This window comes from Musa acuminata, chromosome BXJ2-7 (assembly GCF_036884655.1).
Source record: "Musa acuminata AAA Group cultivar baxijiao chromosome BXJ2-7, Cavendish_Baxijiao_AAA, whole genome shotgun sequence".
In the NCBI taxonomy this organism is placed as follows: Eukaryota; Viridiplantae; Streptophyta; class Magnoliopsida; order Zingiberales; family Musaceae; genus Musa; species Musa acuminata.
In genome coordinates, this window is record NC_088344.1 from 30,825,276 (window position 1) to 30,947,171 (window position 121,896).

At 38.3% G+C, this 121,896-nt stretch overlaps 13 protein-coding genes across 22 annotated transcripts; 9 read left to right on the forward strand and 4 right to left on the reverse strand.

Moving 5' to 3' along the window:
- Window positions 1-37,375: 37,375 nt before the first annotated feature.
- On the reverse strand, window positions 37,376-39,641 carry LOC103992262 (subtilisin-like protease). Its single transcript, XM_009411897.2, has one exon. The coding sequence runs from the start codon at window positions 39,639-39,641 to the stop codon at window positions 37,425-37,427; it is 2,217 nt and encodes a 738-aa protein (XP_009410172.2). The 3' UTR covers window positions 37,376-37,424.
- A 12,365-nt stretch (window positions 39,642-52,006) lies between these two features.
- Window positions 52,007-53,819, forward strand: LOC103992203 (aspartic proteinase nepenthesin-2). 2 transcript variants are annotated; one of them, XM_009411817.3, is made up of 2 exons: window positions 52,007-52,289; window positions 52,367-53,819. In XM_009411817.3, exon 2 carries the CDS (start codon window positions 52,431-52,433, stop codon window positions 53,706-53,708), a length of 1,278 nt encoding a protein of 425 aa, XP_009410092.2. In that variant the 5' UTR covers window positions 52,007-52,289; window positions 52,367-52,430; the 3' UTR covers window positions 53,709-53,819. The 2 variants fall into 2 exon arrangements, with proteins under 2 accessions (XP_009410092.2, XP_009410093.2); XM_009411818.3 differs by having other exon boundaries at window positions 52,400-53,819.
- A 1,314-nt stretch (window positions 53,820-55,133) lies between these two features.
- Window positions 55,134-57,867, forward strand: LOC135617557 (uncharacterized). Its single transcript, XM_065117907.1, has 3 exons — window positions 55,134-55,987; window positions 57,151-57,379; window positions 57,466-57,867. The coding sequence occupies exons 1-3, from the start codon at window positions 55,215-55,217 to the stop codon at window positions 57,628-57,630; spliced, it is 1,167 nt and encodes a 388-aa protein (XP_064973979.1). The 5' UTR covers window positions 55,134-55,214; the 3' UTR covers window positions 57,631-57,867.
- Window positions 57,868-60,746: 2,879 nt separating this feature from the next.
- LOC103992264 (F-box protein FBW2-like) lies at window positions 60,747-64,731 on the reverse strand. The gene is made up of 2 exons (XM_009411899.3): window positions 64,426-64,731; window positions 60,747-61,520 (listed from the first exon to the last, which is right to left on the reverse strand). The coding sequence occupies exons 1-2, from the start codon at window positions 64,695-64,697 to the stop codon at window positions 60,977-60,979; spliced, it is 816 nt and encodes a 271-aa protein (XP_009410174.3). The 5' UTR covers window positions 64,698-64,731; the 3' UTR covers window positions 60,747-60,976.
- Window positions 64,732-66,151: 1,420 nt separating this feature from the next.
- LOC103992205 (mitochondrial phosphate carrier protein 3, mitochondrial) lies at window positions 66,152-70,467 on the forward strand. Its single transcript, XM_009411821.3, has 6 exons — window positions 66,152-66,656; window positions 67,295-67,656; window positions 67,763-67,806; window positions 69,496-69,710; window positions 69,885-70,009; window positions 70,105-70,467. The coding sequence occupies exons 1-6, from the start codon at window positions 66,339-66,341 to the stop codon at window positions 70,175-70,177; spliced, it is 1,137 nt and encodes a 378-aa protein (XP_009410096.2). The 5' UTR covers window positions 66,152-66,338; the 3' UTR covers window positions 70,178-70,467.
- An 8,433-nt stretch (window positions 70,468-78,900) lies between these two features.
- Window positions 78,901-82,618, forward strand: LOC135617558 (triacylglycerol lipase OBL1-like). The gene is made up of 4 exons (XM_065117908.1): window positions 78,901-79,307; window positions 81,070-81,263; window positions 81,397-81,430; window positions 81,577-82,618. Exons 1-4 carry the CDS (start codon window positions 79,001-79,003, stop codon window positions 82,443-82,445), a joined length of 1,404 nt encoding a protein of 467 aa, XP_064973980.1. The 5' UTR covers window positions 78,901-79,000; the 3' UTR covers window positions 82,446-82,618.
- A 648-nt stretch (window positions 82,619-83,266) lies between these two features.
- LOC135584376 (zeaxanthin epoxidase, chloroplastic-like) lies at window positions 83,267-91,124 on the forward strand. 4 transcript variants are annotated; one of them, XR_010488784.1, is made up of 17 exons: window positions 83,267-83,831; window positions 85,776-85,938; window positions 86,008-86,082; window positions 86,162-86,262; window positions 86,424-86,539; window positions 86,790-87,001; window positions 87,195-87,286; window positions 87,596-87,710; window positions 87,842-87,945; window positions 88,076-88,121; window positions 88,244-88,308; window positions 88,386-88,475; window positions 88,561-88,615; window positions 89,510-89,598; window positions 89,700-89,787; window positions 90,323-90,579; window positions 90,876-91,124. XR_010488784.1 is itself a non-coding variant. In XM_065117909.1 (16 exons), exons 1-16 carry the CDS (start codon window positions 83,329-83,331, stop codon window positions 90,401-90,403), a joined length of 1,995 nt encoding a protein of 664 aa, XP_064973981.1. In that variant the 5' UTR covers window positions 83,267-83,328; the 3' UTR covers window positions 90,404-90,790. The 4 variants fall into 4 exon arrangements, 1 of the variants encoding a protein (XP_064973981.1); XR_010488783.1 differs by having other exon boundaries at window positions 90,881-91,124; XR_010488785.1 differs by having other exon boundaries at window positions 83,661-83,831; window positions 85,808-85,938; window positions 90,881-91,124.
- A 1,013-nt stretch (window positions 91,125-92,137) lies between these two features.
- Window positions 92,138-94,523, reverse strand: LOC135617559 (heat stress transcription factor B-1-like). Of its 2 annotated transcripts, XM_065117912.1 has the most exons (3): window positions 94,088-94,523; window positions 93,767-93,999; window positions 92,138-92,996 (listed from the first exon to the last, which is right to left on the reverse strand). In XM_065117912.1, the coding sequence occupies exons 2-3, from the start codon at window positions 93,995-93,997 to the stop codon at window positions 92,319-92,321; spliced, it is 909 nt and encodes a 302-aa protein (XP_064973984.1). In that variant the 5' UTR covers window positions 93,998-93,999; window positions 94,088-94,523; the 3' UTR covers window positions 92,138-92,318. The 2 variants fall into 2 exon arrangements, with proteins under 2 accessions (XP_064973984.1, XP_064973983.1); XM_065117911.1 differs by having other exon boundaries at window positions 93,767-94,522.
- Window positions 94,524-96,516: 1,993 nt separating this feature from the next.
- LOC103992211 (uncharacterized) lies at window positions 96,517-99,281 on the reverse strand. 2 transcript variants are annotated; one of them, XM_009411828.3, is made up of 4 exons: window positions 99,008-99,281; window positions 97,945-98,139; window positions 97,037-97,166; window positions 96,517-96,922 (listed from the first exon to the last, which is right to left on the reverse strand). In XM_009411828.3, the coding sequence occupies exons 1-3, from the start codon at window positions 99,134-99,136 to the stop codon at window positions 97,053-97,055; spliced, it is 438 nt and encodes a 145-aa protein (XP_009410103.2). In that variant the 5' UTR covers window positions 99,137-99,281; the 3' UTR covers window positions 96,517-96,922; window positions 97,037-97,052. The 2 variants fall into 2 exon arrangements, with proteins under 2 accessions (XP_009410103.2, XP_009410102.2); XM_009411827.3 differs by having other exon boundaries at window positions 97,945-98,148.
- Window positions 99,282-101,795: 2,514 nt separating this feature from the next.
- On the forward strand, window positions 101,796-104,000 carry LOC135617560 (alpha-amylase isozyme 3D-like). Its single transcript, XM_065117913.1, has 4 exons — window positions 101,796-101,953; window positions 102,036-102,168; window positions 102,686-103,491; window positions 103,576-104,000. Exons 1-4 carry the CDS (start codon window positions 101,876-101,878, stop codon window positions 103,825-103,827), a joined length of 1,269 nt encoding a protein of 422 aa, XP_064973985.1. The 5' UTR covers window positions 101,796-101,875; the 3' UTR covers window positions 103,828-104,000.
- Window positions 104,001-105,372: 1,372 nt separating this feature from the next.
- Window positions 105,373-106,364, forward strand: LOC135616202 (ethylene-responsive transcription factor ERF109-like). Its single transcript, XM_065115395.1, has one exon. It carries the CDS (start codon window positions 105,459-105,461, stop codon window positions 106,203-106,205), a length of 747 nt encoding a protein of 248 aa, XP_064971467.1. The 5' UTR covers window positions 105,373-105,458; the 3' UTR covers window positions 106,206-106,364.
- Window positions 106,365-117,740: 11,376 nt separating this feature from the next.
- On the forward strand, window positions 117,741-118,985 carry LOC135616312 (uncharacterized). The gene is made up of 2 exons (XM_065115508.1): window positions 117,741-118,198; window positions 118,321-118,985. Exons 1-2 carry the CDS (start codon window positions 117,803-117,805, stop codon window positions 118,327-118,329), a joined length of 405 nt encoding a protein of 134 aa, XP_064971580.1. The 5' UTR covers window positions 117,741-117,802; the 3' UTR covers window positions 118,330-118,985.
- Window positions 118,986-119,531: 546 nt separating this feature from the next.
- LOC135617561 (uncharacterized) lies at window positions 119,532-121,587 on the forward strand. 4 transcript variants are annotated; one of them, XM_065117915.1, is made up of 3 exons: window positions 119,532-119,729; window positions 119,811-119,903; window positions 120,849-121,587. In XM_065117915.1, the coding sequence occupies exon 3, from the start codon at window positions 120,864-120,866 to the stop codon at window positions 121,380-121,382; it is 519 nt and encodes a 172-aa protein (XP_064973987.1). In that variant the 5' UTR covers window positions 119,532-119,729; window positions 119,811-119,903; window positions 120,849-120,863; the 3' UTR covers window positions 121,383-121,587. The 4 variants fall into 4 exon arrangements, with proteins under 4 accessions (XP_064973987.1, XP_064973988.1, XP_064973989.1 ...); XM_065117916.1 differs by having other exon boundaries at window positions 119,879-119,903; XM_065117917.1 differs by lacking the exon at window positions 119,811-119,903.
- Window positions 121,588-121,896: the final 309 nt, after the last annotated feature.

Genomic DNA, 121,896 nt, shown 5'->3' on the forward strand with positions numbered 1-121,896 from the left:
ACTGCCTCCCAGCCCTTGGCAGTAGCGACCCTCTATGCAGTAACTACGATGAGCCCTCAATGGCACTACTCCCAGCCATGCCACCATTGTTGCCTCCTAGCCTCTCGATGTCCAGGGCTTTATCAACATCCTCGCAACCACCCTTTGTGCCCACAATGCTGCCACCAATCGATGTCACAGTTGATGCCCTTGACCCAACACTAGAAATAAGAGTTGGGAATTATAGATCTGTAGTCCTATGCTAATGGCTGCCCTAGAATCTAGAATTGAGAATCGATTGTAGAAACTCTTAACTATTTCAAAAAGAGCCAATTAGAGAACTTTAACAAGTTTCAATAAGATGAAAGCTCAAGTCTGGCATTGAACTGATCTGAAGACATAGGAAAAATGTAATAAGAATATGACACAAGCTACCCATACATAAAGGTGAAATTTCTAAGATGGGAAGATGGGAACCTGACCAGTTGGATATCTAGGGTAGAAATTTTTTTTTATTTTTATAGAACTCAAGAAGAATTTAAGGTGGAAATAACTTCAATCCAGTTAGATAGATATGCAATGTAATAATATGATTGGTTTGAAACCTATCATGAGGTTCTCTCACGGGAGTAATTCAAGAGAGGACTTCTTGTTTGCTTTGGACTATCTGAATATGAGAATGTTAATGGGCAGCTCACTAAAATTCGTTAGACTTCTATGGTACTAGAGTTTCAGAGCATGTTTGAATGATTATCAAATCAAGCTAAAGATTAGTCCAAACGGTAATTAGTGGGTACATTTATAAAGGACTTAATCCAGATATCTGATGTGAAGTCAAGACTCGCTAATCCTGCACTATGACAGCTACGATCTCATGTATACATTTGTATAAGGAAAAAATTAGCATGGAGAATCACTAAAATAAAAGTAACAATAAATAAATGATTAACAAGCTACCCACCCTATCCATTCCCAACTGAAACTCTAACACCCGATAACTAACTAGAGAAGAATTCAAGAAAGATCAACGAAGAGTTTGTGCTGGCATTGTAATGAAAAGTAGAGTATAGAGCACTGATACAAACAAGGGAAGCTTTTAATAATTGAACCGATCGAGAAACTGGAAGTTGACAATGTGAACTCCGATCATAAAGGTATGGATATTGATGATGATGATGATGTTATACCTATCACACATACAATGCATACATTACCCGACTACTCTAAACCGTAAACTATGAAAGTTGAAAAAACTTTGAAATCGATCTGTTATTATTTTGATTGATATTGGTAGTACTAACAATTTTGTGGATAGTAAGGTTGCTGCTCGATTAGCCTAACACATTGAAGGCTATAACAAATTTGAAGTAAAGGTCGTTGATGGATGGATTCTAACTTTTGATAGCAAGTGTTCGAAGATAAAACTGATTATGCAGGGCTAAGAATTGCTTATGGATTTCTTTTTGCTACCCTTAAAAAATTTTGAAGTGATGCTTAGAATTGAATAACTATCAACCTAGGTGGAAAGTATGATGTTTTTTATTAGTGGAAAGTATGATGTCTCATGAAATTTTTTTAAACTAATAATGAACACGATCTATCTAAATACTTTTGGGTTAAAACCATTAATACGACATACTATGTCATGAATATAGTTCTTATAAGACCATATCTATCTAGAACTACTTATGAATTATGAAATAATAAAAAACCTAACATCTCATATTTTAAAGTTTTTGGTTATAAATGTATTATTTTAAATGATAAAGATGCTTGAGGAAAATTTAATACAAAATCTAATAAAGGTATTTTTCTTGGATATTCCTTTATCTCTAAAGCTTATCGAGTTTTCAATAAGGGATCCTCAGTCATTAAAGAATCTATTCATGTTATTTTTGATGAATCTCTTATAATTAATAAAAATAATTCTGATGATAATTTTGAATTTGATAAAATGAATTTGAATGAGGATGCTTCTCCCCAAAGCAACTTGATTATATCTATTTGTAAAGAAACCTTACCTAAGTAATAGAAGTATATAGATGGACATATTGAAGAGTTAATTATTAGAGATACATCAAAAGATGTTTTGACTTGTTATTCATTAAAAAATATTTATATAAATGCTACTTTTTTTTTAATCTCGAATTATGCCTAAATACATTGATGATGCCCTTAAAGATGGCTTATGGGTCTTGACAATATATAATTAAAGACCCTTTGCTATTTGTTCTCATATGATTTTTTATTTTTACTAATAAATAAAGATGATATTTATCCAAATGAATCATGATCTTTCACTTATTTCTTGATTTTCATGACTTAAGATTTATTTTGTACAAATCAAGATCTTTTACTATTTGTCCTCCTATAATCCTTTCTTTTTGCTAATGGCTAAGGAGGATATTTACCCAAATGAATCATAATCTTAGATATATTTTATATAAATCAAGACCTTTTACTATTTATTCTCTTATTTTTTTTCTTTTTACTAATGACTAAGGAGGAGATTTATCCAAATAAATCATGATTATTCAGTATTCATGACTTGAGATTTATTTTATATGGTTCTTTTATATTTATGATTTGTATATTTAATTTTGTTAATAACAAAAGAGGAGAAGAAGTAACTTATATATTTTTATTAATAAAAAATTGGGAGAAATAGTAATTCATGCTTAGCTTATATGTTGAACAAGAAGACTTATGATGCTTTATAACTTTTTATTAGTAGTAACTCATGCCTAATTTTTGTTAATTATTTTTTAAATTTAAAATTTGGTTAAATATTTAAGTTTGTGTTAGGGAAAATAATGGCACAGGAATAGCATGTGGTGGATCGCCATTTAAGATCAACATGGGAGCTCGCACTGTATCCTCACATGGGAATTTATAAGAAATGACCATTGGAATATGACAACTAGACCCAACCTCTCGGTTTTCCCTTGATCACACCACTAGACCCAACTTCTTTTTCTATAGGAAATTCTAAGATTTTATTTTTTGTTCTTCCATTGTGCATACGATACTACTCCAGATTTTCCAATAGTGATATCAGAGTCAAATTATTCGTGTAAAAGATTGATTTTTAAACTGCATGTATTGAATCATGTAAAATTATTTTACATGATTATTGTAATTTTTATCATAGTTTTCAAATCTGAACTACGTGTCTTCTCTCTGTTAAAAGGAGCTTTAAATCAATATTTTTTTGCTAAAATTATCGTCACATAATAGAGAGAAAAGGGCAACAACTGTTATTGCCCTATGGTTTGGCCAAAGGTTGCTTGTAGCCTTGGCCAAGAACATATCTGACTGCTCTCAGCCTGGCCAAAAGCAGTAAGTCCAAGAGTAGTGAAGGGGGCTCTCGGCCTAGAGGTTAGCAGCCCCTGTAACCAGGTTTCCTAGTTGCAAGGGGTAACCCTAGTGACAAGGATTCCTAGTTGCATGGGGTAACACAGCCATGGTTTCTTGGTTATATAAGACACCTTAGGGACCAAGGATCCTTGGCTATCTAAGGCAATCCTACGGCTAGGGATTCCTAGCTGTATGGGTAACCTTGGCAGCTAGGGTTTTCTGGCCGCATAGGGCACCCTAGGGTATGGTATCCCAAAGGCTATAGAATAATTAATTAAATAGTTTTAGTTCATTATTATTATTGTTATTATCTAGTAGTCCTATATGGTAATGTGTATATGTGATGTGTAATGTGAACGGATGATCATAGACTATGTGATGTGTGTACATGTGATATGATTATTATTATTATTGGAGCCTACGAGCCTTCAATTTTTCTCATGTATTATCAGGCTTGCATGCTTGTGATTATGTTGTAATTACATGAGAAGTTGTGGTAGGAGCATGGAGGTGATAACGAGACCCACGAGGTTGAGATGGACGATCACGACACATGGAGATGCACTGATATGTCGACGAAACTGATGAAGATGAGATGGATGATCATAGGACATTGAGATACACTGATGCACACATAGATCATGATATGTGTGATTGGATCCACTTGCTCAAGCTTGATCACATTAGACTATTGTCCATGATCATATGGCATGATTGCTCGTGTGATATGTGATTGACTATACACTTACTAAATATGTATGTATATATATATATATATATATATATATATATATATATATATATATATATATATATATATATATATATATATATATATATATATATATATATATATATTTTATTTACATGTGATGTACATATTTGCTGGTTAAGTCCCTCGAGGCTCACATATATATATATGTGTGTGTGTGTATAGTCCCTCGAGACTATACACACACACATAAACATATATATATATATATATATATATATATATATATATATATATATATATATATATTTATTTATTTATTTATTTACATGTGATGTACATATATATTAAGTATGTATGTGTGTGACACATCATATAAGGAGACCAAATTAAAATCTCATCTTTCAATAATATTAAGTTGGTAAATGTGAGGTGATTAGATTAACTCATATGACTTTCTATCGTTATAGGGAGAAATTGATTCCTAACGTAGTTTGAGCTGGTTAAGTCCCTCGAGGCTCACCTATATTGTGATTCGAGATTTTGCCTATGATATAGAGATATCACCAATGACCTGAGGATATGGTATACTTGGTCGAGTCACTTAAGGGCATATCATCGAATCAGACTCATTTTGTAATGATGGTGATAACTTAATCGAACATCATGGTTGGTCGAGTCCCTTAAATCCATGATAGTTCGAAGGCCGAACAAGATGGGAATTACAAGGAGTTGTGATCAGTAAGAGTTGCCTACTTTTTTGAGCTTAGTGTAATTGGACGAGTCCCTCGAGGTTACGTTAAGATATCGACTAAATCTATATCCTCATTAGAGATCCGTCGAAGGTCTTCGATTCACATATCGGAGGGAGTTGTGTGTTTCACAAGAAAATAGTGAGAGTAGATTAAGATAGAAGACCATATCTTGATTATTTATTTTTTTTATAAAATTAACATATTATTATTTTTGTTGCATTTTTATTTTTTTTAATATTGCTTTCAAATCTCTTATGTGGCATGTTTGATGTTAACTACCTCATTACTCCAAATTATACTGATTGACTCCTTAACTTGAGAATTGTTCTCATGGTGGAGAAAATCATATATATACTTGACATAATGATAACTACGCTTGAGGAAGGGGCAAGCGAGGATGAGATCGCTCGCTATATAAAGTATATAGATGTTGGGCTTCATGACTCTCAAGTTACAAAGGCAGCATGCAAAGATGGATGTTTGATCCATTCTCTTGCATCTCTGTAAATTGTTTGAGGAATAGAGAAGAACTTAGTGATATGAGATATCTTAGAGTCTCTTTCGTGCTAGGATGATTATGGGATATCAGTTCAGAACCATATCCTTAATATGATTGAGTAGATAGAGAATCTCATAGGTCTAGGAATGGTCCTAGAGGATAACGTGTGTATGGATCTTATACTTCAATCACTACTAGATTCCTTTATTCAATTCATTATGATTTTAATATGAACAAGCTTGAGGTGACTCTCCTTGAGCTCCTTAATATGTTAAGAGAGGCTAAGAGTACCATCAAGAAAGAGAAGCCAGTTCTTTATGTTGATGAGACCAAAAGGAAAAGGAAGACAAAGAAGTCTCTTAAGAAGGGCAAGGGCAAATCAGGTAAGGCAAAGGTTGTTAAGAATGACCCGACAAAGGATAAAGGCTAATGATTCTACCATAGCAAAGATGAGCGCTAGAAGAGAAACTGTAAAGAGTATATTGCAAAGAAGGCAAGATAGAAGCTTCATATACATTTATAATCAGTCTTTATTTGTTAGACTCTTATAATAACATGCGAGTATTAATACCCGTAGTGTTTATCATATCTGTAATTTATTGCAGGTTTTAACAAGACCTAGGAGATTGGCGAGAGGTGAGATGAATCTCAAGATGGGCAATAAAGTAAAAGTTACTGTAATGGCTATTGGCGAGGTCACCTTATATTTGCCTGGTGGAGCTACTATTACAATGGATGTATATTATTTTGTTCTTTCTATCATCAAAAATATTATTTTCATTTTATGTTTGATAGTTAATGAATATAAATTAGTTTTTAAGAATAATTATTATTTAATAATATTGGATGATAAGATTATCACTAGAGGAACATTGCATAATGATTTATTTATACTAGACACTATTTCTTATATCATGAATGTAAGTGTCTAAGAGGAAACGAGATGAGATGAACAATGCGTACCTATGGCATTATATCCAAAAGTTGTAAAAGAATGGATATCTAGATCCTTTCGACTATAAGTCATATACAACTTGCAAGCCTTGCCTTCATAGAAAGTTGATCAAATCTCGAGTTAGTCGAACTGGAGAGAGAGCCAGCAAGTTATTGGAACCCATGTATAGTGATGTATATGGTCTCATATTAACTCAGGTCATAGGAGGTTATTTTTACTTCACTAATGATTTCTCTAAGTATGAATATGTATACTTGATAAAGTATAAGTCCGAGGTTTTTGAAAAATTTAAGAAATATAAGAATGAGAAAGAGAACAAGATAGGAAAGAGTATTGAAACTCTTCGATCAGGTCGAGAAGATACGTACTTGAGTACGAAGTTCACCTAGTTCCTCAAGGACTATGAGATTCTATCACAATAGACACCTTATTATACACCTCAACTCAATAGTATATATAAAAAAAGAATCGTACACTGTTAGACATTGTGCGGTCCATGATGACTTTCGTCGACCTATCTGGTAGAACCCTATGGTTTTATCATAAAAGAAATGAAAGAAATGAAAGAAAAAAGGGATAATCACTTTAAAGGGATCAACCTCCTAGGGTTTGTCATAACAGATTAGAATAATATTTCATTGATTGATTGATTTAAAAGAAAGGGTTACACACTATTTATAGAGTTCCACCTAGAGTCCACTAGGAGTTGGACTCTTAATAATAATTAAATATTAAATAAACCTCTACTCGACTCTAACTAAGTAGCATCAAACTCGGGAGCTTCTCTTTTAGCACTTCAGTCATAGGCTATTTGCAATGCATCACAACTCGTTAATCAAGTATGGTCTGTCTTTCAGTGTAGTAAGCATTGCAAGAAACTCTTGGTCTTGTATAATCAATTTTTATCTTTGAACATCTGCTATTATAAGTTAAAATCCATACATCAGCGATTTTTACTTCGAATCTATCACAGCCTTCAATGTTATGGGCTAATCGGTCAATAGTCTCATAGTCCATAAAATTGTTAGTGCTACCAGTGTCAATCAAAACTATAACATGCTGATATTCCAGAGTTTCACCAACTTTTATAGTTTACGGGTTAGCGTTGTTAGGATCAAGAGTACTAAGAGAGGGGGGGGGGGGGGGGGGGGGTTTGAATTAGTGCAGCGAAAATTTTTCAATGATTAAAACCGAAAGCTGCGTTCGTTTGATAAAAAATGATTTCGATGTAAAAGCCAATTATAAGATTACTTAAGATTAAGCGAAATGACGTTAAAGTAAATCTACAAAGGCAGTTTGCAGTTTATGATGAAAATCAGAATGCAAGCGCAAACTGAAATGCGACGTTTGTACGATAAAACCAGTTTACGTCTAAATGATAATTTTGAAGATACTGAACTTTGAGATATGTTTTATACATGCGCAGAAGGCAGTTTGCAGTTATGATTGAAATCAAGACGTAAATGTAAACTGAAATGTAATGATTGTACGAAAAAGTCGATTTACGTCTAAACGCAGATTCGGAAAGTTCTGAACTTAGAAATTCGTTCGTAAAAGCGCAGAAGGCAGTAGCTATTTAGGAGGTTTGCAGTAAAGATAAAATGGTCAAAGGAAATGCAAACCGAGATTTAGAGTGGTTCGATCAATCTTGACCTACTCGATTTTTTGCTTCCTCCACCGACGAGGTCACCGACGTCAACTAGAGGCCTTCCTTCAATAGGCGAAGGCCAGCCACCCTTTTACAGTTTCACTCCTTTTGACGGGCTTATGAGACAACTCTTACAGAAATTTTCTCTCCTCTCTTTACAATTCAAGACTTTGAAGAACAAAGGGAGGAGAATTTTTTGCCTTTACAACAATTTTGAGCTCTAAGAATCACAGAAAGATATCAAGATTTTGAGTGTAAGTTGCTTTCTTTCAATGCTGAATGGGTGGGGTATTTATAGGCCCCAACCCAGTTCAAATTTGGAGCTCAAAACTATCAATTCCCGGAATTCCGGGATCAGGCGGTTGCACCTCCTAACTGGGGCAGTTGCATTGCCTGGCATAGCTCGAAGACTGAGCCTCTGGGCGGTGCCACCTCTGTCAAGGGCGATTGCACCTCTCTGCCAGAGCTCGAAGACCGAGCTCAAGCGGTTGCACCTCCTGACTGGGGCGGTTGCACCGCCTGCCAGAGCTCGAAGACCGAGCTCAGGCGGTGCTACCTCTTGTCAGGAGAGGTTGCACCGCCCAGTCTCGCTTGGAGACTGAGCCCAGGTGGTTGCACCTCCTGGCTGGGGCGGTTGCACCGCCCAGTCTCCTTGGGAGACTTAGCCCAAGCGATGCTACCTCCTAGCTTGGGCGGTTGCACATCCCACAGCAATCAGGGTTCGAATGGGTAGATCCATTCGGCCCAATTTGAGTTTTTCAGGGGCCCAATTGCCCCAATATTAAGTTAATGGGATCACCTCCCATTTCTAACTTAATCATTGTGCTAACTACGATTATTTCCTAAGACATTTACTGCAACTTGCTCCGGTACGTCAATCGCTTCTTTTGGCGAGCTTCCGGCGAACTTTCGTCGATCATCCGATGAACCCTCGGTGATGCTCCTGCGGACTTCCGGCAAACTCCTAGACTTGCGACGATCCACTTGGCGAGTTCCGATGAGCTTCTTTGGCAAGCTCCTGGACTTCTCGGATTTGTTCCCGCAGAACCTCCGACGACTGTTCGAACTTCCGTAGAACTCTCGAACTCCCAACGTGATCATTGTCTTGACTCCGGCGCAAACCCTACTGCATGTCTTTCTTCCATCATAGTTGATCCTGCACACTCAAAACAAAAACTTCGATCGAGACAATTAATCCTAAGCAATTAACCAAGTTGTCCGGCATGTCATTGGTCCCTCGACGCTTCGTTCGATTCTTCGGCGCATTGTCCTTTCCTGTGGCCTATTGCCCAATCGGCCAGTTGGCTCCGTAACTCCGATATCCTTGGCACAATACCCGCTCTTCTTGGCCCGATGCCCGAGTCCACGGCCCGAAGCCTTTTGTCGATACGTCGACCGATCCACCGGCCCGACGTCTAATCTTCTGACATGTTCCTCCGGCACAACATGATTTTCCTGCTTTAATTGTCTCATCCTGATCGAGGCATCCTGCGTCACTCAAAACGCAGATTAAATCATAAACATATATCAAGTAGTTTCATCATCAAAATACGAGATTCAATAATCTCCCCCTTTTTGATGATGACAACCACTTGATGACAGAGTTAAACTTAACTCTCGGAGTTTAAACAAACTCCCCCTATCAATATGCCATATTGATAAAACCTTGAATTCAAACTGAATTCAAGTCATTGCAATATTCATCATGAATACTTGCAACACGTCATCATGAACTTATGCATAAACTTATGCATAACATCATACTTCTCCCCTTTGTCACCAACAAAAAGGAGAATTACCACAATCAAACGTTTGTGATATTGGTTCAACTCATTGCATGAAAAATATAATATCAAGTTTTATCATCATGCAAGTTTGCTATTATCAAATATCAACATGTAAAATTGCGATGTAAGCTTTTGATATCATAACACAAACATTTCAAGTGTTTATCAATTGTAGCATTTCATCACATGGTAAGATATCAATGCGTAAAATTATGATACAAGTTCTTGACATCTTAACACATAATGCAGATATGGCATAGTGCAAATTTGGCAATCATAGCATCAGTGTTCATAGCATCAATTCATATAGTTCTCCCCCTTTGTCGTCAACAAAAAGGAGAACGATATAAGCAAATTTTAAATATAAGTGCGATGCCATAAGCAGGTTCATGTCATTTTTCTACAAAAAGTGATAAGATACCAAATATCCAAACATTTCAAGGAAAACATGACATGGAGATAGCTTTGAAAACTTCTTCCATTTTATTTGTTATTTTCTTTTTGCATGACGGAGGAAAGCTATTTCTGAGCTTACTCGAATGAAGTTAAAATCGATAAGATATTAAAGCACGCTTCATTTTTACAAGTATCAAGATATGTATCAAATCCTTGTACGTAAAAATGACTTCCTTTTTCAAGAAGGAATTTATAAGCAAGAATTATTTCATCAAATCCATTTCTCAAAACAAAATATTGTTCACATGATTAGTGTATAAGAGATGTATTTGCTGATTGATTCTATATGTCAAAAATTAATGATATGAATTAAACTTGATATGACATATGCTTATTAAGTCTGGAAGAGGATAATTCGAAAATCCAATTGTTAGGATTCCAATAGTTAAGAGAATCCGAAAATAAAATTAACACTTTCATGCATTCGGACAAGGCTGTGCTATTGATTTTCAAATACAATCATGAGGACAAAACATGCTTATTATCATGGAAATTTTTGTATCCAAAGCACATAATTTCCAACCTGTTATTAGGGCATGTAATTGTATAAAATCATCATGGCAGTCGAGTGATTTAATCATTTAATCAAGAAAGTTCAAAAATTAATTTTAACAAGTTCAATCATTCGGACATATTTTTGCCATAGTTTTTCAAATACAATTATGAAGATAAGACATGCTCATCATCATGATAGTACGATAGCAAGTTTACAATATACAAGCTAGCAAAATTTTTTTAACATTTTAAGACACGAAAGCTAGCAATTTTTTCTTTGAGATATGCACATTAGCAACTCTTTCTCCCACTATGTCATTGGGAAAGAGAAAGGAAGACCCTTTACATTAATTTCTAAATCATGACAAGGGAAGGTTTCAATCTTATTTGTACATCATTATATTTTCAAATTCGAACATGCACAATTTCAAAAAACCTTATATTTCATTCATGTATAATACTGAATAAATCAATCAATATTATGAGCATATCATACATGATACTTAAATTTTTAACTATTTATCAACATTTTGATCATGATACCAAATATTCATCATTTAGAGTATTCATGACATTAAATCAACATACATCATTTTAGTAACAACTCATAGCATTTTAAATCATGATTTACATCATATGCAATACTTCACATCATAATTAAAAAGCTCAAGTATTGCATGTATCATTGCAAATCATAAATGCTTCATATCATGATGGTATTAATTTTGTCAAATTATATCTTACCATGCATGATCATAACTTTTCATTTGTATACATCAAAATAAATTAATAAATATTTCATGTATTCATATCATCACATAAGGAATATCAAGAAGAGTTGGTAATGAGATTTACGAATCATGTAGACAAATTATGAATATTAAGAGACATATTATAATTCTTTTTAGATAACTCAAATAGCTAAAAGAAATAATCACAGTAAGTTATTTTGATTTATAAAAAGAATTCTCAAGTTATAATTCCAAGAAATCACGATTCATTTCAATAAATTTCAATATGAACACATCATCAAAATCTCAACATTACTTTCAAGAGATTCAAAATGGCATAGATAATTTTATTGATCTCTTAGTGAAAAAGTCAAGACGGTAGAGAAAAATAAATTTTCAAGAAAAATACTTTTCTCTTTTTAGTTGTTTTAGTTGATATGATTTTATTTCATCTATGCCAAACATGTAGCATGTTTTAAAATCGAAAGTGCAAGTTTTATTACGACAAAGATCAATAAGGCACTTTCATTACCGTGAAAATCGAAAATCGCAAGATTCATCATCCATAATTATAAAACCAATAAACACAATTTTTAAAATCTCATGCATAGAATAAAATCATGGTATCAAAACATCATTTTATCATCAAGCATGATTTCATATTTTCAATCAAAATCATTTTGTTTGTTTATCATAAAATATATATTTTTCATGATTATTTTCAAAACTACTAGCATGATCATAAATTTTGCATTTTCATCATATATATATATATATATATATATATATATATATATATATTAACATGTAATTTTCAAGAAAATTAATTCTATATTAAAAAGAAAATGTATTATGAAGAGCATCATGTAATTTCGAAATAATTCAAGAGAGTTAAGTTACTTACCTTGTAGTCGAAGCTCGTCAAAGCCCAATTCGTCGTTTCACCTTTGGAAGTTCTTGATTCATCCTTGGTTGCCTTCCTCTTCTTTGGCCTCTTCCTTCGTTCAAGTTCATTGTTTATTTTAGATTTTTGTTTAATAAACTTATTAAGATTTAGTGTTTGAAGTTCAAGTTTATCATTGTCCTCATCACTTGAGTCATCGCTCAAGTGGCATTCATTTGTCCGGAGTTCCAAATCCTTCCTGTTCTTTGGAAGGTGATTGTGTTCAACATGTTCATCATGTGCATTGTGCACCATTTCATATGTCATCAACGAACCAATTAGTTCTTCAAGTGGTAAGTTGTTTAGGTTTTTAGCTTCTTGTATTGTAATTACTTTTGAATCCCACTTCTTAGAAAGAGAATGCAAAATCTTGTTTACGAGTTCAAAATTTGAAAAATATTTTCCAAGAGCTCTTAAACTATTGACGACATCCGTGAAACGGGTGTACATGTCGCCTATAGTCTCGCTTGGTTGCATTCGAAAAAGCTCAAAATCATGCAATAAAAAGTTAACTTTCGAGTCTTTGACTTTACTAGTTCCCTCGTGCATGATTTCAAGTGTTCGCCAAATGTCAAAAGCCGTTTCGCACGTAGAAATCCGATTGAACTCATTTTTGTCCAAAGCGCAAAATAAGGCATTCATAGCCTTTGCGTTTAAAGAAAAATACTTCTTCTCCAAATCTGACCATTTGTTCATCGGTTTAGAGGGAAGTTGAAAACCGTTTTCAATGATATTTCATAAATTCAGATTCATAGAAATCAAGAAAACTCTCATTCGAGTTTTCCAATAAGTGTAGTCCAATCCATTAAACAACGGTGGATGAACAACTGATAAGCCCTCTTGAAGAGCCATTTTTCTCGGGTGTAAATCCGAAATGAGAAATACCAGGCTCTGATACCAATTGTTAAGATCAAGAGCACAAAGAGGGGGGGGGGGGGGGGTGAATTAGTGCAGCGAAAAATTTTCAGCGATTAAAACCGAAAGCTGCGTTCGTTTGATAAAAAATGATTTCGATGTAAAAGCCGATTCTAATATTACTTAAGATTAAGCGAGATAACGTTAAAGTAAATCAACAAAGGCAGTTTGCAGTTTATGATAAACATCAGAATGCAAGCGCAAACTAAAATGCGACGTTCGTACGATAAAACCAGTTTATGTCTAAATGAGAATTTTAAAGATACTGAACTTTGAGATATGTTTTATACATGTGCAGAAGGCAGTTTGAAGTTATGATTGAAATCAAGACGTAAACGTAAACTGAAATGTAATGATCGTACGAAAAAGTCGATTTACGTCTAAACGAAGATTCGGAAAGTTTTGAACTTAGAAATTCGTTCGTAAAAGCGCAGAAGGCAATAGCTATTTAGGAGGTTTACAGTAAAGATAAAATGTTCAAAGGAAATGCAAACCGAGATTTAGAGTGGTTCGGTCAATCTTAACCTACTTCACTTTTGGCTTCCTCCACCAACGAGGTCACCGACGAGGTCACCGACGTCAACTAGAGGCCTTCCTTCAATAGGCGAAGGCCAACCACCCTTTTATAGTTTCACTCCTTTTGACGGGCTTACGAGACAACCCTTACAGAAATTTTCTCTCATCTCTTTACAACTCAAGACTTTGAAGAACAGAGGGAGGAGAACTTTTGGCCTTTACAATAATTTTGAGCTCTAAGAATCACAGAAAGATATTAAGATTTCGAGTGTAAGTTGCTTCCTTTCAGTGCTGAATGGGTGGGGTATTTATAGGCCCCAACCCAGTTCAAATTTGGAGCTCAAAACTGTCAATTCCCGGAATTCCAGGATCAGGCGATTGCACCTCCTGACTGGGGCGGTTGCACCGCCTGGCAGAGCTCGAAGACTGAGCCTCTGGGCGGTGCCACCTCTGTCAAGGGCGGTTGCACCTCTCTGCTAGAGCTCGAAGACCGAGCTCAGGCGGTGCTACCTCCTGTCAGGAGAGGTTGCATCGCCCAGTCTCACTTGGAGACTGAGCCCAAGCGGTTGCACCTCGTGGCTGGGGCGGTTGCACCGCCTAGTCTCCCTGGGAGACTTAGCCCAGGCGGTGCTACCTCCTGGCTTGGGCGGTTGCACCTCCCACAGCAATCAGGGTCCGAATGGGTAGATCCATTCAGCCTAATTTGAGTTTTTCAAGGGCCCAATTGCCCTAAGATTAAGTTAATGGGATCACCTCCCATTTCTAACTTAATCATTGTGCTAACTATGATTATTTTCTAAGACATTTACTGCAACTTGCTCCGGTACGTCAATCGCTTCTTTTGGCGAGCTTCCGACGAACTTCCGTCGATCATCCGATGAACCCTCGGTGATGCTCCTGCGGACTTCCGGCAAACTCCTAGACTTGCGATGATCCACTTGGTAAGTTCCAACAAGCTTCTTTGGCAAGCTCCTGGACTTCTCGGATTTGTTCCCGTAGAACGTCCGACGACCATCCGAACTTCCGTAGAACTCTCGAACTCCCAACATGATCATTGTCTTGACTCCGGCGCAAACCCTGCTGCATGTCTTTCTTCCATTGTAGTTAATCATGCACACTCAAAACAAAAACTTCGATCGAGACAATTAATCCTAGGCAATTAACTAAGTTGTCCGGCATGTCATTGGTCCCTCGACGCTTCGTTCGATTCTTCGGCGCATCGTCCTTTCCTGCGACCTATTGCCCAATCGGCCAGTTTGCTCCGTAACTCTGATATCCTTGGCACAATACCCGCTCTTCTTGGCCCGATGCCCGAGTCCACGGCCCGAAGCCTTCTATCGATACGTCGACCGATCCACCGGCCCGACGTCCAATCTTCTGACATGTTCCTCCGGCACAACATGATTTTCCTGCTTTAATTGTCTCATCCTAATCGAGGCATCCTGCGTCACTCAAAACGCAGATTAAATCATAAACATATATCAAGTAGTTTTATCATCAAAATACGAGATTCAACAAGCGTAACCGGTTAATGTATGAATCATATGTATGGTAGGTCCAACATCTTCATTAGAATCTATACCTTCATGATCGGAGTCCAAATTCCTTTCGGTTCCTCTCCAATTGGTTCCATCATCAGAAGTTGCCCTTGTTTACATTGATACTCCATGCTCCACTTTTCATCATAGTACAAACCCCTTGCTGATCTTTCCTTACTAATTTTTTTCTCATGTAGATGTACGAATAAGATTGCAGCTGTCATAGTGCGGGATTTACAAGCCTTAACTTCACACCGGATATCTAGATTAAGTCCTTCAATAAATGTACACAGAAGTTATCGCCGTTCTGATCAATCTCTAGCTTAATTTGATAATCTTTCAAACCTACTTTGATATTCCCACACTGTAGAAGTCTGACGAATTTTGGCGAGCTGTTCATTAACATTATCATATTTTAATGGGCCAAAGCAAACAAGAAGCCCTCTTTTGAATTGCTCCCATGAAGGAACTCCATGGCTAGTTTCAAACAAATTGTACCATTGAATTGCATCTCTGTCGAGCTGGATTGAGGCCACTTCTATCTTAGATTCTTCTAGGGTTCTGTGAAAACAAAAAAAAAATTCTGACCTAGAGATCCAACTGGTCGGATCTCCATCTTCCCATCTCGGAAATTCCACCTTCATGTGTGAGTAGTTTATGTCACAATCTTGGGACCTTTTCCTTGTATTTTCATATCTGTGCAACGTAGAACTTGAGCCCCCATCTTGTTGAAATTTACTGAGGCTCTCTACTAAGCTCTTTTTGAAATCATTAAATGTTTCTTGCAGCTAGTTCTCAATTCTGATTTCCCATGCTTCCATTTGTGCTTTCACTGAGTTATCGGTGGCCATTGCGTAAGACTGCAATTTGTAATCTCAACTCCTATTTTTGGTGTTTGGACTAGGACATCAATCACTGCCCTATTCAGTGCTACTGTTATGACCCAGATGATGGCAGCACTGTGTGAATGAAGGGTTGCTGTAAGGATGCGGGGGTGTAGCTGCAGTCACTGCGTGAAGGGATCACTGCTATTGAGGGCTGGGAGTCAGCGATAGTGGTACGGATGGGGGCAGCACCACTAAGGGCTCACTGTTGCGGTGGCTGCGACGGCGCGGATGGAAGGCAGCATTACTCTATCTCTATCGCACTACAGAAGGAGGCACTGGTGACACCGAGGGATCACATGCGATTGAGGAAATTATGGTGGCTACGGCGATTATGGTTGCCTTGTTTTGATCCACTGGTGGTGGCGCGATGGTGGCGCGGTTGGGGCAGCGTCGCCGACGGTAAAAGCAACAAGGGGGTTGGTCCGCTAGCTAGGAAACAGTGGCCGCGACCCTTCTCGCTCGAGTAGGGTAGAGCAGCAAGGAGGGAAGGTTGCTGGCCAAGGAGCAATGACGACGGTGGACGCTGGCCGGAATGCAGTAGCTACGGTGGGGCTGGCCGAAAGTAAGGGAGCCATGGGGCCCTTTCAACCAGATGGGCTTCAGAGGGGAGAAGATGTGGTTGTGGCAGTTACGGTGCTACGAGGAGGGGAGTTTGCTGGTTGGGGAGCAGCGGCGGTGGTGGTCGAGCCACCAAGAAGCAGCGACGATGGTGGAGAAGGAGTCGGTGGTGTCACGGTTGGGAACAAGGGCAATCGGTGAGTTGCCTTATTTCTATCACTACGGATGCAGAGCAAGGGGGACCGGCACTAGGAGGCGAGCGATGGTCATCGCATGGTGGCTGGCAGCGGTGGTGGCTTGGCAACGAAGGAGGTGGGTGGCGTTGAAGTGGCCGGGAAGCAGCGGTGATGGTGGAGGCAACCGGCACCCGCGGCAGCAGAGGGACCGGCGGCTGCTCTGTTTATATCGCACCACAGAAATAGCAACGCTGATAGATCGCATGGCCGAAGCTACAACCAAGGGGAGGCAACTAGCGTTGCAATTGGGAGGCGAGCGGCGGTGATCGAGCAGCCAGGAAGCAGTGGCAGCGGTGGAGAACAGGTTGCCCTAAAGTGACGGTGGAGAAGGGGAGCAGGGCTACGACGAGATGGGATGCTGGCAGTGTCGTCTCTTGGTAGCGGTGGTGGCTCGAGTGGGAGGCAATGGTGGTCGTTGGCCGGAGAGCAGCAGCAATGGGTGGGCTGGCCGGAAGCAAGGGAAGCAAGTTGCGGCTTCTTCTTTCTTTTTCTCTCTTTTTTTTTTGAAGATAAAGATAACTGCAACGAGGGGGCAGCGGCGGCGGTGGTGGTTGCTGGCTAGGCAGCAACGACGATGGTGGAGAAGGGACAATGGTGGTCATTGGCCGGGACACAGAGGTTCCTTCTCGGTTGAGAAGGATCGGCATTTGTGGCTGCCGACTTCATCCTTCCTCACACATTTTTTTTTTTTGATAGCTATGGCAACACTACAACGAGAACGCTAAGGATCGCCACTCTGATACCAAATGATAGAACCCTAAGGTTTTATCATAAAAGAAATGAAAGAAAAAGGGGATGATCACTATGAGGGGATCGACCTCCTTGATCGCTTCAAGGTGATCAACCTCCTAAGGTTTGTCATAACAGACTGGAATAATGTTTCATTGATTGATTGATTTAAAAGAAAGGGTTGCATCACTGTTTATGGAGTTCCACCTAGAGTCCACCAAGATTTGGACTCTTAATAATAATTAAATATTAAATAAACCTCTACCTGACTTTAACTAAACTAAACAGACTCAATAAACATTATTCAAAAGTTTAGAAAAAGGGTCCTAACACTATCTACGTTATTATGGGGATACACCATAGAATCTACAACTTACATTCTGAACATAGTTTCAACTAATTTGGTAGTGTCTACACCGTATGAGATATGAAAAGTGAAGAAGCCCGATCTTAAGGTTATTAAGGTTTGAGGTTACCCTACCCATATTAGAAGACATAACCCTAACAAGTTGGAATTCAAGACGGAATGGTGCAAGTTCGTGGGATACCCCAAGGAGACTTATGAATATTATTTCTAATACCCTAAGGACTAAAATATATTTGTAGCTAAGAGGATAGTGTTCCTTGAGAAGGAACACACTCTTGGTGGAGAGAGTGAGACCGTGATAGAGATAAATGAGGTTGAAGAACCTAGCTCAAGCATCATTCCGCAGTTCGAGTCTATTTAAGTATCTAGCACATAAGTTTTGACTTTACTTAGGTCCGATAGAGTACCCCATTCTCCTGAGAGATATGTGAGATATATCAAAAAATGGGATGTTGAGGATATTGATCCTCAGACCTATAAGGAGGCTATTACGAGTATGGACTCCGGGAAGTAGTAAGAAGTCATGAATTCCAAGATGGATTCCATATATTCCTATAAGGTTTAAAACCTAGTTGATGCACATGACGGTATCACACTCATTAGTTACAAATGGATCTTTAAAAAAAAATTAGATTAAATGGAAAGGTGGAGACCTATAAAGCAAGACTAGTAACTAAGGGGTATTGTCAAAGGCAATATGTTGACTATGACAAAACATTCTCCCTAGTAGCTATGTTAAAATCCATCTGAATTCTATTGGTTATTATAACATGCGTAAAAGCAGTGAGCAAGTAAAATTAGTAAGTAATGAAGGTAAATAACAAAAGAAAAGAGCATACTAGATTTACAGTGGTTCGATCATCGTGACCGACGTCCACTCCCGATTCCTCTTCACTTGAGGCTATCAGCTTCCACTACCAATCTTCTTTCTAATGGGTAAAGATCAACTACCCTTATAACTCTTTCTTCTTTTTATAGGCTTGGGAGAGAACATTTACACTCCTCTTTTACAAAGTATCCCTCATACACCTCCTTTAGAACAACCTTTAAGCTCAACGAGGAGGGACTCAACTTTCTCACGGAGTTTTCATACTTTAAACCCCAAGTTTTCATTCACTTTTCTTGCTTAGCTAAGTAGGAAATATTATGGTATTTATAGACCCTAAATGACTTAAAAAATAGAGCCAAAAAATTATATCATCCTAGGTTTCCAAGATACTAGTGGTACCACCATTACTAGGTGGTACCATCATCTACCAGATTGACAACTAGTGGTACCACTACTTGTTAGTCTGACACTGGCATTGGGTGGTATCACCGCCTAATCTAACGATATCACTACTTGACATAGTCTCAGAGATTGTGTCTGGGTAGTACTATCGCCTAGATAGCCTGAGAGGCCGAGTCTCAAGCGATGCCACCGCTACCCTTGGTGGTGCTATTGCTTAGGCCAACTAAAGGTTACTGAATGAGCTTTCCTTTTAGCCCAAAATAGCCCCAACTCAAGCCCAATGAGCCCTTAGTTAAGTTACCATTATTGTACCCCAAAATTGACTTAATTATACCTAAACTAACTCGATCTAAATACATACGATTATAAGCATAAATCCTATATAATCCGACATGTTATTAGTTCATTCGACGCTTTATCCGATTCTTCAGCGCATCATCCTCTCTTTCGGTGTATTGCCCAATCGGCATGTTGACTCCTATAACTTCCGATCTCCTTAGCGCAATGTTTAATCTTTCGACCCGATGCTTGAACTCATGGCATAAAGTCCTTTCGGCATGTCGACCATTCCTTCAGCCCAATATCTTATTCTTTCTCTTTTTAATCGAATTATCTTTCCATGATTGAAGTTATGTTGAATCTTCGATTTTGATGATGAAACTAATTGATAATGTTATGATCTAATCTATGTTTTAAGTGATGCAGAACTAACTTCGATCAAGGAGAGGCAAATTAATTGAAGTAGAAGGAATCAGATGTTGGGTCGAAGTTGAACATGTTAGAAGATTGGATGTTGGGCTAGAGGATTAGTCACCGTGCTAGCAGAAGGACTTCGTGCCATGAATTCGGGCATCAGGCCAAAGGATCAGACATTAGGTCAAGGAGATCAGAAGTTGCAGGAGTCAACATGCCGATTGGGCAATACCTCGAAAGATTGGACGAAACGCCAGAAGAACCAATAACATGTCAGACAACATATAATTTATGCTTTGTAATAATTTGTCTAGATCGAGTTAGTTTAAGTCTAATTGAGTCAGTATTTGGTGAAACAATATCAACTCAATTAGGAGCCAATTGGGCCTGAATCAAAACTGAATTGGGCCTATTATTTGGCCCATTTAATGTATTGTAGCAGGTGTTAGGATCGAGTTGGCACTAAGAGGGGGGTGAATTAGTACAACGAATAAAATCATCGGTTTTGAAATTTCATCGTACGATGAAAAACCGATTCCGACGAAAACCATTTTATAAAGATAAATTTAACTTGAAAGCATACAGAAGAATATATTGAGAAGGTAAAGTAAATAAGACAATTTGCAATGTAAGTAAAGAATTTAAAGTAAATGCAAATCGAGTTTTATAGTGGTTTTATCGTCATGACCTACATCTACTCCGTCGATTCCCCTTCCGTCGAGGACACCAACATCCACTAATAATCTTCCTTCAATGGGTGAAGATCAACTACCCTTATAACTTGATTCTCCTTTTGATAGGTTCAGGAGAGAAACTTTACAACCCCCTTCACTCCTCTCTTAAACAAGACTAACACTTAAGAGTTTTTAGAGGAGTTCTCACAAGATTACAACAACATTTATCTTCTTTTTTTCTCTTTAATCTTATGTGTGTTAACTAAGGATGTGAGGGATATTTATAGGCCTCAAGTGGATTCAAACTTGGACCCTAAAAAGATCTCATTCCAGGTTTTCTGGGTCCTAGCGGTACCACTATCTATGTTGGGTGGTACCATTGCCTGCAGCACTGACACTAGGCGATACCATCGCCTAGTCTGATGGTACTACCGCTTAAAAGACTATGTCTGGGTGGTATCACCGCCCAGACTAGTGGTACCACTGCCTGACATTGACACTGGGCAGTACTACCGCCTAAAATAGTCTCAGAGACTGTGCCTGTTGAATCTCGGATTTTGATGATGAAGTCAATTGTTGTTATCTAATCTATATGTTGAGATAAGTGTGCAGGATTAACTATGATGAAAAGAAGATATGTAGCAGGAGTTGCACCAGAGTCAAGACAATGATCACGTTGGGAGTTCGAGAGTTCGACGGAAGTTCGGACAGTCGTCGGAGGTTCTACGGGAACAAATCCGAGAAGTCCATGAGCTTGCCAAAGAAGCTCGTCGGAACTCGCCAAGTGGATTGTCGCAAGTCCAGGAGTTTGCCGGAAGTCCGCAGGAGCATCACCGAGGGTTCATCGGATGATCGACGGAAGTTCGCCGGAAGCTCGCCGAAAGAAGCGATTGACGCACCATAGCAAGTTGTAGTAAATGTCTTAGGAAATATTGTAGTTAGCACAATGATTAAGTTGGAAATGAGAGGTGATCCCATTAACTTAATCTTGGGGCAATTGGGCCCCTAAAAAACCCAAATTGGGCCGAATGGATCAACCCATTCGGACCCTGATTTCTGCCAGGTGGTTGAATAGCCCAAGCCAGGCGGTGGCACTGCCTGGGCTCAGTCTCCGGCGAGACTGGGCGATGCAACTGCCCCAGCCAAGAGGTGGCACCGCCTGAGCTCAGTCTTCGAGCTCTGGTAGGAGGTGCAACCGCCCCTGACAAAGGTGGCACCGCCCAGAGGCTCAGTCTTCGAGCTCTGGCAGGCAGTGCAACTGCCAGATCTCGGAATTCTGGGAATTGACAATTTTGAGCTCCAAATTCAAACTGGGTTGGAGCCTATAAATACCCCACCCTTTCAGCACTGAAAGGGCACTCAAAACACACCGAAATCCTGATCTTATTCTGTGATTCTTAGAGCTCAAAATTGTTGTAAAGGCCAAAAGTTCTTCTCCCTCTTTTCTTCCAAGTTCTGATCTTTAAAGAGAGGAGAGAAAATTCTATAAGGGTTGTCTCTTAAGCCCGTCAAAAGGAGTGAAACTGTAAAAGGGTGGTTGACCTTCGCCTATTGAAGGAAGGCCTCTAGTGGACGTCGATGACCTCATCGGTGGAGGAAGCCAAAATTAGAGTAGGTCAAGATTGACCGAACCACTCTAAATCTCAGTTTACATTTACTTTGAGCATCTTATCCTTGCTGCAAATCTCCTCAAAAGCTTACTGCTTTCTGCGCATATACGATTGGGTTTCAAGCTTTGCACTTTCCAAATCGGCGTTTAGACGTAAATCAGTTTTATCGTACGATCATCATATTTCAGTTTACGTTTACGTTTTGATTTCTATAATAACTGTAAACTACCTTTATATCCTTGTTTTAACTGCATCTTGCTTAATCAAGTGATTTACGAATCAGCATTGAGACGTAAATCAGTTTTTTCGTACGAATATCATATTTCAGTTTGCACCTACTATCTGATTTGAACCATAACTGCAAACTGCATTTATATCTTTGCTGCATCTCGCTTAATCAAAAGTTAAAGTGATTTATGAATCGGCTTTCTTACCGAAATCACTTTTATCGAACGAACGCAGTTTTTTTTTAATCGTAGAAGGTTTTCCGCTGCACTAATTCACCCCCCCCCCCCCTCTTAGTGCTCTTGATCCTAATAGTGCCACGATAGTTTCACCTGTTTAGTCACTATTTGGGCCTTTTCACTTGGCCCAACAACCAAACTTAGGCCCAACAGTCCCCTAATTGGATTGGCCCAATTCCGACCTAATTATGTACTAACTACGAATTGTAAGGCATACACTAAGCAAATCTGATTCGGTTAGTTTAGGTTTCTTCCGGCGAACTTTTGACGATCTCTCAGCAATGTTCCAACGGACTCCCGATAAGCTCTTGGACTTCATGACGATCTTCTTAGCGAGTTCCGACTAGCTTCTTCAACAAGATCTTGGATTTCTCAGTAAATTCCGCTAGAACTTTCGACGAACGTCCGAATTTCCGACGAACTCTCAAACTCCCAATGAAATCTCGTTCTTGACTCCGGGACTTCATTTTGCTTTATGCCTTGATCACTATCGTATTTAATCCTGCACAAATAAAATCTACTTCGATCTAGATAATTATTACAAAGCTTGAATCATGTTGTTTAGTATGTCATTGATTCATCAACGCTTCGTTCGATTCTTTGGTGTATCGTCCTCTCTAGTGACCTATTGCCTAATCGGCCATTTGACCTCTACAACTTCGATTTTCTTAGCTCAATTTATGCTCTAATTGGTTCGATGCTCGAACCCATAGCTTGAAGCCTTTTATTGATACGTTGACTGATCCTTCGGCTCGACGTCTAATTTTCTAACATGTTTCTCTTCGGCCTAACATGATTCTTCCTGCTTTAATTGTCTCTCCCTAATCGAAGCTTTCTACGTCACTTAAAACGTAGATAAAATCATAAATACTATCAATTTGTTTTATCATCAAAATATGAGATTTAACAGCAAGGTCTAGTGGTGGTACCGCCCAAACACAGTCTTCAAGATTGTGTCAAGCGGAGGTACCGCTCAAACATAATCTCTCAGACTGTGTCAGGTGGTGGTACCTTCAGATTGGGAGATGGTATCACTAGTGTATATTGGAAAATCTAAGGGTGACATTACATGTGCAACGGAAGAATATAAAAATAAAATCCCTTAATTTCCCATCGATGCGTTTGTCGTTATGCAAAGATTGGTGCGTAAAATCTACGAAACTTAAAAATTACATGTAAAATAGTTGTATTACCTAGAGAGATCGTATATCCTTGAATTCCTGCAGATTTAAAGGAGAGGATGAAGGAAGTTAAGTGCCCGTCTCTCTAGCGGTGATTCACACAGTAGGGGAGGGGGAGAGGAGAATAGGAAGTGACAACCAAGAGAGGCTTTAGCCTATGAACCATTAGTTCCCTCCTATTTATAAAGATCCCCTGTCAACTTAACCCTAATGAATCCTGCCCTATTGGGTATTAGATCTTCATCCAACTACCCAAGTCTATTAGATTAGTGGGTCTCTACCCAATAATCTCTTATTAACTCGTATTGGTTCTCATCCAGAGGATCCAATAATTCATTGGCTTTTTGGATATCCAATAAAATAGGGGCTTCGACAAATATCTCATATCCGAACCTCTACTCATCGCAATACCTACCATATGTGTGTGACCCTCTAGGCCCAATATCGAGCTAGCCGTGAGTCATACCTATCAGAACTTTTTTTAACTCAATGAATTATTATCTCCATAATAATTCACTCGACTCATCAACAACGGACATACTATGCCATTAGGCCGCAGTCCCTAAACGATATAGGGGAATCCAATCCATTGGACCTATTTGTCCTCAGTTACCATATACCTATAGTCCATCATCCATCTAATATCTCAGAGACCGTATACCGGGCATGGTGCTGTCAGACTCATACGATCTCTGCTCGAGTCTCACTCTAATTGGATTCTTCCGGAGAACTCTTCTCTCTTAATCTGAATGACTTTGGCCAGAGATTTGTCTAAGTAAGAATACATGAGATATTCCTCTTATGACAACGAGAGCGGATGATCCTATATCGACACTCAATAGTCATCGTAAGGTTGGCTATCACTCTCGATGATCGGCTATGCTAGATTTGGAACCTCCAGACTTATAAGTCCGGTATCAAAGATTGGAGTACTAATACAGGACATCCTTAGAGTCTCAAGTCTAAGGACCAGATACACCATTGGGACTACGAAATCACTATCTGATAATAAAGTATTATCGACCATCTAACATTTCTTAAGCGGAGCAATCAATGAACTCATTCTTCAATGAGCACATATACTATATCCCTAGTGTCCCCACACAAGTAGCTATAAGACCAGTTGTATCTATCATATGGACGGGTATACAGCACACCAATCTATCCGGTTATCTCAATGTCCCCTCTCGAGTAACCTATGATCGGAATTATTTAGGATTTATGTTTAAAGGCAAATCAGTCTCATTATTGTGATCTCATGACAATCCGATTCCCATTGCACAGATCCATGGACATCACAATATATTCAAGCAATAGGCAATATAAAGTGATAAAATACCAAATAATAATAATAAGCAAAAATACTACGTGTCAAGTCATACGTGTCATCACTCATGTGATTGGCTTACAAGGCATCTATAACTAATAGTGTCAGTATGTTAGTATCGCCAAACTGGGCGATGGTACCACCTAGTATCAGACTGGCAAGCGATGGTACCACCCAATACTAGCGATGGTACCGCCTAGTATCCCGAAAAACCATGATGAGATTATTTTGGCTCTAAATTTGACTATATTTGAGGCTTATAAAAACCCCACTCATCCTTGCTCGGTGAACGTATCAACTAAGAGCAAAAAAGAAGGAAAACATGATTATAATATTATGAGAATTCCTCTCAAGCTATAAGTGTTGGGTAAAATTTAAGAAAGGGGTGAGTGGTTGTAAAGGCTCTCTCTCAAACCTGTGAAAAAGAGAAAATAAGTGTAAAAGGATAGTTGATCTTCACCCATTGAAAAATGATCGGGTAGTGGAAGCCGGTGGCCTCGAGTGAAGAGGAATCGGGAGTGGATATAGGTCATGATGACCGAACCACTATAAAACTCGATTTGTATTTCTATTTTTCTTTTCATTATCATTTTCATATTGCAAACTGATTTACTTCCTTACTACTTTCACTACATTTACAAATGCGCTTTCAAGTTAAACGCTTTCCAATATCGATTTTCATCGAACGAAAATTTTTAAGCCAACGTGATTTTATCATAAGCACTAATTCACCCCCCATCTTAGTGCCAACACAGTCCTAATAATTGGAATCAGAGTAATATTTTTCTCATTTGTTTTAACACCCAAGAGAAATGACTTTTATCGGCTTTCAAGAGGGTCACTCTATCATTTATTTTCCTATGTTCAATGGGATAGACTACACTTATTGGAAAACTCGGATGAGAGTTTTCTTACTTTCTATGAGTTTTGATTTATGAAATATCGTTGAACTTGTTTTTTAAACACCTTCTAAATCTATTAATGAATAGAGTGATTTTGATTAAAAAAAATCTTTTTCTTTGAATGCAAAAGCTATGAATGCTTTGTTTTGTGCTTTGGATAAAAACGAGTTTAATCATATTTCCATTTGCGAAACTATGCATGACATTTGGCATACTATTGAAATCACACGTAAAGGTACTAGTAGAGTTAAAGAGTCTAAAATAAATCTTTTTATACATGATTTTGAATTGTCTTGAATGAAGCCAAGTGAAACTATCATTAACATGTACACCTATTTTATGGATGTCATCAATAGTTTAAAAGCTCTTGGCAAATATTTTTCGAATTTTGAACTTGTTAATAAAGTTTTACGATCTCTTTCTAAAAATTGAGATTTAAAAGTAATTGTAATACAAGAGGCAAAGGACTTAAACAAGTTTTCACTTGAAGAACTTATCGGGTTTTTGATGACCTACGAAATGACTTATGTGACCCAAGACGAACTTGAGAACAACCTTCCAAAGAACAGAAATGATTTTGCACTTAGAACAAAAGAAGACCACTCGACGAATTAGAACAAAAGAAGACCATTCGACGAAAGCTTAAATGATGATGACTTTGAACTCTTAACAATAAAGCTTAAAAAGTTCTTAAAATAAGAATTAAATAATAAAAATAAACATAAAAAAAAGAAAGCACTCAATGTGACTTGGGATGAAACGAGTGCATGAGGAACAAACTGATGAAGACAAAGTGGTGAACTTTGCTTTGATGGCTCTTAACAATGAGGTAAATGACTCAACCAAAATGTCATTACCATACAATGAATTATTTGATGCATTCAATAATTTGTATGATGAATTTAAATTAGTTGGTAAGAATTTTATATTGCTAAAAAAGGATCATGTTTCTCTTGCTAGTGGATTTGAATAATTAAAAAATAAGCATGATAATTATATGTTAACTCCTTGCACTAAGTGTGAAGAGTTAAACTTATTCAAAAAGGAAATATTTAAACAACAAATGTTAGATAAATTTAAAATCGATAGCAAATCTTTAAATATGATTCTTACAAATAAGAGTCATGTTCGTAGAAAGAAATGAATCGGCTTTGTGAGTAACACTCAACAAAAGTCAACCACTTTTGTTAAAGGACCCACATTACATGTTTCCCATGAAATTAGATATAATTTTTGTGGTAGGTGTGAACATTTTGTATATAAATGTCCATTTAAGAAGTATGACTTGTATAAATTAGTTTGGATTCCTAAAGGAACCATAAATGATCTTATGTCAAAAATCAAGATAGATAGATCTAACCATGACGGATCCAAAGTCAAATGGGTACCTAAAGGAAACTCATGTTTCATATAGAAATATCTACAATTGAAAGCTATGAGCAAAAATCTTGATAGTGGATGCTCAAAGCTTATGACCGGAGATCCAACACAAAGCTCACTATCCGGAACAAAGTGATTTTAAAAATGCTTTATGTTTAATGAAATCATGCTTGATAATTTAATGATTTAATTATGCATGATGATTTAAAGTCATAATAATTTTTATGATTTATGGCTTATTGGTCTTGATATTTTTGTGATGATTTTTTGTTTTTTGTTTTTAAACGATGATGCATGTTTTGATTTGGGGTAAAAACTTAGGCATGCTTGTATGAAATCAAATCACTTAAATTTAAACAAAAATGAGATAATATATTTTTTTAAAATATCTCTAAAGTCTTTCGATTTTTCAATAACTGATTCTTAGTTATGAATCGATTTTATGTTATCTATTGAATTAAGAAAGCGATTTTAATAATTTTGATGATTTAATGATTTTAATTTGAATAAATTTTTATCCATGATCTTGATTCCTTGACATGTATAACTTTGAGAATTTTTTTGTGAATCAAGATCTCTCACTTGATCTCTTATGTTTTTTTTGTCATTTATTAAAGAGAATACTTATCCAAATGAATCATGATTTTTATCTTGATTTCTCGATATTCTTAAAATTCTCTATGATGCATTTTATTTAAGAGGAGATTTTCTATATGTATCGTGAGATTTCTTATGCATAAATCAAGATATTTTACCATTCTAATCTCCTAATAATTCTTTTTGTTATTTACTAAGAAAGAGATTTGTCAAAATGAATAATGTTTTTTTGGTATTCATGACTTGATCTTTCATTTTTTATGATTGAAATATTGATGTAAATTTATCTTTATCATGATTTAAAAATTGATAAAAAGAGAAAGGAATTATAATATTGTATTCTTCCCTTCTTATTGATAATAACAAAAGGGGAGAAAGATTTGCTAGCTTGCACAATTGAAGAAGAAGCTAAAACTTGCAAACTTGCATATCTCAAAAAAGAAGCTAAATTTGTAAACTTGCATAACTCAAAATTATTGCTAGCTTGTATGTTGTAAAATTTGAATATCTCAAAAACTTGCTAGATACACTTCTCCTTTTTTGTTGATAATAAAAGGGGAGAAGTAATGATGATGATTTGAATCCTGTGTGGTATCATATATTTTTATATTTTGAAACATTTGCATGATTTTCTGAATTTAAAGGTTCTCTCAATATGACATATTGATAGGGGAATTTTAGTTAAACTCCGTCATCAATTGGTTGTCATCATCAAAAAGGGAAGATTATTGAATCTCGAATTTTGACGACGAAACCAATTGATAATGTTATGATCTAATCTATGTTTTAAGCGACGTAGGACTAGCTTCGACCAAGGATAGGTAAATTGATTGGAACAAGAGGAATTGGATGTTGGGCCAAAGTTGAATATGTCAGAAAATTGGACGTCGGGCTGGAGGATCGGTCAATGTGTTGGTAGAAGAACTTCATGCTGTGAGTTTGAGCATCGTGCCGAAGGATCAGACATTGCGCCAAGGAGATCAAAAGTTATGGGAGTCAACATACCGATTGATCAATATATCGAAGGAGAGGACGAAGCACCAAATAAACCAATGACATGTTGGATAAATTATTCATGCTTTGTAATCATTTGTCTAATATCGAAGTAGTTTAGGAGGCTAATTAAGTTAGCTTTTGGTATAATTATGTTAACTTAATTAGGGGCTAATTAGGCCTTAATTGGGACTAATTTGGGCTCATTGGGAGGCCCATTCAATGATCTGAAAGTTGAGTTAGGCGGTGGAACCACCTGTGAGTTGGAAAACTCATAAAACCTAGTCTCTTAGGTTGTCTAGCGATGGTATCGCCAGATTGGACGATGGTACCATCCAATGATAATGTGTCTGGCAATAGTACCACTTAGTGTTAGGCTATAGGCGGTGGTACCGCCCATACCCAGAAGACCCAGAATTTTAAATTTTTGGCTCCATTTTGAAACTATTTGGGGACTATAAATAACTCACTTTAGTAGCAAGAAAAGAGCAAAAATTCTTGAGGAAAAAATTGAGTAAACTATGCCAAAACTTTGAGTTCCCTTCTCCTAATGCTTAAAGTTAGTCCTAAGAGAGATATGTGAGGGACTACTGATAAAAAAAGTGACATGTAAATGTTACCTCCTAAACATGTGAAAAGGAGAAAGTATTGTAAGAGGGTAATTGATCTTTGCCCATTGAAGAAAGATCGATAATAGACACTAGTGGCCTCAACATAGGAGGAATCAAGAGTAGATGTAGATCACGATGACCGAAGCACTATAAACTTGGTTTGTACTTCTGTTTTATTGTTTACCTTTATTACAAATTGTTTTACTTCCTCGTTACTTTAGTTACACACTCTTACGAATATTTTCAAAGTTAAACATTCCTTGATACGATTTTATTATACGAAGATTTTTGAATCGATGCAACTTTTATCGTAAGCACTAATTCACCCTCCCCCCCCCCCCCCCCGTTAGTACCGACTTGGTCTTAATAATAAGAGCCAATGAGATTATTGGATAGAGATCTACTAATCTAAGAGGCTTGGGTAATTGGATGTTGATCCAATACCCAATAAGGTAGAATCCATTAAGGTAAGTTTATAAGGATCTCTATAAATAGGAATGAACCAAAAAGTCATAGGCTAGACCCTTTTTGGTTACTACCTCTTATACTCCTCTCTCCTCTCCTTCTTAGTCGATAGCCCCTGTTTGGGGCCTGTGGACAACAAGAAGGGCTGGCCCCTTCTTGATCGCGTGGTACGCGTGGAAAGGAGGATTGTGCAGCAATTTCAAGAGTGTTTTCTTAGCCCCTACTGTGTGGATCATCGTTAGAGAGGAGGACAGTTAACCTTTTTATCCTTTTTTATAGATTTATAGGATTTCAAGGATATATGATCTTCCTAAGTAACACATCTTTAATATATGCATAGTTTTTCGATTTTATAATTTTTGCATACTAATCTTCACATGATAATGAAATCTTCTTTTTCTGTAGAAAATTTTGAGATTTTATTTTATGTTCTTTTGTTGCATATGTGATGCTACCCCAGATTTTCGAACATCAAGAGCCTATAAGATGGATGAGTCTCGAGGCCCACAGAAATGTTTCACAATTCAAGAGAACACCACTACAATAGGGATCAACAGGTATGAGATCAACCATAGTTAACATATCCCATTGAAACCAAGCACCCCCTTTGTCCGAACTAGGTGATGACCAGAAGTCACCACGACAGATTTATACTCCCACTATGGTAATCGAGCCAAAGCCCACCATCGACAGAACACCCTCTCTTGGAAGCAACAGAAGGAGAGTTCGCTATTAACCTCCTGGAGCTGAAGGGGGGAGGCAAAACCACCATGACGGATTCATAATCTTACTATAGCGGTCGAGCCAAGACTCACCAACAATGGAACACCAAAAGTCAGCACCCTTTCCTGGAAGTAGTAGAAGGAGAGTTCGTCGTCAACCTCTCAGAACGGAAGCGAGAGGCAAAAATTAAGAAAAGGTGTAAACTCCCAAAATAGAAGGGGGAGAATGGAGAAAAACACAAGAAGATGGAATCTATCAAAACAAATCTACCATGATGGAGCCATAAGCTGCCATGATGGGTGATCCGAGATCAAGTCTCCAATGACTCATCACCCTTAGACATGATTTCAGAAGGGGTCACATAATTAATTGTAGGGAGCATTAATTCTTGATGGCATGACCCAACTCTTCGAGCACTTGATGTCGATTCCTATCCCTTGTCCATTTTGAACATGGCCCTACCTTGATAATCAATATGCCCCTAGACATCCTTCCCTAATGTTGCCACATTTACTAGCCTTTGACATAAATGAGCTTCTGTTGATACGAGAAGCTAAAGAGGGGGGAATGAGTTTGCTGACAAATCAAGTATAAAATCCAATCCCCAAAACCAATCAGTAGGAGGAAAAACAAAGACTATAAAAAAACTCTCTCGAGCCCTTCTAAACCCTCTCTATTTTCTTGATTGACTTAATTATCGGATGAGTCGAGTTTGGAAGTCTCTCGACACTAATTAATTATGCAAGATTCACGCACATCCAGGGAATACCTCAGGACTACGTGGAGCATCCCTTGATTAGGCCAAGGCTCACCTTGGAATAACTCCAAACTTTCTTCAAGAGACGAACCATATCTTGTAAAAACTGTGAGCAAAGTCTCAAGATTATACTTACTACCCCAATCTCATTCCCGAATTTCACCCTAGTAATCCGTTTAGGTTTTTGGGGTGGGTCCGTGCTTTCGGATTTGAATCGAGCCATGTTGACCTCCCGATGACACCTAAATAAAAATAGTTTGTAATTATAATATCAATAAGATCAAATTTATATGAACTTGAATTCAAAACTATTATTAAAAAAATATTATTTTGAATTCAAGTTGGTTATATTTTTAAGATGACATGTAGATCTGGAAAATCTCGTTAAGACCTCATGATCAATTGATTTTTCGATATCCATGAAGTTAGATGACTATCTTTATATATAATAATGCTAAAATAATTTTTATTTTTATAAAATTAGAATATTGATTTCGAAGAAATAAGTAATGCTATGACATGATATCGCAATGTTGTTTTGGCTGATGATACAAAAAAGTACCATGACAACACGGCGGGTACGTCGAGCAAGTCCCAAGCTTGGACGTTTCGTCAGGCGCCGCCCCATATCGTCAATCTTGTCATGTCACGACCGATTTCCACCGACACGCTATTCTCTGGCGAAGCACCCGGCGTCAACGTTGCCACCACAGCAGGAGGGAAGCATGAGCTGCAACTGATGTCTGCTTCCGGCGAGCCACTACGCGGTCAAGCAATGCACCCGGCGTCAACGTTGCCACCACGGCAGGAGGGAAGCATGAGCTGTAACTGATGTCTGCTTCCGGTAAGCCACTACGCGGTCAAGCACATGAGCTAAACGTGGACGACGAAGACGAGGAGGACGAAGAGGACAGTAGCGAAGAAGATTAAAATTGGATGTAGGATTTTACGAGGAGAGGGCTCTTCTCCCTTTTCCATCTTTGTTCCCCTTCTTATTCTACCTCCTCCTCCCCATTTGTTGCTGGTACTTGATATATCGTTCCATTCAGTTTCATAACAAAGCAGAGTGGCCTGCAGCCATGATAAACCATTCTTCGTGCGAGTGTAGTGCTGCTTCGATGCAGGTGGCGGTGGCGGCGAGGGACCGGGTCAGTTGCAGGGGAGGAGACGACGTGGTGCGAGGCTCCGCCTCTAGGTAGGACGCGGGACCCACTCCTCCTTTTACTCTTCCTTGTCCAAAACCGTGGACGGGGCACTGTTCCGCACTTGCGCTCTGGCGTGGGATCACCCACGCATCTTGTTTTGGTGCCTTCCGTTCCGTCGACCACGTAAACTAGGCAGGATGGGCCAGTCAAGGTGGGCGGGCATCCATCACTTTGTCGCCTTCATATTTGCTCCAAATGTGGTGGTTACGTTAACCGGATCTTCCCATGAAATCAACTACCAGCCGGCCGTGTTGTGAGTTAAGCTTTTGTCTTGTTTGTTCTGCAACCTTCTTATCTCTTCGAGTCGACGCGCATCCATGGATTCGTCCCTGCAGCAGGATCTGGCTTTTCCCCACCCAGTTACTGATATGGTATCTAATGCTGACTGGAATTACAGCATGATGAACGTGATAGAGCAACTGCGAGGTCAGCTTACAGGCCCCTTCTCCTTGATCTTTATTTTGTTTGAAACGGGTGATAATGTCTTTCATAGTTTTAATCACACCTACAATGAAGTTGTTGGGTTTGGAAATTGCTACGCTGCCATCTTTCAACTTTTGACTGGTTGAAAAGGCTAGGAATACTCGTCTGATAAAAAAAGATGTGGCTCTTCTGATTATGTTGGGACATAGTTGCTTTCCCTGTGACCTCTCTACTAAGATTTGGAGGCTTACTCAAGATCGAATGAATATTCAATTTGAATTATTTATATTCCAATGTAGGGATGCTTGGATTAAAGAACTTGTTGAGTTCTTGGAGGAAAAAAGCTTCAATGATTGGATAGTATATGCTGGTTCGGTTGTAAATCGGTTAAGAACTTGTTGAGTTGAGATGAACAGATGAAACGGATTGAGCTTATAAATGATTTTCAAGATATTCTGAATTATTTGAAATTAAAATTCTATTGATAGATGAGTTGTGGACTTGTATTCTCCTTGGCACCTTACTTGATAGTTGGATAATTTTGGTATAATTATGATTTTAATAATAAGTTTTCGTAATGAAAGAAAAATTAAAAGAAAAAACTTGTTATAGAAAAGAGGAAGAGACAACATGAGAAGTCCTAAAAATTTTAAAATCATGGTAAATAAAGATCGAAGGTTCAAATTTCAAATTAAAAATGAAATATATCATTGTGGTAAATTAAGCTCAATGAATCTATTGGTGACATTATCTAATGAGATAACTGACCTACCAATTTTGTTAAACTGAAACTAGTGGATATATACCCGTTAGACTATAAGTCAATGATATAATCTTGAAATATCAATATTTTGATTAGTTAAAAATATCAATGTCTTATTTTGTTCATGAGAAAAATATGAATTTAAGAAAATCTCCATTAATGATACTTCATGTGAAAATGAGTTTAATTGGCTAAAATTATGAATAATTTGTTTTGCTTATAAGAAAAATAAAATTAAAAAATCTATGATAGAAGGCTCGTGACATGTCCTCCATGTCCTCCAATCATATCATGGTAGTCATGTACTTTGAGCCTTTCATTATGCCCTTTGCTATGTCAACTGAATAACAATAATATATTAAAATTATCTAATATAAAATACTCTACAATTGAATTGGTAAGTAAAATCATTTTAAAAAGTTTGGATCTAGAAATTATTATAATTTAGTAAGTCAAAGATACAAGTGATTTTACACCAGAAGAATTCATAAAGATATTAATAATTGATATACCCATTAGACCTATATAAATCAGTCCAAATTCTTATTTGATTTTGATGTGGGACTACACCAGGTTACATATATATTAAATTTATAGATATTATCAATGGATTAAATTAATTTGATAAAAATTACTCTATCATTGACTTGGTAAGTAAAATTACTTACAAAAAATTAAGATCTAGATATGATCACAATTTAACAAGTAGTCAAAAAACACAAGTGATATTTCACTTGAAAAACTCACAGGGTTATTGATGACATATAAGATGATATACAAGACATGTGAGAAAGAAGAAGAAAGCCTACTCAATTAAATAAACAAAATGATACTTAAGGTAAGATAAAATAAATCTAGTGAACTAAAAGTAGAATAATGATCCATTAGAGAAGTGATAAAGTACCTTTATAACCTTTGAAAATAAGATAAGTGATCCATCTGAAACTTCTTTATCACATGAAGAAAAATATATAATGAGCTAAAAATAGTTTGTTTAAAAATATAGTCATGATAAATAAAATCTAGAACATGATAAATCAAAGTCTACATATCGTAAACATGCATTAATTATCTTTCATACCTTTTTGTTTTTCTTGACTAGCTTATTGTTCATTTAAATGTCTATTCACCTCCTCTATCAACACCACTATTATAGAATCCAAGTATTGTCTATATAATTAGAAAAGAATTAAAGTGAAAATACTTATAATAATTAAAAAATGATAGTAAGAAAAAAAATGAAAAAAAAGGAGACTTACCATCATCTAGTGCCTTAAAACTTCATTAGTGAGCTTTAGGAAAATCACATCTTGGACAAAGGTTGTAACCTTCTCAAAATCCTATGATGGCTTGTACATATCTAACATCTACTAACGGTTACTGATATCCTTATCATATGGGTTGGACAATTACTTGACTACCATGACTTAGTTAGAAGAAGGGATACAATATGATGTTCACTCCTTTGTAACTCTTATCTATGAGATATTTCTTATCTTGAGACAAAGACAAAGTAAGAAAACAATATGACTAATTATTGACTTCTCTCGTTAACGTCATAGAGGACTCTCCCTGAGACATCTTTTTTACTGCTCTACGTTTCTACCATTGCTCCACATCATTTGAGGGCATTGCAAAAGCTAAAGATATAGTCTCAATAACAACTTAGGGGGGCCTCTTATTTTGATGACCTTAAGATCTTGGATCCATTCCTTGAATTATTGATAAAATTTTTAGGATTTCAACAAGTTTCTCAACTTGCTTTGCCTCATGATTGATTAGCCCTAAAGCTCTTTAAGGAGTAACAGAGGCTACAATAGTAACTCTTTTTTTTTTTTAACTTTCATAATGCTTGAGGCTCCTCGAAGCCTAAAACAAGTTATAGCTATTACCTACTAAATCTTGGTTGACTAGTATATTTTCTAGTAGTATTGAAAGATAGTGCAAAAAAAATTGTCATTCAAGTGGCACACACCTATGAAGACAACCAGATTGAGTTAGGAATTTGATGCAATTTGAATACGAGTCATTCACTAATAATTAAGGATTTCATCCTAAAAGGATAGAGTATATATATTCAGGGCCACATTGGCTTATATTGATGTTGCTTGACAATGGAGCTAATAACTAGTATCTGAGAGTAATTAGATACTTCTCCTAGGAAGTCTCTACATCAACCTCCTAAATCTCATAGTCGTAAAATTATCCTATCCTATAAATAGACATGTCTTTCTTCTCTACACCTATATTTTATAGAGGTAACCAAGTTATAAAATCTTAGGTAAGCAAGTTATAAAATCTTAGTCTCTTAGAGATGGAGGACAACTAATAGATGTTCTAACTCCTAAATCTCGGAGCCCCTAAACCAATCCATCCTTTAGATGAATATATCTATCTTTTCTATACCTATATTTCATAGAGGAGAAAGAGTTACACAAACTTGGCCTCTTGAGGTAGAGGACAAGTAACACCTTTAAGAGGGATAATTCAAAATTTGGCTATTTTAGGTAGAGTTACGAGGATCATTGCCCTAAACTCTTTTGATAAATAAGACATTAGAATTTGACAAATATAGACTCATGCTAAACTAGTCGATGCTTTTGTCGTTTGGCTTCTCCGATAATAAACTTTGTTAGCTTGGTAGAATTATTACAAAAGAGGTCAAGATTCAAAGAATACAAAATCACTTTGGTACCATGTCACTATCAAATCATAATGACATATTCAATATCAAAATAAAAAATATTCTTTATAATCATATAGACTTAGGGGCTCTTTTATAATGATATATTATTTTTATTTATTTTTCTTTAATATGTTATTATTCTCCTTACGCTATATAAAATTTTCTCCTTATAGAGGGAGACAAAAAGAAGCTTTTTCAACCTTGTTTCAAAAATCTCTCATCCTCTCATTCATTAAACTCATATAACTCATACTATCTTATATTTAAGACTTAAGAATCGAAGAAAGATTAACCGAGAAGCCTCCAATAGCTTTTATTTTGTAATTTCTCTTCACATAGCTTATACTATTTAGTAACTCTAGAGAAGCTTTTATCATAACTTGTTTTGTGGTGTTCGTTGAGACACTCAAAAAAAGGAATAAGATTAATTCCACTAATGCTTCATTGGATGGACATTATATCAGCTTTCATTCAATCTATCTGTTGAAAACTAGATAAATTTAAAATTTTACATCAAATAAGATGCAAAATTTATGGTGACGTTAATTTCGGAATGATGGGTGAATATTTCACATATTTATTAAAAGTTTAATATAGAAAAGATATGACATGCTTTATGTTGTTGCGTTACATCACTCGAATAAGATCACAATTCGTTATAGCATTGCTAGAATCATCAGATTTGACGATCGGTGACGACGATGGGGCTTCTCACCACATGCTTATCTGAAATCCATCTCAATTTTCCTTCAACAGAGTTGACTGGGCGACCCGTCCATTTGGCGCTGACTGTGAAACTCTTCCTCTCATTCACTTGGGTGAAATTGAGGATTTGGGGCTCAACAGTGAGAAACACGGTGTCGGGCACGTTCACCTTCACCTTGTAGCTCGAGTTCGTGGGTCCCACGTTGGTGACTGTCCTACTCACAGTGTGGGTGACGTTCCTTGGGGTAAGCGTGATGGTGGGATAGTTGAGTTGTGCTTCGGTGAGGTTCTTGACTGTCTCACATTTAATGGATCTGCCACGAACTATGGCCTTGGCACCAGCGTCTCCATACTTGCCACAAATGTAGGCGATGTAGTCATCGATGTCCAAGTCGTAGACGAGACCGGGATCAACTGCTTTTGAGGGATTGACGTGTCCGGCGCCCATCGCATAGAAGCTGGCCGACCCACGCTGTTCGTCCTGGATGAACCTCCCCTGTCGGTCTTTGTCGTCGGAGGTGGTCATGATGGCTGATTTGATCGCCGCCGCCGACCAGTCGGGATGCAAACTTTTTACGAGTGCAGCGATCCCGCTCAGATGAGGAGCTGCCATGGAGGTACCGGACTGGATTACAAAGGTATCATTAGCTGTTCGTCGGTCGATCCACGCCGCAAGAATGTTGACACCAGGTCCGGAAATATCAGGTTTTATGATGGAATAGCATTCCCGGGCAGGACCCCTCGAGGAGAAATGAGCGATGGCGGGAGCAGGAGTTACTCCAAGAACCGTGCCTCTGAAGGAAATGGTTGCCGTCGCATTGGACGTTGAATTCACATATGTTATAATTGGATTGCCGTCGTTGAAGGGAACCGATGCCGTCGGGAAGTTGCAGGTGCGGTCAACCATGGTGTAGCCTTCTTCATCAAGGTTGACGACTATCATGCCGATGCCGCCTGCAGCCTTAACATTAGCCGCCTTACCTGTACAAATCAAGTCGTCGGCCTGGCAGACGGCCACCTTACCCTTGACTTTCTCGCTGACAGTATAGCAATTATGGTAGTCGTAACTTGTGTCAGTTATGAATAAAGGAACAGGGCCTTCAGGAAAGTTTGGTGGCTGGTCCATAGATTCCGCGTTGATCTTGCGCCCGTCACCCAGCTCCACGGTGGCTTGCAGGCTTCTGTCCATGGTAGTTGCCGCCACGGTAAGAACCCATGGCGCTACACTGGACAGGGAAGACTTGAATGGCCCGTCATTACCAGCGGAACAACTCACGAAAACTCCTTTCTCAACAGAAGCACGAAAGGCAGCAATGGAGACGGGATCCTGATCAAAACGGGTGGGAGATCCTCCCAGAGACATGGAGATCACGTCGACACCATCTTTAATGGCAGCGTCGAACCCGGCCACTACAGCTGATTCCGAGCATCCGTCGTCGTTGCACACCTTGTAGATAGCTAGATGAGCGTGTGGTGCGGTCCCGGCTGCAGTGCCACGAGCTAAGCCAAACGCGCTGGCGTTGCGCACAAAGTTCCCAGCTGCGGTGCTTGAAGTATGGGTTCCATGCCCGTATACATCGATGGGTGGTTTTGCAGTATCACCGGCAACCAAACTCTTGGCACCGATGAGCTTGTTGTTGCAGCCGGTCTTGAGGTTGCACGAACCTTTCCATTTGCCAGGCGGCGGCGGCGGCACCCCGCGGTCATCAAAGGAAGGGTGATTGGGCGTTATACCAGAGTCGAGGACTCCGATGATGACCCCCTTGCCTAGGCCGGAAGCCTGCCATAGTCCTTGGCCTACTTTAAGGCCGAGGAAGTCCGCCGTATGCGTGGTGTGAAGAGGCAAGACACGGTCCGGGTGTGCCCGCAGGAAGCCCTCCTTCTTTGCCATATTCTTCACCTCTTCCTCCGTTAGCTTTGCGGCGAATCCGCTGAAGACGTCACTGTAGGAGTGGAGCAAGCGCTCGGAGTTGTCGTTAGACTCGGGCAGGAAGGACTTGTACCATATCTTCAGACTCTCTTCATCCAAGCTCGCAGTTGGCGTTTCCAGTTGAATGATGTAAGTCCGTGGCTGCTCGGTCTCATGGTTAGGAGTGTTGTGACAGAAGGCAACGAAGGGATTCTTCGATAAGAATGGAACGAGAGCAAGGAGGACAAAAGAAATCCATGGTGCATGAAAGTTCTCCATGCCGATGAAGCAAGCAGGAGAGAGAGAGAGAGAGAGAGAGAGAGATGATGATGATGATGGAGGACCTCCTCTTGTTAACCTTTCGATACAGCTGCCATGTACACAGAGAAACAAAAGGACCTATGGATGGGAAATAATCATCACATCATATTTGCGATCAAAAGAGATCGTTTCTGTAATAATTACGATAAAATGTAGAATGCAATCATCACATAATATTTGTGATCAAAAGAGATCATTTCTGCTAATAATTATGGAAAAAATGTAGAATGCATACATATCTCATGGAAGGAACCTTATACAAGAAACTTTTCCTTTAAATCTTATTTGGAATACGAAGATAAAGTATCATAATGTTGATTTAAGAGTGTTATTCTTCCTTTGTGACCTCCATTTGGCAAATTATGTTACTTAGAAAGAGGTTAGCAGGGGACAGATTGGAAATAATAGGAGGATTTATCATAGTAGTAGAATGAATGCATAGAAAATTTGCCCAAAAACAAAAAAAAAGACGAATAGGATATTTATAGATGCAAGATTTGACTCGATTTGCCTGCATAAAAATAAAAAGAAACTTAATAAACTTCTAAGCATGGGCTAATTCCCAGTTTACATTCTAATTAGGGCAACGACAGTAAGGCTGTGTGATAATAGCGTGTTGTTTTTGGTTGATAACTTGATAATTATGGATCATTGGCCATAATTATGCTGTCAGATTTTTTAGAATTTTGAATTCACAATCGAATTTAAATTTCCACCACTAGAAAGTAACTGTTACGAGTACCACACCTTTGCTCTATTTGTCTGTTGGATAAATGAATTTATAAAAGAAAATTAAAATTAAATTAGGTGAAGGCACTTTAAGATATGTCTAATCCCAAAATGATAAAAAAAATTATTTTAAATAAGATAATATGATTTTTTTTTAATGAATTTAGACATTAAATGATAAAAGGTGACTCATTGACACCTTTCAAAAGTTAAGGCAGAATCAGATTTTTTAGGTATGTGGAATTTGGAGCTAACTTTGGTCCTCTCAATGCCTATCTTAAACTTAGTCTTAGGAGTTAATTGGGTCTGATGTGGGATCATGTAAGAATTATGTTAGGGGCATATCAGACAGGTGCTCTTCTTGTGCCTAAATTAGTGAGTAGAAAAAAAAAATTTATAGAATTTAGAGAATTCGCTTGAGTTAAGATACCTTGAGCCTCGAGCTGTAGTAATCTTTGTAATTAAATAAAAAGTTAATTTAGGAGAATGATTTCATGAGATTATTTAAGCACTAATCGAAGGTCAAAAATCATTTGAACTATTAGATGTTATAATTGGCACTATTATGCCGATCATGTGAGCCACTCGATACATCGGGTTGATAGTGGGTTATTGGACTAGCGATAGTGATATGACATGATATGATATTATGATATCTATATATTTTATTTCTCTTATTATCTCTTATTGTGTTTTGACATACGAAGAATATCAAGAAACAATGTCTTTATCTTGATCATAATTATACATTTGGTTTATTCAAATATCATGGGTGCTTTAGGTTTATTCAAATAATTATACATTTGGTTTATACATTTTGCTACCAAATATAATTGAATCAAAGACCACATATGCTTCTGGATTCAATTGTATTAATAGATAATAGATATTTGATATTTTAAGGATTTAGAGTACATTTTGAAAGATCACAAATTAATATCTTACTTTTTTAATAAGATTAGATAGAGGTGTAGGTATAAGGAATTCTTAGTTTAAAAAGTTAAAATATATTTTAAAAATCTCAAATTGATGTATTATATTTTAAATAATATTAAATAAAGTTATAGAGATTAGGGACTCTTGTATTCCATATCTACAAATACAAATAGGTGTCATCTACATGTATAGATTCATCCAAGCCTCAATTACTCAAGCCAATAGAACTAAAGTGCTTTTCTTTTTTAGAAGTTTAATATTATTTTTCTTTTTCATCTTGATTTTTTTTCTTTTATTTGGTTTGATCTTAGGCAAGTAATATATTATTACTACTATTTGAGAAAGGCTTATACTTACATGTGATCCCTCCCTTTCTTCACACACCATAATCAGATTCGATCACAATAGGGACAACATATGCTCCATAGCATGATTTAACCACATAGTAAAATGACACTTCATGATTAAATTTAATTATAAAAATATAATAAACTATTTAAGGCCAAATTCAATCACGTCAAGAGATAACATATACTTCATGATCAAATTTAATCATGTCAAAAAAATATATTATAGTTAAATAAAGGATACTTTATGATTAGACTTAACTACACTCAAGATGAAGTCCAACGTAGAATTTTGAGATATGCATTGAAGATGAAGTTCATGTAGAATTCAATAGATAGCATATGCTTCTTAATTGAAGTCCAGTATATCAATCAAGGTGACAATCCACGCATGTGGTCTATCATTGGCGCTTCATGCATTAGTATGCATAACTATCACTGCCTAATGATCAGTGTTTCCTTGGCTAATGAAGGGGTTTAATGTCTATCAATCTACCATGGCCAATTAGAGATGGCCACGTTCCTTCTTAATTGAAACGTTGGACAAACCAAGGGTCTTTGGGTCTTTGTTCCTTGTACACTTAACGAGAGCTTTGGTATTTCTAGGCCATTGAGCTTTCGGCATTCAGTAACTTCCCAAGCTCACGTTTTAACGGTTAAAAAATGCATTGCTTTGGCTCATTTCTTTATGATCATATTTTTAAAATTGTTTTTTGGAGATAACCTTCGAGTTTTGTTGATAATAATCTTTCTCAACATGTCTATAAATTATATAAAGTTTTTCATAACCTCAAGTAGACTTCTGTATTATGAACCTCGAATATATCTAGTATTAATTAGATTTCATAATTCTGAATCTAATATTTATTATTCATTTATTCTCTTGAGTGCATAATCATATTTTTACTGATTTATATATATGAGTTAATTATTACAAGCAATAAACTAATAATAATTAATTAGTTTATTCAAACAGTTTTGAAGCAAGTTTTAGATATTAGGTCCCCTAGATATTTCTTAATACTCAAGTCATCTATATAACAAATAGTCTATTTTTTCTCAATAAAAGTATATTTATGATTTCTTGATCACACCAAAATGGTTGAAGCCAATATTATTACTATGCCACTCTATACAAGTGTTCCTCTTACATTATTTGATAGTGATAATTTTAATAATGCCATTGAGTATCATTAAGTTATTGGCAATTTATAATATTTGACATTTACTCATCCGAATATTACATACATAATTAATAAATTATTTTAATTTATGCACAAGTCTCCTTCCAACCATTTGATAATTATTAAATGCCTTCTATGGAATTTAAAGTGCATTATTAATCATGACTTATTTTTTTGAAAGAATTCTCCTCTACTGCTTCATGTATCTTCATATGCTAATTGAGTAGGTAATAAGAATGATAGGATATCTATTAGTATTTATATCATATTTTTCAATCATAATCTCATCACTTCGAGCTTAAAAAAATAATGATACCTTGCAAGATCTTCTACAGAGATTGAATATCGAACGATTGCTTTTACAATTGTCGAATTTTATTAGATTTCATCCTTGCTATATGAACTCTTTATCACATTCTTTAATACTCCGTCAATATATTATGATAATATAAATACAACATATCTATCTGATAATATGAAGTACATGATTATCGATTTTTATTTTATCCATGACAAAATTTAAATTGATGAACTATATGTCTCTCATATCTCAACTTCTCAACTTATAGATACTCCTACTAAGTCTCTCTCTTATCAACAAATTCTTCTACTTTGGTCTAAGATCGATACCTCCAATGGGAGTACCATCTTGTGGGGGCATAATAGAAAGAATGTCATTAAAAAAAATATCGTGATCCTCTTAGTATTTTGATAATATGTTATCATAATTCTAAATCATAGAATTTATGATAACATATTATAGTAATTCTATCAAATAATGAGGATCACATTCTCAACATAATTTCTCATGTTATAAAATAATCTAGATAAATATTTTATATTTATAATTAATTAAAAAATATATAATCATCATATTTTGTAACTCTCTTTATGTATATAAATTCATACTCACTATCAATAAAAATTTAAGTTAATTATTTCTTTCATATATTTTGATGGAATTAAAATGACATGTTTAGCTTTAATAATCCACCGAATCCCTCATGGATTAAGATCTAAATGTTTGTGCATGGTTTATACACACGAAGTCCTGCCTTGGGCTTTGCCATGCAAAATGGACAGTACCCAAACCAGTCGTTTCCCTTCTATAAATTAATGGCTGATTCCAATTATGGTCAACTCCTTACAATGTTCAAGAACAAAGGGTAAGTTGTCTCTACGTGAGGCATTTGAACTAAGGTTTATACTAGTAACTTGGCATCTCCCTAGTGGTACTGAATCCAACAGCCATCCACATTAACAAATCGCGAGGCAGAAAGCTTGTGAGATGAGCCTGCAGATTGTAAACAGATCTATTTACAGGGCGACATCCATGTGTGTAGTGCTAACGTCGGATTAAGATGGATTAAAGATAACGGGGTCAATCAGATATAGTATTATGATTCGACTATATGCAATATAGTTTGAGACGAGCTCTTCCATTTAGGGATCCAACGAATCTAAGTTGAATTTGCCAACCACTGAGATATATGGAATCTACGTATTTGTTTTTTTTTATGTCAACTGTCTTTCTGACAGCCCGGCCATTTGATCTTAATTTAGTCTCATGTTTTCATGAGTTAGAAATTGGAGAGGAAGAAAAGTGTCTCATTTAATGTAGATTTCATGAACTAAGAACTAACATAAAGGATATGGTGCTGCTTACTGCAATCATGTAGTTGAGGCCTCACTCTAGTTTCTGTTCTCCCTCATTTTGCCTCTCGCAGTAAATTGTAATGGTTACCGTCTTTGCAGTTCGTACTGCAAAGACAGCAGTCTTTTGCTTGTTTGCAATGTCACCTCTTGTGATTACAGTAGCTATTGTGAGTATGCTGTATGCTGGTTCAAAAGTAGCTGTTGATTTCAGATTTTGATGGAAAGTTCCTGGCATGAAGACTGCAAGTTGTGTGAGTGTGCCTTTGTCAGCTGATCTATTTCATCCTCCAATGCGATTGCCAGTCCCACCACAGCCAGCTGGTGTACTATGCCAACACCAAAGCCATCAGTGCCAGGGGAGCTCGCACTTCCTGGTGTTTCTCCTGCAAGTGGGGCTGGGCTGCTGCTGTCACCAAGGAGAGAGATGCTTCTCTTTTCTTTGATCCCCCCTTCTTGCTGAATCTTTGTCCTTCGACCTAACAGGGCGTAAATTTTGTTTGATTTATTTGATTATGGACTCGATTTGTATGTAGCTGAACAGATATAGTGTTAATTTTTTGCAATTAACTTCCATGCGGTTATTTGCATTTCAAAGTTGAGTTAATTAAGGTTCATATACTGTTAAATTCTCCTCATTTAGTGGATAAAGACAAGTGGTAGTCCATCTCAGCCCATTATTGTTCTTGAAGGAGGTCTCAAATGCACTTTTAGAACATTGAGAAGTACTTCTATTGTCTTTTCAATCGTATACAAGTTGAAAAATTGAGACATCTGTTGACTTTGATGTGGTCCAAACCCATGAGAAGATTTAGTCAACTTATATAGGATGTGATGCTTTAGTCATTAGATGTGGTTCATCATCAGGGGACCATAGCTCCAATCCAAGCATGGTGGTTTCTCTTTTATGCAAGGGAATCAGTCTCTTACAAGGATAGCTAGAGAAATCATTTGTCCTGTTTCCTCATACTTCAACATGAGTTAGATTGATTTCTTTCTCATTGTAGGCAACTTAAGAACATTATTTGAGACAGTATCATCAAATCCAGCAATGTGGGAGATGTTAATGCCGAAAACATCAACAAAACTGTATCAATACCCAAATGACCAGCATATTTTTTTATCTCAATCGCAGTATCCCACAGATCTATGCCCCCGATGATTCTTTGATTGAGGATGAAAACCATTAGCTGAGTTACGAGTTTTAATGGTGAGGATCAAGGTCTCTTCATAGTGCAGCTTGGTCAAGAACTGGTGAAGTGAATGAAACCTTTAATGGTCATGGGCTTCACCTTTGCCTTCTCTGCTACTCTACCATGTTACACATCTACTGCTGTGTTTATGTTCCTAAAAGAACTCGAGCTTGAAGCTCACGATAACAGACACACAGGATTTTGACATCCATTTCCCAGCAACTTTACCATGACTTTTGCATTGCACCAAGTTCTTCACCGATTGCCTAAAGCCTCTTAATGGATTCGGTGACTTGGTAACGAGTAAAAGTTGTTCTTCATCCTTGGACACCTGTGCAAAGGCATCTTCAAATCGCTCCCATGCATCACGAGCTGCGTTCAACCCCGTATCAAGATGGAGAGCTTCTTCTCATAAAGTATCACGAATCCAGCTTTCGACAAGGCCTTTTTATCCTCTCTCTCCATGGTTAGATAAAAGCTACAGGCTTGCTGATCTTAATTCCTTCTCTTCTTAAGATCATCATTTCCAAGCAGTATATAGATTTTATTGTCCTCGATATTATGTGATCATTGTCTCTGTTCTTAGTTTGCAAAGAGTAAGTGGCGAAGACTGAATTCGAGTTCACGACATTACGACATACTATCGATATCTATATCAATTATGTTAGCTGACACCGTTGTCATGACCTCTGTTGAGTAAAGCGAAACCCAAAAAGACTTAGCTTTATAATATTCCAGCTGATCTAAAGGAAGCTTACACTTCACACTAGATAAGCATCCGGCACTGGTGAGACACAGTAGTATAAAGTGAGATGTAGAAAAAGATGATGACGCCGTGCATCCCTCAAAGCTTTTTCCTTTTTGAATTCCCCATATGGATAGCAAAGATGAGCACGATGCCAACTTCATCTTCTTATCAGAAATCGTCATTCGACGCAGGAAAGACACGTGCATCAGATGCGTCTTCTCTTGCGACATGCTTTAGATTATGTTGTGGATTGGCCTTCCATCGAGTGAAATCTATGGTTGAACAAAGGATGAAAGTGAACAGGAAAGATAAACTTGAAGAGAGTTCTCCTGCGCGCTGAAACGAAAAACTAAACACCAATCTTATAAGTTCATCAAATCATGGTAAAATGGGTTACAATTGCTTGCTGGCAGTCAGCTATTTAACATCATCAGCATCATCATCAGCTTTTATGTCATCTCTCTCTTCTTTTGCCTCGTTTGTTTTCGGTCAACATGAGTGCAAAGGGAAAGAGTGGAGGTGGAGGCTATGGGAGTGATGCGACTCCCGCTCGATGAGCCACCGGAGATGGAGGAAGTCGTCGACGGAACAGGGAAGCTTGAGGGGGCCGGAGGAGCGGAAGCCGTAGACCTCTCGAGCTGCCTCGAGAAGCCTCGTGAAGTGAGGGTGGTGGAGGTAGGCTATAGGGATGACGAACCTCCGGAAGCCGCCTTCCTCGCCTTCCAGCCCTACTCGTACTGCAAGCCATCCTTTCTTCACCTTCGTCCTCTTCTCCTCTTGCATCGCTGTCTCGCTCGCTCGCTCACTCGGCCTGAGGTTGGGTGGGGAAGGAGAGCTCGTCTTAGCCTTGGCTTAAGCACTGCTCGCTGCTTTATAGAGTTGAGGGAAGAAAGGTAAAAAGGTGGGAGGCTCCAAGATTGGTGGCCACGTCCGTTGCTACGGAGCTCGTCCTCCATATTCCTCATCTTTTCCATTGCAGTATGTAATTTTTAGATATTTCACGTATCGGCCCTTCATATTTTCCCCTATTAATTCTTGTATTATATGTTTGTCCTTTCAATTTTTAGGATTCTTCACATATACCCTCCTCCGCAAATAAAAGATCCGAGGAAGATCATTGTATCTGATCTTATATCTAAATATATAAAAAAAAAAATTAATTCAACATCTAAAAATAATAATTTTGCTGACACTTTTGGTGACTAAACCATGTAATAGTGGTAGATGGGATCCGTATCAGCCGACAATTCCAATACCCAATGATCAACATGCAACTTCCACATAAAAGCATGTGTCTCAATAGCCTGCTTTATCTCAATTATAAATTGGATTGGGCATAATGCAATTCTGATTCAGCTTATCTGTTTAACATTACAAAATGAAGTCATAAACACGAGTGATTAGCACAGAGAGTGAGTCGTCGGGTCAAAAAATTTTCGTCACTCGAAGAATATTAGACCAAAGCGATGATTCGTTCTTGATTCTATATTGAAAGAAGTCTGGTGTATTGAATTCATCTCATAGCGGCTTGAAATCGAGATAATATAAGGGTACACTATTCATGGGAAAATAATGTAGCATCATGGAATTCTAGTCATCCATCTGCCCAAACAAGAAGAATAAATGCTTTTGGCTGGTTACCTGCAATGTTGGTCTCTTTGGAATTGCAGAAGTTGGTCTGATTCAAAGGGTAAAGATGCTTTGCGCTGTTTTCAAAAGCAACTGACTTGGACTCTTTGGACTCTGGCCATCCCTTCTTCATTCTTCTCGAGTCATTTGGAAGATGGAAGATGCCATTTGGAATTTATAGGTGATTTATGGCTCAAAATGCAACTTAAGAACAGAGATGCCAACTATTCTCAATATCCATGTCCTCCTCCTACAATTTGGACGCTGAAAAGGATGTGTGTTGGAATCCAGATCTTGAGGAGCACCTTCCTTTGTATGTGTGAATATTTCTGGTCTTCAATTGGCATCAGGAAATGCTTCTGCTTGTGCTGTCGAGGGACATGGTATCTTGGTCTTCACTGTCATATCTCCTACTTGTCTCCTTGAAGTGGCCAACCAACTGTTCCTAGAGCCAAGCATCCCTTGGCTCTTCTCCTACTCTTCTGTATTGAGAAGTTGACGGTATGATGCCAGAGAGCTCCGTGATCCCATAAAACACCTCTCCCGATATGCGTCTTGCATCGGATGGTGATGGTCTTAATCTCCGGTCTCAGTGAGGTGTGGGTTCCACCACCTAATGGGAGGCAATGCATGGGAGCATCCATCCCTGGAGCTCAAGTTCAGTGCACAATGGAGGATTACAACAAGTTTCTTGCATGAAAACGATGGTGCTGCCTTTTTCTTGGTTGTTTTCTTCCTTTGTTTCTTTGACTCAGGCTTCAGATTTGCACCAACACCTCACCTCCCGTATGAGCATCTGCTGCGACCCAAAACTCTAAGATGTGTTTCTGGGTGATGGGACGGACGTCTCAAGTGTACAACCAACAGCATGATGACAGCAAGGAGGAAGAGGAATGATGCAAACTGATAGTGCTAGATAGTGATGGTGGCAAATGGTGAAGAGGAAATGGAACTGATTGCAAATGGGGTCACGAGATATTCCTTGTATATTTGGCCACCCAAAAAAGAAGGATTTAAGGGTCCCAATTGGAGATTGTAGGGATGTTCTACTTACTGAGGGGGTTCAGTTCTCCCAAGTTGGGCTGCGGTGGAGCACTTCACCACATGGTTCCCCTCTCACTTGGTTTATGTTTCCTGAGAAGTCAATCTTCTTCCTTGAGTTCCGTCATGGAACACTCGCCTCCCCGAGTGCTTGGTTGAGTCCCCCTTCACTTATTGGAGCTGCAAGTCAACCCTCCATTCATAAATACTTAAACCAAATGTGGCCACAGAAAGAAGCACACCAGTTCATCAAATAGCAGAAAGGAAAGCAGTAACCTTTAGTTCAGATGATGCAGTCTCTTTCCAAGATCACTAATAATGGCCAACCAAATCAGCTGCTATTGAGCTTGTATAGATAATTCTGTTTCATTCTCGTTCTATCAGCGATAGTTCATCTTGAACATTCAGCCGAACTGCCCAATGAGTTCTGAAGATTGAAGTCTTTGATGTGTTTCCTTGAAGCTGTTTGCCAGAAATTTCATCATCTGCAGCTATTCTTCTTGGTTGACGCGTAAAAGTGGCCTCTTTCGGTGGGACTAGTCTTCTCCTTTCCGCCACCTCCTATGTTGTGATCCGTCCTTGTCACCTTCTCGCTCTGGTGGCCCGCAGCACCAACCGGTCCTTTGGCGGACCAAGAGACGCAGAACGCTCATGCATTTCATGTGCTGCAATCTTCTCACCATGAAGTCGGCTGAAGCCACAGTCTCCTAAACAAAATTCTCATCGGTCTGTTGGTAATCCTTTGAGCGAAGCATTGTTGGGATCCAAGGAGGGTCAATTTAATGCAAGTAGAGTCAATGACCGTCGAAAAGGTACGATCTTATTGTGATGCCAAAGCCCATTCTGTTTTGTTGGGATTGGTTCTTCTGAGAATAAAGAACAGAGATTTCAGAGTTTCTCGACCTCTAATATGTTTCTGGTTGCAGGCATTACTTTGCTGTAGTTCACAGAAACAGGGATCAGCTACATGAATCATTTACCACCATCATCTATGTTCTCGAGGCCAACGTTGCCTTGGATCAAAGGAAATCAAAGATTCCAGATGTTAATCCACCACGTAGAATTGTGTTAAACTGGTGCTAAATCATAAACGGATGGAAACTAGGAAATGGATGAACATTCACATTTGGTAGTGATAATTGAATGGCTGAAGGTTCAGTTGCTTTCGAGTTTGGTGATTCTCTGGCTGATGAAGCTGGAATGGTTCCTCAAGTGAAGATTGCATATCTAACTATTAATGGCCAGAGGTACCTCCCACCTGCCATGACTGAGAGGATGAAATGATCTTAAAGCTTGTAGGTGGTAGTACAATTTGATCTGGCACAAACATTAGGGAATATGATGTTTACAAACAGAATTTACAATTGAGAATGGAGAATGGAGAAGATGACAATTGAGAGGAAATGCTACTGCAACTGTGAGGATTTACAAGCAGGATGGGGACATGGCATGATTACAAGATCAACCAGAAGGGAAATCTTTCTGGCAGAAAGAAAGGAATTCCAGGCTGCTTCAAAATAGAGATTGTGATAATTTAACTATGCTTCAGAGACTTCTAAATGGCAGCAGATTAAAGTTCAGTGAAGTAATAGTTACTGAGTGCTGCGAGGAAAGATGCTGGTTTCCTGAAACTATGGAAGATTGCTAATTCTTGAGATCCGATCTAACACATTTAGTTTCTATGATTTATGTTCTAATCGGTCAATCTTAAAATTATAGCATTACTGCTAGGTTGTGGTTTTCCGATCAATCCTCACCATTGATCACATTCTCTCTCTCTCTCTCTCTCTCTTAAGTTCGTGGCATGATATGTGTAAGCGAGGGTGATGGATTCCGAGGAGCGAGCAAGGTTTGGGGACTCGAAGGGGCTGCTTCTTGTCCCCAAAACCCAATCACAACTAAGTCCTCTCATGTGATCATGCCTGGTCATCCTTGTGGCATGTCTTATTCTTCCATGCACCGTGTTGATGGTCTCTCTTATGCACATCTCTTTTTTTTATGCCTAAATCTTTGATTTTGGATCATGGCTAGAATTTGGATCTTTTGAATGATTGGTTTGATCCCTCGGTGGTCGAGGAAATTTCAAGGATCACACTTTCGCTTAGTATTGAGGAAATAAGATGAGAAAAGCGAAGCTTCACTCTTGTCACAACCAATTCTCATCTTCTTCATCGTGATAGTCTTTGTTGATCTGCCAACAGTCGGTGGACTTAAGGAGAACAAAGGACGGGCCTGTGCCCTCACAGCAACATCAATCGCAATAGCAGCAACGATATGCTCTTGCTCTACTCACGAAGCCTCTAAACACCTGAGGGAGTCTCTCTATTCTGTTGAGGAAAATCCAATTATATAAGAAAATCTCTCTATCATCGAGTCATTAAACACATGAGAGAGTGTATTAGACAGATTGATAAACATTATCTTTGTCAGTCAGTCTAATATACTCCCTCAGATGTTTAGTTTAGTAGATGTGGTCTTAATGAATGCCAAAGGCAGATTGCTTTTGTTTCCTTCTTCTATCTGCTACATTTCACTTCCTATTCGATGAAATGGATAGTAGGAAATCTTCCCCCGTTCTTCCTCGGAGGAAAAGAAAGAGGAAAGAAGAGAGAATAAATGGGTGATCAGTCTCAGCTGGATGAACAGCTCTTCTGATCTACCTGAATTCTCCAACAGGTGAGAAGTTCCTCTCCTTAGTGGGTTGGTTGATGATGATGTTAATTAATTTGGAGCCTGTGATCCAACAATTGATTGATCACCAAACCTCGATCAAATGAGAAGAGACTTGCAAGTCTCAACTTTCTTGCACTGGAAACAAACACCTCCCTAGTTGCTCACCAAACCTTAATTAGTGGCGTATGTATCGTCTTCTTCCCAAGTCACTGCCATTTCTGCTAAGTTGTAATCTAATTCATGTTCCAAAGTGCCATCAGATGAAAGCACTGATCGATCTAGACCATCTAATTAGCTCTATAAACACTTTCAAGTGCTCACAGTAATAACTTCTATGTGATGCCTGACACACCTCCCAGAGTTGTGCAGAACTGATATCCTACCTATCCAAACCTAAAAGCGAACAGAGGAATCCAATAAGACTACTACTAAGCATCAAACCCCTGCTATGGATCAACTCCATACTCTATTAGGTACGTTTCTGGTCTGCAACACTTCTTTTCCATAGATTTCTTCCAGCCAACTGCACTAACATCTATAGATCAATTAGTCATGTCCTCATGATTAGAAGAGCCTTCTGCAGTGCCTGATTGCTTTCTTCAAGGCTTGTGACGATGGGAGTAATTCGAGTATGGCTTCTTCTGATGTCGATCATGGCTCTTGCGATTCCGGAAGCCTGTTCTGAGCTAAATGGCCTGAGATTAGAGCTCGCCCATGTGGACTCCAATGGCAACTTCTCAAAACTTGAGCTGCTCCAACGAGCAGCGCTGCGGAGCAACCACAGGATGGCAAGGTTGACAGCTGCAGCGTCTGGCAACAAAGTCCAAGCTCCGGTCCACGCCGGCAGCGGCGAGTTCCTCATGGACTTGGCCATCGGCACGCCTGGTCTTGCCTTCTCGGCCATCATGGACACTGGGAGCGACCTCATATGGACGCAGTGCAAGCCCTGCGTGGAGTGCTTCAGCCAACCTACTCCAGTATTCGATCCCTCGAGCTCGTCCACGTTCACGAAGCTGCCATGCTCCAGCAACTTGTGCCAGGCTCTCCCTACCTTCAGATGCGGCGCCTCCGGCTGTGAGTACCTGTACTCTTATGGCGACTCCTCATCGACTCAAGGTGTTCTTGCAGGTGAAACCTTCACGTTTGGGACTGCGAACCCGACTTCGGTGTCCAACATCGCCTTCGGCTGCGGCGACACAAATCAAGGCAGCGGCTTCTCTCAGGCCTCGGGTCTCGTGGGTCTCGGTCGTGGACCGCTGTCGTTGATATCCCAACTAGGCCTAGGGAAGTTCTCCTACTGCCTCACCTCCTTAGACGAATCCAAGAAGAGCCCTCTTCTGTTTGGCTCACTAGCTGATCTCAGTGCAACCGCAGTCCGATCCACACCTCTACGGAAGAACCCTACACAGCCATCCTTCTACTATGTCAGCCTCGAAGGCATAACAGTGGGCGGGACTCGCCTGCAAATCCCCAGCTCTACGTTCGCTCTGCAGGAAGACGGAACCGGCGGCTTGATCATCGACTCCGGCACCTCCATCACCTACTTGGAACTCGCTGGATACAGGCAGCTGAAGAAGGCCTTCCTGTCTGAGATGCAACTCCCGGTTGCCGATGGATCCGAAACCGGTCTCGACCTTTGTTTCTCGCTGCCGTCGGGGTCGTCGACGGTGGAGGTTCCCAAGCTGACGTTCCACTTTGACGGAGCCGATTTGGATTTGCCGGCGCAGAACTTCATGATCATGGATTCAACCACCGGTTTGCTGTGCCTAACAATCATGGCATCCAGTGGCTTGTCCATCCTCGGCAACTTCCAGCAACAAAATATACAGATACTCTACGATCTGAAGAAGGAAGTCTTGTCTTTCGTGCCAACCCAGTGTGATCAGCTGTGAATTGCTTCTGTAGATAGGGCATATATATGTTCCTTGGGATTGTATGTGCTGCTTCTGCTTTCTGTGGTTAATGTAATTAATTGATGCTTAATGAAGTTATCATTTTTTTTCCGTGGTCGATCTCAGTTAATAAATTTGATGAATAGTCTTCGAAATATTACATTGTGTAATTATTAATGAAATAATTTGCATAATATAAATCCAACTCTGAAAGACTTAAATCCAACAGCGTACTACGTAATGGACAAACTGACTGTTACATGAAGTAACTCGGAACTGGACATCTCACAGCTTATATTCACGTCGGCAGCCTTCATCCAATCCTTGCCAGTGCTAAAGCGTGTCCACCGGCATCTCAAGGATGAGGAGGCAGATGTTTGACCTCTGAGTCACCGACGCGGTATGGTTCTGTGAGACAGTGGAGCTCCAGCTATTAATTAGGGTTAGTAGTTCGAAGACTGGAAGCTGGCGCTGATCATGACTCCAAGTCTGCCTGCAAGACTAAATTCTCCAAGTTCTTCACAGGTCCAGCTTACAGAGACCATCCTCTCCCCAGTGTCCATCCAAAGACTGGCTGCTGGAGTCGCTTCCAGTGTCGTCTGATACCTCTGAAGACGATGATGAGCCCGAAGGAAAAAGGGAGTGAGGTTTGTGTCATGCACCCGTCTCCAAAGTGTATGGATTACGAAATCCACTGTGAGTAATCTACTAATGGAAGAAGGTTTCGAAGAGTAATCTACTGAAGGGAGTGAGGATTACTCTTCCAGTCTAATCACAGTCACGGAACACAATCTATTAATCATGTGAATGCATGCAGTCAACCTTATTACCAATGTTCCAATGTGCAGTAAAGGTAAGAAACCTACCCAATTGATTGAAGATATCATTGTCACTCCTTAAATGAATGTGAACATAACCTACGGCATATAAGTTGATCCCATTGACCATAACATATAAAAATTATATGGAATTAATTTTCGAGATTGTAAATATTATCAATCAAGAAAGACACATCCAAAAGACCCAATGAAACAATTCTTTTTGGACATTTGAAAGATCATAAATTATCACGGTTGGGGCAAGTCTTTGACCCTTAGCGGTCATAATTATTGCACCGTGGTCACCTTTTGGACCAAGAAAACCTTTCAGCTTTCCCCTTTCACGTGCAACTACCCCTGTCGCACGTGCCGAAGGCGGATCTAAGATCCGATATCGTTGCCGCCTCCAACAACCAACCAATCATGCCCGAATCCGATGGTCCGGAGCGCCACCGAGTCTTCTGGCGTGGAGGATCTAATATACTTTTTGTAAAGAAACCAAATCTTACAAGCTGCGCCATCGCCGTTGGTTTCAGATCCAAACATCCTATATTGCAATTAAGATCTGGTCACCGGTTGGTGGGTGCAACAAGATTCTCTCCCCGAGCGGTTCCCCTTTTAAATCCTTCCCGTTTCTCTGCTCTGCTCTGCTCTGTTTCGCCATGGCTTGCAGAGGGAGTTGATCGAGATGGAGTCGAAGAAGGGTAAGCTCATTCGAACGCAGTCGTCCCTCCTTCGGTCCCCCGTCGCCCGATCCTCCATCCAGAGCATCTTCTCCGTGACCGAGGCCAACGACGATGAGGAGAAGCCCCAACGCCCTCGCCGCCGGCGGAATCGCCACCGCCACCACCTGCTGCTCCTTCTCCCTCTCCTAGTATTTCTCCTCTTCTTTTACCTCAGGCAGGACTCCCCTGTCTTCGCAAACCTCCTCCTCTTCGCCGCCCTCATCTCGCTCGCCTCCCTCGCCGCCCGCCGCTCGCGCGTCTTCGTCACCCGCCGCGCCTCCTCCGTGGACTGGTTCATCGGCGACGACGACGGCCGTGGCCGCCACCGGTCCGAGAAGAAGGAGAACCCCAACGGAAGGGCCGTCCGCGAGGGGGTGGAGGTCTACAGCAACGGGGACTCCTACGAAGGCGAGTTCCACCTGGGCCGGTGCAGCGGCAGCGGCGTGTACCGCTTCTTCGCCGCCAAGGGGAGGTACGAGGGCGATTGGGTCGATGGTAAGTACGACGGCCACGGGATCGAGACCTGGGCGCGGGGGAGCCGGTACCGGGGGCAGTACCGCCACGGCCTCCGCCACGGGTTTGGGGTTTACCGGTTCTACAGCGGGGACAGCTACGCCGGGGAGTGGGCCGGCGGTCAGAGCCACGGGGTCGGCGTGCAGACGTGCTCCGACGGCAGCCGCTACGCCGGGGAGTTCAAGGCCGGCGTCAAGCACGGCCTTGGCTGTTACCATTTCAGGTAATTTTTAGCCTCTTTCTGGCAAAATATTTTTTCTGCTGCTGATAGAATTGTCAAAATAGTTTGCACATTATTAGTGTTGACTGTTCTTAATTACTCTCTGGGGAACACTTTGGAGTGTGAGAGAAGAACACTGTCGTAGTTGATGTGGAAATTGTAGGTCTGTTGAGTCTAACAAATGGAACAGTGGATTGTGGAGGTGGTAGAAGAGTTCGACCGGTTCAAGTTTCGAATATGAACTGTATATTGCTTGTCTATCTGACGTAATTCTCATAATTCTAACTGGTCTTTCCATTGGGTTAATCTCATGATTGATGTTTGAGTTTTATGGAAATGAAAGCATATGAAGTAACTAAAATTCTCCTGTAGATGTCCCAATTGCATTTAGACAAAGAACGACAAAGGCAGCCAACAAGAATATAAAAGTTGTTCTAAACTTATTCAGGTTTGTAAATTTGTCAAGGAAGATATGAACCGGCACAAGATTGGCTATTTCTTGCTGCTAGTCGTGTTCAGAAACTTGTGGGCGAGGGCATGAACTAGTACGCAAGACAACCGTCCAAAGGGTTTCATCAAATTAGGTTAATGAAGTTATGCTTACAGTGACATTTTTAATGTTTGTGGATTGGATGGCTTTTCTGGTTCCCATGCTGCAAATGTCTAGATGCAGGCTTCTAGCTTTTTCCGTCATGTAGTTTGTTGTCTTATTGTTTGCTATAAAACAAGATGCAGTCACTTTCAATATTTTGAAGGACATTTTATCTTTTTTTTCTCTCTCTTAGTAACCACAAATTTTCAGGATTGAACTCTGTTCTTGCTCCTTCACCAACGTAGAAGCTCTATATTTTTCTCCTCATGTTAGACAAAAATACACATCTGCACCTGAAGATTGGTTTAGCTGATTTCAAATCTTATTGTTTCTCATTCTCCATGTTATTGTTAGATTGATCATGTAATTATCATCGGAAGTAACTTCCTGAGTTCTCAAGTCGGTTTTTGTTCTTCAGTGATATGGAACCATTCAGAGATAATTCTGAAATTATATTGACTGCAAGCTTTACATAGTGAAACATCAACCTCGACTTAGTCTAAAATTAGAGTATTCTGTTCGATTGCTAGATCTGGTGTGTAGTCCTAATGATAGAGGTCTTCTGTTGCTGCAGGAATGGTGACCAGTATTCTGGAGAGTATTTTGGTGACAAAATACATGGTTTTGGAGTATATCACTTTGCTAATGGTCACTGCTATGAAGGTTCATGGCATGAGGGCAAGAAACAAGGTTTTGGATTATACACATTCCGGAGTGGTGAGACAAGATCAGGAAACTGGGACTGTGGAGTCCTAAACAACTCTCTCCCCCCATCCGACCCTGCTGTCCAGGGAGCTGTTCAAGTATGCGCGCTTTCAGTTTCACTAACCTTTGCTATCTTCTGATACATTTTACAATCTAAAATTTCAAACATGTTCCGATGGATCAGGCGGCTCGGAAGGCTGCAGAGAAAGCTGTTCTTATTCCGCAGGTCGATGATCAAGTAACCAGGGCAGTAACTGCTGCAAATAGAGCAGCCACTGCAGCTCGAGTCGCTGCTATCAAAGCTGTGCAGAACCAGATGCATGGCAAGCTCTGTGACACTGATGTTTAAGTTCCAGCTTTTACACAAATTGTACATTTAGCTACTAGACTGCCGGTGCCCAAGTTAGCGACCGGGTAGGGAATCACCCACCTGAGTCGGAAACTAAGAGAGAAGCTTACAACATCAGACATTTGGTGTCACATGTAAACACCATGCTCTGCTCACAAATGAGAGATGTACATAACTCCTCATGTATATGATCTGAATTTGAGTTCACAGAGTAATTTCAAGTATCATGTTCTCACAGTTTCACTTGTACAGTCCCCAAACAAGTCTATCATTGGAGAGTATGTCCCATGTGCTTTTATGTGCTTGTATATGGATGTTCACATGGGAAGCAGTAACTTGTCTCGAGAACCTTTGGCATCTTATGTCTTTTAGGAACTCCTGAGTTGATTCAATCATTCTTTCGGTCTTGGTTTCTGCATCTGTACCATACTATATTCCAACTTCTGCTCTCACAGAAGTTGCGTGTTGCCCGCTCGATGTTATAGGGTCATAGTATTCAGAAGCCCAGAGCAAAAAGGGTGTGTTCTAACTATTGTCATGAACTACTTTTTCTCTCAAAAAGTTGTCTTTGCACCATTTCCCATCCAAAGGTTTCTTTATAAGCCAACAGTTCCCACCTGCATTCCTGTTCGTTAGAAATGGTGGAGGCATGCTTGGGTGACATGATTGAACTTGTTTTGATTAGACTACTGTATGAACAGAGTGGGCAATTACGACTCTCTTGTTTATCCTCAGTCTCTGTTCTTAAATGTTACAAAACAAGAAATTTCACAAAGCATTTTATGTTTGATGTCCTTCAACACCCAACTCTATCTGGAGGGTAATTAATGATGGTGTGCGAGTCATTGCATTTTGTACTCGGTTGCTGTTGATTCATATGATCTTATTCGGCGTGATTTCTAGAAATCATGTGAAGCAACACTTGCAAACAACGTCAGGTTATTTGCCAGCAATTAATGATGAGACGAGTGCAGAATTATTGCGAGGAAGGCGTGAGGAAGACCATCTTGATTTTGATTGTAGGATGAAGACATTGTTGAGATAACGAAAGGTTCATAGTAGGGATGATAAGCCTGTAGAAAATGTTGTGGTGCTGATGTTGGCAAGGTTGACCAATCTTTGTATATTTGATGACATGATGTTTGCTTCGATGAGCACTAACTGAGAGTCCCATTTGTTGCCCTATTTTTCTCAGGTCAGAAAATGCAACAAAATATGCTTGGCTAAAGCCCTACAGAAGGATACGACATACCTCCCTTCTTTTTTATCTGACATGAACCAAATCACTAACTATAAGGCCGGAAGTCAGTGGTCGCATACAGCATCTGGGAGAGTGACAGCTGAAACATCCATCAAAGCATACCTGTGTCACATGTATAAAATATCAATGTCTCTCTCTCTCTCTCTCTCTCTCTCTATATATATATATATATATATATATATACATGCAGAGCTAATCACACAAGATTTTATTATCTTTGAGATTGTAGATCCTCTAGCTTGGTTAAAGCAACAAGAAGAATATGCTAAGCTATTGATAATCTTCATGGCATAATTAGTTTATTAAATTTGCATGACAATAAACAAAGACAATAGGAAACTGTAGATGTTATTGAAACAAAGCAAGGAGGCATTATTCATTGGGCTACTGCTCCATGGACAACTTTACATCTAAAAGATGATCCCTCAATCTCTTGTTTGATGTAAAATAGTACCAAGATATGGGTAAGTGAGGCACCATGAGATGGTTTAGTTATGGAGAAGATGCTGATGACAATGATGAAAATTTGTTTGCTTGGGGCCCTCCCTACTCTCTTGAGAAGCCAACCTTCTGTAGAGTCCATAATTAAAAATAGTATATTAACATTAAATAAAAATATATTATAATTATATTTGTATAGTCAACAACCATAGTCCAGACATTTTTCTCTCTCTATTTCTTTATTAAATAATAAATTAAAAATATTAATTAATTTATAAAATGTTGAAACATTGTTAACATAATAGAAGTTAAAAAATCTACATAAAGTAGTAATAAAAATATTAATATTTTCAAAAAAAATAGAAAGTTCAAAAAACCAATTTTGTAGTATTAATATGTAAACAAAAAGAATTTAGTAAAACCCTAATAATCTATAATATTTAAAACAATGAACACAAAAAAACAACTGTATTTTGTATCCAAAAACAATAGTATACAATAATATTCAGAATAATAAAAAATATTAACTGCCAGAAAGACACAGGTATTCAATAAAACCAGCACAAATCTTAATGCATTCCTCTTTATCTTAGGACCTTATCAAAGCTCTAAAAGTTATTGATGGTTCAGAAACTGCAAAGTATTCTATGTTCTTTGATGAATATATTGCATAAATAGGTTTACCAAGCAGGTTAAGGCTAAAAGAACCTTCAATAAGTGTTCAAAGCAGGTAAAGCTTAGTGAGTAGTCCAAACAAAAACAAGACAAGGAAGAAAAGAATTAAAACACACAGATAAATCAGAATATAAATATGACCTTTGTTATTGCTTCTTTAATGTAAAGACGAGCATATAAGAAGTCAGCAAAAAGATTTAAGTTGAGGAGATTATTCAGATATGGAACAAAAGGTGATATGTGCATAAAGAGATTTAACTCTTGAAATAAGACTTGGACTATAAAACAAATTGTAAAACTATTGGCAGAATCAAAGAATGAAGAAAAGAGTTCTATTTAATTTCTTCAAGGTACTGACCAATGAATCTAAAGTCAGATAACACTACTATTCATCTGCAGCTAGCATTAGGACCATGGCTGTAATTATGAATGCTAATTAAAGAGTTCTGTGGAATATTTGATGTCAATAGCATCAACTTATGAATTACCAAAGCATTTTCTACGTAGACAAACATGAAGTGATTCAGGGAATAAAACACACGTAGCCAAAATTTCATCTCACAGGAGACACCTAAATACATCCGACTTTACACAAAACTTCATCTCAGGATCATATATCTGCATGATAGAAAGCTAAAATCAAGAAATCCAGACACTCTTCTTGATTGTCCATGACAAAGATCTAGAAACACCGCGATATTCTTAATACCAACATGACTTTGAATAATGAGACAGAACATTCAGATTAGATTCTCTCTTCATGTTCTAATAGAAGCCAAGATTCAAGATACATATATCCATATGCTAAAAAGACTTTCTTTTCAATTTCAATTTTTTCTATTGTTCAACTGAAAGCATGACCCAAAGGACCAAAAAGGTCTATACTGTTGTAGCAAGCATAACTAAATGGCTAAAGAGAAGTACCGAGATTGGGCAAAAAGGCAAACTACCATTTCAGTCATCATCTGATTAATCAGAGGCATCACAATCCACCAGTCCCACGTCTTCAGCACTACTGTTGTCCCCTTCATCTTCCGAAGAACTAAACTCATAATCATCCTCCCAGGGATCTCTAAAGGATTGGATTTTGGCACACATGGCCTCAATGTTGTCTTCCATCTTAACATTCCAACACCCACGGACGTCAAGGATTTTAAGAGCTGTGCAGTTAGTCAAAATTGCTGCCAACCCATGGTGGCTGAACTTCCCGTATGCAAGCTCTAAATGTTCAAGCCCAGACATATTGTTGGCTATAGCCATGGCTTCCCCCTCATCCACCTTGGCAGCCACACCATCATCCTGGGTTGTCTCAAATTCTGGTGGAGGCATATTCCTCGTCAGTTGAACTAAAGCCTTGCAGTGCTTCCCCAGTGCTTCCATGCCCTTGGAGGTGATCTTCAGACAGTAACTAATGTCCAACACAGTCAGAGTTGAGAACGATTCTACATGCTTCTCCACTATCTGGTCAGTCACATCACTCATTGGTATTTGAAGGACGCTAAGGAACCTGACACTGCAAAAAAAAAAAGAAACAATATCTAAATCAACTTAGCGAGTCATTAGAGCGAGTCATCTAAAAAAAAGAAACAATATCTAAACAATATCTAGTCATTAGAGCGAGTCTCACACATGGAAATTACACAGTTTCTAAATTTCATCAAAAAGCATAGGGGCATACCAAGACTTACAATAGCTAAAGGTTATACATGTGCTGCGACTTTAAATAATCACCTTCATCTCACAGGTAAGTGGAACTACATAACTACAACAGTTGTACACTGACCTCAATTTCAAGTCACCCTCTTGTGGAATTTGCCAAGGATGAGAAAAAGTAGTAAAGATTTCATGAATCGAAACTAGGGACTTTCATATCATATATGAGTCCAAAAACCAAAAAGGGCCTCAATTGTGTTATATCCGTATTCACCAAATTCAGATGCACAATCATATGCAGATGACTACTACATCTGTAGTAAATCAAAAGGCTAAACAACCTTTTAGAAAAAAATTAGCCTAGATAATTTCTATCTTGGACCTCATATCACACTTTAAGGAATAACTTGTCACTTTGCTGTTCCTGCGCTAAACAATGCATGTGCATACAAAACCCATAAAACTCATGCCATGGCCTTAAGTGTAAGAATATTCTAAGGTAACATACTAAACTCATGCCTCAAACAATAGTCATCACTTTGCCTCCACCTGTATAAAACCCTGCACAATATTTAGACTGATAAACTTAAAACACCTAGTAGATTCAAACCAAAGAAACTAAATTAAAAATAAAACCTAATGAATTATTTTTCTTATAACGTATGTTGTAAAGTCATCATTGTCAAACATGGGCCACAAATTCACTACTTTAAGCCAAAAAAGCCTGAAAAAGTTCGGTTGACATGCTTGTACTATTTTAGCACCTCAAACAACTCAAAAACCTATAAAGATAAATGAAAATTAAAGAACAGAGGTGTTAATGAAGTAGAGACAAGAATGCCAAAATACAAACCAGCTTTTCTTTCCTTGTGCCACCAGAACTATCTCCCTGTTTATCTCCTAGTCAGTCCGGAACATGCTAGACAAATAATACTTTCCGACTAATTTTATTAACAATCTGAGATGGTAAATATAGAAAATGAACAAACTTGGAGCATAACAGCAGCGACACACCACAAGAATGAACCAAGAACAGGGAAACGGTACTAGAGATTGCTACCACACAAGATTACAGATTTGAATAATAATGTTCCTATTAGAAGTTAAGCTGTTTAGTCTGTAGCAATATTCACTTAATTACATTTATATCTGCAATAATTCCTGTGATCCTCGTTCAATATTAAAGCAGTTAAACCAAAATATGTACTTACTGACAAAAAAAAGTCATAAAATGCACGTCTTTTTATCTGTATCCAACGCTAGAAACAGATCAAACATTTTGAGAATCACACAAATGAAAAATACAATAGAACATAATGCCTAGAGAAAAGCGTAGCACCAGGCCATTGAACAAAAAAAAGTTACACCCATCATTTTAAAGTAACTCATTAGACAAAACAATGATAAGGGATATAAACAAATGACATCTTAACCACAAAAGAAAACCCATACACAAAATCTTCTTCAGCTGCCTTTTGCTCCAAAGTAACTACTGACATACCTCTAGTAAATATTTAACTTATTTGTCAGTGTGAATATAAAATTAGATGTGGTTACTTAGACAGAAATCTATAACAATATTTCTTATTTATGCGTTATGAGCAAAATAAAGAGACATACACAAAACAGACAGCACCTGTGTGAATCTATAGAACAGATGGCAAGCATTTTTCATTTCAATGCAAGAACAAGGACTAAGCAGAATGTAAAATATATGAACAAAAAAGATGTCTCACATGCTGTAGAAACGGAAAAAGCAAATTTTCCACCTGCATCTTGAGACAGTTCATTAGACTATGAAAATAAGAGATAAAAATGGATACAAGTAACAACACTATAAAAGAAACAAAATTACAGAATCCAGAAAAATATAATATGTTCAGCAATCCTCTTTGAAGTTTAGATATAGTGAGTTAGTTTATTACTACACTCATTTTAACCATAGGAAAAAAAAACTAAAATGTCGTATAGTATCTCGACTTGTGTACGCATGTAGCAGCATCTCAATGCAAAGGGTAGCACCGTAGCAGGTATCATATCAGCACAGTTTCCTACAAAAATCTATGCTCTAAACCCTGACGAAAGAAAGCACTCAACTACCAATGAGTACTAAGATAAACACAAAAAACACTACTCTGCAGATAGAGAAATCCTCACCTTACCGGAAGATTAATCAATCACTATGACTCTGAAACATTAAGACAAAACTGATAAAACTAATTTCAAAGAAAAAAAGTAGAGAAAATAAGATAGCCATTTTTAAGCAGTAAAAATGAACTGAAACAAGTCGTTCCCCCATATTAGACAAAATGAAGGTCCAAATCATCATTGAAGACGCCATTAAACCATAAAAAAAAAGAATATATATATATATATATATATATATATATATATATATATATATATATATATATATATATATATATATATGTGTGTGTGTGTGTGTGTGTGTGTGTGTGTGTGTGTATGTGTATATATATAACAATAATAATAATAAAAATAAATCTTACAAGGCAAAAATGATAGAACAAATGAACCATCAAAAGCTTCCTCACGACGACAAAAACATCGAGAGAGTAACCCTAAATAACGTTTCCAAGCATCGATTGGCTTCACTTTTCTTGAGGGGACATCTATTGCTTCATAGAAGAAACTTCTGCGTTCCATGGACGACAATAGCCAGAACAGATGGGGTAGAGATTATCAATTATGTTTCATACATGAGAGAAAGCAGGAAAATATCAGGGAGGGAAGAGGGGAGTTACGATGTGGCGACATAGACGAAACCGGAGTTGCTGAGGCGGTAGGCGGAGAGGCGGCGGAGGGTGCCCCTGCTGCGGCGGACGAGGCGACGGACGACGAAGTTGATGACGTCGGATCGGTCGACGCGGCGGCACCACTGGTCTAAGTCGATCTCCGACCAGCAGTACGGCCCTGCCATCACCTCCCGCCACGACGGGCACACGAACGGAACCGTCCGCGCCAGCACGTCCGCCGGCATCCCCACGAACACTAGCGCCAGCACCTCCGGGTTCATGTCCTCCCACCGACTCCACCTCCCCCCGCCTCCACCCCCGCCCCCTCCTCCTCCGCCACTTACCGCCACCCACTTCTCCATCTGCGCCTCGCTTCTCTCGTTTGAACGAGGCGTGTGGCCCGTGGGTAGCATTGCTACTTCTTTATTGAGGCACCCAGCGTGATCCGAACAGTCGACGCGTGTTTAACTATTCCGATCGAACGGCCTCTACTCTATTTTAAATTGCTAGTGTATTTTGTCTTGTGTCGGATCATAAAGATCGGTGCAATTCGGGGTCTTCTGTATTGTTCCCAGATGTGGGACACAGCACGGTTTACCGATCAAGTAGAGGGTCGGTCGGACGTGAAGATCACCACTTGTCTTCCGACACGATGCTATCATATTGCCTCTTGTGGCAAGCCATAATAAGCAGGTAAACATAGACATGTTATTTTGTACGCATGTCGTTATTTTTGGATAGTTTGTTACAGCCCTTTGTTAATGATAGTCCCATGCGTAAACCAAGAACGGTCAACTTTGTCTAATATCATGAGGATGGATATTAATATAAAGAGTGAAACCAACATATTGTCAGTCGTATATGGGACAAAATAAAGTATTGTTTTGGATCAATGGAATATAAATTGTCAGACTAAGAAGGGAACAGAATTAAGACGATTTAATTATTAATACAGAATCCAGTATATTGAAAAGTTAAATATATAAATAATATATATTATTATTATTAATTGTAAATAAGGATCTTAAGTATATTGTCGTAGACGGAAAATATATCACATGGCGTTGAACGATCACATGGCGCTCCCACCTTGCAGCGGAAAATATATCTCTACCCAAACGTCGGTTACCCGCATCTGAGACGGGTGACCGTGAGCCATTAAACCAGTAGCTAGAGCATTGCTCTGACTCGCTGGGCCCTCTTCAAGAAAGCGACCATCAGTCGTTCGGTACTAAGAATTCTTTATTTCCTAGAATACCCTTCTCTCCCTCGGTTTCATTTCTTTTTAATTCTAAAACGTCGTAATCCATAAGTTACCTAAAGAATACCTTTCTCCTGCTTCCAATCACAAGTAGCGCATACAAATGAGTAATCAAATGGGTAGGTCAAGTAGTTCTCGTTCCTTTCCGATATTAACGCTCTTCTTCTTCAGTCACCCCGTTGTGTTACGAGTGAAGATACGACTTTTCTCGCTTGACACGCAGGTATAGCACCTCGGGAACTTGGGGCCGCGCGATTATTGGCCACCTCAACACCTTATAACTTTCTTTACATGTTATCAAGACACTCGCTCCCGTACCTTTCTCTCATTGGATACATGTGATGGCTCTCTGGTAACTCTATGACATCATGACGCCGGCATGTGGGACGTATAGGAGTTCTACTGGAAATGAAAACATTAAATATGAGGGCGTTTTCGTCATCTGAGGCTCTGGAAATAGAAACTGCCCCCAAAGAATGGCGCATCACGGCCGGTTATGCAGCCTTTGCTCCGCTGTCTTCGGTGCAGTGCAAAAAGGCTGCTGGAGAGAGAGAAGAGGGGAAGACGCTCGTCTCTCATCCTCCCCTTCTGCGTCCAATCTCGTCGATCCAAACCCTAAGCCCGCCGCGGGAGGAGCAATTGAAGAAGACCCTAAGCGTCGATGATGGATCTCTCTGAGCAGTCTCGCCGATCCCTCCTCCCCAGCTTCCTCTACTCGCCCACCTCACCGGCCTCCAGAACCCTCGGCCTGGAGCAGATCCTTGGGAGGGCCACCCCCGCCTCGCCAGCCCCTCCCGGCTCGGCGCCCGGCGGGGGCGCTCCGACAGGCTCGTTTGTCATCCAGGCGCCGAGCGAGCCCGGGAAGATCGAGATGTACTCGCCCATGTTCTACGCCGCCTGCACCGCCGGTGGGATTGCCAGCTGCGGCCTCACTCACACGGCCGTCACCCCGCTCGACCTCGTTAAGTGCAACATGCAGGTGAGGTCCTGGGCTGTATCATTTGGCGTGTAGATCGGGGGTTTAAGTCGCAGATCCTGTGGTTCATGGCGGCCAAAAGGATCTGGTTCAGTAGAATTCTTGGATGTTTTTATATTGGCTATTTCATGTAATTCAGTCTTTTCCTTTGCTTATTATGATTGTCGACCTAGGTTTTACTGACATTTCTCTTTTGTTGCCAGATTCTTCCTTGTATGCTTTGGCCATCATTACGGATTTGCTTCCCTTTTGAGTTGATCAGTATGCAAAGTCCTATGTCATGTTTAATATGTAATTTGGTTTTGGAACTTAGGTTTCTGGTTCGTGGATCTATTTTCAGATAGTATGTGTTAATTCATACATCAAAGGAATAAGTTGAAAGGACTTTGGTAACCCTTTCATTGTGGTTTTCGATGTGACTTATCTTCTTCGTGAGTTCCTGTTTCTAGGATGCTGCTTGAGCTTCTTGGTTGATCTCTGATTTGAAATTTGTGTTCAATGGGTTGTTTGATGACCATAGAGATCGTCCATGAGTAAATGTCGATTCGACCCTTTGGTCTCTGATCTACTAGTTTCAACTTTAGAATGTAATTAATAATGGATATATCTATTTGATGATGAATGCTTGTTTGAAATTTCAGATCGACCCAGCAAAGTACAAGAGCATCTCTTCTGGTTTTGGTGTTTTGCTTAAAGAACAAGGGTTCAGAGGTTTCTTCAGGGGCTGGGTGCCTACACTGCTTGGATACAGTGCCCAGGGGGCATGCAAGTTTGGGTTCTATGAGTACTTCAAGAAGTACTATTCAGATATTGCTGGGCCTGAATTTGCTGCAAAGTATAAGACTCTTATCTATCTTGCGGGGTCAGCATCTGCTGAAGTGATTGCTGATGTAGCTCTCTGCCCCTTTGAGGCAGTGAAGGTGCGAGTACAGACACAACCAGGGTTTGCTAGGGGATTGAGCGATGGGTTACCTAGGTTCGTCAAATCTGAAGGTGCTCTGGGGTATGTATCTTCTCTTTTCTTTCTTCCTTTTGCTTATGTATTAGATTGTTGTTTGAAATTTTTTTGTGATTCTGAATTGACTAGTCTCTGATGTTCTGCTTTGTAGATTGTACAAGGGAATTGTTCCTCTCTGGGGGCGTCAGATTCCTTGTAAGTAATTCTTCTTATCTGCAACCATGTTATTGCCAAGTGATCAATATATTGTTGTAATTACTTTTGTGATCCATGTTTCCAGATACATGAGAAGTATGGGTAGTTAACCCAAATAGTTGGACGGATTTTGCTGTCGTTCTTGTTACTTTTTGTTGTATTTATATTTGACTATCATAGTACAAAAATATGCTAAATCCATGAAACTAAAAGTTTAAATTTGATGTGTGAATTACATTATAGATCACTTAGAGTTATCTTCTGGACATCATCATAATCTATGACACTTTGTTAAATACTAGAGTTGTGCTGCTTATCTTATTAGAAATGTGTATTTTCAGTGGAATAACTTTTCTTATCATGTAATATCAGAATATAATGATGTTATTCTTGTTTGTATGCTTGTAAGTAATTGCTATGTTGCTAAGAGGATCTACATTTCTTTAGGGGAAATGTGAACATGGTATGAATATGTTATCTATATTTTCTTTCTAACATCCTTTTATTTTGTCTCTAACTTCATTGTCAGCTGCTTGTCTTATTTTCAAACCACATTTACTTGCTTCAGAAAAAGGGAACTGATGTGTTAGGTTTGTATACATTGAAACTTCAGACTATTTTCCATTTCTTTTTTTTTTCTATTTTTAATCTCTCTGTATGATGATGCTATCATTGTGTTTCCAGAGACAAAGCCAGGATAACTTTCATAGTGGGGCATCCTTGATATTTTGTTGTCAAATGGTCTGCAAATGTAGTTACTTGAGATATGAGATTTTACTGAGACTACCGCATTTGCGTTCTTATATAATACATGTGTGTGTGTGAACATATTAATAGATATTTTGGAGTATAATTACAACAATATTTGTTTTGCTCAAAAGAGTAGGAGATGTTTTTGTCTTTCGTAGCTACTTCTAAAGAACCATTTTCATAAAGAGTACAATTTTTGTGATTGCTAGTTTACCAAACATACATGCTTATAAGATGGTTTGCTTTGAAAAGTGGGAAGCATGATAAACTCCTGAATTATCCATTATAAATAAGTAAAGAAAACAATGTACGTAGTCATTTTTTATATCTCCATTTTTTTATTATTCATTAATCAATCTATCTGAGTAGTATCTGAAAACTTGGTCTTATGATGTCTGACCAATTGCTGGAATCTTTATTCAACTCATTTCTAGTGGCATATATTTGGCATCCTCTGTAAAGTTCTCTTGCTCATGCTTTTCAAGTTTGGGGTCATAGTTAAATTATAGACGACAAGACTTGAATCTTGCTTAACTTCATATCCTTTCATATGTATTCCTTGCTGGAATGAGAGAATATTAGTTATATTTTCTATAGATTGATTTTTCTCACCAACTGGAAGCAGAAATATTTTGACTAAGGAAATGATGAACTGGCATCTTGTGTTTTGCTGAAAACTGTTGATGTGGCTGCTGCAAAATCATTTATTTTTCATAGTTCAGATGTATGTGATATAACTTTAAAGGGGAAGTCAAGTTTAACTTCCTCTTTTTTGGTGCTGTGCATTGGTTCATTTTATTATCAAAATAATGATAGAAGTTTGATAGTAATAATGAAAGAATAAGTGGTATTATCTTTTGATTTATTTTTTTCAATTATCTAATGTAAGGGTTATGAAGTGTTTCTAATTGCAAACATAAACTTGAATTGCTTATGCAGATACTATGATGAAATTTGCTTCATTTGAGACTGTTGTTGAGATGGTTTACAAATATGCAATTCCAACACCAAAGGACCAATGTAGCAAACAACTCCAGTTGGGAGTGAGTTTTGCTGGTGGTTATATTGCTGGAGTATTCTGTGCTATTGTTTCCCACCCGGCTGACAACCTTGTCTCTTTTCTTAACAATGCTAAGGGTGCCACTGTTGGTGATGTAAGTCTTGCATTATTTGCTGGATCCTGTGACTCTTTCCTCCTAGTATGTATACATGATGGATTGTCATCATCTTGTGAAGGACTCCACTTCTGGTAGTCTGATGTTGGAGACATTAATAACCCGACATGTTTATTTTCAACATTTACTGATCTCTTCATTTTCTTCAATCAGGCTGTGAAGAAACTTGGGGTGTGGGGTCTGTTTACACGTGGGCTTCCACTGCGTATCGTCATGATTGGCACACTTACTGGAGCACAGTGGGGAATTTATGATGCTTTCAAAGTGATGGTTGGCCTGTAAGTTACTTCTTTTATACATTACTACCATGAAAATCCTATGGTATTAGTTCCTCTTTTTCAATTATTTTTTCCTAAAAATTCTTTTTCTGCAGTCCTACAACTGGTGGAGTTGCCCCTGCCGCTGCTCCCTCTCCAGAGCTTGCTGAGCTGAAATCTGCTGCTTGATATATGTTTCTGAAATTAATCCACTTCATACGGAAGTGTAATTCTTTAAAAGAACAACCCTTTGCTTGCTTTTGATTTTCCATCTCTTAGCCTGAGAAATTTAAACATGTTAAGGTGGCTTTTCAAATCATAGCCAAAGCAAGGATTAGTGAGAAATAAGATGGAGCACGAGGTCTTTGTAACCTTGACCTGCGAAGAGTTGCTAGAACAGGTGATGTTTACTTCCATTTCCCAACCTTTGTAATCTGTTTTCGTTATAAAGTTTGCTAAGAAAATATGTTTCTCATGTATTTAGCAACTTATGGTTCCCATGCAGAAGTGTTTCTTTAGCCGAAAAGATGGATTTCCGTAGGAACACAAATATTTTTAGTCATAAAAAATCCTGGTAAAGCAATTCTGATCTTCTTCTTAAACTTGAAAGTTAGCTTAAAGATTGAGGGTGGAAAGTAGTATGTTATATTGTTTGATGTAACTTTCTTTCTATTAACGACAGTGTATAAGGCTATAATACATTGCAATTTTACCTTACAATATGAGACATTGTATCTATGATTTGGACTCTAATCATTCACTTCGTGACAGGGAAATGTTATCATCGGCGTCAAAGATTCATCGTCAAATTATTTTATTTATTAATAAAAAAGTAAAACGTATTTATCAATCTATGTTGTTTTGAGATATATAGAGAGAGATATTGGCATGCATGGCTTATTGCCTTTTCTTCTAGGTTCTAATATATTTGGAGAAGTTGCTTAAGAATGTTTGATTCATTCGGGTTTTCCAAAAGAACAAATAATAAAGTTCAAAAAAAGTTGGCCTCCTCAACCCATTTGTGTATGTAATAAAACCTTCCTCAATAATTGATAAATAACAAGACAGAGACAAAATAGATATAAAAACGTCACGGGCAGAGGCTGATGATTCCTTCTCTTCAGGAAATGTTGCACAAGGTTCGTCTACGTAATGATCAGATGTTTGACTTCCTGTCATGAGAGTGGAAGCAGACACCACAGCTCATGCCGCACCATGTCCATGCTCGCAAGCTAGCTAAAGAAAATCTTTGAGGCTTTTTCTATCGTGTATGTTGAAAATGTCGGTAGTAGTGGTTGTGAAAAATTAATTTTTTGTAAACATAAATATTATATTTATATTATTATATAAAATTTTAATATTAAATTTAAAACTAAATAATAATAGATGAATATCAAGATTATGTACCTTTTTCATTTGGTAAATCTTTATCTAATGTATAAATACATCATAGTAAAATCTAAAATTTTGAGAATATATCTTTAATCTTAATTTATGACATTTTATCCTAGGCTAGGATGGTAATTAGGTGAGTCTTTCCATCATCTCCTACAAAATCCTATCATTAAATTGATTTTTATTATCTGATAATTATAATCAAAATTTAATCAAATCTATAATATATTTTGCTTAATTAGATAAGATCACTTAATTAAAAAAACCTTTAACTTGGCAACATATCTATTATTCTATCACCATTTAACTTATCTAACATTTTCGTGAAACTACAAGTCATTAAACTGTCATTATTCTATCATGAGAGTGGAAGCTCATGCTGCACCACCTCCATCCCGCAAGCTAGCTAAAGAAAATCTTCTAGGCTTTTGCTATCGTGTATGTTGAAAATGTTGGTAGTAGTGGTTGTCACGTAAGAAAAATTATTTTTTTTTAAACATAAACATTATAATTATGTTATTATTATATAAAAAAATTTAATATTAAAATTAAAATTAAATAGCAATAGATGAAATATCATGTACCTTTGTCATTTGGTAAATCTTTAACTAATCTATAAATATATAAACTTTAAAAATTTGACAATAGATCTATAATCTTAATTTCTGACATTTTATCCCGGACTAGGATAGTAATTATGTGAGTCTCTCGTCAAAATTATCTTTTAAAGAATTCTATAATTAGATTTTTTTATTATCTGATAATTATAAATAAAATCCAATCAAGTCTATAATGTATTTTACTTAATTAGATAAGATCATTTAATTAAAAAACCTTTAACTTGTCAACATAACTATTATTCTATCACCATTTAACTTATCTAACATTTTACTAAAACTAGAAGTCATTGAAAGTACTTCACCACACAATACACATGCGGATTAGAGAGCTTAGGATGATAATTAAGAGTCTCTCTATCCTTATTATATCCTAAGAAATCATATAATAACCAAACTTATTTTTTATTGATCGATAATCATAATTAAAATCTAATTAGATCTATAATATATCTAACATCCTCTCACTTGCTCTATTAATTAGTAAAATATAAAAAATAAAAATAAAATTTTATTTAAAATAATAATTTTACCTAATTGGATTCTAAAATTTTGAAAAGATTTTATACGTAGCCATGAATTTTTAAAACAAGTCAATATGTCTAATAAATATAATAATATTATAATAAGTCTAACTATCAATGTGAGTCATAACGATTGTATGTCATTAATGTCATACTTATTTATATATACCATAATATTATTAGTCTTTCCTAATATAATCTATAATTACTTTTATAATTTATCTTATTAAGATAATCGTATTATCATATTCAACTATAATATGCGTAAATATCAATATAAATATGATAAGCAAAATAAATAATTTTAATTAAATAATAAAAATATCAATAATAATACTACCTAAATATGCATCACCATATCTTTTATGATTTACTCATAAGTCTTATTCTAATAATATGTACTTTAACATATTAGGTTATAAAATTTTAGTAAATGAATCAACAATCATATGCTTGAGTTCTCAATTAACACTTATTATTTTTAGATCTTTTTTTAATCATCAAATACTTTATCTTGATATGCTTAAAACCACTAGAATACTTGTTATCATTTCAAAGATAGTCCTAGCAGAAGTATTGTGGAGTATCATAATTCTAATAACATAAGTTGCCTTATATATATCAATCATCTTAAAATTCTTAATGAAAAATATCTTAATTTCATACAATAAACTAATATCACTACTAATAAGCAAAATATTATCCACATATAAGATCAATATAATAAACTTATTTCCACTTACCTTTAGATATATACATTGATTAATAATATTTTTTTGAAGAAAGTAATGATCTAATAAAACTTTATATACCATTATTTAGAAACTTGTTTAAGATTATAAATGGATTTCCTAAATTTACAAGCCTAACTTTTTTTTTCCTGTTTTATGAATCCTTTATGTTATTAAATGTAAATTTCCTCATATAAATCCTCATTTAGAAATTTTTTTTATATTCATTTGATGTAATTCTAGATTATGATGAGCTATTAATGTCATGATGATCATTAATGAGTTCTTTTTAGAAATTAGAGAATATATCTCGTTATAGTTGATGTTTTTTTTCTAAAAAAAAAATTGACTACAAATATAGCTTTATATCATTCGATATTATCCCTTAAGTCACATTTTATCTTAAAGACCTATTTACAACTAACTTTTTAAGAATTATTAGATAATTCATTGAGTTTCTAAACACCATTCTAATCTATTGACTTTAACTCTTATTTAATTATATCGTATCATTTTTTAAATTATTATTTTTAATAGTTTATAAAATTGATAAAGGATCTCTTTCGATTCATATATTATAATCTAATTTTTGTAGATATACCAAATAATCATAAAAAATTACAAGTCTATATTTCCTTTGAGATCTTCTTAAAATTATTGATTATGGTTGTTCTATAAGATCATTAGTTATAATATCAACATCACGTGGGAGTTCATCAATATTATTTTATTGTTCACTCTTATTAACTCTTTTAATGATCTAAGAAACAATAACTTCTCAAATAGAAAATGATAAATAAGTGTAACTCGTATCTCCTATATATCAAAATTAATTTTTAAAAATTTTTATTCTCACTTATTTCGTTATATTTTAAGAATATTATATTACTAAATTCTACTATCCTCGTATTATGATTAGGGTAATAAAATCAAATTTTTATTATTTTTAATTAAAAAATTATATATTATTGATAACATGAGTTGAAGCATCAGAATCAATCCACTAAATATTAGAAGAACCTCTATAATATTTGATTCAAAATATACAAATATGAAGTTTATATTTTTATTTTCAAATCAAATCTTGTATTTAATATAATCCTTTTTATATGTCCTTTCTTATCATAAAAGAAATACTTTACTATAATTATTTTTCATTAGTCTATTTAATATTTTTAAACTCGATAAATTTATTTGGTGAATGATACTTTAACTTTCTTGTTTTATTATCAACTCCTTGAGTAATAGTAAAAAATTATAAGATCTTTCTTATCTTAATCTTAATTCTATCTGAACATACTTATTAATCAGTTCTATCCTTATTAATATTATATTGAATATTGAATAGGTCAAATTGAGGATGAATAGAACTAATAATGAACTATACAAGGAAAGGTTTATCTATAATTATATCTAATGCTTTAAGTTTACATCTTTGTCAATCAAACCATGGCCATGGCCATAAGATTTGAAATTGTAGTGTCATCATATATTTATTAATATACCAGCTAAAGATTTATCAGTATATTTAAATTTATCTTCTACATCCGCAAATATTCTTATGTGCTAGTTACAAGTGGTAATGAAGATTTTATATTATTTATAATTATTATTCTTATAAATATTAGACTGAGCCAATTAGATCTTTCATAAACATTCATTTTATTAATTTATTCTATAATATTTTTATCGATCAAATTTATGAATTTTTTAATAAGTAGTGTTAAATTAAGATCTAATATAGCTAGTGTAAATTATATATATTCTAACTAGTCTAAATAATTTGAATTACAGAATACAAAAATACTAGAAACATGAAAGTGTATGGAAGGAAATATCATTATAAAATATAAAATAATATTATTACTTTGAGTTATCAAAATATGATAAGCTTTTGATATCATTAATATTTCACCTAAATATTGATGTATCCAATGTTTATTTAGAATTATTTATGAAGTACTAATATCATAATATTACTATATTTGATAATATAATTCTAAACTATAAGAATACTAAAATAATATTATCTTACCCTATCATATAATTATTTGAAGTAGATTCTTCTCTGGAATTATCTATATCTTTTAATTATATATGATATTATGAATATTATTATTTTTCATATCATTTGGGATTAATTATTTAATATAATTTTATAAGTTATTAGTTTAGGCTATTTTGATGATTACAAGACTAATATAATAATATAATAATATAATTTAAAATATCTTATAAATGGTAAAATATTTATTTAATTTATATCATATGGGCCTATCATCTTCAACTACTTTGGCAACTACTAATCATATAAAACTTAGGATATAAGTTAAATAATAATATTTACTAAATATCTTTTAATATTATTTATGCTTAAGCAATTCAATTATAATAAAATAATAATTAGTAAATATTAATCAATAAAAATTTATATAATAATTGTAATAATAATAAAACATAAATCATATCTTAGTGTGAAAATAAATATTATTTCATAACTTTATATGTATATGAATAACTAAACAAATATCCAAAGCAATAATTAGAATTTAATTATCATAAGTAAAAATTTATTAATATATCATATGAGAAAACTATAAAAATTAATAATTTATATTTTTAAATTTCATATAGAATCCTAGATTAGATCAGTCAACTTTATTTAATTGGATAAGCTCAAAATTGAGCTAAACATTAGCCCAACTAGATCAATCAAACTAAAGTTGTCCAAAGTCAAATTTTGATTTTTTTTTTCAAATTCGATTAAAACAAGATTGATCGAATCTCAATCTAGTTAAGTAGTTAAAATATAGTTAAAATCAAGTCCAATCAAAATATTTTATTAAAACATATCAAATTAATTAATTTTATAGTTGAGGACATAAATTAGAAATATTTATTTTTTATGAGTAAAACTATATTTTTGTCGAGATATAGTTGAAATATCTAATTTATTGAAGGGAATAGTTGTCAAGGATATCGATAATAATTAAAATAATTTATAAGGGTAAAATAAAATTTTAATGGGTGAAACCCTTTTTTTTTTTCTAAGCCATCGTAGTGCATAATTATTTTCCATCTATGCGTCACTTATGGTCATTGTGTTACGAGATTTTTTTCACACGACCAATTAGCGACCCCTACGGTTGTTACATTATTCCACCACCTTACGCATTGATTGATGACCCTATTGGTCACCATGGCATTCCATCGCATGGCTATGCTCATGTGTTCACCATGTAGCCACCAGGAATGTGACCTTCGGTATCCAGTCGATACTGATCGAAGCTAGAAAACATCATTACAGTCATATGCCTGCAAGCAAGCGATAGAACACACGAGATAAAGGAAAACAAATCGACAACAAAAACGAATCGTTTAAATATCATATAATCAAAATTGAATAATATCTTTTTAAAGAGTACTAATAAATAGATCTAAATACAAAGTAAATTTGACATACTTTTGGATCTAAGGTATTTAATTTTAAAACATGATTCTGATACCAATTATAAGTATAAAAGCTATAATATGTTATTGCTATATAAAAAATTTTAATGTTGAAATCGAAATCTGATAGATTAAGAACAGGATTGTGTACCTTTCAATACTATGTAAAAAAAAATTATTTGATCTATAAAGTCATTGTCATAGGATTCGATAACTACGGTGATATTGATTTGTAACGAAAACTAAACTCATATTCTCCCTCTTTTTATTCTTCACATGATCACTATAAGCGATGAAATAGGGAATAAGAAAGATCTTTTATAGATAAAAACAGAGGATCTAGTATAATAATTAAGAGAATTCTTCCTATCATAATCTCTTAAAAAAGATCCTAATATAATTAATTTTTTATTAGTTAATAATCATAATCATAATCAAAATCTAATAAATTTATAATATATTTTATTTAATTAGATAGAATCGCTTTTAAAACTTGTTAGTATAACCGTTGAAATTTTTTCACGTTTTGCTAAAGCTAGAAGCCATTGATTTCTCTTCCCCCACAGCAAACAGTCATTAAATTTATCAATGAAGCTGCTTGGAACGTGTTCCTCGTTCCACGGTACAGAATAGATGCTTTCGAATGTGTTCCTCGTTCCCCGGTGCAGAACACCGAAAGCACTACGGCACACAACGCATATGCGTTTGTATTCAATAAGAACGGAGCTGATAGTACGGTGGCGTTTGGAGGAGTTAATGTGTTCCTCCCGCTGTTTCTTACTCAAGAGCTCTACTGAAACATCCGATGGGTACAGGCACTTGTAGCCTGTGAATCAATCCAAGTTAACAGCCAACTCTTGCATTTGTGGCTGCTCCAAGATCAACTTTATCTTCCATTAGAACGCTAAAATGGCTGTCCTGATCATCCTTGATGGCCTGGTAATTCTCATCGACATCTTTTCTCGTGGAGGAACCCACGGGTTTGCTTGCTCGGCCCTTAAAGTTGACAGAGAGACTGTACCTAATTCCCAAATGGAAATATATTTCACGTAAAGTTTAACTCGTCCACACGCTTCTCCATCACAAGACACACACTACTAGTCAAGGAAACAGGGAAGGAAGAAGAGAAGACATAAAACTTGAGCAGAAAACACAACACCATGGAAACACGCAACTTCTTCCTTCTTTCCGGATCATCTTAAAGTACAGGATGAGACGATAAATCCTGGTGGAGACAAGGTTGACAAACTTTATATTAAGCTCTTGTATGACATTAGCAGACATTACATCTTTATTAAGTACCTTCATGCATTTTGAATAGGGCAAACCTGTAAACGAATTTGAGATCAACTATTCAGATTTTGGCATATAAAGTTTTGATTAGGTCAACTATTTTTTATTTGATTCAAAAACATAATATAAAGCTATGATAAATACGATGAGATTAGGTCAACTATACAAAACTTTTGATTCTCTTCGCATCATGTTTAAAATTTTATTTTATACATTTGTTGTAGGGAATTCGAGATTATCAGCTTGGATATATAATTTGTTACATACTAGTTTATCTTAAAAAAATTTCACGAGAGATCGTAAAAAAGGACTAAAAGAATAATCTTACACTGATAAATATCGAGAGAGTCGAGTGACCCATAATAGATGAAGGTTAAATCGGTGTTGGTATTAAAGTCATACCGATAAATATTTCTCCTAATGATTTTTTTTTTCTCTATAGAATGAGTCATCAACTAGAAATTATTGGTTGTTCCACCTACTTCCAACATCAAAAACCAACCCCTTCATTAAATTGGGAATGAAAAGAAATATTACTCCTTCCTCTCCCATACCATCACGCCATTAACACCTTAGTGGGTGATGTTATTAATTACTCCATGCCTGTTTATTTTATTGGCATCTGATCAAGTCAGTGCAGGGAACTTTCCTACAAAGGTGACCGCATGATGGAACAGAGATATTTATATTGGAAGTTAATTAACTATGTCAATTCTCGAACTAATCGATGCTGAGACAATGGTTGCCTAATCAAAGCAGTTCGATCTGATCTGGCCAATGGAAAATGGTGCAAGCGGAGACGTCGATCCCTCCCAAGAATCTCTCGAGCTTTCTCTTTACGACGAAGCTACTGATAAGCTTTTCTTTAAAGGCTGCGTGCAAGACTGGACCTAAAACACGCGGATCCAAACAAAGATTATCCATCACCAGCGCGAATATATTCTGCATCCTCTTCACATAAGCCTTTAAGCTTAAGAGGTCGAGAACTCTCCTTTGCTCTTCATGGCCTCCGAGTGTGATGGTTTCAGCGATTATATGGTGTTGAGGCCCGACAAGGCAGGCGTTTCTGATCTCTTCCGCCTCTTGTTTTCATCGAAGGTGGCGGAGAATGAATCGGTGGACTGCCCCGTCGACACCCAAATCAACGAAAGGAGGCGAAGGTGGGCTATCTTCATCTCTCTCCTCCTGCAGAAGACTTTTCTCCTGTGGAGGAAGCCGATGGCTTGGCTTGGATCTGCACTTGAGTTCTGGCTAAACCTTCTGATGGACAACCATGGATTCGTCTCGCTCTTGTGTAATATCTTCACAGGTGAGTACTATCCATGCCCGCTCACATTGGATTTGTGTTAGCAGCAGTACATATATCTGCAATGCGTACTCCATATGAATTTGTCCTATCCATACAATGGTGAAAGATGACCAGATCGACAAGATAATAGAACATCCTTCCACAGATTAGATGAATGTGTTTGTAGATGTACCAAATCTAAAGAAGAAAATATATGTTTCCTACTACGGTCAGTATCGATCCTATTATTTCCATAAATTATTTAGAACAATTTTATACTCTCAAAATAACAAAAATTTCCTCTCTTAGTTTCAAAAGAGCACTCCATGTTTTAGATTTCTCATTGAAGTTCTAATCTTCTACTAAATAGAATTGGAATTTCAATAGGACTTGGTCAATCCTATTAATTAGCTCACAAATGAGGGGGTTATCAATACATTTAGGTAAAATGACAAGATCAATGCTAATACATCTCTTCTAATAGGACTTGATGAATAGATTATATATATTAGAAAAGAAGGACATGGAAGATGCTAACACACACACACACACACACACACACACACACACATATATATATATATATATATATATATATATATATATATATATATATATATATATATATATATATATATATATATTTGGCCATCTTTGGAGTCAACTATAATCCAATTGGCACGTTTCCACTGTATGCATTTATTAATTAGGTTAGAAAAGTAACATTGGAATGTGTCAAACTTTGACAATGATGAACTTGCCAAGTCAAGCTTATGTGTCTTTCTACCTCCTTGTTGATGCTTATATATTTCATACCTTATGTCTATTCTACATAATTATATTTAGCTATTTCGTACCACCTCTTTCTGTATTCTCATTGCTTTTGCATAGGATTACACTTGGCATTCTTCTGATTTTTACGTCCTATTTTTCACCATTTTCTTCCTCATTATCTTTCTTTTTGTATGGAAATGGAATTTTGGACATGCTTGAATTAAAAGATGGTGCTTTGTTGCAACTAAGAAAGCATAGAAATTATTTTTAGGATTTTTTAATCGATTACATGATTTGGGTTATTTTATTTGAGCCTCTGTGATGAATAGTAATTAGTGAGAGCTTAAATGCAATTATATAGAAAATTACAAACTAAATTTTAAATTTCTGTAAATTGTAAAAGAAATATTGACTGCAAAATCAATATTTCTTTAAATAAAAATATTTTATTTTTTGACTAGCTTACACATCATATCAGTCTTATTCAAGTATACATTATAAGAAAAAGAACAAGAAGAGTTATTCCTCGCAGTATTGATGTTTTGGTTGAGAATTCATCGCAAGAATAGCTCATCCTATTTTGGAATCCAAGCACAAGTTTAAAGAGCTTCAACTCAAGAAATTTAAGCTAGATCGGAAATAGGCATTCTATTTCCAATCTGTCAGATGATGCGTGGAACGGAGAATTTAGAGTGGCAGACGAATCTGGGAGAATTTTTTCTGATAATTTAGTATAAGACTTCTTTAAGTTATCATCATTAATGGCGTTTCTTAAAGGAATCGAAAGCATTCGAGATGAAAGAGACATGACACTGTTCTCGTTCCTTTTTCGAACCAATCATAATTTTAGAGGATTAACATATTCTAAGGCTTTATTATTTGCCTTTTGCTGTGTATTTTGATTCTGCTTCTTTATGTTTCTTATTTACTTCTCAGAAATAGAAACAGATTAAATTTCTCCAATTTATTCCACAAAAAATGAAACAAAAGAAGGCTTCGTTCTCTTCAGGAAAAGTGGCGTATCCCCAGAAAGAATCATCAGCATATAGATCATGTATTGGACAAATGGACACGAGAGAGGAATTAGACGCGAGAATTCAACCAAGCGACGGGAAGTATCACGCAGCACTCTCAATAATGGCTGCAAAACTAGCTTACGAAAATGAATCATGCATCCAAAACATAGTTACTAACCACTGGAATGTAAGCTTCTTCTTGTTCTGCTCTCTGAATACTGCATGCAGAATTCAATTATATAGCTCATTACCATCTGAAAGAATTATCTCATCATCAAAGGCTTATATGATGATGTTCAAATCCTTGATCTTGTCTGCAGATGGAGTACTTGGGATTCTACGATGGTTGGAATGGTAAGACTGATCGACATACGAATAATAATCATTTACTTCGCCCATTAATCTTTTGGATATGTTGCAGCATGCATGCATGCGGCTACTAGCCATCAATATTACTTGCCTACGATTCTAATAGAACATGCTGCAATGCAATGCTACAGACTACCAGGAGCAGTACAGCTCAGAAGCATTTGTATTCAATGACAAGGCAGCCGACACCGAGCTGATCGTGGTGGCATTTCGAGGCACCGAGCCCTTCGACGCCGTTCAATGGTGCGCGGACTTCGACTTCTCCTGGTACGAGATACCAAACGTTGGCAAGGTCCATGGAGGCTTCATGAAGGAGTTGGGATTGCAGAAGAAACTTGGGTTTCCCAAGGACCTACCTCAGAGGAGAGACAGACCGTCATATGCTTACTACGACTTGAGGGAGAAGCTCAGGGAAGTGCTGCGCCATAAGGAGAAGGCAAAGTTCTTGGTCACCGGGCACAGCTTAGGAGGGGCACTCGCGATACTGTTCCCGTCCATCTTGGCACTGCATGGGGAGGAGTGGCTGTTGGGTAGGCTGGAGGGAGTGTATACATTTGGGCAGCCCAGGGTGGGAGATGTCAAGTTCGGGGAGTTCGTGGAGCAGCACTTGGACAAGCCAAAGAAGAGGTACTTTAGGTATGTGTACTGCAATGACATCGTGCCAAGGGTTCCCTACGATGACTCTGCTCTCCTGTTCAAGCACTTTGGGACATGCATCTACTTCAACAGTCTCTACAAGGGAAAGGTGGTGAAAGAGGAGCCGAACAAGAACTATTTCTCGTTGTGGACAGTCATCCCCAAGTACATGAACGCAGGGTGGGAGTTCATCCGGAGCTTCTTGATCGGGCACGTGATAGGGCAAGATTACAAGGAAGGATGGTTCATGACATCTATGAGACTTCTTGCTCTCGTAGCTCCTGGTCTTACACCACACACACCTCAAGACTACGTCAACTGCACCAGACTGGGGGCTTCACCTCCGAGCAACAAGCTCGAGTGACTCGGAAGCAAGCTTCGGCATCTTCTTCTTGCTCGGAGTTTCTTCTGGATCGAATGATCTGATCCAGCATTTGTTTCACATATATACTGGCTGTTGGATGATGTATTTTTTGGTTCCATCAAATCATGCAACTATATATTTTACATGGATATACATCTCCTACTTGTAGTGCAGTTTTATGGGCTTTGGTATTTACTTATGGAGGATCGAATGCACTTTACCAAAGTTGAGTTTTTATTTTTATTTTTTCTTTTTTGAAAAAGTAAAGTTTAATTTTTACTTTTTTTGAATAAAAAACAAATGTAGAAATTTAGACCCGTTTAAGTCACCGCCTAAGAAATTTACATCCCTATCCTCTTTCCCTTCTCTGGTCGGTCATTCTACCGGTCAACTCCGCATCTAAAAATGGAAACGTGGACGTGACTCAGTCCACGGCAGTAAGAATCGTGTGCGTTAACGCAACGAAGCACTCACCAAGAAAATTAATAGCACGCATCTCATCACGCGCCACAATAAATTTATGGGAGCCAAATATCCCCTTGGCACGGAGGACAAGTGAGTACAACACCCACTCATCGAAGCCTCTTCCACCCGCCCGACCCACTAGGGGTTGTCCGCACCACCACACGCACCATGTGGCAGCAGAACACCCCCTCTCCCGCTAGCCAACTGACCACGTCGTGCCACGTTGCCAATCCCAACACCTCAGTGGCCAAACGAGTGGCGCGTCAAATCTATGGATAGATTGTCATCTCCCTCCCACGATCCATCTCCGCCACATCTCATCAATAAAATCCTCCCGATCTATTTGGCTTAAGCGCTATGATTGTTGTGCTGGTAGCCACCCTTTCTTCACCCGCAACGCACCGGCTGCAGCGTCTTAATGGCACTGTTGTACAGTGCTCCGCTCCATTCTCCCCCGATCCCCTTTCCCAAGACCCAATTCCCGTCCTTGGCTCGTGGCTTCTTCTCCGAGGACTCCTCACATTCCGTTGGTCATGGTCTCCACAGTTGCAAGTGTAGGCGGAGGTGTGCAACCATGACTGTGTCTGCAAGTGGTGCTCAGTCTGCTGCGGCTACCGCGGATTCCGAGCCGGCGCCGGTGCCGGCTCCGCGGAAGCTGAGGATTCTGGTAGCCGGTGGCGGAATTGGGGGGCTGGTGTTCGCGCTGGCGGCGAAGAGGAAGGGGTTTGATGTGATGGTCTTCGAGAAGGACCTGAGTGCCATCAGAGGGGAGGGGCAGTACAGGGGGCCGATCCAGATCCAGAGCAATGCGCTGGCGGCGTTGGAGGCCATCGACATGGATGTCGCGGAGGAGGTGATGAAGGCTGGGTGCATCACCGGGGACCGGATCAATGGTTTGGTGGATGGGATATCTGGGAACTGGTGCGTGTTCTTGCTCTGTCTCTTGACTTTCTCTTCGTTCCCGGTTGAGTTTTCTTTATGGCCTCGCTGTTTCCATTTACTCTTTGGAGTGAAATCGAGTGACATTTGTCCTGAGTTCATTATTTCCTTTACGTAGTTTTTGGCTGCCATCAGATGTATGCTTAATTTGTGATGTCAACCGACGCATTTTATGATGCATATGTAGGTACAACTATTATAGAAACATTAATTCAAGCAATCAATTTATTGTGCGTTCATGCTATTTGTAGTTGTTTCCTAGCTAACCAGGCACTTCACCTAATCTTCTTTTGGTTTCTTTTTTTGGGGAAAAAGGAAGGAGACTGATATTTCTTCACAGTAGATTGATGTAAGCAGAGCAACTTTCATGGTTAACTATGTTGATTAAGGTGGCCTCACTTGATGGGTTAGTAGCTGTATTGACATTTAAGACATGGAAGTTTCAGGCAATAACAGATGTGGGGATGCCTTTAGCTGTTCTGTGCTGCATGCTTGCCATACCAAGGAACCCAACATGTCCATACACTAAGCTGATAGGCCCGAGCAATTATCGAAAATTTCACCAGTTTTGGGATTGATCATTGCAGTTTCTTTGATCTTCAGAAGTCAAGCAAAGAAGTGATGGAATTAGAAGGCATGACAATATAAGTCATGTTCTCCTAACATTCTCCACTTTGGTTAGACATTTATGGACCACATATTTGGAGGGACTTTCCCTCTTTCTATCTCTCTCTCCCTCTTCTGTTTCTCTTTCTTATTGTTCAAGAATTCAAAGCAAATCAGGGCCCCTTATCTATAGAAAGGACTGCCTCTCTACTTTCGAAATCTTAGGGGACCCTTGTTTCCAAGGCTCTTTAGGAGATGTGCAACATAAGTCACACTTCTCTGAGTTCAAAGGTTAAGTTCCACATTGTGTTGGGCCTTTCTAGATGGAGTGAAAATTTTGTTCCGTTGTATTACAGATGATTTCTGGTCAAGTATGTTACCGTTGATTTGGACTACTTGAATAATCGATCTTGAGGAAGAGAATTTGTCAGATGATTGTTTGGTGAAACTAGATATCCTAGATATGGAAATATCCATGGACTAGCTAGCTTCTTCTCGTATCCATGCTCTTGGAAAGTTGGTTTGCTTGGAAGTTATCAAGCCTGGATATGAGAAGCCAATAAGATACTTCTGGAGTAGACAAGACTAAGGGCTGACACCAACGGACATAATATAACAGAGAGGAGCAAAATATAGCATGTAATCAGATAGAACACACAACAGGCCTCTGTACATGGGTGAAGACAATTGAGAATAACGCTACTAAAACGGAGATGGTTTAAGAATAGTGCCAATCACCTCAAGTACTTTTGGCTTCAACTATGCCCTTTCTTTTCCCCGAACTCGTTGATAATGTGTATATCACGACAACGACACGTCATACTGTCTCAACTATTTGGTGTTGGCTACATGAACCTGTTTCCACCATTGAGCTTTGTGTAAGGTAATAACCTTGATAAAAGTACAGATCTCTCTATCTCATGTTGCACCACTAATTCTAATTGACTCACCTCATCTAAGCAGGACATCTATCATGTCTTACCATTCCTAGGTAATAAACTAGATTATCATTTGAAGGATTGCCATTCTTGTACTTTGAGATGCTTTTGGCTGCCTCACTAATTAATAATATCGTCAAGTCTCTTCAGAGTCATCATTCATGGGTGCAAATTAACTACATTTTGATGTCTCATGTTTACAATGTTTGATTACATCTTGTCGCATTAAGATGGACATAATAAAGAGAAATTGTTAAAAATGCTTTTTCAGGTAAACTTAAAGCCAAATTTCTTGACTAGCTTTTAGGTTCCTGTGTACAGTTGCATAATAAGAATTTTGTTGACTTGATACATGAACCATTGACTTTGGTTCAAAATTCAGGTACATCAAATTTGATACATTTACTCCTGCAGCAGAGCGTGGACTTCCGGTCACAAGAGTTATCAGTCGCATGACCCTACAGCAAATATTGGCCCGTGCAGTTGGTGATGACAAGATTTTGAATGACAGTAATGTTGTCAATTATGTTGATAATGGAGACAAGGTTGGTTTTCCTTCTTGTTGGATCTTTATCTAATATAATAGGTAATCTAATTTGTTACTAATGACCCAGGTTACTGTAGTACTTGAGAATGGGCAGCAGTATGAAGGTGATCTTTTAGTTGGAGCTGATGGCATATGGTCAAAGGTATGATATTGTATGTTTACAGTACTTCTTCACATGGTTGGATGAATTTGTCACCACCTCTTGTTTATTAATTATGCAGGTGCGTAAAATACTATTTGGGCCCAAAGAGGCATCTTATTCAGGATATACCTGCTACACTGGTATTGCAGATTTTGTACCTCCAGATATTGAAACCGTTGGGTATGCTGAAATTTTTGTCCTTTTTTATTCCCTTCGATGGCTCCAGTGCACAACAGCTCTTTCTTATTTAGATAGCAGTTTCTTGTTTCTTAGTATCTTCAGAATCATTAGAGTTAGTGCCTAAGATTGCTTATTTACTACCTTGTAATTCTTTTGTCAAGGTATCGAGTATTTCTAGGTCACAAGCAGTATTTTGTTTCTTCGGATGTTGGCGCTGGAAAAATGCAGTGGTATGCATTTCACAAGGAGCCTCCTGGTGGCACTGATGTTCCTAATGGTAGATATTCTGCATCTAGGTTTTCCTTAGTTCTGTTCCAACCTTATCCATAAAATGATTGGAAGGGAAAGAAAATCTAAATGATTAATGACTGATGTGTAGATTTCAGATAACAAACTTGAAACCCGAGTCGTATTCACTTACATGTCGGTGCTAGCGTGGCCAAACTTCACATCTTCATGGATAAAAAAAAAACAACGAGCAATTTCTACTGTTCATCTATTTAACATCTAGTATGGTTATGTAACAGGTAAAAGGGAAAGACTTCTCAAAATATTTAGTGGTTGGTGTGATAATGTAATAGACTTGATACTTGCAACTGACGAGGATGAAATTCTTCGTCGTGATATATATGATCGTATACCAATTATGAGCTGGGGCAAAGGTCGTGTGACATTGCTTGGAGATTCTGTCCATGCGATGCAGCCAAATATGGGTCAAGGTGGCTGCATGGCTATTGAGGTACGGTTTCATGCATTTATTTTTTTGTCTTGGTATAAAGATTTTCCCTATCCAAAGATGATCAAATTCCTGGCCTGGAGTTTTTTAAGCATGTAAACCTGAAGCAGAAGTTTATGTATCTGGAAATAATATATACATCTAATATCGATTCATTTGTGAGTCTTACATTTGAATCTTAATATCATCCTTGTAGGATAGTTATCAGCTTGCTCTAGAACTTGAGAAATCTTGGAAGCATAGTGTTGAAACGGGAACTCCAATGGATATTGCATCTCCTCTAAAACGGTAACTTTCTTGTCGAATGATACTGTGCTATTTGGAGTTGTTATTACATTTGAATGAAGGAAAAACTCAATAAAAATGTATAATGCTCGGCATTTGTTAGCCTGCCACTGGCACGTTACATGACATCTGTGCCCATTCTAACCAGGATCATGACATTTATCTAGGTGTACAGAATTTTGTAGATAGTTCCTTATGTCGTCCGTGCTAAAGCATGGACATTACCAGCCATTATGCATGGCATGTAGGCATATCCTCGTGCCTATTAGCATATGTCGCATGAGATAACATTTTATAGTTCTTGTATGGCAGTTATGAGGAGGAGAGAAGGATCCGTGTTGCTCTTATATATGGAATGGCACGAATGGCGGCAATAATGGCTTCCACTTACAGACCATATTTGGGTGTGGGGCTGGGACCATTGTCGGTATGACACCAGGCTGATAACCTCCAGTTTATCTTGATACTAGGAACTCAATTTTAAAGGATCAAATCTCCTTTGTTTATTGCATGATGTCTCTTCCCAATTGAACATCTTTGTCTTGATATTCTTTGTAGTTTTTGACCAAGTTCCAGATACCACATCCTGGAAGGGTTGGTGGCAGATTCATTATACAGTTTGCAATGCCCCTGATGCTGAACTGGGTTCTAGGGGGCAACAGGTAAATTGTGGTTACCCACTTTTGCCCTGTAATTCTTTTGAATCCCTGTTGTTCAATTTAAACTTTTCTGTGCCTGGAAATTTTCTGAATCGATCTTGAGACTGAGCCAAGTAACTTGTTACTTTTGCAGCTCGAATCTTTCAGGAAGGCCATTGAGCTGTCGTCTAACTGACAAGGTACTCTCACTAGAAGTTAGATGCAGATCAAACTGCTGCAACTGTAAAATTCAACTTTTGTGTGAGAGAGAAGTAACTCATTATAGAATCATGGTAATGCAATTATATGATAACTTTTGCAGGCAAGTGACCAGTTGCAGAGATGGTTTGAAGATGATGATGCAATGGAACGAGCTATGGGTGGAGAGTATGTCTTCTCAAGTTGTCATTAATCAATCATTATTTACACTACAGTTCATAACTAATACATCGTTACTTTTCCAGGTGGTATCTTCTCCCTGCAGTTACAGGAAATGATAGTGCATTGAAACCCATTCATTTGGTCAAAGATATGCATAGACCATTAATAATTGGGTAATTCTTGAGCATACTGTTTTATGTTCACTTTTGTTCTTGACGAGCTAATTAGATAGTCACTGAGCAATTCATGAAATGGCAGAAATCGTGCACAAACTGGCAAAGAAGGAGAGTCATTTGTCATTCCTTCACCACAGGTTAGAGATTGCTAATCTGACACTACCATACCTACAAGTTTTCCTTGCTCTTTCATTGTATAGTCACGATTTGTTAATGTTCCCCCAGTAAGTAGAATGAATTCAGTAGTGACAGCTTCTTGAAAAAAAAAGGGTCCTTCGGTTTTATGTGATGGAAATATAACATAGAGTGAACCTGTTGTCACAACAGGAAGGCTCTCCATGTACTTACTATCATTCAATGAATGGAGCTGAGTGGTGTACCTTTCTACCTATACCACGACCAAAAATGCTCCACGTTCTTGGTGGTTTTCAAAATGAAATAGGCTGTGTTCTCTTGTCCATTAACGTGTTGGTTTAATGCAAAAAAAAAAAAAAAATCAAGGAAAAATAGTTGAAAAAAAGATACAATTTGGGGAGTATGATAGCTTCTGTCCAATTTTGTTTCGAGTGATCAACACAGGTCTCTCTTCAGTTTGTTGTTTCATGTTCTCTCTTTTATTGTGCCATGTGTCTGATTTTGGAAAATTCTTGGATAAATTAATGGAAATTCTCTTACATTGTTGCCTGAATATAGTGGATTCATCTTGGATCATCTGTTGTAGTTTTGTGATTATTTTGGTTTGCTTGCAGATGTTTGAATTAGCTTAGGAATTTTTTTCTTAATGATCGAGTATGATTATACTATTATTTTTGAGAAATGTGAGACTCTTACCCCTTGCACTAAAATACCCTATTCAGATGAACCATATCAATTTTGCGGCTCTTCCATAAAATAGATGTATTTATATTCTCCAGGAACGAAAGGGGGTTCTGTTCTTCAACTTGTGTTCCTAGCCTTCAAAATGTTGTTGTCTGATATCTTGATCATTTCATGGATAACAATTTTCTTTTTAATCGATAACCTCCTGACAGGTGGCTGTAGAACATATATGTATTAGTTACAAAGACAATGCCTTCTTCTTGACTGATTTGCAGAGCCAATATGGTACCTGGATAACCAAGTAAGTGATGGAAAGTTAAAGTACTACATTGTTGTTTTTAGAAAAATGATGACAGCTAAATGGAAGATTGACATTCTTCTTCTATTTTTCTTCGAGTGCAGCAATGAAAGGAGGAAGTACCGGGTGCCTCCTAATTTTCCTGTTCGAATCCACCCATCTGATGTCATCGAACTCGGTAGTGATAAGAAGGTATTCTGACTTTTATTACATTTTACCAATGTATAGATAATATGAAATTGTCATGCATGGGCATATTTATTAGGATTAATAATGAAACGTGCTTATTAAAATAGGTCACACCATGCACTTCTACCATATAGTCAATAGATTCATGTGCCATAGTATTTCACCCGTACAATGAAATATTTACCTGTGTTAAACTGTGACTACCGTGGGTTTCACATGCTTTTATTTGTACGAGGCAAATGTCTCTGTCACATAGATGAAAAATCATTGGTAGTGGAACTTCAATAGCTAGTTGTTGCTAATCTCATTATTAGTGGCGGAACCATATGTTTAAAATTACTAGTAGGTGTGTCTTAGATACTAGAAGAACCATAGTGGAACCATAATTTTTGTGTCTCATTTGCATTCCACTTTAGCAATGTTTCTTCTCTTGATTAGTTATAGTAGGTAGATCATCAATAATAATCCTTACCATTTTCATCTTAATACATTGATTTGCCAGAAACTAATATTCATTTATCTTTTGATCCTTTTTCAGGTAACCTTTCGGGTAAAGGTACTAAAGACAGTACCAGAAACATTTCCCAATGGAGGACAGGCGATCCTGCAGGCAGTGTGAAAATTTTTCCAGAGGTGTTCATCGTAAACACGGTTGCTGTACAGCAGGCAATCATACTTGGAGCAGTGTATAATAGCTTATTCATTTGCATTATTAAAGCCATAGAATGCACATCTGTAGTTTGGCGCTTATTTCACTTTCATATCAGATATGGAAGAAGAGTGCAACTAGTTCAGGTTGCAATTCTCCACCTTCTTGTTTTTTCCCTTTCCGCTTATTTTTGGATAAACAGGTCATGTTTTAAGAGGCATTTGCAGTATAATTTTTAGGTGAATTCTGATGTAGTATATGTTGAACTTTATAGTCCCGCACAAAAAGATGTTGAACTTAATGTTGAACAGGTCATTCGCAAAAAGATGGATATGAATGGAGGGTTGTGTATATTAATATCATGTGTTAGAAGACTTCTCGGTGTTTGGATGTCTTTATCTCTTATGTTTTCGATATATTTAGCGATTTTTATTGTTGTTAGTGCAGGTTCCAGTGTTTTTTCTATCGGTCGGTGGGTGATCATGGACATGTGGATGTAATCTTCTGTTACAACCTTTGAAGGTGCAAGATACACTCGGGAAAGCTGCTGCAGCAATCTTTCTTCAAATCAGATAAGGCTCTTTTTGCGCCTAAATGCATGTAGAAATTTTATGTGTAATCTGGAAAGCATCTGAACTGAGATATAGAAAACACATGTTAATTAAGATAAGAATGACCATTGTGGTGCTCATTATTGTACTAATGGCTGATCATATCGCGCCCATGAGATCATGATTTATTTCAGTATGAGTAAATGTTTTCTTGGAACGAAGTATATTACTTGCTCCATCTTCTTGCTTCATCTTCTGCATCCGATTTCTCAAAGGAAACTTCTCCAACCGTGTGCCTGCTTTTTCGACTTGTGTTCTTATTGTGCAAAATTAATTCAGATAGTATAAAAGTCTCATATAATTGCTAGGATATCCAAAACACTTAAATGTTTTCTGATCTTCAATGGCTAACATATTGTCCTTGTTTTCCTGGAATTGTACAACATTTTTTTTCTTGGAAGAAACGACCTTTGATAGTTTCATCAGGTAAAGGAAAATTTTTCCTGCTCTGTCAACATTTTTTATGAACATATGAATTGAGATCAATTTGATGCTGATGATGATGATGACATTACTTACAATAGAAAATATTGTCGACACTCAGATCTTGTCACCTGAAATCTAAAGCTTTCCTCTTCATCTAACATGCTGATGATAGCTTAAGCTTGTTTCCTTAACAGCAACAAAAGATCTCTGTATAATTATAGTACCCCCACCATTCTCCTCATGGAAGAACTCTATTTGGTCTTGAACAGCTTGAAATAAGAGCTAGCAAATGAACTGCCAATCACCTAAAGGAATTTGCAGCTACAGAAAACACTCATCAGTCCCAACTTCAATTAGGGTGAAGTCTTCTGCCAATCTTGGAAGCGTGCGCCTTAGTTCTACTTCTCGTTGTTTATGCTATCCACCGAATCAAAATATCATCTTGCAGTGTCAACTATGAAACAGGAATTCTCTCGATAGAGAGAAGGTGTAGGAAAAAACAGTATATGTTGGGTTGACAACAAAGGAGAGGAAACCTATGGTTTTCACACAATGTTTTTGTTTTCTAATCAACCTATAGTTTTAAACCATATGTTTTCTTTTCTAATCAGAAACATTTTCCATGTCGAAAGAAGGCACTCAATTCTTGTGAAAGAAAAACAGAAACTGACAAAACACTTTTGTGGTGTCCATTTCAACCATTTTAGATGCATACACTTAAGACTGTTCTGCACGGAGTTGCTTGAGCTCTTTCTTAGCTACTTTACATTGGCATCATACAGCCGTATCCTTATTATCTATCGAAAGCTATAGACACTTTGCTTACTGCATAAGACACAACAACGAGTTCAATTGCAGACCCTGCTGCTCCCATGCTGGACTGTGCTCGACATCCCCCACCATGGCCAGCCAAAACCCATCTTCATGGGCCGCTCGCCGACGCTACACCCATCGGCGCTCTCGTCGCACCTGCCTCTCTTTGGCCTCCGACTCTTGTCGCTCCCCTCTCCCCCTAAACCCTTCAGCAGCACGCCAAAAAGCTTCAGACCTTCTTCTTCGTTATCCATCTTCTCCTCTTCCGCTTCCTTCTTCTTGGTTTCTGTTTCTGAACCGTTTCCTACGCTTAATGCGGATTTTTCCTGCATCAGAACACTGAGGTTTGGCTGACTGACATCCACGAAGTTGGAGAGGGAGGCTAGGAGCTCCCGGTACTGGCGCTTGGCCTGAGCTAGCTCGGTACTGAGGATTTGGTTGTCCATCCTCAGTTTCTCGTTCTCGTGTGTGAGTTCCAGAAGATGCTCAGAGGGTGGCAGCAGGGATGCAGTGGAAGAACTGTGAGCTTCCCCGGAATTAGACAGAGGGGAAGGAGGAGGACGGTTGTTTCTGTCTGCGCTGGCTTTTCCAGCGGAAGGAACTTGTGGCAGAGCTGCCTTTCTCCGGCGGATCTTGCAGAGGAGCCTTTGCTCCCCTTGCCGGAAGTTGTCATTCGCGAACTCCCACCGATCCGGCACCACTTTGTGAAATCCCTGCCACCAGTCATAGCCATAGCTTCAGGCAGTAAACGACAAGCACAGTTGTACCAAGTAAATATTTAGCTGGTGGATAAGAATAACATATATAAATGTAGGAAGCAGCTCCTAACATCCAAGTAAATGGAGCTTTCAGCATTATTAGCAGCTGCAGGCTGTGGACAATTAATGGTGGGTAGGGTCAAAGTTCATGTGAACAGACTGAAGGATTTTGTACAGCCTCGTCTCCAAATGCAGAGAAGACAATGACTTTGATGCAACTCCATGGTTTGAAAACAAGAAGCTCAGATTTCTTTGTGAGAAGGCCTGTGGAAACTGATGCACCTCCGTTGACTTTCGTGCACTACGGCTGCAGCTTTTTAATGCATTAGCGACAGCAGAGAGGTACTTATCAACTACTCTTGCAATCACCAGCGTAGTTTTGTGTATCCAATTCCACGTTGTGCAAAGAAAACCATAAATGGGAGTCTCTGCAGAATTGTGCTTCTCTCACTCAACTCTCCGAAGATGCCAAGTTATGCGATGATTCAAGCTTTCGAGATCAACTGTAGTCTTAGAGACTAATAATAATAATAATAATAATGTTCTTTAGCAGGTAAGTTTGGCCACCGACAGTAACCAATGAAACAGTAGAGTATATTGGTCATGAGTCTTCACCTAAAATGCCTGACGACGAACTCACATCGACGATTCAAATGATATTAAGCTGGCGGATTATGGATCGACAGTACAAGTCGGAGAAGAAACAGAAGAGCAGTAGAACTTACGTAGGTATTAAGCTGGCGGACGAAACTGGAGAAGTTGTTGTGCTTGAAGTGGACGGGGAGGAGGTCTCTGGCGAACTCCACCGGCTTCCACACCACGAAGGACGTGCCGGTCTTTCCCCACGATATCACGTCGTCCGTCACGTTGTCCTCCACCATCTGGTGCGTCTTCACCAGGAACGGCGCCGGCCCGCCGCCGCGGCGGCTGCCACAGTTGTTCCTCTTCGTCATCATGCCTACCTCTTTCAAGAACTAAACCACCTTAAGACTCGTGGACTCCTTTCCTATGAGAACAAGAAGAAAACTACAGGAAGAGCGATCGACCGGTGCACTATTTGGTTGGGTTTCAGAAGGATCAAAACGCGAAGACGAGGAGAGCGGTCAAGAACTCCCAACCCCAGCAGTAGAAACCGGTGATGATCACCCTGTGGGAGCAACCCAGACCGAGGCCGCCATCAACGTCGCTCCTCCCTGCAACACCTATCGGTCTCTCTTCTTCCATAACCCGACTCACGGAAACAAGAGAAATCATCTAACCCAAAGCCATGGAGATCCGAGGACAAGATGAAACTACGAGCCGAAGGAGAGAAAGATAGGGAGACAAAGAACCCGAGAGCAGAAGTTGCTTTTGGGCTATATGGATATAAATTCTTTTCTTTGGTGATGGGTGCAAATAGAAGTTTCCTTGCATCGCCGTAAACTTTTGGTCGCTTCCAGAGAATTCAAAGACGTAACAAAGGGAGCAAAGAAAGACAAATGGGACGGACCATCTCGTTCTTCACCTTCAGCTTTCCAAATGCTGTGCGCAACAAGACGCTCAAGAATCCCAGAAAAGTGAATGCCTTTGACTTGATTTAATTTTTTGCATGTATTTACAAATCATATATATATATATATATATATATATATATATATATATATAATTATTTTTTGTTCTTAATGCTGAGAAGAAAAGAGTATGCACCACGCATGAATTGACTGTTTCCTTGTTGACCAAGACAAACATCTAAATTCGACATGTCAAACCTGATGTAGGATCGATTAACATATCAGATGTCAGTTGTGATTAGGTCCGTAAGGTAAATGTCGATGTTCCAGGTTTCTTCCAGGAGGAAGATATTGGTAAAGTAGCAGTAGGTGGGGGGAATTCTTTTACTAAAAGAACATGACTTTGGTGCTGTGCCTACTTGCTTTGTTCCTTGGCACCCTCATCTGCTGTGGAATCTTTCTCTTACTTATTGGTATTGGCTTCTTTTCAACCAGAAACAGTGAAAAGATGACATCGAAAGCCAAAGGAGGGGTGGACGTGGGTGGTGCATCTACATTTCGTCAAAGGGTTTGATTGTGATGACTTGTTTTGGTGCAATGTGGAGGAAGTTTCCATTTGTTGCTGCCTCGGAGTCAACACCACAAATGGTTGGCCCTTTGGCTCATAAATTTATCTTGTCATGTATCAGACTTTATCAAGTGATGCCTTTGGTCAAAAGCTAGAGATCGATCAACTCTTTTCTTGGAGGTTTTCTTTCGAATGACTCCTATATGTGAGCTTTGCATACCTATCCACACTATATGTTTGTAATGGAACTCAAAATCTCATAGCTGTTTGCACATCAAAATTATTAGCAAGCTTTCGTCTTCCTCTCTTCTCTTCCATCTTTTATCTTCTCTTCTTTACTAAAATCAAACTCCTACTTTCTGTGTTGATTTTGAAGAATGAAATCAATGTCCGTTCCATTCTCATGTGTGTATATAAGTATGTATGTATGTATGTATGTATCAGCATCACCGTCACCCGAAGAAACATCATTCGAAGATTGGTACGCCATTGAATGTGTCAGGAGGACGAGAAGAGATCCATCTAACATTAAATATGAATGGACTTTGTACCTCCATGCAGAAAAAAAGTCAAAAACTGAGAAGAGTTAATCCAAAAGAGCATTAGGAAATTTTACTTGGTCTTTACGTTGCATGATGTCGAGTCCGATCAACAAAGTATACATACCTCATCTCTTTCTTGACTGATGAATTTTCGGAGAAGACTTGGTCTCGTCTTCCATCTGTTGTTCCAAGAAATCTGCCTATTGTTTGGAGGTGCTTCCACAACAACATTTCAGAGTTGGGAAGGCCAAGTCTCAAAAGGACTCCCCCTCTAAAGCACAACACCATCAATGTTCGTAGTAGACCTTCAAACAGACCAAAGGCCACCATATATGATCTTGTCATTGATTGCCCTTTGCAAGCTTGTTGTAATCTCTTCTGACTAATGACAAAGGCCACTGATACAACTTCTGAGATACTGAGACAAAGGTTCACCCTTTCACTTTGTCCAAAACTGCATTGCGGTTAAACTATATGTGCTGAGGAAGGGACATATCGAAAAGGTACAATAGTGATAGGAAGAAGATTGAACATGAAGATATGGTGAAAATATAGTGATCTCTTTGACTAGGAAAATGATGCTTCTTCTTGTCATTTTGGGGCAAACTTTTACTCACACATGCAAGAAGCTAAAAACTTTGATGTTTAATTGACTTTGAACGATAAATCATGCTAATTCCTTCAATTCTATTATCTTAATCTCTTGGATGAACCGGCATAGCGAAAATGTAAACATAGCAGAAGAGTGCATTTGAATCTTCAAGCTGCCTAGTTTTCCTCTTCATTTAACTCGTTTTCTACATGTTAGACTTTGATGCACTTCATATGCTAGAACATATATAGAGAACAACACTGGTCAAACTAAAAACAAACCATTGAAAAATTCATCACATTCGAATATACTTTTCGTCTCAAGTCTAGAAGAACTGTACATGGACTTGGAATATCAACTGAACTATCTCAAGTATTTAAATTGTACAAAAAAATTGCAGGATGATTAAAGTAGTAAAGGACAGATAGTTTTGAGACATGCGCAATCGATGAAGAAGTTACTATGATTACTTCTGTTTCCATCAGCTCTCATGAAGGATTTCAAGAAGTGTCTCATAATTTAAAGCAACTAGTGATGGCTCTTATTGCTAGCATTCTGTTCTTTTTCATTCATAAAACATTGACAGTAACTCCATTTCAGCTCCTGATCAACCAGATGCAGGCCAAGTTTCAAAGTCCAGCAAGATAGTAATCACATGCTGCTAGAATTGATTGCCTAAACAGAATTTCCTGAAAAGAATATCGACAAGTACGATTCAATAATAATATCAAAATATGATCAAAGCGATCCAGCTTGCACAAGAAATTACTGGACAGGAATATAATCAAAGTATAGGATCCAACCAAGGTTTTAGTAAGTTTATTTTTTGGCTCTCTTCCTCCTAATTGATCGGCTTAAGTTCTCTGCTTCAGGATCCATATCTACAAAGTTCTGATCTGACACCTCTTCAAGTGCTCCAAGATTTACATGATTCTGAAGTAAATAAAAAACCCTAAAGTTAGACGAAAAGAGAAGAGCAAAAACAATGAAATTTAGACAAATCGAAGGATAATGAGCTTTGCACATTGAAATTTTCTCGCAACTGCTGGATTCATTTTAAAAATACAGCACCGAACATCATGACTGGCACATTTAAGAAATTAAGCTTTTTTATGATTGTTGATTTGGGAACATCGTGACCGAGAGTTTAGACAGGGGATTTAGTATTTTGGCAGTTCTCCAATAACATTTTTGCTTTCTCCAGTGGTAAATGTAACTTGCATCAATTTTGACTAATTTTTAATGTTTTATGATAAAAAGACATTGTTCAAAGATACATCGACAGAGAAAAAGGCCTTACACTTGGAAACTGCTGTTTTGGACTGTGTGCAGGAAACTAACTCGAGCAGGATTCCTAGGATCAGTATTGATCAGATTCATTTAATCTTGCATGATCCCTAGGAACCATAAAACTATAGCTCATTGCATCATGAATGTTGTGATGTGGCCTTCAAGCTTTTTGTTCATCTTAAGAAAATAAAAATAAAAATTGTCCATGTTGCTGAGGTTAATGTAGTTGTTGAGCAACACCTCTTTACACAAAATGAAATAAGGAAGAGGAAAAACATAACTGCAGGAAGAAACAGGTTGCATCCTGCATCGACACGACTAGTTTAGCAATAGAGTCCTAACGGTTCATAATTGAAGCTCTACAATGGGGTGAAAAATTGTTAGGATAGATTTGGCAAACAGAAATCTGTCACTTCCATACCTGACCATAGAGCATGTAGTTAGAGCCTGATCCATATGCATGCCTGTCTTTCTGTGTCATTGTCGGAAACCATCCAAAAAGTTTTCTCGAACCACAATCCGTGCTATGTAATTGGTTAATGAATGATGCTTCCAGAGAATTCAGATATAGGTTGTGCTTCTCATCTGTCCATTCCATGAGCGGGGATTGTGGTATCTGAAGTACCTAGTAAGAAGATGCTTTTGTGAGGCCATGATGATTATGAAGAACGGAGAATTGGCATGAATTATATATACTACATTTTCAGAAATTTGTACCACAAGAGCATGGTTTAAAAGTACTACTAGTAATTCGTAAAGTTGTCAAACAAAATTGAAATACCGAAACACCAATGCAGACTAAATGGAAGACGAACACAGAACATACATACGGAAAGACAATAAAGTTTCTCCAGGTATTTGGACATCCCCACACCTCCATGGCCATTCTAACTCATCTTCTTCAAGATGAAGAGAAAAGCCAATTACCAGCCAAAACCGGAGTCCTAAGAGCGCGACAACAGTTGCCTCAATTGACATTCTATACAATGATGGATCTTTTTTCTCTTCTTTGGAGCAGATGCATAACATTGTGCATCCAAAATAGTCAGACCATACCGTAGTGTCTGACAAAAACAGAGCAACATAAGGAAACCCAATATAAATCATCTCCAAACGAGAAATTAAACTAGGTAAAATGATCCTATCCTATTCTTGGAAGTAGTCATCCTTCCGATTGTATGATTACAATATGACATAGGATGGCAATATTTACATGGTAAGAGTATATAGAACATATGAGATTACAAGGGCAAACAGTCAAGTTCGTGAGCAAGGAAATTGAATCTTAACTCGCAGATGGTTTCAATCTCAACCTTATGGAAGGTTTTGGGATAACTTGCTCTCAACTTTTCTCAAAAAAGACATGCCAAACTTCTGTAATAAGCTTTTCGCACTACATCGCAGCATTATTGCACATCCATATAAAACCTACATAGGAAAAACACGAGAACCAAAGAAGAAACAGAAGGCACAGCCTCCATTACCCTTGTAGCCCTTTCCTCGTCGGCGCCGGTGCCTCTCGGCTTCCGACGCTCCGCACCCGAGACCTCCCTCGTCGCCGCCGCCGCACTACCCGGCACGGGAGCCGGAATGGGCCTCCGACCATCGTCCATTTTGAGGGATAAAGAAGGGAAACTATTCTCGCGTTGTTGGAGCAAGCAATCGAAGAGCAGGAAGGGGAAGCCTCCTCGGGGCACAGCTCGCACGGAACGAACTATTCAGGGAAGGAGTGAGTGGGAAGAGGCGAGGAAGGAGAAGAGTCGGATATACGAAGAAAAGAGGAAGCCTAACTCAGCCGACGTGGCTGTGCACTTTAGACGTGGAGTATCCTGGCACCTTATTCCGTGGAAGATATTTTTGCCAACCAAATGGAATCTCGGCGAAGATGCCTTTTCTTCACCTGTTTGGCCGCCAACCCGCGATGTTATCCGAGACGACGGCCCGGTCCCACTGAGCGGGTCCCGCGAGAGCCGCATCATTGCCTCCTGTTGCGAAAGTGGTGGTCGGACGAGTAACTTTCGACGAGAGACGCAATTAATGCACGTGCACGATCTACGAAGATCTGAATTCGGAGCCGTTGGATTTGTGGTCAAAATATTATTACTTTTCGAAAACATCACCGCAAAATGGACAGTATTGCCTCTTTGTAATTAATTGCTATCCCACAACAAGCCAACTATTTAATTAACTTAAATACCCGATTATTATTTATGATCCCAATGGGTTTCTAACCAAACTTATCCTGTTGGCTCTGCCGTCATCTGCCCACTCTCAGAGTGACAGCTGATATATGCTACGAGGTTGTCGACAGCGTTCTATCTTAGAGTGGCCAGGAAAAGGTTAAACCGCACATAGACAATATCTGGTACTATATGATTCTTAATCAGCTTTCTAATTCATGTTTGTCATCCTATTTCCCATTCCTCGATTTGTCATAGGTCTCCAGGCCTTCGGTATATGACCAGGAAGCTGCTTAGGAGATATCTATGGCGCTGGAGCTTCTTGACAGTTCTCGGCTTCTAAGGGTTTCAGTCGAGGAAGAAAACACTTTCCCCAAGGATGTTGGTAGTGTGGAATTGCTGCAACTTGAGCTCTGATCTCGAAGTCGTCATGATCGATGCAGCAGGAGCAGCAGCGCACGAGACACAAGGTTTATGGTAACAAGTGCATGCAGCACAGCTGCCGCGGCCTGCACGCGGTTTCCATCGCACGGCATGACGTCGCCTGCCTGCCAAGGGCGACGAGACTGGCGTCATTCTGATACCGGCCAGCAGCAGACCGCAATTTATCATTCATCCTCATCCAGCTCTCCGGCGTTATCCATCTGCAGAATCCACGGAGACGTGCCGCGGAGTCCAACCTGCTTCGTTCCTCGTCCTCATCCACTTGATTGGCGGCCGAACGATAATAAACATCGCCTGCAATTTTTGGCCAGAGCGTGACTTTCTTCTTTACGTGATGGATGGCATTCGTTGGACGAGGCCTGCAGACATGAGCTTTCTAGCTAGCCAGTATCAGCTAAGCTTTGTGGATATGTTGCTTCTGCCAATGATGGCATGCCTTCTGTTTCACTGAATCATATTCGAATTCCTCTTCCTTTTGCCAAGGTTTTGTTTTCTTAGTTTGTTCCTCTTATGACAGGACTACTGAAGAACAGGAAGGATTCGGGTATGGTTAGGTGAAGTTTTCTGCCCTTTAATCTTGGGTGTCTTTGTGCTAAATGTTTGGGTATGCATCTGCTTGGAGCTCATTGAGAAGGATACAAAACTAATCAAACCTTGAAACAGGAAAGCCAACTTTTGGGTCAGAATGGCTGGCGTCTCATTATGGTCATCCAACTACTCGAAATCAGCTTGAGCAGAAACCCCCACAGAATTACGCAGAGGTCAATGTTCTTAACTGGCAAAGTTTACAGTGCCAAGTTTAGATCACTCTTGCAATCTAGAAGCAGACATGAAGTCCTTCGAAGGCTCTTCCACGATTACTTAATCGTAGTGAAGAACTACACTATCACTTTGCCTTTGGTGGATGAACTCGGACATAAAGTCGACATTGGATTGGCAAGTGTCGATCTCGCATAATCGTTATCTATTAGAAGAAGGAGATGCATTAAATTGCCCTTGTTCGATGGGATAAGATGCGCTTCACCGCTTGTAATGATCAGTGGGCCTTCGTCTAGGGTTGGAATTGATCCCTCCCATGCATCCTTATCGCTTCATGGTTGCTTATCGGCAATCTCTCGCAGGTGCTCACACCGAGGAGCTTTTACACGGTTGTTTGTTGACAATAACTTGCAGGTGCTCACACCGAGGAGCTTCTTCAACCTTCCAACTCCCCACCGATAACCCAATGACTCGATCATTACAATGTCTTCTTTATTTATTGCACTTTAAATGAGCGTGAAGCTTAAAGATCATATGTACAGTAAAATGGTCTTTTCGAAAACAAATCTGATCTGCGGCCAACGAGGGTCAAAGCAGGTATATACAACCATTCATATCAATGGTCAAGCAAGAAATCTTGTTCAAGGATAAGGCCATACCTTTCATGGGCGAAAGAGATAACGCAGTTTCATTACAAGCACCACTTTAGCTTTCAACACATGACCCATGCAAGCGTCAAATGGAATGTTTGTGGGTCTCGTTGGCAACCCACTTCCCCTTATCCTCGTTCCGGATTACTATAGGCGCTGGCATCGCGATGGGACCCGCCACTGACGTGGAAGATTGACCGCTTGGCCCTACCGACTTCTATATAACGAAGCCCTCGGGTCTTCGCTTTCTCATCCTAAGCCATTCCTTCCTTTCTCCTCTTATTCTCTAGCTTGTTTGAAGGGATAAGACTGGGAGAAGATGAAGCCACTGTTGCTTGCCTTCGTCTTCCTTGTCGTGCTTTCGCTCACGACCGCGCAGTCTCAGATCCTCTTTCAGGTTGACACGGTTGTAGTTGTCTCTTATTCTCAGCTTATGTTGTGGTTGAGAGTACGATCAAAAGAATGATGATGCATCGCAGGGTTTTAACTGGGAGTCATGGAGGAAACAAGGGGGCTGGTACAACTTTCTGAGGAGCCAAGTTCCTGACATAGCCAAGGCTGGAGTTACACACGTCTGGCTACCTCCACCATCCCACTCCGTCTCGGAACAAGGTTCCACCTGTAGCCATGCAATACTTCTACGCCATCATCATCATAGTTATTTTTATAGCTTTATTTTTCTATTTCTTTATTCTTTTCCCATTTCAAATCTTTATTGGGAGCAGTTTACGATGTATTAGGTTCACATGTCTGATCCAGGCCAGGAGGAGATAACCTTGAGTTAGCTCACTCCCATCGTCATGACGGAGACGTGATAGTGCGTTTTATATATCAGATAAACCATGTAAAAAACTTAGAAAGACGGCTAGCTTTCTCACCGCTTAAATAGGATCTCTGGAGTAAGTGTAGACAGGTTTTGGATAGGATTCACTTTATGACGTTGGTTGCTAGTTCTCAGTCGTTATAGGATAAACGTAGCATTAATTAGATTCCACGGTCGTTGCCTTTATGTTGCAGTACTAACCAAGAATGCAAGCAATCGACTCCATTAGGATCGTCAACTGCATGATCCTTCACTATGAGCATCTATCTTTTCTATCTCAGACGCACCGTCAAACCTCTCTTTCAGGTTACATGCCCGGTCGGCTATATGATCTCAATGCGTCAAAGTATGGAACTCGGGATGAATTAAAGTCGCTGATCGCGGCGTTCCACGACAAAGGGATCAAATGTGTGGCCGACATCGTCATCAACCACCGCTGCGCCGAGCGCAAGGATGCGAGAGGAATATACTGCATCTTCGAAGGCGGGACGAGCGACAGCCGCCTCGACTGGGGGCCGCACATGATCTGCAGCGACGACACGCAGTACTCCGATGGAACCGGAAACCGCGACACCGGCGGTGACTTCGGCGCCGCGCCCGACATCGACCACCTGAACCAACAGGTCCAGCAGGAGCTCACGGACTGGCTGAATTGGCTCAGGACTGATATCGGCTTCGACGGCTGGAGGCTCGATTTCGCCAGGGGATACTCGCCGAGCATCGCGAAAATCTACGTGAGCCATACCAGCCCCGACTTCGTGGTTGCAGAGCTGTGGAGCTCTTTGACTTATGGCGGCGACGGGAAGCCCGCGTACGACCAAGATGGTAGCCGCCAGGAGCTGGTCAACTGGGTTCACGACGTGGGCGGTCCGGCAGCAGCGTTCGACTTCACCACCAAGGGTGTACTGCAAGCTGCGGTGCAAGGTGAGCTGTGGAGGCTGCGGGATCCCCAAGGCAAGGCGTCGGGGATGATAGGGTGGTTGCCGGAAAAGGCGGTCACATTCGTCGACAACCACGACACCGGTTCGACCCAGAAGCTGTGGCCTTTCCCTTCTGACAAGGTCATGCAAGGCTATGCTTACATTCTAACACACCCAGGGGTTCCCACCATTGTAAGTACCACGAATTTGCCTACTTCATCACTAGCAAAAGATTCATGTGCATCTGATACAAATATCGTGTTCTTGGGTGTGCAGTTCTATGATCATCTGTTCGATTGGGGACTCAAGGATGAGATCACTGGGCTGGCCGCCATTAGGACTCGCAACGGGATTCTTCCGGGCAGCACGCTGCGTATTCTAGTTGCTGATGCTGATCTCTACTTGGCTGTGATTGATGAGAAAGTTATGGTGAAGATTGGCCCGAGATACGATGTCGGAAATCTTGTTCCCGCCAACTTCCACGTAGTTGCCTCCGGTAATGGATACTGCATCTGGGAAAAGAGGTGATCGTTCCACGATGAAGAAAGGTCTTGGTGGTCGTTTCTTTGCTTTTCTTTCTCTGCATCACTGCTATAGGTAGGTTTACGTATGACCGTGGAGCTGCATGGTCTTCTAGGAATGGCAACAATTCTTGTTGTAATACGCCAACCTGAGAAATAAAATCCAAAGCATTTGGGTCATATATTTGCGTGTATACTGTTTGAAAACTAGCAACAGCTGACGATGTTCTCGATAAACATTATCGGACTAAAAATCCGAATCGGGTTCGAAACGGATTCGGATGTAATGGCAGCTGCCCGATTCGGATGTAGAAGCACGGAGAGCGACTGACGATGGTCCTCACGCACCAGTGGATTACGATGCTGACATTATTTGTCATGTTGACTGGCCCATTAGTGCAGGTTAACAGGAATCAGTCAACTTCCAGTCGATGACAGCTGGTCCGTCGGGAGAATGGAAAGGTCTACGTGGATAAAAAGTTTGACTTGTAGACTAAAGTCAGCCTGATTCACGTTGGCTCGAGGTCAAAAACTTCACCGTGGAAACTCCGCGCAGTACACCACACCGCCTGTCAAGCACCCACTGAATACTATCCGACGTGTCACATCAACCACCCCATCTCCACCAAAGTTTTTGTGCCACTTTCACCCATCACTTTTTATCCACGTCAGCATCTTTCCAGATCCAACGTCTCAAATCTTACAGAAGTGAATGGGGTCCATCGGCGGATCCGTGTTCCACATTCTTATGGCGGATTTCGCAAAGCGGGCGTCGGGATATATCCAATCTCGCTTTGGAAGACGTCCGACAGGTTAGTATAGAATGGATGGATCTGCGTGTGCTGATTTGTCGCCTCGCCTAGGTTCGGGTACGAACGCTCACGAAAGAGACGCGGGTCCAGGTGCGAGTTGTGTCACTTGCACACATGATTGCCTCGTTGAAGCATCGATTCGTGCTCAGTTCACCGAATTAAGACGCGATCCGCCAAACGAACAGTGCCATTTCAGACCCACCATTGCGGGACGACCAGCAGCCACCCGTTGCGTAAACGCCCCCAAAAACTAAAACGGCGCAGCAATAATCACAGATTAAATAGGTAGGTTGTTAGGAATATTCTGATTTTGTCTTAATAGTACACAGTCGAGTCGACCAAATAGCTCAATCCCAATTCTGGATTAAATCTGTCATTTTGGAGGTAAATCCAGGTTATTGATGATCAATTATCAGCATATTTTTACTAATTGACAATTCCAATCATCGATTTCAATAAATCGAAGTTTTGCTGATTTGATCCTTATATCTTATCAGGTTATTAAGCTGGAATAATGGATTTCTCATAAATCATGTTGAGGTTTTATTGAGCGATATGCACCACGTGCGTCCCATCCCTAGAATTTTTCTCCGCGTTGAACATGTGATCGATTGCTCCTCGACCAACAGATAAATCAGACACTCCACCCACACTGAGAGGAGCCAATTGAATCCGCGTGAGTCTTCTTACGTAACCTATGACGGCATACTCTCCCCGCGCTTTATATACCCACTCCACGCTCTTCTCTCGACTTGAACACAGTCCACTCTCGTAGCAGCTGCTCGACAAATCTCAAGCGACCTGCGACAGGCTCAGCTCAGCTTCCATGGTGGCAAAGAAGGATCGCCTCCACCTCCACACCGCCCTCTCCTCGGATCCCCAACGAGTCATCGCCAAAGAAGGGCCGAGCGACCGCGACCATCAGCCTTCCGGCGCTCCTTACTCCCGCATCTCGCGCGAGCAGGAGCAGTCCATCATCATCGCCTCACTGATCCACGTCGTCTCCGGCCACCCCCCGGAGGTCCCACTTGCCAGCACCTGCGGTGTATGTGGCATTGCCGGATGCCTGGGCTGCGACTTCTTCGTCTCCGCCGCGGATAACGAGGACGCGACGCCGCCTGCAACCTCGGAGATCACTGATGGGAGTGGCGAGATGCAGGTAAAGAGGAGGAAGAAGAAGAACAAGTACCGAGGCGTGCGACAACGGCCGTGGGGGAAGTGGGCGGCGGAGATACGGGACCCCAGGCGGGCGGTGCGGAAGTGGCTGGGGACGTTCAACACCGCGGAGGAGGCGGCGCGGGCGTACGACATGGCCGCCATCGAGTTCCGTGGTGCGAGGGCCAAGCTCAACTTTCCTTTCCCGGAGCAACCTCCGGCGCTAGGCGGAGACCAGGGGACTAGCCAGTCCACCTCGCTGTCTTCTTCCCATCAGCCGCAGCAGCAGGGATTTGGCGCGCAGCAGAAACAGCAAGTCGTAATGGATCATCAAGGTCAGGAACTGATCGATCTGTGGGCAGGGATTCAGGACCTGATGGCACTGGACGACGAAGAGCTCTACAATGGTTCTAGCTAGCTAGAGCAAGTCAAAATTCATCCGTTTACTAAAATCAATGTCACTGATATGTCATAGGAATCTGGAATGGTTTTAATCGTATTCCGGATGTAAAATACTTCAGCTGATTATTATTATTCTTTTAAGACTCGGAAGAAATAAATTGATCGATGGAAGGAAGAGTGTGAGAAAGAAGGATGAGGCGGATAAGTGTTTGACCCGCGTCGAGAGCGATTCGACCGCGTCGGTGGGTCCCATGGCGTATGATGTCTGGGAAAGATCAGGCGGTCGCCATCGCGTGCTTCTGGAATCGGGTCCCACGGCAACCCACCAAGCAAACGACGACCGCTGGTATGTTACGCTGATGGTGAACGCTCTTAACGTGGGTGCTCAGTTCTGTGGGAAACGTTTTGCCAAAAAAACATTTTTTTTTCCTTTTTATTTTATTTTTATAATAAATAACTACAAATATTCTTCCTCCAAATCTTTTTTTCTTTAAAAAAATTAGACTTTTATAAGTTCATATTTATTTTTATTTTATTTTAACAAATAAAATATTTTTTTTCTTTTTAAATATTTTTTCTTAACATTCCAAATTTTGTGGATCCATCGTTAGCTTAGGAATCAAATATTTTATAGAAAAATAATAATTAAAAAATTATTATTTTATAAGTTTTTCATCTAATGTTGATTATCACCTAATGTCAATAATAACTTATGGGCAGGTTGACTAGCATGACTTAGTTTGAATTTGAAATGTACTAAGAGAGATAATATTACCTAAATTCTTGATATATATTAAATTTGAATCGTTTACCTTTTATGTTAATAGTAATATCGAGAAGGACTTTTCATTTAGTTCATCTAACACTCAAGTTAGTATATTACGAGATAGATAAAAGAGATAATATGATAGAATAATGTTATCTCATCAAACCATCGATAAAAAAAAAAAGAGAATTTAAACTTTAAATATAATATTCATCTTTTTATACTCGATTCTTAATTCATCAGTAGTTAATAAGATATTTCAAAAAAAAAACTAAATATTTTCTATTTTTATCATGGTTAATATGATGTATTTGTCCACTAGTCCTTGCTCAATAATAACCAATAGTCCCCGTATTAATTGAGATATATATATATATATATAGGTGATTAATTCGATATCCTTATGGAAGGAGAAGGTACACCATGCACAACCTTTTCTCAATGCAAATGTATTATTTATTATTATTACTATTATTTGCAATATCATGCAATTGGAATAACACTATTAATCAATCATGGAAAAGTTCCGATTTATGATTCATCATGAGATCACCGGCCTTAGAAATTTCGTAAAATAGGAAACAAACAAAGCTCTCGATGAAAGACAAATAAAATGACTCATTCTATTAGGATAATAGAGTATGCATGGATGAACTTTGCAATGCTACGACAGGTTGGTAAAGTAAGACTACAAGTCTCCAAAGCAGCGACAGACACACTGCAGTCACATTTGCTTTAAAATTCCCTTACCCTGATGATGATGAGAGACAAAGGAAGACATAACCCTAAAGCCTACCTTCATGCCCTACTTTGACTGCTAATCCAACATCACCTGGATAATATATCCATTGTCATTTCCAACACTCGTCATGGATTTAAGTTAAGTCCTAGTGCTCAGACACCTCTCTCTCTCTCTCTCTCTCTCTCTCTCTCTCTCGATCTCTTATTATTTTTTATTGACTCTTTGAGATTTTTTTGTATTAATGCAATATTTCTTTCATTAGAATCATACAACCGTGAGTAATTTTTAAAACTCTATCTTAAGAATATAAAAAGACTCAAAAAAATTTAATTATTTTTTGTATCATTGGAACATAAGCTATATCCACTAAAGCATATAGTGCTCCATCAATCATTACTAACACCCATGACCTCCGCCATAGAGCCATCATCTAAACTTAGTTTACTAGTCATCTTGTCATTCAATAAATCAAAACAATCAGAACAATCATAAATAACACAAGTAGAATATAAAAGCTAACCCTTCTAGATGTATCGTTACCTTTGGCATTGGTCATAGCATCTCCATCACAAACTATCACTAGAGAGCACTCATTATTTTTTTTTTCTATTTCTTTTTCTCGAATAATTTACCTTACATGTTTGTACTCTTTACATTTATAACATTGAACATCATCGAATGACTTATCTGTTAATCTTGACTTATCACACTAAAATCTATCCTTGTTAGAAAATCATTTTTATCGACCTCTACCCTAAGTAACTAACATCTCACCATCTATATTTTCATATTTATCGAGATACTAAAACTTTTTCAACTTGTTCTAGAGTTACTATATCTCTACAAAGCTATCATAGGAGACGAATGATATAAGAAGCAATAGTATATTATCTTCTTCATCAATCTTTACATCAATTTTTTTTCTTTGAATATGTTTATATGCTCTGCTAAATCTCCACCTTCCTCTATCCTCAGCTTATATAACTTTTACATCAAAAGTGAATTATTAGTTAAGTTTTTTTTAGATAAAACTTTTGTAAATTGTCCCAAATGACCATAGTGGAGTCACCATCAATAAAATTATTGATAATATTATTAGCAATACAAAGATAAATAGTACTTACACGCTTTACCTTAAGCTAATTCCAATCTTCATCTCACATCTTTTTTTGTTTGTCTACATATTCCTTCTAAGGTTCTTACTAGGCCTTACTAAACAAGAACAATGTGCATAAATCTATATAAGGTATTTTATATAATATTTTTATATATTTATATCTTTCGATTTTATTTATGCTTTACATAACATATAACATATAGAAGATCTACAATAAACTTAGTAGATCCATTTTGATTGACTTTTATGATCATTTTAGTCATATAAATATAAATTATGTATAGTCAATGTGCATAGAAAATTTACCTGAAAATAGACCAATCATGTAACCATTTTATAAGTTTTCTAACTTCACGGAGTGGTGAGTTTTAATCAGTACAACACCCTAGAGCTACTATGATAGCACATTACTAGATAGACATTTAGGGTATTATCTAAAGTTGGTTCATTGTCTTGTTTCACAATAGTATTATATAAGCACTTGTGAGGAATTTTAGCTATGGTGGATTATCTTAGACCTTTTGTCACATGATCATTTAGAGCTTACAAAATATATATTTATAATTCATATTATCTATCAAATGTCTGCTTGTGGGATCTCTAGTTGAATGCTTTCTCTAATTCGTCTTCTATTTTATAGGCCCTTATAGGACCATAAGAGGTTTTGGAGAGACTGATCCTTTGCGGATGAACACTTAAGGGTATTGCATGACTCATTTGGGGGAAACTTGCATAAATACATAATGAAAAGAGTCGCTCAAAGGAGTGGGCATTCGAGATTAGTATTCAAAAGAATGACTAACCCTTAATGCGAGAGACACCATAAGGATAAATAAGCTCGAAAGAACGTGGAGCATAGAAAGGTTAGGATGGTTGATTTTGAGCTAAGGCTTAATATTGGTAACCAAACTTGACAATACTCAAGGGAAGTGAGAGCAGTTAGCAAAAGATGAGACTGTATAATAAGGGATGGGTTGTTCGATGACTAAAAAAATTATGCAAAGCTTATAAAAATAAGAGGAATTGCTAATGCAAAAAATTTGATACTTGTATAAGGGTTTGTTTATGTGCGATGAATTATTTGTGGCCAGTAACCAAAATTTAGTGCTATAGAGTATGATAACTTTCTTTTTAACATAAGAATGATATATTCTTATGAGGCTAAATTATGCAGGTTCAACATATTGTTAAGGCTTGAGGGGCGTAGTGAGGGTTTTATTGGTAAAAAGTCATAATCTAACATATGCATTTATAGTGGCAAGGCATAATAGTCTAAATGGATAATAGTTTCTAAAACTTCTAAAAGAAAGGATGTGAAGAGAAAAATTATTATAACAAGACAAATATATAGGAAAGATAAGTTTCATTTTTCTAAAGGGAGAATCATATGTAACAAATCATACATGTTGAGGAGGGTACCTCAACATGATAACTCCATAAAGCTCAATAACTCGAGCAAGCAGTGAAGAGTTGTAGCATGATCTTGCATAAGCTAATATATTAGTGGACATATTGTGAGATCAATGAGGAGTTATCCTAGATAACAACAAATGAAGGCACACTTCAAATTGATATAGCGATCAGACTCAATGGAGAACTGACCAATGAAATGATGGATGCAAGGACTATTATTAGCTCAATGCGAACTAAGTGGTGAAGCAACTCGGATGAAACTTAGTGAAGTGCTCAAGCCACATGAAATGAGTCAATATAGATGACATAACATAGAGCAGAGACATGAAGCTTTTCTTAGATAGAGGTAAAGTATATAAAATTTTGTAAAGCTAAGAGTAAGATTATGTCATTCAATGGGTCCCTCATTCTAATGAAGTAGAGTCATCTTGCATAATGTGAAAGTTTAGGAGAGCTTCAAACCACATTTACCTTCTCTCGATAAAGCAATTGACAAAAGGACTGAGACAACTCAACTCATAAAGATGAATTTAGGATTAAAAGACCTTAGCATAAGGCAAGAGGACATGAAGATAGGTAGTCTTAAAGAATATATCACAATGATGTTATTTGAGTTATCGCAAATGAAGTTGTAAGCAATAAAGATTATGCTGGAGGTAGGGGCCTAAGATAAAAAAATATTACACACTAATTTTAATAAAGTTAATGGACTTCGAGAGCTATTTGGTGATGAACTGTTTTAGAGTGACGCTTCGTCTATGCTCGACCTAAGTGAGGGTGAATGAAAGTTTAATGCTAAAGTAGTGAACATAATTAGAGGTGACAATGACCTTGTGATGTACTAACAGAGGTTACATATGGAGAGATTATAATATAAGTTCATCCCATAAAGATTAGAAAATAATAGAGAAGTCACAAAGATGCGACATGATGTAGCATTGTAGATCATGGTGGAATAATTCAAGGTAATGCGATATATATAAGAGAAGTCTCATAAGGGACTTATTTGTAAGGTATGATCAAGAACTATTGAGAGCTTTACTTTGATGAACAATATGATAATAAGGGCTATGGATTCAAAGGGTGAATACCTTGGTACTATAAAGATAGGTCTTCCATGCATGCAATAAATTTTTTATTAGGTAAAGTCATGATCATCAACATATGGAGGTTATATACCATTGAGAGGGATTTAAATACAAGTACAATGAGCCAATGAGAGGGAGATTTGATCATGCAAAGGTATAATCAGAGTTGTTAGAGAGTTGGACTGTTTTATAGCTCATATTTGCTTGAGAGAGCTCGACAAATCAAAGTACAAGCTTGAGTGAGTGAGCATTACTATCAAAGATACAAAATAGAATATAATCAACGAAAGACTTACAATATAATGACAGAGATCGCATAAAAGTTACAATCTATTTTTCCATCGACTAAGGGGGAATTATTTGAAAAACATAAATGTGTCGAAATAGGTGGTCGAAAGGGATGAGGAAGCGATGATAAATCTAGATGGACTTAGCTACCTAAAACCCAGTGTTAAGATAGAGGTGGATGTTGGGAAATCTTGGGGGCAACATCATATGCGTAGCTGAAGAACAGAAAACAGAATCCCCAATTTTCCAAAGATGTATTTGTCATCATACGAAGATTGGTATACAAAAATTCATGAAACAAAGAATCACGTGTGAGATAGATTGTGTTACCTAGGGAGAACGTATATCCCTGAATCCCTGCAGATCTCTAGAATAGGGTGAAGGAGGTCAAGCGTCCTCCTCTCTAGTGGTGATCCACATATTAGGGTTGCGACGATGCTCCTCAAAACTCCAGACCTGTTTTGAGGTGGAGAAAGGGGAGGAGAATAAGAGAGGCAAATAAAAGGCTCTAGCCTATAAAGTACTGATTTCCTCATATTTATAGAGGTCCCCTATCAACTTAACCCTAATGGATCCTCCCATATTGGATATTGGATCTTCATCCAATTACCCAAGCCTCTTAGATTAGTAGATCTCTATCCAATAATCTCTCATTGGCTCTTATTGGATCTCATCTATAAAATCTAATAATTCAAGGGCTTATTGGATATCCAATAAAATATCTCATATCTGAATTCTCATCGTAATGCCTATCATATTTGTGTGACCCTCTAAGCCCAATATCGAGCTGGCCGTGAGTCATACATTGTAGAATTCCTTCTGGCTTAGTGAATTATTATCTCTATAATAATTCACTTGACTCATCGACTATAGACATACGAGGTCATTACGTCGTAGTCCCCAAACGATACAGGGGAATCCAATTCATTGGACTTATCTGTCCTCAATTACCGTATACCTATAGTCCTTCATCCATCTAATATCCTAAAGACTGTATACCGGGCATGGTGCTGTCACACTCATATGGTTTCTACTTGAGTCTCACTCTAATTGAATTCTTCCAAAGAACCATTTCTCTCTTAATACGAATGACCCTGGCTAGGAATTTATTTGAGCAAGAACATATGAGATATTCTTCTCATGACACTAAGAGTGGATGGTCCTCTATCGACACTCAATAGCCCTCGTAAGATTGAGTGTCACTCCCGATAACTGGTTATGCTAGATCCGAGACATCCAAACCTATAAGTCTGGTATCAAAGAGTGGAGCACTCATATAGGACATCCTTGATGTCTCAAGTCTAAGGATCATATACACCACTAGGATTACGAAATCGTTGTTTGGTAATAAGGCATCATCAACCATTCAATATTTCATAAGCAGATCAATCAGTGAACTCATTCCCCAATGAGCACCTGTATTATATCCCTAGTGTTCCTACACAAGCAGCTACGAGACCAACTGCATCCATCATATGGACGAATATATAGCATATCAGGCTGTTCGGTTATCTCGATGTCTTTCTCGAGTAACCTATAACTGAGATTATTTAGGATCTGTGTTTAAAGACGAATCGGTCTCATTATCGTAATCTCATCACGATCCGATTCTCATTGCACAGATCCAAGGACATCACAATATATGCATGCATATATGTAATAGTCAATATAAAGTAATAAAATGCTAAAATATAATAAGCAAAAAAGACTATGTGTCAAGTCTCATGTGTCATCACTCACATGATTGGCTTATAGAGCAAATATGATTAGTAGTGGATTCATAGGAGTGTTGCATGCTACAAAAACAGATCTATTGATTATGAAGAAAGAGATACATATGTAAGATGACTAATAGTATGAATATGGGCATAATAGTACCATGGTACTGTAGAGGCGAGACTTTTGTAGAGTAATCAATACTTTGCTCTTATAGATGAAGAGCATATGGTTGTAAAACAGGGTCAAGGGGATAAAGAATGCATAGATAAATTTTGAGTATCGAGACAAGACAAAAGGGTAGAGGCTAGGAAACTTTATAAGATCGGTGTCGATGGGCTTCTCATTAAGATAGTCATAAGTTGGCGACTTTAGGTTGATTTAGGAGTGCTCAACCAAGTGACGAAGTAGGTAGTACATTGTGTTATACTTTTTTTACTCTAAGGAGTAGTTGATGAAAATGATAAAGAAGATGGTATAATCCTCTATGTTACCATAACTATTAGAGACTTGCTCTAAGATGGAGTGAAATTTTACTCTTTTTGGGTAAGACTTTTTTGTATTCCGGAAGTTCGATGGCAATGAGGAGATAAATTACAGTAGCTAACTTAATGCAAGGAGTATAAACATTATGAGTGCTTTAGAAGTGTGAGAAAAGAGTAGATAAAGGCTAGTAGTCAGCTTGATCTATAAAATTCAATCATTAAAGAGACGAACAAAGTTAAATAACTATTATCTTATCAACTCTTAAGAGAATTGGTGAAATTAAATACTTTGATTCTCTTATTTATCCAGCAAAAGAGCTCTACACATGTTCAAAAATCCTTTGAAGGAATTTAGTAAAAGACAACCGTTGTCAAATCCTTACCAATGATGATCAGTTTTACCGAGAGTAGATTATTTATTTTATTTTTTTAATAAAATATTAATTAGAAAAGAAATTGATATGAACCTACTTAATTAGAAGAGGAACTGGACAAATTTTGTAAAAGAAAAATCTCAAAAAACTTTCAAGTTTGTAAAATTTTATTTGTTAAAGCTCTAACAAACATTCACCTATTTGAAATAGTATAAGTATTTGAGAGACTAACACATAATAAGAAATAACTTTTTCTTTATCTGAGAGATCTAGGAATCATTAAAGATCAACATAACTCAATCAATCCCACATTAAAGTAAAGGTTATTGGTAAGTTAAAACAATATTGACGAATTAAATTTTCACTATTTAACAATAGCATAAGATAAGTATATTGTAGTTAAAGTAGAAGATTGAAGATTTAATAACGATAAAATGATGTAATATTCATAAAAGTTTCTAAGAGAATGTCAAAGGAATAAGTGAGAGAAATTGTCATACATAAATCTATACATAAGGTGTTCAACATGATATTTGTATATGTGTTTATCCTTTTGTTTTGTTCATGCTTTGCATAACTTATCGAGAGCTTATAGTAAACTTAACAATCCTATTATGGTTGGCTTTTATGGCTGTTTTAGTCTTGTAAACATAGGTTATGTATAATTATCATGTATAGATAAAATTATCAAAAATAGTGGTGTAGAATATTAGCCAGTAGTATAACACCTTGAAACTTCCTCGATAACATATAATTAAATGGGCCTTTGGCGTATTATTATGGTTGCTTCATTGTCTTGCTCAACAACTATGTTATGTGATTACATGTAGGGGCTTTTGGTCGAGGCGAATCACTTTATATTTTTTCTCATATGATCGTTTAAAGTTTATAAAATTTATATTTATAATTTATATTATCTATTAAGTGTTTGTTGAAATATCTACTTGTGGGATCTTAAGTTATTTTTTTAATTTATTTTTTTTTTATTGACCCTTATGAGACCATAAGAGGTTTTGGAAAAGCTGATCTTTGTGGACGGATACACAAAAGTATCATATGACTTAGGCAAAACCATATAAGTTTATAAGAATAAAGTGAAATTATTTCTTCCATCAAATTTTTTCATAGTAAAACTAATAAAAACAATCGATGATATTTTTATTGAATATCCAATTGTTTTGTCATAGAGGGAGAAGAGAATTTTAAAAAAATCACTTAGAAATCAATAAGTTAAAGAAATATATCAAAAAGTGAAAGCATGATTAACATTGACAAATCCCAACCTACATCCATAGTTAAAATTAGATTCTTCAATATATAATATCAATTACAAGGTCATTGGGTTATCCTCACATAAAGAACTCTCTTAATTCTCTCTAAAATCTCACAAGAATAAATTTTTTATTTTAATTTAATTAAGACTATATTAATTAATATAAATATAATTAATATTTTTTAAAAAAATTAATAATTAAGATCGCCTTGCCCTTGACTTGGGAACACGTGATGCGAAGAGCTCGATGATTTAGACATTGTTAAGGTGGTTTTCTTCTTCGATTTTATCCAAAACCACACAATTCAATTCCATAAGGTCATTCCAAACCATCACTTTGCTGCTCTCTCTATTATCACTGACTATAGTGTCAGATACATACAAACTAAAGGCACGTCACAACAAGCTCAACTACTAAACACCTCTTCCTCTATTGTATATGTCTTTCATGCTCCTTAATGTGCTCACATTTCATCACCTCAGAATACATATCCTTGATGTGCTCACTTCTTTTATCATATGGAAGATCTATGACAGTGGGGTTCAGTTTCTCTTCTGCATTATTGTGTTCACTGGATGTGAAATGTATCTTAATTAATGGTGGAGATCTCATGCAAGGATGAATGGGGGGTGCATGAGAAAGTATTTGGTGTATCTATCTTGCTTCACAATTTTAATGTTGTCTTGTCTTGTGCTGTCTGTGTCTGACCATATGATCAGAATGCTTCACAATCTCTCCAACCTTGGGATGGCATACCATGTACCAGTTATGTCCTCTATCTAACAGGACTCCATCCTACATTACCTTACTGTGGTAACATCACTGGTTAGTGTCAGCTTGGATGCTTCAAAGGTAGGGTTTCGTGACCCAACTTTTAGGTCTATGAACCAAATTAAATTGCTTCTACTCCCTTAAAATAGTCCTCTAATGAATGAACTATACATATACCTTTCAAATCAGGCATTAATTTTATGTAAACACTTCAACGGAGATTGACCAATAAAAAGAAAACATGCATTCACACAAATCACTTTCACTAATTTATCTTGGTCAAGAAACAAAATTTAACTTAGGTTAATTATCTTCTTTTTCTTGAGAGTAATAAATAATTCCGTCGATGTCAAAGTTCAGCTGAAATGTAGGCATTAATTGGGTTAATTTTCCTAAGACCATTTGCTTCTTAATTGCATGCATCTCATGCACGTCCAAAGGCTATTATCCCAAACTCACGGCGCTTTAAAATGAATGCCATATAAGATATAGAACCTCACATATAGAAAGAGTCAAACCTGCTTATTCAGCATTGTCTTGATCTTAATCATCAACTTAAAAACACAAGACATGATCACCTAATCATCAAAAATTAAGGCAAAAATTTCAAAAAATATTTTATGAGTGTCATGCTTTAGCTATGAGACATCTAAACCTAATGGTTGACCTCCATCTCCATTGCAAAAGCATGATCATGTTACTCATTAGAGATTCCCCAGTGTCAATATTGCTTTGTGGCCACTGCAGTATGTCACCGCTACCAGCTTCTTAGATGGCTCCAAACTTGTCTTAGTGTACTGTTTTACGAATAGACTACAGTATGTGTAGCTGTTCGCTTTTCTTGGTAATGGTGTAAAGCTGTCTCTCCCAATAATAAATACAGGAGCGTTAATTACCTATCAACTTGGATCTAATCTTGATTAGATTTCCCGAGTAGAGATTTGATCGGAGGCTGTCCCATATTAACCTCAGGAAAACTCTCAACCATCATCCAACTCCATATTAAAGAGGTCAAAAAGAGATGTTCTTGTTTCCTTTTTATTTTATTTTAAATCAATTAAACTGTAAATAAATGCTGGAAGATATATCAAATTTGTCTCGCTAAATTCAGAAAACAACATCAAATCTGTCTTTAATTGCCAATTAGTTCTCCGAGGAGGTATTGATTAATAGCCATAGGGAACACACGGATATATATCTATACCTATACACGCTCGAGTCTACCCTTTGCTGTCCCTCACATTTTCTACTCCATGCAACACACACGTACAGATCCAGACATCTACCCAGACGTACACAGATTGAGAGCCAAACCATTAATTGATGCTGAACAGTATACGACGGATCTAGATGCTATCCTAAGCCATTCATCTCTACAACCCATGCAATCCATAATATAATCACAAAACCCTTGTCCCCATCCCTCACCTCTCTCTCTCTCTCTCTGTTTGTATGTGTATATATATAGAGGTAGCCACTGTGTTATATGTATCATATCTTCCACTGTGAGAGAAGAACACAAGAGAGGAGGAGTGGAGGGAGGCTGGGCTGGTGGTTTGGTTCAAGTCTTGTTCTGTTCATGGCATGCATTAACATGTTCAATCCGGATCATCCCAGCCTCCACGACGCGGCGATGAGCCCGCGCATGTCGTTCTCGAGCGACTTCAACATGCAGCCGCCGCCAGCGCGCACCCCTGGCCCGCCGCCGGACTCCGACTTCGAGTTCTCCGTCGGGAGCCACCCTATGATGGCCGCCGACCAGCTCTTCTTCAAGGGTCGGCTTCTTCCTCTCAAGGACAACCATCAATGCGGAGGCCACAGGATTACCACACTCCGCGACGAGCTCCGTGCCGACGGCAGCGGGGAGCGGCTGCCTAAGGGGTCCATCAAGTGGAGGGGCCTCCTTGGGCTCAGGAAGACTGCGGCGAAGAAGGGTGACAAGAAGGAAGACGAGCTCCCGGGCAAGTCTCCACAGGTTGGCATCAGTGACATACATGCACAACATCTATTTCTTTCTGCATGTGACATTGGTGCATTCAATTTCCTGGCCTCCTCGATCTTGTTTCCTCACATGCATACTTTTCTTGGTTCTCACAGGATCTATGAATCCAACGACGACGGAGCCTAATCTCCGGTCAGGGAGGAGGTGTGCAGTAAATAGAACGCTTCTGCTTCATCTCACTCTGATGCTGCTGTCGTTCGCTTGGGTGAAAAGGTTGTGGAAACTGGGATTTGAGAGGGAGCTCCTTCGATTTTTTTCCAAGTTAGCAGGGATGACCGTGAAGAAACTTTGAGTCGTTCGTGTGGGGTTGGTTGGATGGCATTAACTCTTCCATTAATCTGTGCTTTGTTCTTTTGGGAAGGAAATCCACAGCATTTTCGGACCAGGGTGGTATTCAGCTGTCTTCTTTCCATATCAGTTCCATCTGTACAAATCTGCGCAGCTGGAAACTTAATGGTGCTCTGAGCCTGAGTTGAAATCTCTGTCCATGACTTTGATCTGACATCAATCTTGCTTGGCCCCTCTAGGGTTTGGTGCTGTCCTTACCCCTGTCCTTAGAGGTGGAGCAACAGAGACTGAGAACGTGCATGCTAATAATATATTTTGAATCGACTCCTGTCTCCTTCATCTCCAAAGCAATCTTAATTACTTAGCTGTTACACCCAGAACTGAACTCTTCTCTTCTTCCCGTCATTGACATCTCGATTCATAATGATAGAAGAAGACAAAGAAGTAAACTAAGTTAAGAGAGGCAGTAGGCTGTAAGCGTGCAGATAAAAATACTTTAGAGGTCACTTGACTCCTTGGAAGAAACTACGGAAACTTCGCCTTCATTGCCTCATGGCGAACCCCAAAAGCTGGACTCTCACCTCAAGTGCATTCACGAGCTACATCGAAGTAATTAATGTCATCACCATTTTAATGCGTGGGGTTAGCTTCAGTTAATGTTTGTACTTGGCAGTGGCGGATACAAGTAAAGACGACGACTGTGATACAAGAGGAGGATTCTTACCGCTACTTGGAATTCGAGAATGCCAGCGATTCTTGATCATCTTCTTAAGAAAGCGTTAATATACCTTCTTACTAAAGCATTCTATGGAGAAAGCGAAAGCTCCATTTAGAATACAAGATAAAATGATTAGCGTGCTGCAGGAAAAAGTGCTCTGTAAGCAGCAACAGGGATGGCCTTGGACGCCTGGACTCGGGTCGACTCGCGAGTCGACTCGGTAAACGCGGTAGACTCGCACGAGTCGGTTCGAGTTTTCTGAGTCGAGTCCAGCTGGTTGGGTATAAGTCGGTATAAGTCGGTTGGGAATAACTCGCTGATCGCGATCTTTTCCCAAACGCGCGACCACGGATCGGTGAACCCTAACTAAGATCTGCCGCCGCCGCCGCCGCCGGAGAGATCCCTGGAGCCGGTAATCTACCGCTGCCTTCTGGTTCTCTCGAGCCTGATCTCTCCGGTAGTCTCGAACGGTCGTCGCTGCCCAGTCTTTCGGTTTCGGTACGATATTCTCACCTCTCCTCAATTTCACTATGACTACCACCCTCTCTTCTCTATGTGATAGCCATCCTCCACCGTCAGAACCCTTCGTCATCCCCAACTACTTCCCTCCCCTAACTGAGCGCTGCTGCTTGTCTTCTCCTTAACAGCCCATGACGGCCCTCTGCGCGACAGGTTAGCTTTGCAACGCATAGGATAGTGGTGCTCAACTGCTCATCACAATTTCCTGTTCTTTCGATGTAGACAACTATAAGGAATAATATGGATGGCTTAGTTCTGACTTCTATTTATTCTTTTGAGACAATCCATATAAATTGTGATTAGGAATGAGTTTTATGTTACAGAATTCACTTAGTCGATCAACACAAGAAATAATTGAATACTTGGTTATGTTACTGAATTTTTTTTATTAGAAATCAAGTTATGATAAATCTTGTAACTTACAGATTATCATATGTTACAATTAAAATCCATTACAATTGTGCATTTCACCTTCTTTGATTGATATAATTGAAATTTTGAGCCTTTGGATTGCTAAACGTAAGCAAATTATCGAGAGGGGAATAGCAATATGTTAGATCATAGTTTAGTGATAGACTATCACTGAGTTGATAGTTACAGAACCAGAAGGATTTTGCTGCAATAAAATGTATGTTTTTGGACTAGTTTCTTTATCAGTTAAAACAGGGAAAACACTAATCCCCCACTAACATAAATATAGCTAAGATATCCTTTGTCAAGAACAGCTCAAGCTTGAAGATTGACTTTATACTAGTCTTTAAGCTGGGGATATGTTCAAAGATCCATTTCTTTTAAAAAGGAAAAAAAAATGCAGGATCTGTTTGTTCGCTACTGGGTAGGTTTCCATGTGAGGGAGTGGAGTTTATTCAGCAAATTCCTACCATCTTTGAGAAGATAGTGAACTTTCGAATGCAAGCATAAGAGAGATGCCTTTTGCTGGAACTCCAAGGGATAACTTTTTACCAAAAGTTTACTATGAAATTTTGTTTCAATAATTTATTTTACTGGCATATTTGTTGCCTTAGTACATGTTTGTAGGTTTTCATATGGCATTCATTTTGCTTAATCTTATTTTTATATCCAATGACTGCATTGAAGGTTAAGCTTTTAGCCATGGTTCTTACTGGTAAGAGCTTGTTCCAAAGGACCCACTATGAAGTCTTGTCAGTTGAAGAACATGCAAGTTATGATGAGATCAGAGCAAGTTACAAAACCGCCATTCTGAATTCTCATCCTGATAAGCTGCACAAGAAATCTGATGCATCTACAGATCACCAACGAGATTTTCTAGATGTGCAGAAGGCATGGGAAGTACTTTCAGATTCTATGTCAAGGGCAAACTACGACAAGGAGTTGCAATCGATGAGACGGGAATTGGAGGTTCCGGCCAATGAGATTGAATTGGGAGATATGTCTGTGGAGTCTGTTGGTGATTTTGAGGAGCTTTTCTATGAGTGTAGGTGTGGTGACTACTTTTCCATCACATGGTCGGAGCTCAAAGAGATGGGCATTATATTGGATAAAGAGAGTGTAGAAGTACATTCATCGACTGTTTCATTACCAGCTTCAGTTCTTATTCCTTGTGGCTCTTGTTCACTGAAAGTTCGTCTGACGATAGATCGCAGTTCTTGAATTGGATTCACTTCTCTTACAATGGAAGAACACCTTTTTTGTGTGTATTTTGCTGTTCCCTGTATTATTTTTTTTTCTCGACTTACAGGGGAGCAAAATTTTGATAGGTGCCCTGCCAGTCTAAGACAGTAATCTAATTTTGTCTGGTATGTTCAATGTATTAATACTTTCAGAAAAGAGAGCGCCAGTGCAACCATATTATGAATGTCTTGTATTGCAAATACTTTACTGAGATGAAGCTTTTGTCACTTGTATTGAATGTTTGGGTAAGCATTTGTGTCCTGATGTGGTTAAAGATTGAACTTGACCTTATCCACCATCCTGAATATGATGTTTTGCATTCTGATCCTTCCACCAAGTGTAATATTAAATTTTGACTGTGGTGACAATTAATGGGGCCTGTCATAGTGTATTCTGCAGATGAGTGTAGGGTAAGATTTGTTTCTTAAACTACAAATTATGTATGTGACAGGAAAAATTATTGTAGTTAATAACCATGTCATTTTATAATAAT

What these genes read in the sequence shown, in the direction of transcription:
- LOC103992262 (XM_009411897.2), bottom strand. Translation starts at nt 39,641, where the DNA reads ATGGAGAACTTTCATGCACCATGGATTTCTTTTGTCCTCCTTGCTCTC.
- LOC103992203 (XM_009411817.3), top strand. Translation starts at nt 52,431, where the DNA reads ATGGGAGTAATTCGAGTATGGCTTCTTCTGATGTCGATCATGGCTCTT.
- LOC135617557 (XM_065117907.1), top strand. Translation starts at nt 55,215, where the DNA reads ATGGAGTCGAAGAAGGGTAAGCTCATTCGAACGCAGTCGTCCCTCCTT. An exon ending in CTTGGCTGTTACCATTTCAG is followed by an intron (nt 55,988 to 57,150) that starts GTAATTTTTAGC and finishes CTGTTGCTGCAG; the next exon opens with GAATGGTGACCAGTATTCTG. An exon ending in CTGTCCAGGGAGCTGTTCAA is followed by an intron (nt 57,380 to 57,465) that starts GTATGCGCGCTT and finishes CCGATGGATCAG; the next exon opens with GCGGCTCGGAAGGCTGCAGA.
- LOC103992264 (XM_009411899.3), bottom strand. Translation starts at nt 64,697, where the DNA reads ATGAACCCGGAGGTGCTGGCGCTAGTGTTCGTGGGGATGCCGGCGGAC. An exon ending in TTCGTCTATGTCGCCACATC is followed by an intron (nt 61,521 to 64,425) that starts GTAACTCCCCTC and finishes TTTTTTTTGCAG; the next exon opens with TGTCAGGTTCCTTAGCGTCC.
- LOC103992205 (XM_009411821.3), top strand. Translation starts at nt 66,339, where the DNA reads ATGATGGATCTCTCTGAGCAGTCTCGCCGATCCCTCCTCCCCAGCTTC. An exon ending in CTGGGGGCGTCAGATTCCTT is followed by an intron (nt 67,807 to 69,495) that starts GTAAGTAATTCT and finishes TTGCTTATGCAG; the next exon opens with ATACTATGATGAAATTTGCT. An exon ending in TTCAAAGTGATGGTTGGCCT is followed by an intron (nt 70,010 to 70,104) that starts GTAAGTTACTTC and finishes CTTTTTCTGCAG; the next exon opens with TCCTACAACTGGTGGAGTTG.
- LOC135617558 (XM_065117908.1), top strand. Translation starts at nt 79,001, where the DNA reads ATGGCCTCCGAGTGTGATGGTTTCAGCGATTATATGGTGTTGAGGCCC. An exon ending in TAGTTACTAACCACTGGAAT is followed by an intron (nt 81,264 to 81,396) that starts GTAAGCTTCTTC and finishes TCTTGTCTGCAG; the next exon opens with ATGGAGTACTTGGGATTCTA. An exon ending in ATTCTACGATGGTTGGAATG is followed by an intron (nt 81,431 to 81,576) that starts GTAAGACTGATC and finishes GCAATGCTACAG; the next exon opens with ACTACCAGGAGCAGTACAGC.
- LOC135584376 (XM_065117909.1), top strand. Translation starts at nt 83,329, where the DNA reads ATGGCACTGTTGTACAGTGCTCCGCTCCATTCTCCCCCGATCCCCTTT. An exon ending in CATAGACCATTAATAATTGG is followed by an intron (nt 88,476 to 88,560) that starts GTAATTCTTGAG and finishes ATGAAATGGCAG; the next exon opens with AAATCGTGCACAAACTGGCA. An exon ending in TTGTCATTCCTTCACCACAG is followed by an intron (nt 88,616 to 89,509) that starts GTTAGAGATTGC and finishes ACCTCCTGACAG; the next exon opens with GTGGCTGTAGAACATATATG.
- LOC135617559 (XM_065117912.1), bottom strand. Translation starts at nt 93,997, where the DNA reads ATGATGACGAAGAGGAACAACTGTGGCAGCCGCCGCGGCGGCGGGCCG. An exon ending in TCCGCCAGCTTAATACCTAC is followed by an intron (nt 92,997 to 93,766) that starts GTAAGTTCTACT and finishes GACTGGTGGCAG; the next exon opens with GGATTTCACAAAGTGGTGCC.
- LOC103992211 (XM_009411827.3), bottom strand. Translation starts at nt 99,136, where the DNA reads ATGGACGATGGTCGGAGGCCCATTCCGGCTCCCGTGCCGGGTAGTGCG. An exon ending in ACGAGGAAAGGGCTACAAGG is followed by an intron (nt 98,149 to 99,007) that starts GTAATGGAGGCT and finishes TCTTCTTACTAG; the next exon opens with GTACTTCAGATACCACAATC. An exon ending in ACTACATGCTCTATGGTCAG is followed by an intron (nt 97,167 to 97,944) that starts GTATGGAAGTGA and finishes TATTTACTTCAG; the next exon opens with AATCATGTAAATCTTGGAGC.
- LOC135617560 (XM_065117913.1), top strand. Translation starts at nt 101,876, where the DNA reads ATGAAGCCACTGTTGCTTGCCTTCGTCTTCCTTGTCGTGCTTTCGCTC. An exon ending in CCACTCCGTCTCGGAACAAG is followed by an intron (nt 102,169 to 102,685) that starts GTTCCACCTGTA and finishes CCTCTCTTTCAG; the next exon opens with GTTACATGCCCGGTCGGCTA. An exon ending in ACCCAGGGGTTCCCACCATT is followed by an intron (nt 103,492 to 103,575) that starts GTAAGTACCACG and finishes TTGGGTGTGCAG; the next exon opens with TTCTATGATCATCTGTTCGA.
- LOC135616202 (XM_065115395.1), top strand. Translation starts at nt 105,459, where the DNA reads ATGGTGGCAAAGAAGGATCGCCTCCACCTCCACACCGCCCTCTCCTCG.
- LOC135616312 (XM_065115508.1), top strand. Translation starts at nt 117,803, where the DNA reads ATGGCATGCATTAACATGTTCAATCCGGATCATCCCAGCCTCCACGAC.
- LOC135617561 (XM_065117915.1), top strand. Translation starts at nt 120,864, where the DNA reads ATGGTTCTTACTGGTAAGAGCTTGTTCCAAAGGACCCACTATGAAGTC.